At 42.7% G+C, this 103,525-nt stretch overlaps 1 protein-coding gene across 6 annotated transcripts; it reads right to left on the bottom strand.

The window, feature by feature from the left end:
* Nucleotides 1–16,166: 16,166 nt before the first annotated feature.
* RAI2 (retinoic acid induced 2) lies at nt 16,167–82,883 on the bottom strand. 6 transcript variants are annotated; one of them, XM_084623169.1, is made up of 3 exons: nt 82,570–82,863; nt 72,328–72,503; nt 18,184–21,179 (listed from the first exon to the last, which is right to left on the bottom strand). In XM_084623169.1, the coding sequence occupies exon 3, from the start codon at nt 21,071–21,073 to the stop codon at nt 19,403–19,405; it is 1,671 nt and encodes a 556-aa protein (XP_084479295.1). In that variant the 5' UTR covers nt 21,074–21,179; nt 72,328–72,503; nt 82,570–82,863; the 3' UTR covers nt 18,184–19,402. The 6 variants fall into 6 exon arrangements, 5 of the variants coding, with proteins under 5 accessions (XP_084479295.1, XP_084479296.1, XP_084479294.1 ...); XM_084623170.1 differs by lacking the exons at nt 72,328–72,503; nt 82,570–82,863 and adding exons at nt 52,015–52,131; nt 54,249–54,352; XR_014710816.1 differs by lacking the exons at nt 18,184–21,179; nt 72,328–72,503 and adding an exon at nt 16,167–16,600 and having other exon boundaries at nt 82,570–82,883.
* Between the last annotated feature and the right edge of the window lie 20,642 nt (nt 82,884–103,525).

The following is a 103,525-nucleotide window of genomic DNA, read 5'->3' as shown; positions in this document are numbered from 1 at the left end:
AAAAGGTGGGGCTGCAGTTTTGGGGTGGATGTGCAGCACACACCTCTCCCCACCCCTCCGCATAGCTATTTGGGATGATCTCTTCATCCTTCCTTCTGCCGCATGGCTATGGCATGATCCCTTTTAGCCAAGCACAAACAGTCCAGCATGAATGGGGTCCTTTTACTGTTCCCTTAAAAAAATTCCCCTATTTCAGCCAGGTGACCACGAATTATATCACTCTCCTGAGGCTAACACAGAAAGATAAAGACCGAATGTTGCTTGAATGCAACCAAAACCCAGGACCATTTGCTGCCATGCTTTGTGCTGCAATGATTCTAGACTACTTGCTACTGGCTTGGCATGGTAAAGTGTCCTACTGTGGAGGACGAAATAAGGCAGCCCTCCCCAGAAACCTTCTGCAAAGGCTTTCAGAATTACCTCCAGGAGAGCTGGACGATTCCCTGGAGGATTCCCACTCCATCCCCAGACACGTTAACAGACTTTCTAGTAGCTGTACTGGCCACGAATGCATCCCAAGTCTTCAGGGCAAATCAGACATTAAACACTATTGCTTTTAAACCCTGTACTGTAGTTACAAATGTGCACTCACCAGAGGTGCCTTCTCCGGCTTCAGGGTCAGGGATCCCGCCTTGGGAGGGTATTGGCTCCAGGGTGATGAAAAGGTCCTAGCTGCTAGGGAGAATGGATTCACCGCTTGCCTGTTGTGCATTCTCCTCCTCTTCCTCATCCACAAAATCCTCCCCCCTTGCAGGTGTCCACGGACAGTGGTGGGGTAGTGGTAGGGTCCCCCCCTCCCCCTGATGAATGCCATACAGTTGATCATAGAAACAGCATGTATGGGGCTCTGACCCAGAGTGAGCATTTGCCTCCTTTGTCTTTCGGTAGGCTTGCCTGAGCTCCTTGACATTCACGCGGCACTGCTGTGTGTCCCTGTTGTAGTCTCTGTCCATCATGCCCTGTGCAATTTTGGCATATATACATTAGCATTTCTTCTTTTTGATTGGAGTTCGGCCTGCACAGATTCTTCTCCCCATACAGCAATCAGATCCAGTGTCTCCCTTTCGGTCCATGCTGGAGCTTGTTCGCAATTCTGGGGGGACTGCATGGTCACCTGTGCTGCTGAGCTCACCACCAATTTTAAGAGCCCTTTAGGTCGATGGAATGGGATTGCCTGTGTAGATGCATTCATTATATAATTGACCTAACGCGGCGAAATTCAACCTAACCCTGTAGTGTAGACCAGGGCTTAGGCTTCTATATCTGTTGTAGGGCTCCTGCATTGGGAGTGCTTTGTTCCAGGTCAGCCTTGAGTGGGCCTGACTGTTATAAAAAGGCAGTCAGCTGTGAACCAGCTGAGCAGCGAACAGCGGAGAGGCTAACAGAGGGAGTTTGCCTGCAAGTTTGCCTGGGGAGAGCCCACTGAGGCTTTCAGTTTGCAGGCTTCTCTGAGTAGTTACTACAACACCTGAGGAAGCTCTTGGAAGGTAATATGGATGGTGAGTGTTCAGCTGTTGTTACCTGCACAGGATGTGCCATGTTTGTCTTTCTTCCACAGGACAGAAGCGACTTTGTACAAAGTGCAAGCTGGTCTTCATATTGGAAGAGAAGGTTCAAGGTCTGGAGAAACAAGTATCAACCCTGAGTTGCATAAGAGAAACTGAAGATTTCCTAGACAGACGTCAGGATACGCTTCTATGGGCACAACATTCTGAAGATTCAGAGCAGGCTGCGCAGTGGGGACAGAAGGACGGTGAAGAAATTTGGCAGCATGTGACCTCCAGAAGAAGAAAGGGGAGCGACCAGGTACCAGCAATGCAGATACAGGTAAGCAACTGTTTTCATGTTCTCTCCACAGGTACTAATGCGGAGAGTGTCACTAGATGATATATCTAAGGGAAGGGAGCAGAAGGAGACTCCGCCGATTGGAAGGCATGAGATGCACTGTCTTTGGGAAGGGAGTTCCACGACCACCACTCCCAAGAGAAGTAGGCGGATGGTGGTGGCTGGGGATTCCCTCCTCAGGGAGACAATCATCTATCTGCCGCCCCGACCGGGAAAACTGAGAAGTCTGCTACTTGCCGGGAGCTAGGATTCACGATGTGACGGAGAGACTGCTGAGACTCATCAAGCCCTCGGATTGCTACCCCTTCCTGCTTCTTTATGTGGGCACCAATGATACTGCCAAGAATGACCTTGAGCGGATCACTGCAGACTACATGGCTCTGGGAAGAAGGATAAAGGAGTTTGAGGCGCAAGTGGTGTTCTCGTCCATCCTCCCCATGGAAGGAAAAGGCCCGGGTAGAGACCGTCGAATCGTGGAAGTCAATGAATGGCTACACAGGTGATGCAGAGAGAAGGCTTTGGGTTCTTTGACCATAGGATGGTGTTCCAAGTAGGAGGAGTGCTAGGCAGAGACAGGCTCCACCTAACGAAGAGAGGGAAGAACATCTTTGCAAGCAGGCTGGCTACCCTAGTGAGGAGGGCTTTAAACTAGGTTCACTGGGGGAAGGAGACCAAAGCCCTGAGGTAAGTGGGATACCAGGAGGAAACATGAGCAGGCGAGCACAAGAGGGGAGGGCTCCTGCCTCATACTGAGAAAGAGGGACAATCAGTGAGTTATCTTAAGTGCCTATACACAAATGCATGAAGCCTGGGAAACAAGCAGGGAGAACTGGAAGTCCTGGCACAGTCAAGGAATTATGATGTGATTGGAATAACAGAGACTTGGTGGGATAACTGGAGTACTGTCATGGATGGATATAAACTGTTCAGGAAGGACAGGCAGAGCAGAAAAGGTGGAGGAGTTGCATTGTATGTAAGAGAGCAGTATGACTGCTCAGAGCTCCGGTATGAAACTGCAGAAAAACCTGAGAGTCTCTGGATTAAGTTTAGAAGTGTGAGCAACAAGGGGGATGTCGTGGTGGGAGTCTGCTATAGACCACCAGACCAGGGGGATGAGGTGGATGAAGCTTTCTTCCGGCAACCAACAGAAGTTACTAGATCGCAGGCCCTGGTTCTCATGGGAGACTTCAATCACCCTGATATCTGCTGGGAGAGCAATACAGCGGTGCAGAGACAATCCAGGAAGTTTTTGGAAAGGGTAGGGGACAATTTACTGGTGCAAGTGCTGGAGGAACCAACTAGGGGCAGAGCTCTTCTTGACCTGCTGCTCACAAACCGGGAAGAATTAGTAAGGGAAGCAAAAGTGGATGGGAACCTGGGAGGCAGTGACCATGAGATGGTCGAGTTCAGGATCCTGACACAAGGAAGAAAGGAGAGCAGCAGAATACAGACCCTGGACTTCAGAAAAGCAGACTTTGACTCCCTCAGGGAACTGATGGCATGATCCCCTGGGAGAATAACATGAGCGGGGAAAGGAGTCCAGGAGAGTTAGCTGTATTTTAAAGAATCCTTATTGAGGTTACAGGAACAAACCATCCCGATATGCAGAAAGAATAGTAAATATGGCAGGCGACCAGCTTGGCTTAACAGTGAAATCCTTGCTGATCTTAAACACAAAAAAGAAGCAGCTTACAGGAAGTGGAAGATTGGACAAATGACCAGGGAGGAGTACAAAAATGTTGCTCAAGCATGCAGGAGTGAAATCAGGAAGGCCAAATCACACTTGGAGTTGCAGCGAGCAAGAGATGTTAAGAGTAACAAGAAGGGTTTCTTCAGGTATGTTAGCAACAAGAAGAAAGTCAAGGAAAGTGTGGGCCCTTACTGAAGGAGAGAGGCAACCTCATGACAGAGGATGTGGAAAAAGCTAATGTATTCAATGCTTTTTTGCTTCTGTCTTCACGAACAAGGTCAGCTCCCAGACTACTACACTGGACAGCACAGCATGGGGAGGAGGTGACCAGCCCTCTGTGGAGAAAGAAGTGGTTTGGGACTATTTAGAAAAGCTGGACAAGCACAAGTCCCTGGGGCCGGATGCGCTGCATCTGAGGGTGCTAAAGGAGTTGGCGGATGTGATTGCAGAGCCATTGGCCATTATCTTTGAAAACTCATGGCAATCAGGGGAGGTCCCAGATGACTGGAAAAAGGCTAATGTAGTGCCCATCTTTAAAAAAGGGAAGGAGGAGGATCCGGGGAACTACAGGCCAGTCAGCCTCACCTCAGTCCCTGGAAAAATCATGGAGCAGGTCCTCAAGGAATCAATTCTGAAGCATTTAGAGGAGAGGAAAGTGACCAGGAACAATCAGCATGGATTTACCAAGGGCAAGTCATGCCTAACTAATCTAATTGCCTTCTGTGACGAGATAACTGGCTCTGTGGATGAGGGGAAAGCAGTGGACGTCTTATTCCTTGACTTTAGCAAAGGTTTTGATATGGTCTCCTACAGTATTCTTGCCAGCAAGTTAAAGAAGTATGGGCTGGATGAATGGACTATAAGATGGATAGAAAGCTGGCTAGATCGTCGGGCTCAACGGGTAGTAATCAATGGCTCCATGTCCAGTTGGAAGACGGTATCAAACGGAGTGCCCCAAAGGTCGGTCCTCAGGCCGGTTTTGTTCAATAACTTCATTAATGATCTCGAGGATGGCGTGGACTGCACCCTCAGCAAGTTTGCAGATGACACTAAACTGGGAGGAGTGGTAGATACGCTGCAGGGCAGGGATAAGATACAGAGGTACCTAGACAAATTAGAGGATTGGGCCAAAGAAAGAAAATCTGATGAGGTTCAACAAGGACAAGTGCAGAGCCCTGCACTTAGGATGGAAGAATCCCATGCATTGCTACAGACTAGGGACCGAATGGCTAGGCAGCAGTTCTGCAGAAAAGGACCTAGGAGTTACAGTGGACGAGAAGCTGGATATGCGTCAACAGTGTGCCCTTGTTGCCAAGAAGGCTAACGGCATTCTGGGCTGTATAAATAGAGGCATTGCTAGCAGATCGGGGGATGTGATCATTCGCCTCTATTAGACATTGGTGAGGCGTCATCTGGAGTAGTGTGTCCAGGTTTGGGCCCCACACTACAAGAAGGATGTAGAAAAATTGGAAAGCGTCCAGTGGAGGGCAACAAAAATGATTAGGGGACTGGAACACATGACTTATGAGGAGAGGCTGAGGGATCTGGGATTGTTTAGTCTGTGGAAGAGAAGAACGAGGGGGGATTTGATAGCTGCTTTCAACTACCTGAAAGGGGGTTCCAAAGAGGATGGATCTAGACTGTTCGCAGTGGTAGCAGATGACAGAACGAGGAGTAATGGTTTCAAGTTGCAGTGGGGGAGGTTTAGGTTGGATATTAGGAAAAACTTTTTCACTAGGAGAGTGGTGAAGCACTGGAATGCGTTACCTAGGGAGGTGGTGGAATCTCCTTCCTTTGAGGTTTTTAAGGTCAGGCTTGACAAAGCCCTGGCTGGGATGATTTAGTTGGGGATTGGTCCTGCTTTGAGCAGGGGGTTGGACTAGATGACCTCCTGAGGTCCCTTCAGACCCTGATATTCTATGTTCTATGGTATGATTCATAGCAGCAGCATAATTTTTCAGAACAGCTGATCACCTGCAACCCTCACTCATGTCAATAGGAGTGGCACGAACTCAGTACCTCTGGAAAATTGTTTCCATGCTTCAGGTGCCCAAGGATGGGATTTTCAAAAGCCTTCAGCGATAGCCTACTACTGTCATTAACTTCAGTGCAAGCAGAGTTGTGGTAATGCTCAGCACTGTTGAAAGTCCCAATATAGCTTTAGGAGCTTAATTTAAAGTATTTCGGTTGGAAAAATTTGGCCTGGGTGTTTATCCAAACTTTGGGCCATGTTGTGACTTCCCGTAACTTCAAAGATGTAGGTTCCTTAGAATTGACCAACACTGCCCATTATAGCATTGGCCTTCACAATACCCTCTGGCAAGAAATTCCAGAGATTGACAGTGCGTTGCGTGAAAAAAATACTTTCTTGTGTTTGTTTTAAACCTTTTACCTATTAATTTCATTTCATGGCCCCTTGTTCTTGTATTATGAGAAGGAGTAAACACCACTTCCTTATTTACTTTCTCTACACCACTCATGATTTTATAGACCTCTATCATATCCCCCCTTAGTCACCTCTTTTTCAAGCTGAAAAGTCCCAGTCTTATTAATCTCTCCTCATACTGAAGCCGTTCTATACCCCTAATAATTTTTGTTGCCCTTTTCTGAAATTTCCAATTCCAGTATATCTTTGTTTAGATGGGACGACCATATCTGCATGCAGAATTCAAGGTGTGGGCGTACCATTGATTTATATAGAAGTAGTAGTATATTTTCTGTCTTACCATCTATCCCTTTCTTGATGATTCCCAACATTCTGTTTGCTTTTTTGACTGCTGCTGCACATTGAGTGGATGTTTTCAGAGAACTATCCACAATTACTCCAAGATTTCTTGTGTGGTAACAGCTAACTTAGACCACATCATTGTACATGTATAGTATATGTATAGTTAGGATTATGTTTTCCAGTGTGCATTACTTTGCATTTATCAACATTAAATTTCATCTGAGTAACAGTATTTTTGTGTCCAAATGGTAATGGTAAAGCACACTGTGACTGGCAAATTACATAGTTCAATATTATTGTCCAATTTAGGGATGTAAAAAAATCTGTTTTGCTGGCTTCATTGTCTGGTGACCAATTATGACAATTCGATTTTTGGATACTTAAAACTTTTTTGAGAAGTAGATTTGTCCTATTTCTAGCACACCTAGCTGGTCACGAGCTTTTGGTGCCAAAAGCCTTTGACCAAGGCACATCCACATGCTCCCATCTCAGAAAAATGGCTTGTGCCAGTGTCTTCACCTTCTCAACCCCTCCCCTCTGATTTCCTACCTCTAGGAAATGTTTCCTCCCTCCCCTATCAAGAAGCTGTGAGGGGATTCCAGTGGGGTGTGTCCTCCGGTGGGACACCCATGATCTGAGCCTCAAGACCCAGCACTATTGACTTCGACCCCAACAGGAGGCCCATCGAGTCCGGTGCTGGTGGACTCTCCAACTTGGGAGGATTTGGAGGAAGAGCTCAACCTTCCCTCCATTCTGGATATCTACGCGGCAGCGTGGGACCTCATTGCCATGGCAATGAGGTCCCCGGCCCTGCAGGTGCAGGCCCTGGCACTGCAAGCTCCAGCATCCTTTACAGCACCGAGGGCGGCACTGCCTCTGGTTCATCATCGTGGCAAGCCTATGATGATACGGGGCCGCTCACCATCTCCCTGGCACCATCAGGCTCCTCCCCCCATGGTCGGGCACAGACCACTCCTCCAAGGCAGACGCCATGTCTTCTGTCTCTCAACGCAGCCACTACCGGTCCCAGAACTGCAGACCAGTGGAATCATTGGCACTTGCACTCACCTGGCAGGCCCAGTACAATGGCCCTTTTGGACCCCTTGGGCCTACCATCAGGCTCAGGGTCAGGACTCCAGGCCAGCATCGGTGGCATCCTTCACCCTGTTCTCCCCCCCCCCCCCCGCCCCAAGAAACATCACTGGCTCGCCACATCCCCAAAGCTCCCCACGAGACAGGGACTCTGGGCTGTCATGCTCAGCACCTGAACCAGCACCATCAGTGACACTAGAGCTCCATCCACTCACTGGAGGCTCTGAAGTACGTGACCCGCCCTCCAGAAAGCGAGAAGGGCAGGATGACCCTGACCCATGGGCCTCCTCCTCGCCAGACGGCCATCACCACCACCCTACCAGCAATGGACACCAGGGAACACCAGGACCTTCTTAGGAGGGTGGCCCTAGACCTCAATCTCCAGGCAGAGGCAGTCATGGAGGAGTCTGACCCGATGGTGGATGTCCTTACCCCTGAGGGTCCTTCTAGGGTGGTCTTGCCCCTAATAAGAACAATCCAAAACACCATTAAGGTGCTCTGGCAGACTCCGGCCTCTATACCACCCACTGCTAAAGGGGTGGAAAGATGCTATTTTGTGCCCCAGAAAGGGTACAAACACCTTTTCACCTACCCCCAACTGGGGTCTCTGGTGGTTGATGTGGCAAATCACAAAGAGCAGCAAGGACAGCCAGGTCCCGTGCCTACATCACAAGATGCTAAGAAGCTGGACTCCAGCTTTGAGTGGCCGCTATGCTTTCTGTACTCAGCCGCTGATGGTACTCAGTGGTACTCAGCCGCTATGCTTTCAACTCTTGGAGCTCGTTGGCAAAGGTCCAGGAGTTGCTCCCGGCTGATTCGCACAAGGAGTTTAGCAAGCTCCTTGAGGAGGGCAGGGTGGTCTCCAGAACCTCCCTCCAGGCCGTGTTAGATACGGTGGACTCAGCGGCTCGGCCTATCGCCACCACCATTACAATGAGGCACAGCAAGTGGTTCCAGGTGTCTGGGATACCACTTGAGGTCCAGAACACAATTCAGGACCTCCCCTTTGACTGTGCGGGCCTGTTCGCCCAAAATACGGACTGTCACCTGCCAAGCCTTAAGGACTCGCGGGCGACTTTGAAGTCTTTGGGGATCCACACCCCTGCAGCCCAAAGAAACCCTTTTAAGCCTCACCCCCTGTCCCATTTCTACTCTGGGCCTCATAGGTGAGACTTGTCAAGGAGACAAGGCAGAAACAATACGAGGTGCCCGCCACAGTCCTTCTCAGGCCAAAGCCAGGGTTTGGTCGAACAGGCCCCTGGCCTGAAGCCCAACTTTTGAAGATGCACCCAAGGATGGAGCATCAGTTTCAGTCTCAGATCCTTACCCCCTCTTTGTGAATCGACTCTCCCACTTCTACCGTGCTTAGTCCCAGATCATGTCAGATCTTTGGGTCCTCAGCACAGAAGGGGTGGGATATTCTACCCAATTTTATTCCCTCTCTTCCCCCTTCCCTGTACCTCTTCAGGGACCCTTCTCACGAACAACTCCTCTCACAGGAGGTGCAATTGCTCCTCACTCTAGGGGCAATAGAGGAGGTTCCTCAGGAGTTCAGGGGCAAACTCCTGCCGTTTCCTCATCCCCAAGGCCAAGAGTGGGCTCTGGCCTATCCTGGATCTGCAAGACCTCAACACATTCATAAGGAAAGTGAAGTTTTGCATGATCTCTCTGGCCGTCATCATTCCTTCCCTGGATCTGGGGAACTGGTATGCCGCCCTTGACTTGAAAGATGCGTACTTCCATACATCCATTATCCCTGAGATTTCTGAGATTCGCCATCAGTGGCCAGCACTACCAGTTCAGGGTGCTCCCATTTGGGCTCTCTGTGCCCCCCCCCCCCCCCGCAGGTATTCACCAAGTGTATGGCGGTCATTGCCGTCTTCTTCCGCAAACATCAGATGCAAGTGTTCCCGTACCTGTACGACTGGCTCATCAAGGCCAAGTCGCAAGCACAGGCCACAGAGCATGTGGCCCTAGCCTGGGCCACATTCCACAGGCTGGGCCTCATACTGAACATGCCCAAATCCACACTGGCCCTGATGCAGAGGACAGAATTCATAGGGGCTCTCAACTCAGGCCAGGGCTGTTCCTGCTGGAGCTATGTTTCCAAACACTCATGGACATTATTGAAAACCTTTGCCGATTTGCCACAACCACGGCCAGAAATTGCATGAAACTACTGGGGCGTATGGCAGCCTGCACATATGTGGTCCAGCCTGCCAGGTGATGCCTTCAGCCCCTCCAGGCATGGTTGGCATGGGTGCACAGGCCAGGCAGGGACCCACTGGATAAATAGTAACCCTCCCCCCTTGCATCCTCGCGTCTCTCCACTGGTGGCTGCAACCACAAGTGGTCTGTGCAGGAGTACCCTTTGCCAAACTCCATCGTACACTGTCCCTAATCACGGACGCCTTGGCACTTCATTGGGGAGCACACCTGGGCAATATCAGAACGCAAGGCCTATGGTCCCACACAGAACTATTGCTGCATACCAACGTAAGGGAGCTGAGGGCGGTTCGACTGGCATGCCAAGGTTTCCAGGCCTGCCTTCAGGGTGCACTTCTGTGGGTGCTGACGGACAACACCACAGTGATGTTCTATATAAACAGAGTGGTGCTTGTTCCTCTCCCCTGTGCCAGGAGGCCCCCGAGCTGCTGTGGGATTTTTGCACCACCCACTCGATACACCTAGAGGCGGTGCACCTTCCAGGAGCAAAAAATGAGCTAGCCGATCACCTCAGCCGCTCATTTCACGGTCATGAATGATCCCTCAGGCCGGACATAGCACACTCGATTTTCCAGAGGTGGGGTTCTCCCTACATAGACCTGTTCATGACGTGGAGCAACAGGAAGTGCCAGCAGTTCCGCTCCTTCTTGAACCACAGCCCAGGCTCCATCGTGGACACATTTCACCTTTCATGGATGAGTCACCTGTTGTATGCATTCCCACCTTTCCCTCTCATACACAAAGTCCTCCTCAAGGCACACCAGGACGGGGCTTCCTTAATCCTCATAGCCAGCATGGCCCTGCCAGCACTGGTTCACCATGCTGTTGAACCTCTCAGTGGACAGACCAGTGGGGCTTCCTGTCTGTCTGACCCTAATCACACAGGACCACGGCCATCTGCAACACTTCAATCTGGAGTCCCTCCACCTCATGGCATGGAAAGTCCATGGCTGAACCCTCTCGAGCTTCAGTGTTCAGACCCAGTGAGGGAGGGCTTGCTGGGAAATAGGAAACCCTCCACTTGTGCCACGTACCTGGCAAAGTGGAAACGTTTTTCCATCTGGTCTCTGCAGAGGGGAACTGAACCACAGCTAGCGCCAATTCCCCTTGTTTTGGGCTACCTACTATCCTCAAGCAGGAGGGATTGGCAATATCATCTCTCAGGGTACACCTGGCTGCCATTTCAGCCTTTCACCTGGGGCCAGCGGGTAGGTCAGTCTTCGGTAATCCCCTGGTGGGCCGGTTTCTCAAGGGCTTGGACAGACTTTATCCCCAGGTACAACAGCCCGTTCCTCAGTGGGACCTCAACCTGGTCTTGTCCACACTTATGGGGCCCCCTTTCGAGCCCCTGGCAACCTGCCCTCTGTCCTATCTTTCCTGGAAGGTGGCCTTTCTGGTGGCCATAACCTTGGCCAGAAGGGTATCAGAGCTCAGAGCCCCCCATGTGATCTTTTATAAAGAAAAGGTGCAGCTACGCCCTCACCCTGCATTTCTGCCAAAGGGAGTCTCCCAGTTTCATGTGAACCAAGACATATTTTTACCTCTGTTCTTCCCTAAGCCCCATGCCAGTAACAGAGAATGCATGTTGCATTCCCTGGACATTAGGCGTGCCCTAGGATTCTACATTAAGTGCACAAAGCCATTTCGTAAATCACCACAGCTCTTTATTGCCATTGCAGAAAGAATGAGGGGGCTCCCAATCTCATCCAGCGCAATTCATCATGGATCACGTCCTATATCAGGATATGCTACGACCTGGGTAAAATTCCAGCCCCTCCTCTTATGGCTCACTCCATGAGAGCGCAGGCGTCGTCCGCAGCATTCCTGGTGCAGTTCCCTATCCAGGACATATGCAAGGCAGCAATGTGGTCATCCACTCACACCTTCGCATCACACTATGCCATTACCCAACAGGCAAGGGATGATGCACTCTTTGGCAGGGCAGTCCTGCACTCAACAACCAGGTGATCACTGACCCCTCCCACAGGGAAACTGCTTGGAAGTCACCTATCGGAATGTACCTGAGCAATCACTTGAAGAAAAAACCGGTTACCTACCTCGCGTACCTGTTGTTCTTCAAGATGTGTTGCTCATATCCGTTCCAAATCCCACCCGCTTCCACTCTGTCAGAGTATTCCAGCAAGAAGGAACAGAGCAGGCAGCAGGTTGGCAAGGACCTATATACACCCCATAAAGACGCCACTCCAGGGGTCTCCACAGCCAACCCAGTGGGTACCGCTAGTGGAAAAACCTTCCAACAATCATGCACGCGACACACGCACACCAATTGGAATAGACATGAGCAACACATCTCTAAGAACAACAGTTACGAGAGGTAGGTAACAATTTTTTCTATGGACAAACAGGATAGTGCTTAATCTTTATTTTAAGTAGCTCATCTATTAATTCTGTTCCCCACCTGGGTTGAAATTTCTCATCAGACATACTTCTGCATGCATAAAAGCCAAAGAAAATCCATTCAGCTTTTCTGAGTTATTCTTGCATGACAAAATTGTGGAAATCAGAAACTGAAAAAGTAGAGCAGCTTTTTTTGTGTATGCAGATGGACAACTCAAAAATAGTTTGGATTTAAAACTTCATGCTTACCAAGTACGTACTGTAGTTCTCAAGCAGAAATGTAGAGAAAATTGCTTAAGGTGTAAAGTTAACAAATGAAAATAGTATGTTGTACTTCTATATTATACTGTTTTTCTTCTCGAGGTAAATGTGCCAAGCTGGCTGGATTTGAGATGGCCGTAACTGATTCTAGACGCCTGAAACAAAGGCATTTGGCTAAAGATTTCTGCATATTTCATATAAACCTTGAGCACCAGGAAAAACTAAAATATCTGCCACCAGACTGCAAAGTGATACCTGTTTTTTCAGAAGACCCTACCGTGCTATTGCTTTGTTAATACTCATTTTCTGAGATTACCAGGTAGACTGTTAGCAAGACTACTTTATGGCATTAGAGTCACTGTTGTCCTTAAGCCCCCATCTGCTAGAGAGCTAGTGGTAACTTCTCTGAACCAAAAATGGAATTTCAGCATTGCCAAAGAACGTCAGTCAGTTTACAGTGCCCACTGCTTCATGAGCTTGGATTTTGTGTTAACACTTCGAAAATCCCAGTAGGCCAAATTCTACAAGGACATAAAATGGGGTGTAACTTTTGTCAGTGTAGTGGAAGCTGAGCAGGAAATGGGAGTAAGTGGTGAAGGAGTGTAACTTGCAAAGACTCAATAGAGGGCATGCCCACAGGGCGGAAGGGGTCTGAGTGCATCAGGAGAAGTAGCTAACATGAAGATGTGTGATATGAGGCTACACCCCTTTAGACTTCTTGGCATGTATGTTGTTGTATGGATACATTGGCTGCCAACTTCCTCCATTATGTTTGGGCTCTGTTCCCTCCTCTCTCTCTCTGCCTGCTTAAGGTTTCTTCCTCCTCCCCTGCTCAGACGCTGTCACGCCATCTACGTCCCTTCACTGGTTCCCTCTCTCTATTAAAGTTCAGACTCCTCGTGGTCAACGTTCAGGCTCTGTCCCTGTCTGCATCTCCCCTTTCCTGTTGTGCTCCACATCGCTCCCTGTGCTCTGTCCACTCGTCACACCTCAGTGCTCCCATGGGTCTCTTCCTGCTCCTGCTTTGTGCCTTTTTCACATTGCTCACTAATCCTGGGAAGACAGCCCGTTCATTGGGCTACTGCTCTACTGCCTCAGGCTCATACTTAAGGGTCAATCACTCCAGTAGAACCAATGAAATATAACAACATAACATAATCCTCATTTTTTAATCACACCTTCCCCAGCTGCTCTATACTTGGCTCATGTAGATTGTAAACTCTTTGGATGTACAGCTCCTCAGAAAAATGGTACACGCAGAGGACCAGAGTCTTTGAATGCTCAGTGCGAACACTGGTTCAATACCAGAGCAGAGTGACGCCCCTCTGCCAGGCCTTACCCTACTGAGTATTAACTTGACCAGTGGGGTCATTTAAACAGTTCCACATACTCCACCTGCAGCTCTATCACAGCCCCGGGTTGGGCTATGTTGGACCTATTCCGGTCAGAGGGTCTGATTTCACAGCTGGCCTAGTCCCGTCTGATCTCTTCTGTTCAGGAGTTCCACCGCTGGCCTGGCCCTGCCCTAACTTATGTACCTGACGGTAGCTGGCAGTGGTACAGCTGCAAGTGGAATAAGAAGAGATGAGTCAACAGCTTTCCCCCCGCTGTACAGAGGGAGCGAGGCCACTGCTGGAATACTCCTCTTATCCCTCACTTCACACAACAGCCAGAAGTTCTCCTGCAGGGAGCAGAGCGAACATGCGCTGTGTGAGGAACGCAAACTTGACCGTACGAGTCAGCTCCAAAATGTTATGCTAAATGTGTTGTGATGTGATAACACTAACCACCTGGATCACTCTTCTGTGGGAGGATGGCTGTGCTTCTGCTGAGTGAGAAGGGAGACGTCTGAAGAATTTACTGGAATGTTGCATTCCACGCTGCATGTACCAGCATGCGCACACTGACTCAGGCCCAGCCTTACACCCTACCTTATGTTACCTTCACTAACTTCCCGTTTGCAGTTGGCTGTCTTTAGGGTGCTCCCTGAAGGTCCCTTCTGCTCCTGGGCCTAGTTAGCTTTATTCACAGAAGTGCATCACAACTCTTTTTAGATGCTGGGTTGAAGCTAATACGGATCAGCTGGTCGGGCTGCAAGTGTAAGTCAGTCAAATAGCGCTGTACCATTCTGTACATAGATTTCAAGGCCAGCATGTCACTCTTTTACAGTATCTGCATGGTCCTGGTGGATTCCACACCACAGACATGGCACAAATGCTTAGTGCTATCTTAGCCCAGGAAAATGCCACCTTTTTTCTGCAGTTAAGACCTTGCCATCATCATCCACCTGAGTGTTAACTCCCGATTAGGCCACCTCACTTACTCTACCAGAGAATGAATCTGAACACCAGCTGGAAGCTGAAGCTCGTGTGTAGCACATTTACTACTCAGCCAAAGAGGCAATGGTTCATGCCTCGACTATAGGAGCCTAGTCTTGATTTACTGGGCACTTAATAGCTTGGGTAGAAGCTACCTTGAAGACTCCCTATCCAATTCATGAATCTCCCAGGCAGCTACATGCCCCAAAGAGAGTCAAAAAGACTGCTTCAGGCTAAGACGCAATGGGCCAAAGCAGGCTCTGTGCCAGTCCCCAACCGTTAAAGCGATCAATATAGCCTAACCCCCAATTTTTTCAGCTTTACTACTAAGGGTTTGTATCTGGGGAAAAGGCTGGCATAGCTCGAATGCCCTAGCTACTCCATACTAAAGCGCTGTGTGGACACGCTTACTCTGCATTAAGGGTGCCTTTGGCGCCTACACCTGCAAAGTGTATTTAGCTAAAGCACACAAAGACACTCAGTGTAGAGTAAGACTGGCCACATGGTGATTTAGTATGGAGCAGGTAATGTGCTTTACATACACACCCTAACTTAAGCCACACTAACTTTCCTGAGTGATGGCATCGACTTGAAAATTTGGAGAGAGGACTTAAAAGGCAAGAAGATGAGGAAGGAAAAATGTCCAGAAATGCACACAGGCTCCAAGGGAGAGTGAGAGCCTGTTGCTGGTCAGAACATGCACTGATCGCTTCTAAGAGCTTAAATAGCACGCAGACAGGCATCTCAGAAAACCACCTTCTCCTGCCATGCTGATGGAATGACTTTCATGCCAACGTCACCAAGGCACTAATGTCTCCATTAACAGCTACCAGAAATGGAACCGCCATCTATCAACACTACAGCTCTGGGTCCATGCAAAAGTTTTAGACGTATTTAAAATGCAGCTCTTTCAATAATTAATGGGTCAATACACCAACACTGTAATTGCTACTAGAGAGGCATGGTGGGGGTGTGAATAATTAAGTGCCTTGTTTTGTGGCTGCCTCTTCCCCATGCTAAGAATCTTATTCCTGGAGGAATTCTCCACCACTGCGCAATGCAGAATTTTGTAGAATTCCCGTTTGCCCCGCAGAATTTCTGACCACCACGAGGGACTGCTGGACTCTGCAGAACCCAGTCCTCATTCTTCCGGGGACAGGAGAGAGCCTGGGAGACCCAGACAACTCTGGCAAAGAAGGAGGAAGGGCAGGGCCACACCACACCACACCATGTCCCCTGGCGGGACAGTAAAGAACCTGGGTGGAGTAAAAGCTGGGGGGAGGGGGGGCACTCGTGCCTGCCCCATGGTTGGGCTCTGGAAAGGGGAGGGCTGGTGTCTGAGCCAGGGGTTGCCCCGCAGCAGGGCTCTGTGTTTGAGGGGTGGGGGGGCAAGGCTGGGGGCTGCCCCATGGCTTGGCTCTGGGGGAATCAGAGATGTGGGTTTTCTGGGCTCTGGGGGGGCCCCCTGAACTGGATTATTGTAGGGGTTTTTCTTTAACTCTCTATTCCTGGGGGACTTTTTTTTTGCTGCTGTTTGCATTGTTGACATACTTGTTGACAGGTACTTCGAAACAAATTACCAAAATAATTGAAACTGGAATGATTATTTGTCAAAATAACATAACATAAAATGTGCAGAATTTGAAAATATTGTGCACAGATTTTTTTAATTTTGGGGATGCAGAATTCCAATCTGTCCAATCTGTATCACTTCTACTCGTGCTTTGGAACATTTCCAGTAGGAGGAGAGAAAAGAAACATCCTGGAACATAGTGGAGTTTGCTCAAAATAATGCAGGTATGAAAGGAGGATCTCTCCTTTTGTATTTAATATGGTCTCCTTCACAGATTAAAACCAGACAATGATGAGAGGATAAAGTGGCCTGCAATAGCCCTTACTGTTGGGTTAGATGCTCTTCCAAACACCACCACCAGAGGCTGTAGCTTAAAAAAATAACACTGAGGGCAAAGCAGTTGAACATGGGAACTTTTCCACTGTCAGCCCACTGATCCAGTTGAGCTGTTCCTGATGGTTTGTAAGCAAATGTATCAGCAGGTACATCAGTGATTAACTCAGGGCAATCTGGAAATTAAAAAAAAAATAAAATAAATCATAGGACTGAAAACAGGCCATTTCACCCCGAAGGCCGCAGATAAGCAACTGGTATATTTTAAAAGGCATTTGGAAAAATTTCTTTCATTTAATATCAGATGTGGTTGTCACATTTCAGCTGTTTAGATTTTTAAATCATTCTTGGCAGACATCCTATGATAGTACCGCTTTTTCTACACACACAAATTGCACCAGTTTTACTAAAATTGGTTTTAAACTGATTTAGTCAAAATTCACACACAATGATTTACAACTGGCTTGAACTGATTTAGCTTAATTTGGTGACCAAACTTCCTGTGTGTACAACCATTGAGAGTGAATTAAGCTACATTGCTATAAGCCAGTTGGAAACCAATGTAAGTGTGTCCACAGAGGGGCTGGCACTGGTTAGACTCATTTGATTTTTTTTTTAAACCAATTTTAGTTAGCCTACGTCTACATTAGTGTGCTGCGCTGTAGCTCTCCTGTGTGGCCGCTGTAGGTGCGAACTAACAAGGTACCTAGTTCATGTTACTACAGTCCTCTTTAAACAGGCTGCAAAGAGGATCGGTACTGCTAACACAATGGCTAAGAGGAATTACTGGAGTTAATAGGTGGAACTTGATGGCTACGACTCGCTCACTTGCCATGTGAAATCAAGTACAGTATTTAACAAGGGCCATGGGGTCTATATGAAAGTACCACTCATCTGATACATGTTTCTTCCCACTGATTATTGCTCTTTGCATTATTTGAGAACTCAATGTTTCAGCAGCTGATTTTGTGACTTTCCTCTTTAAAAATTTCCCAGTTGGAATGAAGTAAATTTTCAGAAGATCTTGGCGGTTTGAAAATGTCCAACTTAAAACATGAAGAGGGGGCAAGCAGCAATTGGAAAGGGCATTCATACCACATAACATAACTCGTATTTCTGCACACTGAATAAATCACAAGATCCACCTCTTATTTAATCAAAACTGTACCCAAGGGGAAGAAAGCAAAGTGTTTGCAGACAGACAATAAAAGGGAGTCAATAAACATTAACTGAGTGGCTAATCCTTCAAACTATTTTGTACACTCTGTTCGGCCAGCCTTGGAAAAAGGAAAAGGCTAGCTTAAAAAAAAAAAAAAGATACTTCTTACAAAACAAACATACCTACTGCCCTAACAAGTCCTGACCATTGAAGCTCCTGGTCCCCACAGAAAGCAAGAAAGATAAAGCACCACCAGCATCAATTCTCTAGCCAAGGAAAAGGTATCAGAGGCAAAAAAGGATTCTTACTAATGAAAATGCAACATCTATATTATTTTTAACCGGAACATGGTTGGGCCAAGATTTTCCTAAAGTCCTCTTAAGACACTGTCCTTTTGGGTGCTCAATATTTGGGGATGGGGGGGGGGGTGAGGAGAGAGGCCAGTGCCTTAAAAGGGTGCCTAACTTTTGAGAGTCTTTGCCTCAGTGCTCATGGATTAATGCAAGGAACTGCAGAATGACGGAGCGGACTGGAAGTAGAGAGGCTGGCTGCGACCCTGCAGAGTAAGGACCAGTAAACCGGATTCAGACCCCTGCTCGCTTGCTTACAGTCTCATGTTTATTTCAACGGAACCAGGGCTGCTGTGGCAACACATGCTACGAACAGCTAAACAATAACATTCTAAACTGTAAGGGGGCCTCCCCATAAATCTCGGCGATCCATCAGAATACTTTCCTGCGCTCATGTTCACACTAACAGCTGGATATATTTTAACTGCAAGACGTGTAAATTTAGAAGCAGACATGCAATAATACAGCTCCAGCCCATTTTCACATACAAGCGCAACTGTCACCTAGCAGGCTTTTATTTTAAGTTTACATTCACATTTCTCCATTCACGTGGCTGGCTTTTACACTGTAATGTCGTAAAGTTACATTGTTCTGCTCTTTCGTGTGCATTGATTTCAGCCATCAAGACATGGTAAAACTTACAACGAACACTTTTCCTTATATCTATATTCAGGCTGGGAAAAATTATGTGACTTTTCCTCACCCAGTGGCAACCAAATTCCCCTGACTTTTAGATTTTATTAAAATCATCATTAGTGTTTACTTTGTGTTTAAAAACTGATCTCTATTTATTTCTAATCATAAAACTAGTCTTTTCTGTGCATTGGACTCATGCCAGAGCATAACAGTGATCTTGTTCTGTCATTTTTATTGAAGATAGTTGAAACACATCATTAGTGGCTGTTCAGAGGTGCTCTCTAATGGTGCTATGGGGCAATATAATTTTTCTTAGCCTGGTCACCTTAACATTTCAGGGCTATAACAAAGATAAACTTGTAGTGCTTTACAGTTTACAGACTTTTGCCAAATCTTCCCCAATAATGCAAGCAATTTATAAATGACAAAATAAACCACAGCCAATTACCACATACAAACATTTATTTTGAAGTTTCCATTGTACCCATTTCTAAGAATTACATCATCAAAGCACTTTACGGCAGTGAAAATAGCTCTTACCCCTCTGACTCATCCGTTATTCCATTAAAGCTGCAAAATGTGCAATCCGCTTGAAAAATAGGTTGCTTTTTATTTACTTTTTCATGAAAAGTCAAAAATCAACAACAAAAAACAAAACCAAAAGAAGTTTCCTCCCCCAGCTTTACAGGAAATCTACATCCAATCCTCTCCCGCTTTCCCCAAAATAACTTACAAAGATAGTTTAAAGTTTTAAATGCATTTTAAGCCAAGTGCATCTTTTTTATTTTTCATAATAATAATAATTATATCTTAAAATTCTAAAAACCCATAATTTACTTTCTTGGAAAGAAGGCAGCGAGCCGTTGCTTTTTGATTGGAAGAATGTGTATCTCCTGGGAGTTCATTTTCTTTAACTTTACACTCCTGTTTTTGATTGGTTTCCTAAGAGCTTCTGCATTATCCCTAGGCTCTGGCTGGTTCTTCACATCGTAACACTGCAGAACAGAGTCCTGGGGCATGTCCCTTTTGAAGGAGAAGTTTTTGGTGGATACTCCCGAGAGGCCTTTAATCTTGCCACAAAAAATAGTGGGCACAGCATCTTTGACAGAGACTATTACTTTGGCAGTCTGCGAAGTGCTCACAATCTCAATATTATTCCCAGCCTTGGGTTCACAGGCTGCTCTGCTCGTCTGATCCACCAGCCACTTTTGCTGCTGTCTCAGGAGCTCGGCCGAATTGCTACCAGTCATTCTGCTGTCTACCTTGGCTGAGGCTTCGTGAGGTTTGGGAGGGGCAAAGGGGACTGTTGCACTGGAGAGTTTATCCATCATGGAATGAGCAGCACTGTCCATCATGGATCCAGAGCACATGGCACTAGCTGCTTCAGCATGGACCCCCGCATTGCCCGTCTTCCTGTAGGAAGCAATCGACAAGTCTAAAGCACCATCTTCAGGGGTGAGCTGGGAACTGACCTCACTTGCCTTTAGCAAGGGCACCGTTTTCATGGAAAGGTCCAGGGCCTCATTCTCATTGCTCATCTTGATGACTGTGTGACGATTCAGCTGGGAAAATTCCCTGTGGTGGATGAAATCAAAGGGTTTAGATTCTTCTTTCTCCAGAGGGGTTTGGGTGCCTTTGCAGGAATACAGGGTGAACAATGGTGGCTTGGGGTAGTCCGGGTTGACCTTGGATTCAGCGCCATGAGGCACAGGGATGGGGATAGGGATAGGGATGGGGACTGGGACTGGCAAGGGGACAATCACCGGATATGGCACTAGGAGGGTGGCTGGGGGTACCAGTGGAGACAGAGGGGAACTGAAGGCCTGGGGCGGAACAGAGGAGTAATCTGGGGGTGGCTGACAGGGTGATGAACCTAAGGTGCCCTGTGGAGGAAACAAATCCTGAAGAACTGCAGCAAATCCTGGTGTCTGAAACACTGGGGGTAAGATGGGCTCCTGGGTCTGGTTGGATGCTTTCTGATCCAGTAACTGGGGCTGTCCAACTGGGGCAGAAGAACCCTGGAAAAGATTGCTGTGAATGGGATTTGTAGAGCAGGGAGCACCCTGAGGTAACACCAATGGAGAATTTAAATGCTGAAACACATGTTGCTCCAAGAGGACAGGTAGTGGAACTGGACCTTGAGTTGTCATAACATATGGAGTGTTGTTATTAGGCGCAATCTGAGGGGTGGTGCTCCCGGCTACTTGCAGGTGTATTGGAAGAACCACTGGGCTGTCCCCTAAACAAATTGGCTGGAGCACCGTGGCTGCTACTTTCAGAGCTACCCCACTTTGGGATTCCGCTGGTGGGGTGAGGATCGAAGGGGCTGGGACAGTCACAAGTGGTGAAAGTGCTTTCTTCATCAAGTCTGTGGAGTTGATATTCCAGGCTTCAGCAGTTATCAGCTGAGCGACCCCATTTTCTAGCTTATTGTTAGCTATTGTGGAAGGAGAGTTGGTAACATCCATGGGCAGATTTTGTGTGTCCTTGTACAGTTCCTCCATTTTACAGGACTTCTGAGACTTTGCAGAAATTCACGTTTACATTGCTGTCACCAGGATCCACATTGGGTCAGGGCTGCCAAAAGCATCTGCATGGACATAGCTTGGCCTGCAGAACAGAAACATACTTTAGGCACTGCATAAATCTCGTTCTTAAAATAATATTTGCAACTGCCTTTAAAAAGCCTATCACATAAAAGCTATAAAATGTTTCCACACTTCAGGGTAACTGCTCCATTATACTGTACACTCTATACATACATACTGTATATACATACAGTACATACATCTGTGAGTGTTATATGAAGAGTTCTGGGGAACTTATATTTAGCTATAAACATAGATCATTTAAAGGCCTAAAGAACTAACTGCAGTCAAAGAAAAAAGTTACTTTACATAGCATAAAAAAAGAACCGAGGCAGTACATTTTACATTTTTAAACAAAGCTTCATGAAATGACAGGGTATGGCACAGTCAAGAGACACTGCAGTGTTTAAACTCCGTAAAAAGCATAAAAACAAACTTTCCTAAAAATAAACTTAAGAAATGTTCCATTGTGAAGTTGTGAAGGCTCTCCGTGGATAAAGGCTCCCCACTCAGCCTAAATTAATCATCCTTTTCTTGTCTTTGAAGATCCTAAAATAAATCTGACGATCCATGCATACACTACATAGCGTGTTCAAAATCTGCAGTAAACAGCACAACAAAGAGCTATCAGTAGCTCAGCAACACACACACGCACAGGACTGTGTAGTTTGGCAGTTTCGTTTATTTAACAACAATGCTTTTCTTCCCACTTAAAAAAAATAAAATAAAAAAAGAAAGAAACCTAAACCCGGCACTCACCTCCTGCTCTAGAGCTAGACGACAGTAATATGAACCAGAAAACTTATTAATAAGCTGCAAAGAATAAAAATCAAAGCAACTTTAAATTTATTTTGACAAACGAATCCCTTATCTTAACTAAGCGAATGTTAATAAGCTTAATAAGAAGTGCGGAGATCTTTTCCCTTTAATGAGCCTAGAGAAATTTTTGCATATTTCTTAAAAAGAGTTTCTCTCCCATATAGGCAGTGAGCTCACTGAATGCTCTCTCCCCCATGGAAGCTACCATATGCAAAACTTCTCTTTAAGATCTCTTGATACAGTAGTACAGAAGAAAACAAGAAGGTGATGCTCCTAAACTGTTCCATCCTGTGATAACTGCCATGGAAACTTGTCTATATTTAAGTCTGTTACCATTGGGAAGTAGAAAAGCACCCCAAATTTACAGTTCCAGGTACGTTAACCTGCATTTTACTGCCTCAAGTTATATCTGCATTATTGTTCATGCATTTGTTAGGCTGAACAGTTCAGGAGGTTTTCTCCCTTATTTGTTTCAGTCCTGTTTCTTACTGAGATAAAATGAAGTTAAATGTAACTCCACAATTTGACATCTTAGCCCTGGTCTACACGACGAGTTTAGGTCGAATTTAGCAGCGTTAGATCGATTTAACCCTGCACCCGTCCACACAATGAAGCCATTTCTGTCAACTTAATGGGCTCTTAAAATCAATTTCTCCCCGACAAGAGGCTTAGGGCTGAAATCAACATCGCCAGGTCGAATTTGGGTTAGTGTGGATGCAATTTGACGGTATTGGCCTCTGGGAGCTATCCCACAGTGCTCCATTGTGACTGCTCTGGACAGCACTCTGAACTCAGATGCACTGGCCAGGTAGACAGGAAAAGCCTTTTGAATTTCATTTCCTGTTTGGCCAGCATGGCGAGCCCAACAGCAGAGGTGACCATGGAGTCCCAGAATCACAAAAGAGCTCCAGCATAGACCAAACGGGAGGTACTGGATCTGATTGCTGTATGGGGAGACGAATCCGTGCTATCAGAACTCCGTTCCAAAAGACGAAATGCCAAAATATTTGAAAAAATCTCCAAGGACATGAAGGACAGAGGCTATAACAGGGACCTACAGCAGTGCCGAGTGAAACTTAAGGAGCTTAGGCAAGCCTACCAAAAAACCAAAGAGGCAAACGCCCGCTCGGGGTCAGAGCCCCAGACATGCCAATTCTATGATGAGCTGCATGCAATTCTAGGGGGTGTCCCTACCACTGCCCCACCCCTGTACGTGGACACCTGCAAGGGGGGAGTCTCACGCAACAGGGATGAGGATTTTGGGGATGAAGAAGATGAGGAGGAGGGGGAGGTTGAAGATAGCGCACAGCAAGCAAGCGGAGAAACTGTTCTCCCCGACAGCCAGGAACCGTTTATCACCCTGGATCCAATACCCTCCCAACCTGTGCTCCCAGACCTTGAAGGCGAAGAAGGCAGCTCTGGTGAGTCTACCTTTGTAAATATAATACACGGTTTAAAAGCAAGCGTGTTTAACGATTAATTTGCTCTGAAGACTTGGGATGCATTTGCGGCCAGTACAGCTACTGGAAAAGTCTGTTAACGTGTCTGGGGATAGAGTGGAAATCCTCCAGGGACATCTCCATGAAGCTGTCCTGGAGGTACTCCCAAAGCTTTGCAAAAGGTTTCTGGGGAGGGCAGCCTTATTGCCTCTGCCATGGTAGGACACTTTACCACGGCAGGCCAGTAGCATGTAGTCTGGAATCACTGCATAAGCAAGCATGGCTGCGTGTGGTCCCGGCGTTTGCTGGCATTCAAGCAACATCCATTCTTTATCTCTCTGTGTTATCCTCAGGAGAGTGATATCATTCATGGTGAAGCGATCATCCCAGAGAATTGGGTGTGCGTGTGTGTGTGGGGGGTTGTGCTGCACGTTAACCCGAAAACATCAGCCCCTCCTCTTAAGTGGCCAGTGTGACTTTTTCAATTTTAATCTCCCTTTTATTCCTCCCACAGCTGCAAATGTTTCAGTGCTGTCACTAGCATTTCCGTCCCAGAGGCTAGCGCAGATAAGAAGGTGAAAAAAAAATGCACTCGCGGTGAAATGTTCTCTGAGCTTATGCAGTCCACCCAAACTGAAAGAGCCCAGCAGAATGCGTGAAGGCAGACAATGGCAGAGTCCAGGAAAGCACAAAATGAACATGAGGACAGGAGGAACGTGCAAGAGGATAGATGGCTACAGCAACAGAAGAGGTGGCGGCAGCACGATGAGAAGCGGCAGGATGCAATGCTGAGGCTACTGGAGGATCAAACTGATAGGCTCTGGCATATGGTTGAGGTGCAGGAAAGATACAGACCACCACTGCAGCCCCTGTGTAATCAACTGCCCTCCTCCCCAAGTTCCATAGCCTCCTCACCCAGACGCCCAAGAATGCGGGGGGGGCCCCCCCTCCGGGCACCCAACCACTCCCCAGAGGACTGTCCAAGCAACAGAAGGCTGGCATTCAATAAGTTTTGAAGTGCAGTGTGGCCTTGTCCTTCCCTCCTCCCCTCATCCACCACCCCACCTGGTGCTTCCCTCCTCCCCCACCACTCCCGGGCTACCTTGGCAGTTATTCCCTTATTTGTGTGACAAATTAATAAAGAATGCATGAATCTGAAACAACAATGACTTTATTGCCTCTGCAAGCGGTGATCAAAGAGGGGAGGGGAGGGTGGTTGGCTTACAGGGAAGTAGAGTGAACCAAGGGAGCAGGTTTTCATCAAGGAGAAAAACAACTGTCACACCGTAGCCTGGCCAGTCATGAAACTGGTTTTCAAAGCTTCTCTGAAGCGCAGCGCGCCCTACTGTGCTCTTCTAACTGCCCTGGTGTCTGGCTGTGCATAATCAGCAGCCAGGCAATTTGCCTCAACTTCCCACCCCGCCATAAACATCTCCCTCTTACTCTCAAAGAGAGAGTGTGGAGCACACAGCAAGCAGTAATAACAATGGGAATATTGGTTTCACTGAGGTCTAACCGAGTCAGGAAACTGCGCCAGCATGCTTTTAAACGTCCGAACGCACATTCTACCACCATTCTGCACTTGCTCAGCCTGTAGTTGAACAGCTCCTGACTACTGTCCAGGGTGCCTGTGTATGGCTTCATGAGCCAGGGTATTAAGGGGTAGGCTGGGTCCCCAAGCATAACTATAGGCATTTCAACATCCCCAACGGATATTTTCTGGTCTGGAAAGTAAGTCCCTTGCTACAGCTGTTCATACAGACCAGAGTTCCTGAAGATGCAAGCGTCATGTACCTTTCCCGGCCATCCCACGTTGATGCTTGCCACACCACTGAAAAGTACCCCTTTCGGTTTATGTACTGGCTGCCTTGGTAGTCCAGTCCCAAGATAGGGATATGAGTTCTGTCTATTGCCCCACCACAGTTAGGGAATCCCATTGCAGCAAAGCCATCCACTATGACCTGCACATTTCCCAGAGTCACTACCCTTGACAGCAGCAGCTCAGTGATTGTGTTGGCTACTTGGATCACAGCAGCCCACACAGTAGATTTGCCCACTCCAAATTGATTCCTGACTGACCGGTAGCCGTCTGGCGTTGCAAGCTTCCAAAGGGTTATTGCCACTCGCTTGTGAACTGTGAGGGCTGCTCTCATATTGGTATTCTTGTGCTTCAGGACAGGGGAAAGCAAGTCACAAAGTTCCATGAAAGTGCCCTTACGCATGCAAAAGTTTCGCAGCCACTGGGACTCATCCCAGACCTGCAACACTATGCGGTCCCACCAGCCTGTGCTTGTTTCACAGGCCCAGAATCGGCGTTGCATGTCATGAACTTGCCCCATTGCCACCAGGATGGCCAAATTGCCAGGGCCTGTGCTTTGAGAGAAGTCTGTGTCCATGTCCTCATCACTCTCGTCACCATGCTGCCATCGCCTCCTCACTGCTTTTGCAGGTTCTGGTTCTGCATATACTGCATGATAATGTTTGAGGTGTTTACACTGCTCATAACTGCTGCGGTGATCTGAGCGGGCTCCATGCTTGCCGTGGTATGGAGTCTGCAGGAGAGCAGAGTGGCAGCGGAAGCGGTTGTTCAATGACGATGGTTTGGAGACCTAGTGCACCGTCTGCTGCCAGGACACAACAGCTGAGCGGGCTGCACGCTTGCCATGGTATGGCGAGACAAGAGCAGCTGAGCAGAGTTACAGCGGAAGCGGCCCTGCGAGACCACCAGGAGAGCAGAGTGGCAGCGGAAGCAGTGGCTGACGACCCACAAGGTGGATTCAAGAGAGCAGGAGCCCATGAGAGACAACATGGAGAAATTCGCTATGGAGACAAGAGCAGGAGAGCAGAGTGGCAGCGGAAGCGGTGGTTGGATGATGACCGTTAGCAGTCCTACTGCACCATCTGCTGAAAGCAATATGGCGCTCGCATGGAAAAAAGGCGTGAAACGATTGTCTGCCGTTGCTTTCACGGAAGGAGGGACGACTGACGATGACATGTACCCAAAACCATCTGTGACTATGTTTTTGCCCCATCAGGCATTGGGAGCTTAACCCAGAATTCCAATGGGCAGTGGAGACTGCGGGAACTGTGGGATAGCTACCCACAGTGCAACGCTCTGAAAGTCGACGCTAGCCTCGGTACTGTGGACGCACTCCGCCGACTTAATGCGCTTAGTGGGGACACACACAATCGACTGTATAAAATCGCTTTCTAAAAATCGACTTCTATAAATTCGACCTAATTTCGTAGTGTAGACATACCCATAGGGTCTGATCTACAAATGCTTATGCAAATGAGTAACCTAAAGCATGTAAGTAGTTTCCCTGACTCAATGAGCCTATTCATGAGTGTAAATTTACGCACATGTGTAAGTGTTTGAAGGATTGGGGCCATAATGCACAAGCTAAAAGGGAATATAATAAATCAAAGCTTGGCGAAATTTGATTTTTTATAATTTTGACAGATTATATCAATATTTATTTTTAAGCATTTTTTCCAATTTGTATCCATTTAGATTGGAAATTATGGGAAGTGCCTAACAATTATTTAATGACAGTAGATGTTGAGATTCAAAAAGTTAAAACTTAAAATACAAATTGTCAAAATCACGTCAAAATATACAAAGTAAATAGACTTAAATCAAACTTCAGTAAGTTCTCAAGTAGCATTTTTCTTACTTTGCCTATATGTACATTTTGATTATTATTGATGGAATATTTTTTCATTGTGAAATCAACATTTACCAATAAAAATCTAATCCTTCCAAGACCAAATAAAACACATCCAACGGCTAAAAACAATGACCAAGACAGAAAAAAATAAAAATTAAATTATGATCTCACTGTCCTCTCCTGTGACTTAAATCTTTGTATTGGGATGTAGGTATCACAGTGTGTTACACTACAAATATGTGAGTGGCCAATATTTTAAGGCTGGCTGAATAATAAGACCATAATTTATCAAACTTTTATTTTAGTAGCAAATTACTCTGTTATTTTCCCCTCTTACTCACCTAGTTTCTAGAACTGAGAGAATAATTTATGAATATTCTTATTTCATTACATTCTTTGAATCAAACATCCACATATACAGGGTGCTGTGTTTTTTGATTATTTGCCCAGCTCTAGATAAAGCAAATTAAATAAAAACAATTATTGAGATTTTTGCTTTCCAAACAGAAAAACCCATCAGTGATTCAAACTGTAACAAACGTGCTTGAACTAACAACAAAATCATGCCAGCCTGTTTTTGGAAAGTAAAGAACAAACATTTCTAAAAATAAAGATAATGCAGGTAACAGCACTTGGCAAGTTCAAGTTTTCAAAAACCAAAACCTTCCTGTTCATGTTAGTAAATTAGAAAAATCCAGGAAAAGCATCTCTTTTTTAAAGCTCTGTTCTGCTCTGTTTTTAATTGTCACTTTCAAATTCCTTACCTACTGTATTTTCCACCCGTCTGGTTGCTTCTCTAAATGTTGGCACGCAGAAATGCATTTTGTATCCTTGGCAAATTAGGTCAGATTTCTCTGATTTTTTTTATGTATTTTAAAACAGAAATTTCTGTGGTTTCATGGGAAATGATGATCTTGTAAGGGCAGAAGACGACCTTCTATTCCTCTACCAAGTTCAATTGACATTGAAAAATAGGGAACACAGGGTGAAAATTACACTACAGACGTGATGACTTAGTATGCCATACATACAGACTCCAGGAGGGAAACAGGGATAACTGCAGGAGATGAAAGTATAAAACATCATAAAAACCCCACACTGCTGCCTTAAAATGTTACAGGGCTGGAGGCAGAGGACATAGCTAGACAGCGAAAGAAGACCTCATGTATCATAATCTGACACCTTGGAGAAAAGGCTAGGGATATCTTTAAACACACTCAAATACTGTTTTCTATGCTGAGTCGTGTGTGTCTCTATTATGTGGAAAATATTTCTGGCACTGCTTGAGGGTTCTGGCTTGTTAGCAACAGAGATGCAGAACTGTGAGAGTGGGAACTGCAAAGGGGAAAGAGGGGGAGGCGCTGTGTGTTTTTAAATTATGTTAAATGATAAAGTAGGGGTTGTATTTTTTTTTCATTCTTGTCTCTCTTGCTAGTGGGCAAGGGTGAATGACAAAACCTCCAAGGGCAGCTATAAAACTGATAAGAATCATTTTCATTTCACAGCGTTGCCACCTCTCAATTTTATGCCAACTCTCTCAGGGCTTGCAGTCAGGGGATTATGGGAAAAATGTCAGCTTTCTTTTTTAAAAAGAAAAAGGATGCTTCTAGCCCTTCAGGTTGTGGAGAAAGGCTTGAAAATGTGACCCCCTAAGGCTCCAAAAATACCAGAAGGCCAAGCAAAAGAACCCCAAATTTATTATTTTTACAATCTCATGATTTTGGAACGCCTGGGGTGGGGGCTCCTGTTGTTCCTGCTTGGCAAAGCGCTAAGCAGGGGCATGCATTGTAGCTATTCATGCGTGGGGTTGGGAAGGAAGGAAAAGGCAACCCCTCATCAAAAAAGAACCACAGGCTGGGGCAGAACAACAGACCAACTTTCATAACATCTGGCAGAAGCCAAGAGGACAGGGGAGGAGTAGAACAGTGGACATCACTCAACTCTACCTTAGCCCTGCAACAGCAGCTAGGAGTCAATGGAGCATCTAAATCAGTGTCTACGGAGAGTTCTCTGCAAGGAGTCCTGGCAGCAGCAGGGTTGGCCTTCTCTGCAGGGTTTTGGTTTTGGTCCTTGTTGGCAGTCTTCCCCCATCTTTTGCATCAGTCCCTGGCTAACAGGAGTCTGGTAAATTTTTTCAAGTCCTGCATTAGAGGTATGCTTAAATGCCCACTGAAGGCAACAGAAAGGGCCTGATCCAAAGCTCCCAAGTCTATCTGTGTATTTTCAATTCAAGACAGTACATCAAAGACAGCAGAGAGAAAGCAAGCTCTCATATACAGGTCTATTTAAGGGTTTAAACACTGGCCAGGTTTGCCAGAACTGGATAATGGCAGCAGCCCCCAAAATCAGAACTGCATGCACACAGATTTAGAACGGTGAAAAGGCACAATCTCAAATTCTGCAGTCCTTATAACATGATGTGCTCTGCCAACATTTTTCTCCTACGCACATTAACTGTAAAGCTGCTAGAAAACTAAACCTATGCTCTTCCTCTCCTTTACACACGTGTGGAAAGATAGCTTGCTTATTTCTATGACAGTTTGTTCTTATGTACGTGAGCACAGCAGAGAATAGATGTAAAATGTATTCTCATATTTCACATCATCATATAAAACAACATGCGAACAATACATAGCGGTCTGACAAACATTGTTTGGGTTTAAGATGTGATAGTAGAACTATCCACTGTATCTATCAAAAGTAGAACTGTCCACTGCACTGTTTATAATATTTTTCCCTTCTGACCTACAAGCCAATCCAACTAGACAATTGCCAATATCAGAATATTCACTTATAGAAATCAAAGGATTTATTGGGGCACTACAAGTAACAACTCCAGCAAACACATGCAGGACTAAATCTTCCTATAAACCTCCTGACCAGATACAATGATGTAATATCAAAACAAGACAGCAACTTAATCCTAAAATAAAGATACAGCACTACCTATCGGTGGAGGTGCGGTCTACACTAATCATTACATTTTATTTAAAATGTGTATATGTACTGTGAATGCAGAGTTGAAGAGATCCAGGAACCAAAGGAGAATTTTTTTAAAAGGACCATCTCCCCTTTAGACTGTACTCCTTGCTAAGGGATCCAAAATGTAATTGAAATTCGGAAGAGTAGCTCAGCTACTTTTTCCAACTTTAATGCTAATACTCATATATTTCTCTCTGCATAAAATTGGAGTGGGTTAAAAAAAAAGACTTCTGGGAGAAACCAAGACACTAGGACCTGCCACATGGACACTACACAATACCTCAACATCATAAATTTTATCAAGACTACCCATTACCAGAGATGAATTATCTGTACTTGCCAAGGGACTGAACTTCTCCCACAACACAAAACCTGATACTATACTAACATGTGGAGGACTAAAATAAATTTTTCTCCAACTCTACCACAAAAAATTCTTTCACAACAAAGATGACACCACCCACAATTACCACGTTCCCACTGACAAGTCATTAAAAAAAAAGAATCACCTGACTAGACACCCTCCAACAGACAAAACCATTCAGTTGATCGTTACATTGATTGCTTCAGGCAAAAAATAACTGACAGTAAAATCCATAACAAACATCACATCCACCTCCATCTCCATCTTCACCTCCACCAAAGCTATACAGTCCCTGAAATCCAACCACCAGCTACTCATCAAACAGCAGACAAAGGAGGCGCCATCATAGTCCTCAACCATGACGACTGTGTCAATGAGACTAACGGACAACTCTCTGACACCACCTACTATAAAGACCTCAAAGAAGACCCCACACCACAATTCGCACAGGACTTTAAAGATATCATCTAATCCTTCCGCCAAACAACTCCAAGAGAAACTTTACAACATTATCTGTTAGGAACCTAGCCAGGAACCTTCTACATGTTTCCCAAGATACACAAAAAAGGGAACCCAGGCAGACCCATCACATCTGGCCATGGCACTCTTACTGAAGGACTATCTGGGCTCATAGAAAACATCTTAAAATCATTCACCACACAAAGGCCAGCTCCCTCCAGGATGCAACTGACTTCCTCCAGAAACGCTGTAACATTAACAACCTCCCTCAGATCATCATCCTTGCCATCATAGATGTCACCTCTCTATGCACCAACATCCTTCGCAATAATGGCTTCACTGTCTGCTTCAAATATCTACAAGACAATGGACAACCCTCAGATATCCACACAAAACATATCGCTACACTCACCCATTACAACTTTACATTCCCCATATACCAATCTCTTCCTGACCTATCTCTAGAAAAAAATACTGGAAAAATGCACCACAAAACCAATGATATACCTAAAATACACTGATATTTTCATCCTCTCGACAAACAACCTAAACTCCGTCATAAATTTCCATCACAACTTCAACTACCGCCACCCACCCATCAAACTCTCTTTGGAATGCTCCCACACCAGCATCAATTTCCTAGACATCGTGATTAGCTTCAACAATGGAACACTACAGACATCTATATACAAGAAACCCACGGATCAGCACACCTACCTTCACAGATCCAGTCACCACCCCAGACACACCAAGAAATCTGTTAGCTACAGCCAGGCACTCAGATAATTCAGAATATGTTATGTGGAAGAAAGTCCAGGATACACACCTTAAAACACTTAAAACAATCTGCACAAAACAAGGACATTCCACCAGAGAGGTAGATCAGATCATAGAACAGGCCACCCAAATACCTGAGAGAACCTGCATCAAACAATTACAGCTCATACCTGCTGGGGGCCACATCTTGAAAAAAAATCTTTCATAAACCCCCTCTTCTGGCCTTCAAACAAACCCCCAACCTCACCAAGCTCGCCACAGACCAGGACACACCAATTCAAAGCAACACCAGATCCTGTCATCACAACAGATGCAAAACATGCAGACGTATCTCCACGGCTACAATGATCAACACCCCATACAATACACCTTTCAAGATCCATGGGTCCTACACGTGCCTCTCAGAACATGTGTTGTACCTCATCCAGTGCATCAAATGCCCCAACTGTGTGGGTGAAAACAGATAATCACTATGCTCTCAAATGAACTCACACAGAGAAATGATAACAGACAAAACACACTATCACTCCTAGGCAAACACTTTTCACAAAACAATCACTCTATATCTGACCTCTCAGTCCTCATCCTCAAAGGAAACCTGCACGACACCTTCTAAAGACGAGTCTGGGAGCTTAAATCCATAACTTTGCTAAACACTAAACATCATGGACTCAATGGAGACACTGGTTTTATGTCTCATTAGAACAATCTATAACTCCTTAGTCTATTGACAGCAGAGATGTTAACTGCCCACCTCACCCTGAATGGTCTCTTGCACCATGTGTTAACTTCTTATGCTTAACAATCTGTTCCAACTTGTATTTAATTGTGACACTCTAAATACCATTCCCAGACTTGAACAGCTGTGTAGCTCAAAAGCTTGTCTTGTTCACCAACAGAAGTTGGTCCAATAAAAGATATTATCTCACCCACCATGTCTCTTTCATTAAATAACCCTTAAGATTTAATTTCATAGAATAATTTTTCAGTGTTCATGTCACAGATGGCCTATTTAATGTACATATTATAAAGCTGCAATTTAATACAAGTGAGTGAAATCTTAAAATTTCCTCTTACCATCTACCAAGCTTCAGTCCCAGAAACTGATTTGATTTCACTTACTGGTTTAATATTTAATTTATTTTTGTTTGTTTTAATGTAAAATAAAACTTACAGCACTGAAAATAGACCTAGGTTAAATACTGCTAGGTTCCCCCTGGGATGGTGATAGGAGTTAAGTGCATAGGACCATGCAATGATGTATGTTATTTTATAGGAAACTACATGTTAACTACATGGAAATCCCATTTAAAAGAGTGGTGATTAATTCTATCATGTCAGCACTTATGTGCCATGAGATGGAACCAAAGAATTTGTCTCTCTAAAGCCATTATCCTTCTAGTTTACCTGCTTGTATGCACCACATCTTGCTCCTTATCTCATTATTAATTATTTATAGAGCATCCAAAGTGTGCTAGGCATTTTACAGAATAAATTTAAAGAGTGTCGTGCTGTGAAGTGTTTTGCTTAGAATCGTAGGCCTCAATCCTGCAATTTGAGAGTGCGTGGGCACACTAATCGGGCTCCGCACAGGCACAGCAATGCGTCTGCACAGTGTCAATTGTTGTGGTTAAGCTCTTTTGGGACAGGACTGCCTTTTCTGATTATGGACCAAGACTCCACTGTATAACCAGGTGTTACCCCAATACAAACAATAAAATGAAAGGATCCAAGGATCAAAACTGGTTAAAAGACAGGAAACAAAGGGTAGGAATAAATGGTCAGTTTTCAGAATGGAGAGAGAGGTAAACATTGGTGTCTCCCTAGGGGTCTGTACTGAGACCAGTCCTATTCAACATATTCATAAATGATCTGGAAAAAGGGGTAAACAGTGAGGTGGCAAAATTTGCAGATGATACAAAACTACTCAAGATAGTTAAGTCCCAAGCAGACTGTGAAGAGCTACAAAAGGGATCTCACAAAACTGGGTGACTGGGTAACAAAATGGCAGATGAAATTCAGTGTTGACAAATGCAAAGTAATGCACATTGGAAAACAATCCCAACTATACATATAAAATGATGGGGTCTAAATTAGCGGTTACCACTCAAGAAAGATCTTGGAGTCATTGTGGATAGTTCTCTGAAAACATCCACTCAATGTGTAGCAGCAGTCAAAAAAGCAAACAGAATGCTGGGAATGATTAAGAAAGGGATAGATAATAAGACAGAAAATATCATATTGCCTCTATATAAATCCATGGTATACCCACATCTTGAATACTGCGTGCAGATGTGGTCGCCCCATCTCAAAAAAAATATATTGGAATTGGAAAACATACAGAAAAGGGCAATAAAAATGATTAGGGGTATGGAACGGCTTCCGTATGAGGAGACATCAATAAGACTGGGACTTTTCAGCTTGGAAAAGAGATGACAAAGGGGGAATACAATAGAGGTCTCTAAAATCATGACTGGTGTGGAGAAAGTAAATAAGGAAGTGTTATTTACTCCTTCTCATAAACACAAGAACTAGGGATCACCAAATGAAATCAATAGGCAGCAGGTTTAAAACATGCAAAAGGAAGTGTTTTTTCACAGAATGCACAGTCATCCTGTGGAACTCCTTGCCAGAGGGTGTTGTGAAGACAAAGACTATAATAGCATTCAAAAAAAGAACTAGATAAATTCATGGAGGATACGTCCATCAATGGTTATTACCTAGGATGAACAGGGATGGTGTCCCTAGCCTCTGTTTCCCAGAAGCTGGGAATGGGTGATCGGGGATGGATCACTTGATGATTACCTGTTCTGTTCATTCCCTCTGGGGCACCTGGCGTTGGCCACTGTCGAAAGACAGGATACTGGGCAAGATGGACCTTTGGTCTGACCCAGTATGGACGTTCTTATGTAATGTAACATTATGTGGGACAATAACAAACAAGGTGCTTGATGGGAAAGAAGGTGAAGACAGACAAGTCCTGTACTGAACTCTACATGGGCAGATCCTTGTGCCTACACGGAGCTCAGTGCAGGATTGGAGACTTACACTAAGCTTTATTCAAGAACAATGTGTTTTCTTTTAGCTTTGTGCACCATCCACCCAATGAAACTATGGCAGGATAGAAATAACTAACAACATTAATCAGTACTTCAGAAGCCTAAAGAGCAGTACAATTGCCAACCCTAAGTGCTCAATGTTCATGAGTCTGACCACAAAGAATGATGAAAATTGGTTTTTAAAAAAGAGTGAGATCTCAGAAAAAAATCTGGGGCACTTTTTATTTGCCTTCTGGTATTTGAGCCTGGAGGGTTAACGTTTTCAAGCTTTCTTCCACCACCATGAAAGTTAGAAACTTTCATTCCAAAAAGTTGAGATTCTCAAATAAGCACATGACTCTAGCAGCTGGGATTACCAGAAAAACACCAAATAGCACGAGATTCACAACACCACCATGAGAGCTGGCAACAGTGGACATGTAGGATTTTCTTTTAGTACAGGGGTAGGCAACCTATGGCACACATGCCAAAAGCGGCACGCGAGCTGATTTTCAGTGGCACTCACACTGCCCAGGTCTTGGCCACTGGTCTGGGGGGAGCTCTGCATTTTAAAATTTAATTTTAAATGAAGCTTCTTAAACATTTTAAAACCCTTACTTACTTTACATACAACAGTAGTTTAGTTGTATATTATAGACTTATAGAAAGAGACCTTCTAAAAACGTTAAAACGTATTACTGGCACACGAAACCTTAAATTAGAGTGAATAAATGAAGACTTGGCACCCCACTTCGGAAAGGTTGCCAACCCATTTTAGTATGTGCAAAGCACTATACATAAAAGCAAAATTATAAGCCCTGATTTCAGTAGAACTGCAAGGTGAGTAAATTATAGCAGAATTTGGACCAGAATAGTCTTTAATAGTCCTCAGAGCTCAGGAGCTATAGTTACAGGGGAGAAAAATAGCTTAAGCCTGTTGCTCAGCCTCACTAATACCGTTGCCAGTATTAGCCTGGGTTGTTCAGTCTTCACTCCAGCAGAACTCCTATGGAAATTAGTCAGTAAAATTCTGATTTCAGTTATACCAGGATACACTGGGAGTAACTCCACTGTAGAATTATTCTGATTTACACAGATATAACAGACCAAAAACTGTTCTAAGGATCATAGAATCATGTCCACACATTGAGTGTGTCTACACTGCAGTCAGAGGTGTAACTGCAGTACGTGTAGACATACCCAAGCTAACTTTAATCTAGCTAGCGTGAGTACCAACAGCGGCAAAGCCAAGGCAGCAGAGACTTGCTCAGGTAGCTAGCCCATGCTGAAGTACTCAGGGTCCTGTGTACACTTGTGCAGTCCATGCTGAAGCCCCCACTGTCATAGCTTCACTGCTATTGGTACTCGTGCTATCTATATTAAAGCTGCAATCATAGCTCCTGATATCAGGTAGACATATCCATTATCAGCTATCTCACCTATTAAAGTCATCCTCCCATAAAAGGTCCTCTCTCTCATAAAAAATTATGAAGATGCACACTGACAAAAGCAAGAAAATACAACGTTAACACTGGCACCCCTCATCTGACGGGGATGTTTTATTTATGTGCATTTGGGATGGGGTTTTGGTGTGTGTCTTGTTTTTCATTTCTGCCCCTGTTCCGATATTTAGCAGGCCTTGTTGCTTACATTTACTCTGTGTTTAACGATCCAGTGGCTTTCATTTACATGGGTGCCCTATAAATACAAATTGTATTATTTACCTGTCCTGGGGGGTTGAAGGCAAGTGCTTTTTAATTTTAAAAACATTAAGGGATTCTTCCGCACCCCCCCACCACCACCCTCAAGTTCTGTAAGTGGCTTCCTGGCTGAAACCTCACATCATCTTCCAACCTGGAATCTTGTGGGGGATTCATTAATAACCCTGCAAAAATAAGGCCTTTATCATGTTGTTATCGACATCAGTTAAAAGTTAAAGAACCTGCAAATATTTAAGTGAACTACAGTCAGAATACTCAGGCTTGGTTGCCTAACTTTAGGCACCTAAAAAACTGGCCCAAATTCAGTCATGCTTGCCTCCCCAACTTCCCCTCATTTTGGTGCCTAGGCACCTGAACTGGAAAGTTCTGGCTCATCGGTGTCTTTTTCCGATGATGTACTGAATGCCTCAAACAGCAAAAGGAAGAAGGGTATTCAGCTCACAAATAATATTAAATTAATGCTTTTCCCTTCATTTCAGTTTCTCGGAAGCTCTGTTGGACACCCCACCATGCACCAGGTTGCAAGGTCATCACAGCTACAATTTGAGTCCCACTTGTGTATGGAACTAGCATAAGATACGTGCAGAGCCCAATGAAAAGTGTGCAGCTGTGTCTGAATATGCCCGGGGGGAACCAGTTATATTCAGTGATGGTTCTGGGGGACCACACGCTAGCAAAACCTATCCCGGGACCACAAGATAGATGCAGTGACTCTACCCCTATCTGGAGCAGCTGGGGATATCACTGGGGAGGTACTGTGCATGCAGAACTAAAGGGATCGACGTACCCAAGAATATTTAAAGAGGCTATGCTCCCCTTTACATTGCACTTCTGGCTAATAGATCCAGAACACAAGCATCATCTGGGAGCAGAGTTGGACAGATAGGGCTAAAAATTCTGCCCCTAATTCTACCCAGCAATCAGATTGCTAGGAGAGTCCTCCAGGTGATCGCATTTCCCATCATCTAAAGGGGTAGACACCAGTTTGGGGGTTTGGTTCCAGCCCTCTCTTCACCTCTTTAACCCTCTCCAGTCACCCTGGTAACTACTCCTTTGGATCACACAGGGGTTATCAATTGATGTGCATCACACAGCATCACATCTTTTCCCTTCTTTCCTTACAGAATGTAAGCTGCGCAACTCATATTCCCCTCCACTCCCTCACCAATATGTAACATTCACCATCCTTTAAGCAGCCTTTAGGCATTGGCACCTGGTATATTATTTTACTTTATATCGGAGATCTATTATGGAACATGATATGAATGCCATGAAAAGTCAATCTAGAAATACAATTTCGGGGGGATACCAGCTAATAGCAGAAGTCCAGGACTCAGACCACGCATCAAGTACTTCTTTAATAAGGACTCCTCAACCCCACTTATGTATGTTGCTTTATGGATCCGTCAAGGTTTTCATATGTAGGCTATTAACTACAAAGGGGATTGCAGGGGAAGAAAATCATTACAGCAGCACAAAATTGCATATTATTGATATTATATTGACTACATAATATGTTTTCAGAAGTACTTCATGCATAAATAATGTAAAGCAGTAGGGGAGTTTTTTTAAATCTTCATATTTCATCTTTTTAAAATATTTTGTTTTAGAAACAGTTAAAATATTTTCCTACTTCACAGACTAATAATCTGCAAAGTTTTGGGTTTACTATTATATATTATATGGTAGTGTAGTGGCATGCCAAGAGTCTACAGCAGTGGTTCTCAAACTAGGGCCACGACTTGTTCAGGGAAAGCCCCTCGCGGGCCGGGCTGTTTACCGGCCGCGTCCGCAGGTTCAGCTGATCGCAGCTCCCACTGGCTGCGGTTCGCCGCTCCAGGCCAACGTGGGCTGCGGGAAGCGGTGCGGGCCGAGGGATGTGCTGACCACCCTTCCTGCAGCCCCAATTGGCCTGGAGCGGCAAACTGTGGCCAGTGGGAGCTGCGATCGGCCGAACCTGTGGACATGACAGGTAAACAAGCCGGCCCGGCCCACCAGGGGCTTTCCCTGAACAAGCGGTGGCCCTAGTTTGAGAACCACTGGTCTACAGGCAGTGATCCATTTTGGGGAAGAGGGGAAATTGCTTTTTTCTAATTTAAAAATAAATCAACCCAATTAATTAAATTATTTATTTTTTAAAAGATTTGCCCCTCGTCTGAGACATTGGTCTCTGCTTCCAAGGGCAAAGTAGATGAGGTAGACAATGAGTACTGAGATAGGAACAGAACATTTATCTGACAATTTTCAATCTGTAATGAATTTTTATAACCAAATTAAAAAACCCTCAACAACTGTGTTTACAATAGGGACCGTGGCACACCCCAAACTATAATGGGGATAGCACATGCTGCTGTGTTTCCAGATGCATTTTCCCTGGCTCAGCTCCATTCATTTACAATTCTGATAACTGGATGAATTAGTCGGCAAACAGGTACTGTAAGAACATGATGAGTTCGAAATTATTGGAGTTCATCTTGCTACTCCCTAAGGTTCAGGTACCCTCATATCTGTAACATGTTCTAGCTCTCGCTATTTCAAAGCCCTAAACCACAATGCTATAAAGGACAGATATATTGTAGCTACGTTTTCCAAAAGAACGTAGAAACCACTTTTTTAGTTTAGTACAGCCTAAAATGAAAAATAGCAATTTGCTTAGCCTGCAGTAGGCAACACATTTGATCTGAAGCTGAAATACCGTATGGAAATCTGACATATTAAGCATGACACACGGAGGAAGAAAATAAATTCACAGACTGTAATTACTGCTGAGTCACGTGTTGCATACATTTTGTCAGGTTCCTTTAACATAACAGAGTGACTCAGAAGTTAACAGCCTCCTTGTTCAGATTTTGAGTTCAAACAGCGAAACTGAGCAGCTGATTTTGAAAAATCTCCTAAAGCATTTACAAGGACATCCACTGAAATCAACCTTCCCTTGATGTCTCTTGCAATGTACTGAAGACCCCATTTGGAGCTTGATAAATAAATACTCAGGGACAAAAACTGCTCCGAGCTGCTGGCACAAAGACCCAGCAGATCAAGCTTCTTAAGGATTGCCCTTGCAAAAAGGGGGTCCTCTGATGAAGAGGAGCTGAGAGATGGGCACTTATGTCATTCAGCAGCTGGCACAGACGTCAAGGCTGGTTGTCACAATGGTACCTGGTTGTTGGCAACTGGCACAGGAAGTTGCTCTAATTTATAATGGGGATGTAACTGGCTCTGGGATGGACCCAGGACTGAAGGAATGCAAACACATCTTAATGTCACATTTTACTCCCCACCCACAGCTAAAGATCTGGGTGAAATCCTGGTTCCACTGAAGTCCATGGCAAAATTCCCATTCAGTGGTACCATGATTTTATCTCTGGGCCTTTGGGCCAGATTATTCACAGTCTTCCTGTCATTTGTATTAGTACAAAGTGGTTATAAAATGCTAACAAATCAGGATGACCGCATGTTAAACTCATATAGGTCCTAACCCTGCAACTGGATCCACGTGGATGAACTCTCAAGCTCTTGTGGAGCCCCACTGCCCTTGTCTACACTAGGAAAAATTGGTGTGTTTTTCAATAAGATCGCTAACACAATGTAACATCCTAGTGTCATCAAGGCAAGGTGTAGTTTTACCTTGATGTAGCTGATTGAGGTGAACCACAGGGAGCAAGCCTACCGAGGAAGGATGGTTCAATGGTTAGGGCCACCCCGATTCAATTCTCTGCTCCATCACAGCTTCCTGTGTGACCTTGAACAAGTCACTTAGCCTCTCTGGACCACAGTTCCCCAGCTGTGACCAAGTAATAATGGTATTTCCTTAGCTCACAGAGGTGTTGTAAGGAGAACTCCATACAGAGTTGCCACTCTAATTTCACAGATGGTAAGCTTGAGGATAACTTGATCCCATTTAGAATCTAAGGAGTTTGAACATGTCTCACAATTTGTCCAAAGATGGTACTCAGTAAGTATCACTTCCTGTTGCAAATTTTTATAGGAACAGGTATTTTGCTTCATCTCAAACATAGTGTGGGTCTGGAATTGTTACTTGCATTCAAACACTAGGGGGTTCCATTCAACTTAGAACAGTGGTTCTCAAACTTTTTTTTTTTTTCATGGACCACTTGAAAATTGCTGAGGGTCTCAGCGGACCACTTAATGATCTTTCCAAATGTTGTTTGTACCGTTAGCTAACTACTGTAAAGCGCTTTGGATAAAAGCGCTATGTAAAAAAAAAAAACCTTAATAATTAACGTTTTTTGTTCTACAAATAAAAAGCACACAACTCATATTTTAAGATCAGTAGTCTTACCTTTCTAATGAGATAGATGTGCCCTCTCTCCCCCACCTCAGCAGCCTCCGAGCTGGGACTGGGAAAACGGGGGCGGGGGAGGGTCTCTCCCCTGCCACAGCAGCCCCCAAGCTGAGGCTGGGAACGAGTGGGGGGGTCTCTCCCCTACCACAGCAGCCACAGAGCTGAGGCTGGGAAGGAGGGCTGTCTCTCCTCACCAACCGCAGCCCTGGAGCTGGGGAAAGTCACCTCTTTGTCTGGCCATTGCAGCCCTGCATGTCCCTAATTCCTCTCACCCCACTGCCCACTCCGACCTACACACTGTTTCCCCCAAGGCCACCACCTCATCTTACATGTGCGTCTTCTCCAGGGTCCAGGCACCGAATTAGTGGAGCCATGCCTGCGCGGCTCCACTAATTAGGTGGGTGGCCCTTCATTCTCTCGTGTGAGGCTGCCCAGGTGTGCACCTTAGAGGGAACTATCCACAGACCATCTGAATGGAGTTCGCAGACCACAGTTTGAGATCCTCTGACTTAAAAGACATGGTGAGAAAAAAGAAGCAAGCATCGAAGAGACAAATTCTAAGAAAAATAATATACAAAACATCTGTTGTATGTTAGGGGAATTTTCTGTCAGCCTAAAAAAATAGTTCTTGAAGTTTCCTAAACTTTACACACACAAAATGTGTTCACTTGTTTTGGGATGAGATCTTAGGAAGCATATGGAACAATACTACTACTAAAAAGTCTTCTTAGACCTGATATCTAAGCTGCATGATTTTCCTATGGGAAAATTTTTTAAATATTTTTCCTTTTGTAATTAAAGTCTCCCCATTGACTGATTACTTAGTATCATTTTTATTCATAACACTATAACCTCCAAAAAAGCACAGAAAAATGAGCTGTTTGGAGAACACAGAGCTAAAAAAAATAAATAAGAGCAAGATTATTTTAAAATCATTTAAAAAAACATGCATTTTGTTTTCTCAGCAATTGATATCCCAAGATAACATAAGTAAAAAAGGAATATTAATTAAAATGGATTTTAAAAAAAAATCAACTTCAGAAGGAAAAACAAGTATTTTATCACAGTCTAGATCAGTGACCCACCCCACTTCCTGCAGCTCCCATTGGCCGGAAACGGTGAACCGTGGCCACTAGGAGCTGTGGATGGCCATGCCTGTGGATGGTCAACAGCAAAATGTTTTGTGGCCTGCAATCAGATCACCCTGATGGGCCACAGGTTGCCCACCCCTGGTCTAGAGTTTTGTTAAACTGGCTTAAAACATCTCAGTTCTTACAAAGGATTTCAAAGTTGTGTGTCAGTTAAATAATGACTTCAAAGTATTAGTTCTGTGACTGATGTTTATATTCAGCAGAGAAGTATTCAGTTTGCTAATTTCTCCTGACCCAGTTTCATTGATCCAAGATTCTGTGATGTTTTTGCTAAATTTGTTTGATTTTTCATAATTGTCAAATCAAAACAAGAGTTTGTATTGATGTAATAAAATCCACTATATGCTCAGGTGGGGGGGGGGAAGAGAAGAGGGAGGAGAGTAGCAGGATAAGCAGTGGTTAGGTGTGTGCAAGTATAACACTGACAACAAGGAATCAGCAGGTGGGATTGAACCTGGGACCTCTGAAGCTTCATGTGAGAGCCTCTACTGCATGAGCGAAAAGCCACATGGCTCTTAGCTGAGGTTGTAGCAGATTCATTAATCTCGAGTTGGCCCATGGGGCCTGTAGAGAAGGACAGAGCACCACATCAAACAGGCATGGGTTACACACGCCCCTTGTGTAAGACTTTGCGGCATTAAAGGAGAAAAGCTTCCTATATTCCAGTGAGTCCCAATTCAAGTATTTGGCTCCAAATTTCAATTGACTCAAATATTACATAATTACATCAATGCAACCTCAAGAACTCCAGCAGTCCCTTTATTATCATCTACCCAAATGATGTATTCTGGAATATTTTTTGACTTGTACACCAATCTAAGCCACTGATCCTGCAGTGGGATCCGTTAGTGCAGATCATTCCACTGACTTCAGTGGGATTCTCAGGGAACTAGGCAGACAATCTTTAACTCGATTTGCTAATTCCTATGAAAACTATGAATTGTCCTATCTTCATTAGGATTTTAACTTGAGTTAAAAACAAACCTTTGTTTTCCTAGTGAAGACAAGACCGAAGTGTGAATAACTTCAAAAATATTCAGCTTTATTTTCTTTAAACTTGATTTGCTTTATAGTTCTCCTTGAGACTGATTAAGTGAAGTACATAAAAAAAATCAGTCTAATCGTTTTAAAGTCACAGATGCTTAGAATCAGCAAGTCCTGACACCATCTGAACCCCACTTAGATTGAGAACCACACTATTTTATAAACTGCAACTATTGTCATACCCACTCTGGCTTTAAGTCAATCTAAATATAAACAGAAGAAAATGAAAACAAAGGAAAAGGTTCCAATGTGCGTCTGAATGTTCCAAATAATTACAAACATATTGAAACCAATGTTAATAGAAGTTGGCTTGACATTTAAGTCTCAGAGTAATGCACCAAAAATCCAATTAAGAGAAGAGAAGCGGGTCAGTAGTTTTAAAGTTTTGAGAGTTTAAGTTTAAGGTCAGTTTTGAAGAATCCGTATGTCATTAGCCATGTACACTTATGCTCTTCATTTTGTCCCAACTGGCCACTGCCCTCATTCCATGGCTCAGAAGGGTCATGAAGACAGTGGAATCAACAGTTATGCTACACAGGGAGGAGGAGGAGTCATATTCCACGTAATCCAGACAGTCAGTAGACCTCTGCACCACCAAAGAAGTCCGTTGCGCTCCATCATGAAGGAGAGGATTTTGGGGTGGGTCAGAGAATCTGCAAGTATGCAGATCCTCCAACTATTCTCGGTTTGTGGGGCAGGTACTGCTCATTCGGCAGCTACTGCAGACAGTAAGCTGCAGAAGAACTCATGTATTGCTAGGGTGAGGAAGATTCATTCCCTAATGCACAGGATGTGTATTTAGGAGATGATCTGGCCTACGACACCAGGCTCACTGAAGTCAATTTCAAAATGCTAGTCACTTTGTGCGTGGGTGCTGCTGGGGGCCTGTGATATACAGGACGTCAGACTAAATGATGTGGTGGTTCCTTCTGGCCTTAAATTCTATGATCTTAGTGTGCAGGATCAGGCCCTAAGTGCACATCATTAGATCTAACAGGCAATCTCCTGTGTATGCTTAGTACATAATATTCAAATGCACATAACTTTGGTACACCAAACACAACATTTTACTAACCAAGCCAAGGCACTAGTCCTCAGTGGAAAGTTTGTTCATGTCAAGTTTCAAACTTAACCTATTTTTTCCTTAGTCCTGTCTAAAAACGTGTGGAGAGAATGTTTTAAATGGGGAAATTATATTATTCACACCCTTGCAAAACTTACAAACAAACTGAAAGGATTTGGGGATTTTGCATAAAAGGCCTTAAAAAAAGGCCTTAACAAATTCACCTCTGGGCAGAGACCAAGCATAGAAAATTTAAGTATCTTATAGTATTTGGTAATGTGCACAGTATTTTTAATTTTTCCTTACTCTAAAGTACTCACTTTCATCCCCATCTGCTTAACTGAGAATTGATTGTTTTATTTTGTAAAATAAAACAACCTAACCTCTCCTTTGTACGCTCATGTGTAAAACTTCACACTTTTGACTGAAATCAAGATAACACCAATGTAAGATGCAACACTACAAGGCCGATAGATGTGATAGAGAAGCCTCACAACTTTTTCAACATACATTCACTCTCAGCATCCGATTCCAGTCTCCTCAAGGTCCACACACCTAACTGTGAAATATTTGAAGATGCCTCTATGTCACAAATGATGTATAACTAACTTGAGATACTGAAGATCTGTCTTGATAGAGCTGACTCTGGGTTTGTATCCACATACCATTAGCCAGGACACCTATATTATATATATATGTGTGTGTGTGTGTGTGTGTGACACACACACACACAGAGTGTATGTATATGCAGGTGTTCCTCATCTGTAAATATTTCCTTTCTCCACCCTCTGCTGGGTCTAAGATTGTAAGCTCTTCAGAGCAGGAACTGTCTCTTACTTCATGTTTAGCATAAAACACAGTGCCTAGGATAATGGGGCCCCAATCTTGGTTAGCGCTGCCAGATACTGCTGTAATAAAAATAATCAATATGAGAGAGAAAGAATGTGTACACAGACGAGGTAGGTTTAAACCAGTATTTTCCTCTTAAATAGTTATGTGCCATTAACAGTGTTTTGTTTTCATAAAGTGCCTATTTCTGCCTTTCAAACACAGAATGGGCTTCCATATTTCTTTTCTTGAAATAACATTTACCATTCTACTAACTGTAAATACCATGTTTGAAAGAATATACAGTCAAGTAATGTTCTTTGTGTTTAGCTGTACAAACTCTGGTAATGGAGAAGAACATTGGTTATATTTCAGCCAGTGCTACTGCAGGTAAAGGTAAATATTTTTCCTGTAACTATGAGCCGGAACCAGACAACACAGAAACATTCTGTTGAAATGTATGATCAGAGACTATTTTTGATGAACCACAAGGACACAAAAATCAGCACGAGCCATTTTTTCCCTGTCAGACTTTTGGAGACAATATATAACATTACAAATGAAAAAAGCTCTAGGTTGTATTTTTAATCCTATCCTAAATATGTCTGTGTAGTGCCAGACTAAAACTATCCCAACTATACACTACCAAGTTCCTGACACATTTACTGCAACATTCTGTATAAGCAATTTCCATTGTGACGTGTGCTACTACACACCACCATGTTCTAAACAAACAAAAACTTGCAGAAATGGCAGGATACAAGGCCACAATTACATCTTTCACAGACGATACTACTACATTAATGGATCAGTGTAATCCATCATCACAAGCCCTAAATCCTCCAGGGACTGTCACAAGGCCATACTGATAACCCTCAGTGCTAGATTTTGTATTTGGCTCTCCAATTCAGCTTGAAGAGGTAGGTTAAAAAGAAATAGCATGTGTAGCCAAAAGGTTCTCTGCACACATGATGAGGCTCACACAGTTTTATGGAAAGTCAGTACCTGGAAATGTGGAAGGACAGAGAATTTCAGCTTCTTCTTAATGACACATGTTTAGTTATTTGCAGACAACAGACAGACTGGAAGATCCATGTATTGTGGAAAACAGCAGAATTCAGACAGATTATAAAATAAATAACCAAGAATGCTGCTTTCAGAATTCATTCAGTTAATAGAAAGAACAACACTGTAAGGAAAAAAAGCCTAGCTATACAAGGTGCAAATCTGACTGCAAATTTTCCATGGGTACCAAAACTTTTCAGATGACTGTAGCATAGAGAAATGTTGCTGTGAAAATGGAGGCAAAACAACTGTTACAGAAGGAAGGCAAGATGTTTTCTGCTTCCTGAAACATACTTCTGCTAGGCTCTCCCTTAAATAAAGATCAAGTAGAATGCTTCTGCCAACAAATAGGAATATAAATAAAAATATACATGGCTGTGCTGAATCCCCACTGCCTATCCTTAGTCTAGAAAGATCTGGGACCTTCTCGCTCATGCTGTTATAAAACAAGAGAAATCCACGGGTGTTTTACCAGCGTAAAACTGATGTGACGGGAAAGTCAGGCTCAAGGAATCTATTCTATGAGGTAGGACTGAGTGAAGTAAACTCATAGTGGGAAATGAGGATACCCCTGCCTGTCTCGGTGGGTACGTCCACACTGCAGCTGTGAGCATGTCTCCAAGCTGGGCAGACACCTGCTCGTGGGGCTCAAATTAGTGCATTAAGAATAGCAGTGTGCATTCTCAGGCTTCAGCAGTGATGCAGGCTAAATGCCTGACTCTGAGCCCGCTAGACCCAATGGGTCTGAGCTTGGGTGGATAGCCTGGGCCTCTACAGGAGCTGCAATGTCCACACTGCTATTTTTGGCGTGATAGCTCGAGCAAAGCTACTGCGAGTCTGTCTACCTGGGCTCGGAGGCTCGTTCCCAGCTACACTGTAGAAGTACCTAGTGTTCTCTACATTCTGACTCAGGACACGTTTTCACTAACACGCTGGAATTAAACATTTTCTCTTTCAGTATCTGTATTAATGTTTTAACCCTGTGTTTAACTATTGTAAACCCTCTGTCCAACAAGAAAATAACTTTCAGCAGCAGTGCGTCTGTGCCCTCTCACTCATTCAAGGGCATCGGACATCCTGATATCTAAGTGCCCACTGAACCAATCTAACCCTGCCAGCTTAACAGAGCGTGCGAGTTTTCCGATGAACTGAGGTAAACAAAACAAAACATATATATATACACACAAGTTCCAAAAACATTTCAGAAAAAAGTTATTTGTAGCCTATGCAGCCACAGAAGCCCTGGAAGACCATACATACTGGCCTTGCCTCAGGCAAACCATTCAGAGGGAAGCATAGTAGGCCACAAAGTCACCCCACCCTCTTTGTTGTGGGGAAAAAATAGGCCACCTGGGTAGTGGAGAAAGTTAAGTACTTTCTTCTTCTTGTTGTTGTTGTACATAAGCAATTCCTGTAGCTGCTATAGGGCTCCTGTGTGATTGCAAATGGAAGGGAATTGTGCAGGTATGGATAGCTGTAGTCCCCAAGATAATCTTCCCATTCTGATGTGGTGCACACAATAAAAAGGTCTGAGAAGCCCTCCGAATCATTGGATTGGAACCCCTATTCAAGCCAGATTTAGAACTAGCATTTTTCAAGGGCGGGGGGTGGGGAGACACATTGGTCACCCACTATCAAAAGAGGTTCAAGGAATACTAACCTAGCATGTTATTACTTACTTACTGACTGTTTGGCTCTCTCATACACGAACAGCATAAATCCTTCACGGGGACATCAGTTTATCTGGTGCACCTTAACTATGATATAGTGTTTTTAAATATTTACTCTAATGACTGGATGTACTGTTTTGCAGTATATTACCACCTAGCTCACCAACAGTATTTGCATACCTGCCTGCAAACACACATGTGCTTAACCTCAGGCACATGGGCAGTCCCATTGAGTTCAATGGGATAGCTTACATGTGTAAAGTTAAGCCAATGCAGAAGCTTTTGCAGGATCAAGGGCCTTTAAGATTCGTGCCCTTAGCAATTCCAGATGCCTGGACTTTGAAACCACCTGGTGGAGATAGTCTGCACTTATACAGAGAATATGCTCATACTGCACATCTAAAAATACTGAAAAATCAATACAAGATATGGGCTTTCCTGTCTGACATTAACAATTTTATAGCTTAATGCTAATCAAAGTAAGTAGAAGCTACGAAAAATAATTAAACAAAAATAAAAAAGTTCTCTAGAGATTCCAAAGTCACCCAACGCAATACACGCCTGCAAACCCTGCTTTGTCCTTTTTAATCGTTGAACTTGCATACCTATCTATAAAAAGAGTACATAAAAATAATATCAAGGACCGGTCTTTCCTTAACTCCCCCATGTATCTACAGCAGCGGCTCTCTGCTTTCGCCAGCCTGGCTATAGTTACAGAGAACCATAGAACACTGAACTTGCTTAGAATACAAGGGTCCAGATCCTCAGCTGGTGTTAACTGGCATTGCTTCATGGAAGTCAAAGCAGCATTGCAAATTTATACCTGTTGGCCGAAGGGGTGTGAGGTATTCTGTGATCATTCAGTGCGTCAGGTGCTTGGAAAAGCTCAGCTTTATTCTGTGTCCCATTTCCAATGGCTGAGCATAACAACAAGAGCTTCACAGACTCTTCCTCTGGGAAGCTCTACCCTTAAAGGTAGAGTCCCCAATATCACAGAAGCATTTTATTGTACAGTAACATTAATCAAAGCAGCTACATAAAGGTTATAGTAACAGAATTAGTGAGGGTTCCAGTTCCTTAGCTTTGCCCACCATCTGAGTGAACAGAGCTGTTCACCCCCCGGGGAAAAGAAAGCTTCACTGCAGGGTACGGAGCAGCAGTAGAAGGGAGGGGAAGGAGTCAAGCCTAGTTAAAGGGTGGAGTTATGACTATACAGATCTTCTGCCCAACACCCACACATGTCAAGGGATGAATAAAAGCCGTGGCTTTTCACTCAGCCCATAGACTATAATGTGCTGTGTGCCCCGGGAGGAAGGAGGTAGTAGATTCTGTCTCCCTAACCTTCATGAAGTCTCAATGCATCACAAGGCTCACACACTGTTACCATGTACCTCAAGGTGCAGTCAGTTACATGTGTGCAAAGTGAGTGTCAAACATTACCAAATCGGAACGGCAGTACTTTACAGCCACTTTGCACTTCTGTAATAGTCTATGCCATGTGCAGAGCAAGTACATTCACTCTTCTTTGTCTTTATTAACTACTGAGTGTTTATTAGAAGGTTGTTTCTCGTGTCCTATTTTTTCCTCTGTGTTTATATCTGACATAGCCATTTATTGGTCTAAAAATCCATGAGACATGAAAAATGAAAATGTATGTGGCTGGGCAAATTGTAATACAGTCTATGAAAGATACAAAGCCCTTTCCACAAATATAGGGCCCGATTCTGCCCAGGCACTGTAAAAGGAACTCCTGATCACTGCAATGAGAATTCCATAGGGAAGTGATTGCTAGAGTAGTAATCAATAGCCATTCTTAGACAAGAGATTTTAAAAATGGAGCCATTACTAGGATATTAAATATTAGAGATTTCATTTTTGGTCAAAAAATTCATTTTTAGTTACAGAAATAGGAAGGAAAACAAAAGGACCAGAGAGTGAAGCAGGAGAAGAGAGAAAAAGACACACAAGGACATCGTGTGTGTGTGTGTGTGTGTGCGCGTGCGAGCAAGAGAGAGAGTGGGGAGGGGAGAGAGAGAGAGAAGGTGAAATTGCTGAAGGACAACAAAAATGATGGATTAATAAAGAGCTGGTAAATATCATAAAACTCAGTGCAATTCTTCATTAAAATCCTTTCACCTGCATAAGTCATTCAGGCAGTATTGCCAACTCTAATAATTATATCAGAAGTCTTATAATATTTTGTGGTTTTCTTAAATCCCCAGCTGCTGGAGTCATACTAAGATGTGTGAATCTCAGCTTCTATTTAAAAATAAAATGTCTAGCCCTCTTGGTCACAGAGAAAAGTTGAAAACATAACCCAAGTGTATCCCAAAGGCTTACAAACCAGAAGGCAAATAAAAAGAACCCAAACTGCATTTTTGTTAAACTCATGATTTTTAAGCCACTCATTTGTGGGCTGGACTTATGACTTTTGAACTAGGGGATGGCAATTGTATTTACTATTTCCTTTGACTCCTCCATCCACTCTCAGCTGCACACTTTCATTCATGTCCCCGACAAGCAAGCAAGCTCTCTCTCTTGCTCTTTAAATCCTTCCTTAAAATACATTTCTTCCAGGAATAATCTTTTCCTTCCTCACTAATCATTACTATGCAACCTCCATTATCTGAACCATTTTTGCTGTTCCTCATTACGTTTTGTATTTGCACTTAATGCTGCAAATCTTACAAGAAACTTTACCAGTACATGGGTTTACTGGTTGTGAGTACAAGTTACCAACTTGTATGAGGCACATTCGTAGGCTTGTCTTGCTTGGACTGCAAGATCACTGGGGCATGGAACGTGCTATAAAGCACACTATTAAAGGGGAGCTGGTAGCAACTTTTATATTTTGACACTTTCAATTATATTATAAATGATTCTGGTGACCTTTTCTTTGAGAAGCTCTCACTCCTCCACAAGTGCCTTTTCTTTGGACCATGAAATTCCATCCAAATTTGGCTGAGGAATAACATGCTAAATATAACCATTTCTCTTCTCTTACTGGTGTCCCTTAAGAAAATCTTGGCAGCCCACCAAAATTGTCGACCCTGCCGAGGCTGTAGCATCACACTGCGCTGAGACCACCAGTGGGTGCCAGAACCACTGTAGCATGTCTGTAGCTAGTACATGTCTCATTTACTCCTTCCTTGGGGGCAGGAATTCCCCCAGGCCAGCTGTCTCTCTCCCTACCCAGAAGTTCAGGTGCTTCCCTACAACTGCCTCCTGACACAGCACATGGTACCAATGGCCAATGCCTTCTTCCCCGCATTGGGAGCAACAGATTGGGCAGGAGCTCCCCAAATTCCCGGGGGGGGGCGGGGGGGGGGACAGAGTGAGGCTTCCCTCACCAATCACTTCCTAGTGCCTGAACCCAGCAACTCATTTCCCCCCTCTGGGGATAAAGGCCTCTTCCTGGGTTGAGCTAACATGATTAGTTCTGCAGGTCAACTGTGAACAGCCTGTGCCACAAGTCTAAAGGTTCACAGGTCAAATCCTGTTGATGAGTTAGGGCAAATGGCAGCAGGGGTATTACTGTTGCACATCATAGAATTTGTTTTTAACTTTCTTAAAAAACAAAACAAAACAAAAAACACATCTCAGAAATTACACACAAACTGCCAAAAGAACATTAAGGGTGCAGTCAAAAGTGACAAAGTGCTACTGTTTTAGTTGTCTGTGCAACCCTGATTCTGTGCATGTGCATTACGATGCAGTCTTAATTACATACTATTTTTTTCCACAGGACTCCTGCCTCAATCAGTGCACAAGATGAATGCATAAGGGAGCAGAAGGAAGACTGCACGGGCAACTGTAAAACTGGCATTTCCTACCTGTCAAATGCCTGGCTTTGCAAACTAAAAAACATTCTTTTAACATAGATTATATGTATATTGTTCACATTAATACTTCTATATTAGGACTTTCTTCATTAAAAATGAGCAATGAATGTGCTTTTCACAGTACTATATTAATGAGTTCTACCTCACAAGTTTATCTGTAGGGTCTGTTTTAGAATTTCTACTGCTTCTGTCTTGTGAAGCCAAACATTTTAAAAACATGCTTATCTGGGTCACTGATATTTAGAGTTTAGAGCTGTATTGTACCCTGCATCCAGATTACACTCAATCTAATGCAATAGCACACTTTTTTTAAAAAAGAAGGGAGAGGGGAGGAATTGCACAGCTTAGTGTACCAAAGCTTCAACACTTTCATTTTCGAAGAACCTGGACTGAGTCAAAAGTAAAATAGATTTCTGGATTAAAATTAGCTTGGAAAATATTCTTCGTTGCATCTTCATCCTAATTATTAGATGAAATTGGTAATCTCAATTCAAGAAAAGGAAAACAAACACTGAAAGTTTCAATAAAGCAGGACAAGAATTTTCCCAATAATATCACTTAAAATCATAAATAAACCAAAAAAGAATTTAAATTTCAGATAATGATGAAAATGTTTACCTTCAAAATTGTCAAGAGAGAAGCTGTATTTCTTTTTCTGTGTGGTGTTCATTACGGAACTTGGGGGATGGAGGACTGTTCTGATGGCACCACCCCTCAAGATGTGTCTGTTAATAACTATGATTTGTAGAGAAAAGAAAGTAGGGAACATTAAAAAGAATACTTGGTGCCTTTTATAGCTTCTGTGGGTAGATTTCCAACTCTCTTGCCTGGCTTTTTATCGTACTCTTGTTGCAGCAAATGATAAATAAAGAGGAAGTTGTTTAAAAAAAAAATAATGATCCCTACTGGTAACGATAAAAAGAAAGCTGAAAGACCACCTAGAGCTCAAAGTCTAGATGTAAAGTGAGAACCACAGTCAGAGCAGCATCATTTTAGCCTCACACTACAAGTCAGATGATACAGAGATGACTCGAAGATGAATTGCTTCAAGGAGTCTATGAATAAATTACTATTTTGTTTTATCTGAAACCTAAATAAGATACATCATTTAGTAGGGTTCCTTCCTTCCCCGAGACTTTGCTTTGTTGTGTTATATGTAATTTATTATTCAAAGCCCCATATATTTGGAAAGTGAGATTGTTCTGATTTCCTCCGCTAGCAAGAAAAAAATTGGTTACAAGTGACTCCAGGGTCGATTGCCCCTCAAATCCATGCACAGAGGGGACCCTTCCTGCATGGATCTCCCCATTCCACGCAGAACAGGGACTCCTGTGGATTCATGCATGGGAGAGGAGTGGCTAAGAGAGAGTGGGCAAGCAGGCAAGGAGAGAATGCATCATCTCACCCTCTAGCCTCTTGGAGAGCAGGGAAGAACTATAGTCCATGTTTAGACTCTCTTCCTATTGGTTTTCTCTCAGAGAGGGATTGCTGGACCCTGGGTTATGTTAGCTGTTGTGAATTCTGTCAAAAGATTTTGGGGGGAAAAGAATAAGGAAACCGTTTTAAGATGATCTCCTTGTAACTGAAGGGAAAGCAGTGCTGTTTGTACTGGCATTGCACATGTGCCTACAGCTGGCTCGTATATCACCAACCCACGGCACTTTAACATTATCACTGTACATTTCTTTCCAGCACTATGGATAAGAGGCTTGTTCTCTTCTTTTCCCTTGTTATATGGCTGAAGGAGGAGGGTAGGCAAGGAAATAGCTGTTGTTTTCCACTGTTAAACTGCAATTACCATTGGCCTGATCCTGCCTGGCGCTAAAAGCCTCCTACCCGGTGCAGAGTACCCTCAATTCACATTGACTTCTCTGTAAGCGATTAGGGTGCTGATCACCTCTCAGGGTCGAGTCCACAGTTCCTGCAACAGAAAGCTAACACTTGTCCTGCAATTATGAGGGTATTGATGTCACAAAGACATTAGGTTACAGAAGTCACACGACTGTGTTCTGCCTTTTTACTTCCCAGTGCTGAACACCAACTACATGGCACAGAAGGGATGAGGACATAGCAGTACTTTGACACTCTTAGTAGCGTACTGTTAATAGAGACTGAACAGGGTAAAATGTTAACTATATCTTTATCACTATGTCAAGATCAGAGAAGGAAGATGATGGATGTTCCTCAAATTATTTAAAAAAAAAATCAGAGAAGTGGCCCATTCTGTAATATACATTATTTTGTTATTATAAAAATATAGGTGTCCTTTATGATGTTATTTCCGTGGGGGTCAATTATCTCCATTGTATATTTACATTGTCAAGTTACATTTGATATAAATGAGAAAAATAGTACCCGATAAAACAAAGTGCTGAGCATTTCCTGAGTGGGGCTACATGCTCTCAGTTCCCACCAAAGCTAGTGGAATTCAAGGCACTCAGCACCTCACCAGCTCAGACCCGTGGGTAGACAGTCAATGTCATTGGATAGATGCGTGTCACTGAAATTGCCCAGACAAAAATATGGTTAGAAAAATAACTAAAGGTGAAATTCTGGCTTTACTGAGGTCAATGGGGCCAGGATTTCACCTTAAGGGTACAAAGAACTACTTTTTAAAGTCAGGGTAACATTTTCAAAAGAACCTAAGTGATTTAGGTACTTAAGCCGCAGTGAAAGCAATGGATCTTAGACACTATTGAAAATGTTACCCTAGATCTCTATTTGTTGCCAATAGACAGCAGTCCAGATCGTTAATGGATTGTTCTTCATTATAATCTCTCCTCACAACCCCCAATCTTCTGTCTGATTATTAAGGGACAGCTTGCGATATTTTTATTCAGATTGTACAATACCTTACGTCCAACTGAAAGGATGGGGTTTCAGAAGTGCTCAGCAGTGGCCTGACTCTGCTCCCAGCTACATGAATGGCAGTTTTTCCTATTTGCAGTATGAAGAGAATTAGGATGACACTCAGTGCTCTTGGGGGAAAAAAACACCTTAAATTAGCAGTCACTCTCAAACAGGAATTTCTTGCACTTTACATTCCGGAAGTAAAGAAATCATGTTGAAACCACTGTAAGTAATAATAACCTATTGTATGGACGCCAATCTTATATGCATTTGGCCATTTACTAAACAAATTCAGAAATCTATTAGGGCTGCACTGAAGTCCCGACTCCTGTGATCTCTTTTTACCAGTTTATGCTTCCAATTCTCAAATCAGTGCAAAAGCAAAAATGATTACAACACATGGCCGTTTACATTGTCCCAGATAAATACAAGGGATGTGCCCAATGTTCCAAAAAAGTTAATGTAATTGTAATAAGAAATGAAAAGAAATGGAGTGTGAGCATGAGGGTTTATTCTTTGAATAAAATGAAGGTGGAGGGTAGGGTGACCAGACAGAAAGTGTGAAAAATCGGGACGGGGTAATAAGTGTCTATATAAGAAAAAGCTCCGAATATCAGGATTGTCTCTATAAAAATCAGGACATCTGGTCACCCTAGTGGAGGGAGAGTCACTGGGGCTACCAGACAGACCAAGAGGATAACCCCAGCCCCCCTCCAACACTAGTAGGACTAAAAAGTTAAGACACTTCCAATTTACAGAAATCTACAGGACAAACTCAGCTTTCTGAAAAGAGCTCCAGGAGCTCACTGGATGATCTTTTATCTTGTCCTTAATCATCATCATGTGTACTAACAGCCCTTATCACCAAACATCTCTGTGAACAAATGAGTTAGTATACCGTGCCCTTCCCCAGTCCCTTGACCCTTCCAGACAGATTGCAGCACTGTGCCGCTCTTGTTGTAGCACTCATTCCTCTAGGATTAGAATTTGCTCTCCCATTTGCACAACCAGTCTTTCTCCAAAGTACTTTAGTAAATCAGCGGTTTTGAACAACCAGAGGACCCCCCATTTTGATTTTAAAAAATTTCACGGCCCAACCCCACCTCCTCCCGCCCCAGTGCACCCCTTCCCCTCCTCTTCCCTGCCTCTTTCCATCCATACCCTGAGCGCGCCCCGTCCCCACTCCTCCCCCTCCCTCCCAGTGCCTCCTGCACACTGCTGAACAGCTGATCCCCACCATGCAGGAGGCACTGGGAGGGAGGGGGAGGAGTTGATCAGCCGGGGCCCCTGGAGTACCCTTGCGGACCCCACTTTGAGAAACGCTGTAGTAAAGAAAAATTCTGAAAAGCTCCTTTGAGGCTCAGCTATGAATTTATTTTATTGACATCCTGTTTTTCTTTTCAACACCGTAGCAGATTATACAGATAAACACTTGCTTTAACACATATATTCTGTTTTGGGAAATAATGCTTTCACTGTTTCCCCTCGCCCCACCCCAAGTGACTCTAAATTCTTACTTTAGGATAAGCAATCTCTTTTCTGTATCAGCGTTTGATCCACTTTTAGTTACTCTGCAAACAAGTCAGGGTGACTGCACACTGTAGTGCTATGGCATAGATGCTTCCTACATCAGCAGGAGGGGTTACTCTGTCGGTGCAGCTAATTCACCTCTCCAAGAGGCGGTAATTAGGTTGATGAAAGAATTCTTCCATCAACCTAGCTGCATCTACATTGGAAGTTAGGTTGACTTAACTATGGCACTCAGAGTATACAATTTTTCACAGCCCTGAACAACGTAGCTAGGTCAATCTAATTTTTTAAGCGTAGAGCAGGCTTCAGTGCACCATTAACAAAAGTACCTGGTAGACCTGTTTGCAATCCCACTATTTACTTGAAGGGATTTCAAAAGTTATACAGTCAATAAAAGTAGGTCATCCACATATTACAGTATAAAGACTTGGGGTGCATGACTGTAGAAGTTCCCCTAATGAAATGTCAAAACCAACTAACCTCACTATAGCTAATCTGCGAATCTTGATGACAGTGCAGATTACCCAGCCTGCAAAACTGGCAAGATTCCAAAGAAGCTCATCTCTTAGGGATTACACCACCACTTAGGTTTGCTTTAGTTTGACTCATTTGGAGCAACCTTAGAGGAAACCAATTTCAGCGCACATATTTCATTTTCAGTGTTCTCAGTAAGACACCCCACTTGTTCAAATATTAAAAACAACAGCACACGCACACATAAAACTCAGGGATATTGACAGGGTTATATGCAATAACCAATCAGAGATAAAAGTCAGACAGAAAGCTGTTGACAGATGCTGAATAATAAGCCTCTTAAGAACCTTAAGTTTTGACAAAGAAGTCCCTTGTTCTTCGTCTGCACTGCTCTAATACTTCCATTTAAAATACACTGAAAATGAAAGATTATTTTTTCTCCCACTGGCTAGCTATAGAGGATCCTTTTTATAATTCCCTATGCAGTACAGCTCCTAGATGCTAGACCCACTGAATGAAAATACTTTATTGCAATGTTATATTGTTTAGTTTTGCAAGCTGAGATCTTGGCAGAAACTAATCTTTCCTCAAGGGACAATGTGCGGCGGCGGGGAAGAAGGAAGTATATTATTACGGCTTTCCTCATTGTCTGTTTTCATAGGGACACTGACTAGAATTCAAAAAGGTAAGGTAAGTAGGTAGACATTTGCCTACAAATATGGACAAACAAAGAGCAAGTGGAAAGGTGGATCAGGACCAACATATAAGCACCAAAGTATCAGTGATCTGGAAGAGCTGCAGGAAAATGCCAGTACCTCCTGTCATCTCTCTCACTGTTCTATCGTCCGCTGTTTTATCAGCAAGATTGGGCAAAGATTTCAGTTAGTTATTCTGATGAGAATAGAAAAAGAAATGTGTCTGGTTAGACAGCCCATGCCAGGAGGAGAGGAGGGGAAGGGTAATGTAATCATTTAATCATTGCCGGGCACCTTGTGTGTCCAAAACACTGGTGCAAAGTGGGTATAGTATAGTGTTTAAAACCTCTTTGCACTGACACTTTTATGTACCCAGGAGAGGATCAACAGAGTAAGAACTGCCCTCAAATGAGGAGTGTGTGCGTACAAGCTGGCTGACTGGAGTGCGCCCTTTTATAAGATCAGAGGGGCCTTAATTAGAGTCAGGTGGTCACATTAGCTTAATGGCCTCACCTGACTCTTTGCAGGTTAATTGGAGTCAGGTGTTCTCATTAGCCTGGAGCAGCCCCTGCTCTGGTCAGTCAGGGAACAGAAAACTGTTAATCCAGTGGCCAGTATATCTGCCTTCTGCTACTCTGCTGAACCCAACTGGCCTGGGTCTATGACAGGTGTTATTGCTGGATGGAAAGTGCAGCATTGTTACACAGGTGCTTACAGGTGGAACATTTCTACAACAACTCTTATTCTCTTCTTGATGGTTGGAGAAGTCTGTCAGTCGGCAAAGCCACACTGTGGCCAGCTCGTGACTTTATCAAAAAAATCCCACGCCATTTTTATCTTAAAGCCCCAGTTCTTGGAGTCAGGTGATTACATTTGAACAGGGATCGGCAACCTTTGGTACACGGCCTGTCAGGGAAATCTGCTGCCGGGCCGGTTTGTTTACCTGCAGCGTCCGTGGGTTCGGCTGAGAGCTGAGGGATGTACTGGCCACCACTTTCCGCAGCCCCCATTGGCCTGGAACGGCGAACCGCAGCCAGTGGGAGCTGCGATCGGCCGAACCTATGGATGCTGCAGGTAAACAAACCGACCCGGCACATTAGCAGATTTTCCTGACGGGCCTCGTGCCAAAGGTTGTCGATCCTTGCATTACAATTTTACCTTCCCTCCCTTCCCCCCATATATAGCAGTGTTTCTAGTCCTCATAGTTTCAAGAGAGAAGAGCATGAAAACTTGAATTCTAGAGGTTCAGAAACAAAGAAATAAAAAGACCCCAAATTAATTGTTTTTTTAAAATCTTGTGATTTTTTTGAATGCTTGGGGCTGACAATACCACAGCCAACAACATTATTTTGCACTTTTAGTTGGTGCTGTTTGGAGGATTAAGACATTCACACTTGTATAATTAATTTTATATCAACAAAACTGACCTCTCTTTCCTTTTGTTAAGGCAGCCATGGTCCTGTTTTAATGGTATATAGGAAACAGATGGGATGAGAATAACTCCACTGGAGCAAAGATGAATTCATACGTTTTACTACCTGACTTTTCACATCACGAGTCAGATCCTCAGTTGATGTAAATCTGTGTAACTCTGACTCCACTGGAGCGAAGCTGATTTGCACCAGGTGAGGGTCTGGTTCCACATGATACATATTGTGCTCTTCAGTCACAATTTGGCACCTCTGCTGGGCTGAGTATTGGTAGGTGGAGAAGAGAACTACTACATGCCTCTGGTGTTTTACACTGACGTGAAAACATTGGCCATGCACAGCTATAAGCTTTCTGACAGGTATAACAAATCCCCCTGTTCTTTGGAATCACCTTTTTTCATTCTCAGTCTTTGGCTAGGAGGAGAAAGTGGCCCACAAACATGCATTACACAAACTCATCACAACAACTGACCTACCATTCAAAAGGATTCATTAATGTTTAAAGTCACACAAACAGTTTACTTTTCACAAAGGCACTGGAGCTGACAATTACTAATGCTATGTCTGGCGTTAACTTGCTGTGAATACCTCTCAGCAATAACAACTGATAACAAAGCTCAGAGCCTACACATAATTCTCATGTTTGTACATTAATTCCATTTTGAAGATTTCAGGATCCTCATCCTGAATCTACACAAGCATTTCAGCTCTAAGAGTCAAGTCAGCCAGACAGAATGGTGCCATGAAACTACAAACAACATAGGATGACTTATTACAATACACTACACTATTATTTCTAAATGCACTGACAGTAATATGCAGTGTGTAAAAATATACATTCATCATCAAGATGTTAGATACTAATTCCTGCAGCTTAATTTTCTTAAGGGCACCATGCCATTTTTCAATTAAGGCAGGATAATGTTATTAATCATAAAAAATTGCTGATGTGTAAAATTATGTTTCCTTCCGAGCTGTGCTCTCTGCTGTGGTTTTATTCCAGTTACTGAGAAATGTCCGTTACTGTACCTCTGAACTACTCTAACTTAGAGTTGGTAGCAAGATTTAAGCTACAGCATTCCTCAGTAAGCGTTAAATCCTGCTGCCAGCCTCTGCTATGAAGACGGGTGCAAATCTGTGGAAAACGTGCAAAGGAAAGATTCGGAGCACCTGATGCAGCCCTTCAGCCTCCAGTATCCTCATATCCACTGTACTTCCACCTCACTGAATGCAGGCTGAAATGAGTGAGCCTGTGGCTATGGGTACTAAGGGTGTATTGTCCATCCTGCTCCTCCCTCCCCCAGCCACAGGAAAAAGTACAATTTGTCATGTAGCAAAATGGCAACTTTCACTGGGGCTGGAGCCTGAGCTCTGGGACCCAGCAAGATGGGAGGACCCCACAGCCCTGGCTCCAACCCAAGCCCAAACATCTTCAATGCAATTAGTCCCGCAGACTGCGCTCCATCAGCCTGAGTCAGCTGACATGGGCCAGCCGCAGACGCCTTTTTGTAGTGAAGACATACCCAAAGAACTCAATCTATTTAGCTCAACAAACAAAAGGTTAGGGGGACTTCATTACAGACTATAAGTATCTACATGGGGAACAAATATTTAATAATGGGCTCTTCAATCTAGCAGACAAAGTTAGAATATGATCCAATGGCTGAAAGTCGAAGTTAGACAAATTCAGACTGGAAATAAGGAATAAATGTTTGACAGTGAGGATAATTAACCATTTCAATAATTTACCAAAGGACATGGTGGAGTCTCCACCACTGACTATTTTTACAGCAAGATTAGATGTTTTCTAAAAAATATGCTCTAAGAATTATTTTGGGGAAGTTCTGTGGCCAATGGGGGCTGTGGGAAGCGGCAGCCAGCACATCCCTTGTCCCGCGCCGCTTCCCGCAGCTCCCATTGACCTGGAGTGGCGAACCGCAGCCAGTGGGAGCTGCGATCAGCCGAACCTGCAAACACTGCAGGTAAACAAACCGTCCCGGCCCACCAGAGGATGTCCCTGATGGGCCGAGTGCCAAAGGTTGCCGATCCCTGAACTACATCATCACAGTGAACCCTGTTGGCGTTGGAATTTATCAATCTATGATCAATTGTTTAGACACATCCTGACCTCTGGAACTTTTCTCTGCCCATGTCCAGCAAGCCAAAAAAAAGGGGGGTAGAAAGTTTGAATTTCGTAATTTTTTAGCTGTGGGGCAAAAGAGTAGGTGTTTCTGACGCCCTTGGCAGTTTGATATTGTAGTAGAACTGGGGTTTTGCAGAGCAAAACCCAAATATAAGTTTCATCACGCTGGAAGAATTTACCCTCTGGCACACTCATTATTTCAAATATATAGCACCAGAAAAATGCTCAGTGCAGCTCATAGATGGAGATGGAGAATTTAGTGACAAACCCCTGACCTCCAATGCCAGCCCCAACCCACTGGCAACTTGCTCCAGCCTAGCGTCCAACCTCCTTCCCATCTACAGATTCTTTCCCTCCTGCACATGACCAGCACCAAGTGTAATCCAGCTCACCGACTCCCTGAAGGACCTTCCAGTCTCCCAGTTAACCAGTCCTCTCATCATCCAATCACAGTAATAACCTCCCTTGCAGCTCCTCATTTCCTCCTCACATGGAAACACTCCCAAAATTACTCCCATCTTACTACTCACGCCCATCATCTCATCACCCTTAACCTCCTACCTAGGAACAGCATCTTCTTATTCTTTCCCCACTGTCACCTAGCCCCACTCTCTGCTTCAGAACTCTTCTTCTGTTTGCCCCACTACCATCTGGTCCTATTTTGGCTCCCCTCATGGTTTTTAGTAATCTCCTGCTGTTCTTTCTTCTGAACCATCAGATGTGGTGGAGAGTTGCCCATATATCCTCAACTTCCTCCATTTTACTAAACTACTGCACAGGTGTAAATTGTGCATGCAGAGATGACTGTGATGCTGGCAGATCAGCTGCCAGCTCATGCCACGCTCCCTAGGCCTCACTGATCATTGACAAATGCATAGCTGGAAATCGGTCTGGCTCACCTGTGGGTTAGTATTGTTAAAATAGGTATTAGAGTTATAAGAATATGTTTAGTGTTCAGATTTCACAGAATGCTTGTAGGGTGCTGTATGCATTAATCCTACCTATAATACTGTATCCCATGTTTTAAAGGTAATGTTTAAATGTTTGCTAAGCCTGTAAATCCCCCATAGTCAGGGGAGAAACATTATCAAGTGTGAAATACCAGTTCATCACAAGGGATGTTATCTTCTCCCCAAGGAAAGAAGACATCAGACAAACCACTGTGGACAAAAGACTTTGCTGACTGCTTTCCCCACATCAGTGAAGAGAGTATAAGCCCAGGCCCTTGTCCCATCACAGATTGAACACTGGGGGAAGGGAATAAAAATAAGGAGAATTTATTATTCTTATGCTGCTTGAACTCTGAGGGGCAAGGATTTCTACACATAGGCAAGGAGTTCCAAGCTGTTTGTCCTGGGTTAGTCCTAAAGGATATACAGAGTCTGCTTACTATAAAAGTTTATATTACCTTTTGAAACCTGACTGTAACTCATTCGTGTGTGTACACTTACTTGCTTTGACCTGGTAAATAACTCTTATTTCTTTTTCCTAGTTAATAAACTTTTAGTTTGTTACAGGATTGGCTACAAACATTGTCTTTGGTGTGAGATCTGAGTACAGTTGATCTGGGGTTAGTTAGTGGGAGTAATCTGACTACTATTGTGATTTTTGGTGTCAAGCAATCATCTACCACAACGTCAAGCTTGCCCGGGTGGCAAGATAGACGGGACTGACCAAGGAGATTGTCTATGACTCATTGATAAGACTGTTATGGTGCTTTAGGAGTTCACACTTATTACTGGGTTGGTGAAATCTAAGCACAGAACACACAACTAGTTTGGGGTTTTTGCCATTTTTCTTGACTGTCTGCCCAGAGGTTGGCACTCCTGGTCGTGAGCCATTCCAAACAGCAAAACAGACACCTCCAGATCTCCTGTCCTGAATGGGTTACTGCCTCTTGCTCTGGCTACTATACATGTAAGTTCTGGCCAGAGGAGCACTGTAAAAGCAAATAAAAATAATTAGAAATTGGGGTATTGACCCCACAAGCTTCACTCACATGAGTAACTCTGACTACCGTAAGAGTAGTTCCACTGAGATCAACAAGGAGTGTCCATATGGCTAAGAATTGTAGGACTGGGTTTGCGCATGTGCGTAGGTTGGTATCCTCACAGTAGTTGCTCTTGTGAAAAGGTAGGTAATGAACATAGCTGAAATAATGGTCAGATATATGCTGGGCTCTGCAGCAGGGACTTCCAATAATTCTTTATCTAGTGCTACTTATGGGTGCCCTTATTTACAGTCATTGTTAAAAACAACTGATTTGCAGAAGATACTGTATATATTGTTTGGAAACCTTCATACAAATTCAAAGTATGTGGGGTTAAAGCTAACAGGCTAGCTTTGTTTCACATGTCTGAAATCAAGTTCACTGCAATCAAATTCACAGCATAACTTTGGGTTTGTTTCATCACTTTCAGCGAATTCAGTCTCCGAAATATCACAATATGAAGCTTAACCAGTGATCTTTCCATTAAAGTTACTTCTTTTTTCACTCGGTGAGAAAAAGCTAGGAGCACAGAGAGGAGGGGAGGGAAATCCTGCTTGATGCTACCTAAAGCTTGGCGAGCATGCAATAAATTAATACTATACAGTGGATAAGAATAAAATAGTACGCCCTTCATAAACCCATTTCCAAATATCTTACAGTACATGTTCTATTGCTTATTTCCTAATTCTTCATCATGTGCTTTCTTCTAGAGAATAAAGAAATATATATATTTTATAATTCTGATATACAAAACCCATTAGGGAGCTACTTAAATCCACTCATTGCTGGGAAAATTAATCACCTTCTTTCTGTGTCAAACTGTATGTGGGAGAGTCAGAAGTTCAAGCAAAATGTCCATATTTAATATGATGTTTTAATGAATCTGCCTTTTTGTTTTATTTTATAATAAATACCCTTTAACCTCTCTGGAAGGCCTAAACATACAGAGTACTCACTGCAATTTTAGCTTCCTTTTTATTCCTTCTTCCTCAAGGTTTCCAGCTATGTTTCTCTGCAGGAGTCAAGTGTGGTTTTAATAAGGCAGAGTTTCTCAGTGCTTTTGATAGTGGTGAGGCAGTCACCTCTTTATTGACTTTCTGCAGTACTGCAGCTACATACAGTACAGACAATCCAGCTTTATGAGCATGAATTAGACAGGAAATTGACCTGGAAATTTCCAGTCTGCCTTGTTTTGTTTTTCAAAACTGTTGTATTGCTTTTCAAACATGCACATGAAGAAAATGAGAGTGTTTTTCAAAAAATGCAGTTTTGTTGCTAACCCATAAAACTGCGGCAACAAAATATTTCTAAGAATGGTTTACAGAAGCCCTTTAAAGAATTTAACACATTTCAGCAAAATAAAACACAGATTTTGTGTACGAGACAAATTACTGTATGTTAAAGATTATTTTTTAAACATTCCAAATAATGTTGTACAAAAACCCATGAGGTTATTCACTGCTAAAATATGTACTTTCTCTATTAAACTAGCTACACTATATATTTTTTATACACTGTACAACAGCGCTCATGCACATGCACACATGTATACATGAAGGTGTAGAAAGAAAACACATAATGCTCTGAGGTCCTATAAAGTTTTTATTGCCACCTGCATGGATCAACTGTATTACTAAAGAGTGAATGCTCAGAAGTTACACATCTTCCCAATCAAGCATCACTGAAAACTTTATGCACTCCACACCGCATATGTTACTCATGATACTTATTTTGTTCATTTTATTTTGGTCCTTTTTATTATCCCCACCTACTGTTCTTAAATACTTTAGGAAGGGATAGTACAGTAGTTAAGTTCCTAGCCAGGGTCTTGGAAGACCTGTATTCAGTTTCCCACTCTGCCAAAGATTTCCTGCGTGACCGTAGGCAAGTCATTTAGGGTCAGATTTTTAAAGGTATTCAAGCACCTAATGATTCAGAAATTAATAGGAGATAGGTGCCTAGTGAGATTTTCAAAATCAATCATCTACATCTTTAGGCTCCTAAATAACTTTCAAATCTGGCCCTAAGTCTCTGTGTGCCTCATTTCACTATATGAAAAATGGGGATGACGACACTTCCCTACCTCACAGAGTACCTAAAATAGTTGCAATTGAAATAATGATGTCACATACACACAACATATTTTGTACATACCGGGTAATGGATATGGTCCTAAACACACAGTCAGCACCCCCCCCCCCAACAAAAAACACACACCTTAAAAAATTTTAATGGCAAAAAAGCTTCAAAACTCCTAATTGTCAGCTAAGGGGTAGACAGGAAATTCTGCTCTGAGGGAACACTAAACTAACATATCAAGATGCATATATTACCATAACACACATAAACAATATAACCACAGTAATATGCCACAGTTTTACTTCTCTCTGCTAATGTAAAGACCTCAGCAAAGTCAGATATAAAACTGTGTAGACAATAGGATTTGAATGTTTTGAGCAACACTCTTGCAGTTATTGCACTATTATCAGAACATAGGTCCTGATCCTGTAAAACATTGAGCACATTCTTAACATTAAGCATGTGCCTAAATTCTATTGACTTTAATGGGACATAAGCACATGCTTGAAGTAATGCATCCCCTCAAGTGCTTACTGAACAGAGATGCTTCCCTGATTAGGGCTTTAATGTCTATTAGCCCTTTGTTTTACAGTTATCTGGATATTGCGTCTTTCCCTCTCTAGGTACAGTACTAACCTAGTTACATGAGAACAGGGGTGGAGAACCCATGAGCCAGATCCAGCCCCTTGCTTAATTTCATCCAGTCCTCGGCGCCCCCACCACCATGGGGCTGGAGTCACAAGCACTGGCTCGCCCCGCTGCAGGGGAAGCCCTGAGCTCCGCCCCCTCCAGTGGGTGAGCACCTGCGATTGATATTTTCTGTGGGTCAAAGGCCCATGATAGAAAAAAGGTTCCCCATCCCTGCATTAGAAGATGATATTTGTTAGAGATATAAAGAGGAAGAAAAGAGAAAACTCGGGCAGACTTAAAAAACTAAATTTGCTATTTCAAGACTGTGAAAAATGGTGGTTGGACTATTTCATTTCATACCACAATCCCATTTTGAAGTGCTAAAGTTCCAGAATTTTCTTACACTAAATAAAAGTCAGTGGATGGCTGTTAGCTTCACAGTTATTAATTATACATTATAAAAGATTATTTCCCTCACTCACTAGTAAATGGGATTTTTGCCATATATATTATACATATTTCTGTATAACACAGAGTAGGAAAAATTCCAAACAACAAACTGTGAGACATAAGACTGATGCCTATATTACAAAGGATACTGGTGAAATCACAATCATCCAGAGAATGAAGTGTTCTTATACTGTACTCTTTGTATATTTAAAATAGTTATAGCCCAAAAAGTGATTATGTAGAAACAGCACCTTCTTAAATCAACAGATTTTATTCTGCTTAGGTTTTTTTTTACCCCATCCATCATGGTAACTGAGCACCTCCCAGAATTAGGAAATTAAATAAGATGAATGTCCATCTTCCACCCTGCACATCTGTCCTGGAAACTGTATATGAAGTGAGTGAATTTTTGTTGTTGAGTAAATTAATCTATGCTCCCTTATACAGTGTCTCCTCACTACAATTCCCCACAGTGTGTCACTCACAACACCGCCAGCCTGCTAACCCAAACCAACTCAGACACTTCACAGGCTATGCATGTGTAGTGTGAATCTCGCATGTTTAGTTTGCTGTCAGAAATAGATGATTTTAATTCTCTAACATTGCAAAACCAAGGCGGTCTTGAGAAATGTCCCTGGATTTCTTTCTGCCTTGTGCATCAACTGATTTGTTAGCTACAAGCCCAATCCTGAGGTGCTGAAAAACCCTCAACTCACCTGAACTTCAAAAGGCACCAAGTGTGTTCGATATCTCACAGGATATATTTAATCAAACAAATTAATTTGTACTCACTGAACATATTTTAAACAGTCAAAACTATTAACAGTTTCTTATTTTAAAAAGTCCCTTCATTCATGACTTGTTTGAAATATCCAAAGAACAAAACAGCATTTTCTCTAGGTCTCCGACTATGGTGAGGGAGATATTCCTATCCTTTTCTGCATAGGTGCAGTCAAATGGTGTTCCAGGCTATGGGCCAAAACTTGCCCTCAGTCCATGTGTTCAATTCCCATTGGCATGAATAATAACTACACCATGGAGGGTAATAGTAAATGGGCATATACGTGCAAGATGCTCAAACAGTACGTTCTGAATAATTAATTTTAAACTGTTGCACAGATAGAAAACATTATTGCTAATTTCTAACCAGCACAGAGGACTTTTCTCCTCCTGATGCAAGCGTGTGACTCACCGTAAAGTTAACTGAAGCCCGGGGTGTGTCTCAAAAGGATAATGGACCCCATAGAGCGTGTGTGTGTGTGTGAATACTGTACCTACAAAATGAAACCAAATTTCTAGAACGCTGTGTAGATGGTGCTTATATAACAGTCTTCAATATGACTTCCCTGAAAATATACAGTTCTATGTACTCATCTTTCCAGGGTTACAACTGAATAAAGGAGTTGATGAAAACATATTAATGTATGTTACGTGTATTTAACTATAAGTAAGTTATATTCAGTCTCCATGACACAGTTCCACATAATATTTTCTACAGATGATTTTTCATGGGATGTATAAGTACAAAACCCATTATTTAGGACCTGATTTGAATCTCAACTATATCAATGTAAACCTGGAGCTACTTCACTGAAGTCAATCAAATTACACTGGTTTAATACAGAGCTGTCATATCCTGCAACTGAAATCAGTAGGCCTATTTGAATGTAAAGTTCTTGTGAGTAAAGTGCTTGAAGGCTCAGAACTAGTGTTGCCAACCTCCAGGATTGCCCAGGAGTCTCCAGGAATTAAAGATTAATCTTTAATTGAAGATTATGTCACATGATGAAACCTCTAGGAATACATCCAACCACAACTGGCAAACCTACTCAGAGCCCAAGTGGAGCTCTACATGTTTAAAATCTATAGGTTTCTTTTTAAATCGCTAAAAATCTCCATCTCTCATTGAAGTCATCCCTTATCCCTGACTAGCTACTATTATAGAGAAATTAACTGTAAAATATTGGTAGTAGGTGGAAAGCAACTAACATAAGTCACGTTTCAATTAAAAGACATCAGACAAACCAAGAATAGTAGTAGGAATCTTTACTGAATAAGCAGAAAATGGTGGCTATTCTTCCCATTTACCCTGGCTATTTTGTTCTCCTTTTGCTATTTTAATTCTTACCATTAGATCCTCTTACTGGATGTAGTATGTACACAATGGAAATAGCAATACACACACACACATATACACCCCACCTCTCAAAGGGTCCAAGAACTGCAATTAACACATTAAGAAATAATAACTGCCAAGAGAGCAACCAATATAAACAGTGTGTAGCTAGCTGATGTAGCAAGAATTCTGTTTGGAAAGGGAGTATTCCTTGGGGAATAGAAAGCAGAAAGAAACAGAAACATCTCACAATATTGCCCTACTGTTTAGCTGAGGAACACTGGAATCCATTTGTACACTTATTTTTTTGTTTTGTTTTAATACCAATATTTACTACCAATACTTTAAACTAGAGCTGGCTGACCATTAAATACATTTACAAAAAAATTCAAAGTTGTTTTTCATTTTGAAGTATTAGAAACTGACCCGTTCTTTGCTATTTCAATTTTTTCTTCATTGTTTAAAAACAGAAAACATTGAAGTGTTTATCAATATTTTTGATTACTGAAAACCATTGACAATGTTTTGATCAAAAACTGGAAAAAGCCAATTGTCAAAGTTTGTCATTTAAGTTATTTTTCACCAAAAAATTTCCATTTTCAAAAAAGACTTCTTTAATTCAACTTTTTGGTTTGAAAAATTCAAACCAGCTCTACTTTAAACCCTACTCAAAATACCTTGTGTTAAACATAACCAATATTTTTGACAGAAAGATGAATGGGGAGGACTGAATCACTTGATCTTTTTCATTCTTGGTTCATGATCCCTTCCATCTTTTAATCCTGACTTCTGTCTTGAGGGGCGGATCCTCAGAGTGTGTAAATTGTGATTCCTCCATTTACTTCAATGAAGCTATGACAATCTACACCAATGGAAGATCTGCCCCTCAGTGTTTAGCCATCTGACCTTGTAACCACAAAAGGCAACAGCCTCTGTCTTCTTCAGGGGCCTGATCCAGTGCCTATTGAAGTAAATGGGAGAGCCTCCCACTGACTTAAACAGGTTTTGTCTGTGAAGAACAATTGACTGTCAACTGGGGTCTGACCCAAAACAAAACAGGGAAGTGGACCAACTTTCTTGAGCTGAGATTAATATCCCCTAGACTCTTCCAAATTAATATCCCCCTGACTCTTCAGAACCTGACATTGTCTCTTCCATGTAGTCATACTGAGCTCAGTTCACGAAAGGCGTAAGAATTATATATTTTATATTTTTCTAATTGCAGCAAATCATCAAATCCTGACTTTCATTTACATTTCAGAAGGAGCTCTATGAAATAGTTACTATAGTAATGATTATCAAATTTCAATTTTTTTAAAAAAAGACAGTTGATTTAAATATTTAACCAGTGGATTTAAATATTTATATTCTGGACCAGATCCTACCACTCTTACTCACACTGAGTAATACCTTACTCTAAAAGGAGTTCCACTGAAACTACTAAAGGGTGGCAAAATAACCCTTAGGAAATTGCTGGATTTCTATAAACCGGAAAGGGCCTGGGCCTGGAACCCTTTCTCAGGCGAGCAGTCCCATTGAAGTCAAAGGGAATAAGAAAGGCTACCATGCCTATAATTTGGATAATACTATATGGTTTAGTAATTTTAATGAACAAGAATCAGGGCCTGATCACGTTCCTTTGAAGGTCAACAGGAACTGTATTGACCTCAACAGCAGCAGCAGGAAGCCCTGCATTTTTTTTCACTGAAATTAAAAGCCAAGAGAATGACAATTGAAAAAATAAAATAATTTATAAAGCACCTTGCTCCAAGCAAAATTCCCACTGAGAAGCTCTATATCAATGTAAAAGACAGCTAAAATATCATAATTATAAACACCTTCATAAAATTCCAATAAATCCAACCTAGCCAGAAAAAAGGAAGGAGGCGGCAATAAATATGGGGATAACAGTAGTCATGCTTAAAATACCTTTTGGGAGAGGGAAGTAAAATGCTTTTTAAAACTGAGGCAGATGCCTGTTATCCATTTGGTAAATCTGACTAGTATTTGAGAAACGTTCAATCATCCAGGATGGCTTGGGGCCTCTCTCTCTCGTCATTCAGAATATAAGCTTTCTCAGCTAATAACGTGGCACTTTGTAGAAACAGTATTACATTTATTTTTCAATTTTCTGGATTTTGTACCGAGTGCTGCTGTGTTCAAGTGAACTGAATAAAAGCATAAACTGCAAGTGCCATCTGGAGAACATTCTTTCAGCATGCTGAGTAATAGCAGCAGCTTGGGCACTACCTGCGATAAATAAATGTCATTAAAAAGAGTCAAAAATGGCTTGTTTCTATGTGATATAGCTGCAACAAAATGCATTTTACTTCACCCTGCAGCAGGGCGGTTTCCATCTTTATGACAAAAAAAAAAAAAATCTAAGGGTTTGTCTATATGGTGCAGAAATGCATACCATGGGAGTGTGATTTCTGAAGAGCATTAATGTGTTGTGCATTAATTGGCCCCAAGTAAACCCTGTTGGTGCATGCTAAATGTTCCCTAGTGGGCATTAAAATAGTGTTGTTGAAACAGTATAATGTTAAAGCACACTGTGACTAGAGCACCTTTACTGCGCACCAGCAGGGTTTACATGGACCAATTAATGCACAACATGTCAGCTCACTCTAGAACTCACTCCTATAGTGCACATTGCTCTACTGTATAGCGTATATAAGCCCTGAGTGTTTGTTTCACAACCATTTATGTTATCATCAATGTTATTAACAAAATGTCAATGCCGCAAGTTTCTGTACTCCAACAGCAATGCTGCCTGCCACTAAACTGAGCAATCCATACGCAATGGATTCAAAATCTCATGCCTCTTTACCCGGTTCTGCATGCCCAACATCACTCATGATGTCCTTAGATCTGCTAGCAAGAGTTGGAACAATTATTTGTGGGCTTTTTAAGCTGTCAATTTATCAGCTTGAAAAAACGTGATATAGTCTTTTTCACTCTAGTACCAAGCCTGTCCAGCCTCTCTTTTCCAGCAACAATAAAGAATAAGCTGGCTGTGGGGCTTAGTTGATGAGATATGAGTGGTCAGTGTGGTAGACTTCCATCCATCTTTTAGACCTTTGCCTGCTGGCTCAGGTTTAAGACATGCACCTCCCTCTTGTTAAGAAATTACTTCAGATTTTAACTTCTTAAGGGCAATTGTCAAAACTTGCACACAGGTGGACCCAGAGCACATTGAATGTAATGGGTGTCTTTCTATTGCTTTCCATGGGTTTTGGAGCAGGCACTTAGTCAGCAAAGATTAGTTGGCTAAGGATGAGAATCAGTAAAAGACAATGCAATTATTTTGATAATCAGCTACTCAGCCATAGCTGGTAAATCTTGATCCCATTGCCTTCCATTTCAAACTCACATTGCCTTCAATAGGACCAGTATTTGGCCCCTCACTTGGAAGGGAGGTGGTTCTGACCTGAGGAAAGTTACTGTAGTAAAATCAATGAGGTGGTGGTGGGGGCAGGACCATATCTGCTCTTTATACCTGTGTGACCCTTCAGTAACTAACAGTTGGTCAAAGGTAACAGAGCAGAATTTGACTCATACTCTCCAAAGCACCATGGGCACTCATCCCCCCCAGATCTACCCTTTTATGCAGAGTCTCCCCTGCTCTACATTCAGCTGCCTCCACTGCAGGTTTCCCCCTTGAACCTTCAAGTGGGCACTTCACACAATTAGGTTTCAGGTGGGCAGGGAGAGGGGGTGACATGGGAATTGGGGAGTCAGGGGCAAGTTCGGGAGTCTGAGCTGTCCAAGGGACACACATTGTCCATTTCCCTCTGGCCCCACAGACCTTATCTGAAAAACACAATACTGTACAGGAGGACTGGGCTCTCAGTCTGAAACACTGAACAAAAACATTTGCTTTTATCTTTTAAAAGTATTATTTATTTGTTTATTTTATTTATTTATTATTTACTTTCTATTAAAAAATAACTGTTTTAAAACCAGTTTTGGATCTTCCCAACTTGACACATCATCTGCAGCATTCATGAAGTGAGGACATGTTTCCCTATAAAATACAGGGCAGAGGTAACTACCCCTCTCTGTGTGAGGTGACTCATATTCTCATGTTGGATGCCAGACCTTTGATGAAGCACCTTGTGTAGGAAGGAAAGATTTATTTGGTGGGATTTTAAGGTTTTTTTAAAAAAACTTTTGATTTATAGGTTTCGCCAAGCAATGGGAATGAAAATAAGTAACTTGTGAAGTTAGATGTTTATATAGCCCAAGACCCATACCTGCCACCAAGTGCCCAGTCCTCAAAGGAGGGGAGCATCATGAACTCCCAGGGCACTTGGCACATTTGCAGGGTCAGGTCCCTGCAATAACAGAGTGCAGCAGAAGTCCATGGGCACAGAAAATCCACAGATTCAGTTCTCACTCAGATGATGCTGAATTCTCCAAAAAATAAAACACTGACATTTTAAGAATTATATTATTATAAGCCTTGCTCATACCAGTAATCAGTAGCTATTCTCAGAGGGCATGTCTAAACTACAAACTTAAGTTGACTTAAATTGACATACAGCCACACGCAGTAATTACGGAGGTTTTCCATGTCCATGCTACCTTCCTTCTGTCGGTGGAGTCCTCACCAGAAGCACTTAAACTGACTTAAGAGGAGCAGTGTGGAGAGCTGAACGCATGGGCTCTCAGTTCCAGGTGGAGCTCCCCACTCCTTACTCTGTAGTGTAGACCAGGCCTAAGGACAGAAGTCAAAGGATTTACTCACTTTATATTTTGCTACTTGTATTGTACTACTGTGATAGCACCCACAATGCACCAGGATCTGTACAAACAAAGGAACCTACAGTTCTTTCCGTAAAGTATTTAGAATCTCAAACAGACAAAGGGCAGGAGAAATGAAAAAAAAAGGTTAGATTGCAGATTAGCCACATCTTCTTGAAGTACTTGAAAATAAATAATATTAGATATATTTATCTATCTGCTGTCACCCCTCAGTCTGTTCGCATGAGTAAGACTTTGCGGAATCAAAGGCTAAACTTCTTGGATATGAAGACAGGAGTGCACTGATTTAGCTAGGACCCTGTCTTGCTAAGCCTTACTCATGTGAATAAGATTTTGCTGGATCAGGCCCATAGTGAAATCTGTCTTGTTTTGTCTGCAGTCAAATTCAAACTATATACAGGAATAGAAATGTCACCTTTCCTACCCATCTCAATTTGGTATCCATTTTAAAGCTTACCTTTGACCTTTTAAATCGAATAATACACTTAAACGATTTATAAAAGCACCAAATCTCATTGAATCGTAATTATAAACAATTTGTGTTTATCTAAAATGCATGTTTTCCATTTTTAATTTTTCTAAATGTCAAATTTAACAGAAGGAAAGATACTTTTGGTTTTTTTAAAACATGTTAAATGTTTAAGCAGAGATACTGCCAGCATAACTAGCGCAATTTACTACAAACATCTTCTGTTCCATCATTCTCTATATAGTTAGACTCCTTTAAAGTGCCTAATAGAGAGTTGTCACAAATCAAATTGCACATAACGAGTATAGGAATTCAAAACCACAACATACTGGCCTGACTAAAAATACGTTGCCCAATGTGAAAACAGCCCCCACGTGTAACCACCTCATAACCTTTAACCTATCCTTTCAACAAGAGCCCAAAAGGGAAAAAATTAAGCCTTACGGTATCCCCGAAGGGAAACAAATCATACCAAAGGGAACAGTAAGTTCAGAACTGAAGAGCCCCAATGGAAATGCCCTGTCCCTTTTAAAGCAGGAGGCTGGTAGCTTTAGCACCTCAACTGATTGGAAGTACAGGGGCATCTCACCTGGAGAAAGGTAGTTCCTGAAGCACCAAGTCCCAACCATTTAAGGCTTTATACTACAAAACCAACACCTTCAATTCACCTGGAAACTAACTGGAAGCCAGAGCAGGTGTCACCCATACCAACATAACCACTACAGAGGGATAAAGAGCCATGATGCCACATAATAGTCTCAGCTACAGTTATCCACACACCTTTCTCACCTTTAGATTAGACAACTGCTTTGTGCTTTTTGATGGGACTACACATTAACACCATTTAGATCCTTCAGTAACTTAAGATAACACAGAATGGAGCTGTTTACTTATGAAGCAGTGCTTCGCATACATAGTATATTGCACCAGAGCCTGTAGCCTGTATTACAACAATCCTGGAGGGGCTGTCCACAGGCAGTGAACCAGGACTTCTGGATCAGGAACATGAGACACTGCTGCTTAAGCTAAAGGATCAAGGGCTAACTTCACAAAGACACTTAGGTACTTTTAGGCACCTGGGGGGGGGGGAAATCACAGGAACACACTGCAATTCACAAAGCCTGAGTTGGGTGCCTAGGCTCCCTATACAATGAACTGGGATAGATAGGTGCCTTAGACTGAAATTCACAAAAGCTGGCATACTAGGTGGAGAGCCTCCTAAGTTAGACCATGGAAGATGCCAATGAGAGGATGTATGCAACACCCCACCCCTCTCACAGAGTTAGGCATCTAAATCTGGGCTGCAGGGAGGTGCCTATTTCTGCCAGTGACTCAGCTGTGAACCCTCATCCACTGTGAATAAATAATGAAAGAATCATTGGGCCAAAGAGAAAGCAAGCATGAGGATGACTGTGTAGGCGGGTGGTTGGAGAACTAACCAGAGAGGTGGGAGAGCCAGGATCCACTCCCCTACTCCAATGACTTTTTAAAATTATTTACCCACAGTGGAAGAGCTTCAACAGAATAGAGTGAGGGAGCCCACATCAGAATATCTCATAGCCCACTGGTTAGGGCACTCACCTGAGCAGTAACAGATCCCTCCCTATTCAAATCCCTTCTCCCTTTCAGGCAGAGGAAGGACTTGAACCAGGGGTCTCCCACCTCCCAGGTGAACACCCTTACCACCAGGCTAGAAGTCATGAAGGAAGGCCTTCTCTTTACTCCCCACCCTCCCACTTTGTGTAAGCTCACCTACAGGGACCCAATCTGGTAGACGAGCCCCGAGTCCACTCACCAGGTCAGAGCCTGCAGGCATGTCAGGCAGACGAACACCTATCTTCACCTGGTTTGTGAATTGCTCTGGGGCTCAGGCATCTGAACACCTGGGGCGGAGCACCAATGTGCATGCACAGAGGCAGAAACATAGGCACTTAGAGAACTTTTACTGCAAAAACTTAGGTACTAAGGGAGCTTAGGCACCTACAGTGTGCGGCAGCAGCAGAGCAGGGATTTTGTAAATACCACTAGGCCTGATTTTGGGAGTTAAGTGCCAAAAATCATGGCAGTTAGGCACCTAAATCCTTTTGTGAATCTAGCATCAACTGACCAGCAACTTGTCTGTTCAACTATAGAGGAAGAGTCCTCCCCTGAATAGTGATAAATAGCTATGCTCTGCAATTACTACTATCATCTTCTCTTTAAAACTCAGGAGAAAAAGGACTCTGCAGTTAGAAATACACAACAACAAGAAATTAGCAATGACTATCATTAAGGATTCAGAGGCTGAAAAAGAACAGTTGGAGCAATGCAGTTGGAGCGGCTTTTTAGAGTAAGCTGATTATTTTCTTGCCATTAATGAATTATTTTTCACAGGAATGTAGGACTTGCTTAGTGCACTCCTGCAAATAACCCAGATTTGCCAAGAAGAAGAATGCTCTGTCTACCATAGCATGTAAAAGTCATTGTCCTCCCAGCCATCATGTTAGCCACAGTGTTCATCTAACCTCTTTGTTATCATGTCACAATAGAAGCAGAAAAAACACTGAAAGCCTAAGTAAATTCTGATGTTTGACTCAAGATTGATCTTACCACTATCCTACAATAAGTGAATTCAGAGATTAAAGCTGGGATTTTTCAAAGGTGCCTAAATGAGTTAGGCACCCAACAGCCACTGAAACAGAGGTGGGGTTAACCACCTAACTCCCTTAGCAGTTCAAGATGAGATTTTCAAAAGACACTAAAAAGTAGGCTCAAAGACATAAGAATCCAAGTTGTAATTAAGAACCGATGGGCACCCCACAGTCACATGCCTCAGTAGAAGGCTGGTTTCCCATCAGAATTCGAATGAAAAGCTATAGGCATGACCAGTCCTGGAACTTGTCCATAGAACTCAACACGTGCCAGGGGGAAAAAAATCAAAACCTACTTGTTCAGCCGAAACAGCAATTAGCTCACCATTCCCAACTGTGGTTGCAGTTCTAGCCCAGCCCACCTGAAAATGCTTCAGCAACTAATTTAAAGAAACTGAGGTTCATTGTGGAAGTGTCAATGAGATTAGGTTCACAAAGTTGATGGGCAGTTTATGCCATGGAGACTATAAGGGGCAATGAGAAAGAAAGCGTTAGGGGTGGGCAATGCTTGAGAGATTTGGGTTAGTTCTTGAAGACATTCAGCCTCCCATCGGATGTGTGACAGAAGAATTTTCCAAAAATTGTACCATATTAGTAACCACAGTCTGTGTTGAAAGAATTGTTCCTGAAGCAGCCTTTGAGGTTTGTATTCATAGAACACGAAATCAGAGAACAATATGTGATAGAGAGACTGTACTGATGTTTGTGGCACTGTTGCTAAGGCTCCCCAAGAGATCCAGCCAGACACAAGACAACATTAAAGCATGCCTCCACCATCCCTGTTCACATCCATGAGCTATTATTTAAACACATACACCTAGTAATCTTATAATGCAGTCCTGTAAAATCATTCAGCTAAAACTACAAAATTACTCTCCAGTTTAGCAGATCTGATACACGAAACATTGCCTATGTGACAATGAAGGTATGGCGGGGATCGGTAAGGGTAGTAAGGTGTGTGTACACACACACACAAACATGGAAGATGGAAGGAAACCCAAAATTACTAAGCAAGATTACACTGTGAATGATATGGTTTCTTCACACATCTGATATATAGCATCTTTTCTGGTTGTCCTGCAAAAGGTGAGCAATTTGAAAATCTAAGCTGTAGGAATTGCTAAGGAAAATGAAGAAATGCTAATGACCAGCAAGAAGGAAGGTGCCTAGGACTTTGTGCCAAAGTTACATCCACCTTTTTGTGACCTAGACACTTTTGGAACAATTGCAGAATGGCATAAGGACTGAAAGAAAAAAAAGGTGTTTTTTTTTTTTTAAACTGAGTCTACAGAAGTTATAGCTGGTTTTCTGAGAGATGTTATGAAGTGTTCTACTGCATTTTTATTCTGGAGATGTAGGATCGGAAGGTGTGACCCAATGCAGTCTAATCCCAAAACAAAACAATTCACAGCTATCACTACACATTGTCAACTCAGTCCTTTCACCCAAAATAAGAAAGCAAACACCCCTGTAAATCATTTATCCATCACAGTTTTGTAACAAGAATTTTTGCCAGCTCCCATTTTGCTTCTCTCGCTCTCTTGTTCACTGCTCTACAAAACCACCATTTCAGTTCTCTAAGCATAGACTGGTAAGCACAAAGAGTTTGTACAGCTACAACATTTTGATTTTCTTCGTTTAATTTTTTTTAAATGCTCTCCAAAAGACACTAAGATTAGGACACTATATACTGCATTTTCATTCTCTTATCGGAGCGAGATAGGTGGCTCCATTGTCTGCACAATGCAGTCCACAGCTCAGGCAAGCTAATGTCTAGTAGTGTTGTTTATCCTTTATTTTTTCAAAGATTTTTACTAGAATAACATTTTTTAAAGTTACCGTAATTTTTTCTAATAGGTAGCACTTATGTGACAAATGTGTACTTAGCGCTTGTAATTGTCACGTGATTTATGTAGAAGTAATTGGGGTTAAACTACAGGCTACATCAAACGCTTCATATTTGGCCCCATCCCTGGGAGTTGGAAACATCTGAAATAAATAAACCCATGTGTCACTTAAGAGGGTCTGGGCCTAATTACAATCATTTGTATGTTCATGGAAGCAAACTGCTACTTTAGCCTTCTGTCTTTAAGTCCAGAGCTAGCTTTTCTGCTCTTCTGGTACCCAAGTGAAAATATTACTCTTTCAGCAAGACTTCTGTTTTACTTTGACCAGCAAGGCAGCAACAACCTCCCTATCTCTGGCTCTTTTCCATGCTAAAATAAGAAGCCTGTTGTTATTCCAAGAGAGGTGCTTGCTTCCACCTCCATTCTCTGTTGATTTACAGAGATGACAGCATAGGAAACTCTCGAGGTACCAATTGTTGGCCACCTTTTTGTTACATTACTATTTATGATGTGCATTACAGTTATGCCTAGAAGCCCCAAACAAGATCAAGGTCTATTGTGCTAGGCATTTTATAAACACAGAGTGAGAGAGTCCCTGCCCTGAAAAGCTGATAAGCTTTCTGTGCCACAATTCCCTCACCCTTTGTCTGTTTTATCTATTTTGATTAAGTGACTTGCCCAATGCCACATAAGAACTTTGTGGTAGAGCCAGAAATTGAACCAAAATCTCCTGTGCCCCAGACCACAGGGTCAATCTTCTTCATTACATATGGACACACCTTTTCTACTGTAATCCATATTACTCTGAGCGCTAATCAAGCATGAGTTTCAAATGGCTGTTCACTGACGATTCTAGCCTCTTGAAGCTGCAACCTGCTCAGATCCACCCTCTTAACACGGATTCTATGCCTTCATCTAACCAGCTCCAATGACTTTATCCTAGAGACTCTACTTTTAATGCAATCCATGCAAGTTATAATACTTATCATTTGTGTTCTCGTTAGAAGGCAGTTTAATTGTCACCTGTGTTCTTTGTTATCTACAGTAGATAGAGTTAATTGTTTTTTCTGGACTAGGTAATTATGGCTTATGTGCCACTAGTGTCACAGTAGTGAGGTTTGGATGCACATCATCTTGGCTTTTTAAGAATATGTAAATATTTTACTAAAGAAGTTTTACATGAACCAAATGGTATTGTGCAGAGTCTGAGTGTCCTGGAAAAATCATAGTTCTGGAGGTTCTTGATGCAGTCAGACTCAGACAGATCTTTTTACTGGTGCTGTTTCAGAATTTTATATACATAAATGGAAGCTAAATGTCGCTCTAGCTTAATTTACTAGCATTTACCTCATGTTCAAATTTGGCTTCAGCCACATTGCAAGGTAAAAATGGGTTTAGAGTCAGAGTTCAAGGCCAGAAGAGACCATTAGATCATCTAGTCTGACCTCCAGTGTATCACAGGCCATCAACCCCACCCAGCACCCATACACTAAATCCAACAACCAAAATCAGACCAAAGTATTACAGCCCAGAGGAGACTACATTATTAAGTGCCACAGCCCGAGAATGGGAGGGACTGAAGTGTACCAGTGCCTGACACCCTCTCAATAGCAGGGAAATGATTAAGTGAGATATGCCCAGATAATCCTGGCAAGTGACCTGCATCCCAAGCTACAGAGGAAGGCAAAAAACAAACAAACCCCAAGGTCACTGATAACATGACTGGGGGCGGGGAGATTCCTTCCTGACCCCATATATGATGATCTGTTAGACCTGGAGCACGTCAGCAAGAACCAGCCAGCCAACCACCGGAGAGTGAATGCCTGGTGCCACCCCATCTCCCGTTGTGGCCATTTCTCATGCTTCAAAGAAAGGAGATTTAAAATAAAATAAAATAAAAAGAGCAGATTACATTGTGGGAGGCAAGGTTTTGCTCATTCAATGAGACCCCACATGGAGCTTTGCTCTTACCATAAAAAACCACCACGAAATTGATCAGAGATTCTAAGGACAAAATATCAAGAGTGCTAGAAGTAATTAATGAACTGCACTGAGAGCGGTCTGTGGGAAAATGTGCATCGTATTTGCATCTTATTGGACCCGATCCCCAGGTATCTATTCAGCCCATAGTGTCTAGTTGCAGTCACTGCCACTGATGTCTCTCTTTCCAGGAGGAGAAGAGCTCCCCAAATTCATATATCAAATGAAAAGAAAAAGGAAGCATTCTGATTTTACTTCCTATATATCAGCGGCTGGGACAGGCCTCCCAGGGAGGCGTGGGAAAGGGGCAAGGGAGCTGTGTGCTTTTTGTTGGTTGGTTGGTTGGTTGGTTTTTTAAGAGCTCTGTCAACCCCAGGTGGCTGGAGCTCATGCAGAAGGGCCAATCATGCCTGGGAGGTGGGGATAAAGGGACAGCTGGAGCCCCGCCACCACAGAGTTGACAGCCAGAGCCCCGTTACCTGGGCTCGCCTCCTCCCCCCCACTGCCCTCAATCCCTCACTGGGAGGCAGCCCAGGCTCCAGCTCTCCTCCCTCCGCTCCTCCAATCCCTCACCTGAAGGTGGTGGGGCTCCAACTACCAGCCCCCAGGGTGGTGGCAGCAGCACCAGCGCAGAAGTATTGGTGGCAATGGGGTGCTAAGTCTCCTGTGAAAAGTGCTGTGACAAATATCACTTTTCACACTGCCTCCCTTACTTCAGTGCCACTCCTGGCACTGCGCTGCCTTCAGAGCTGGGCACCCAGCCAGCAGCCACTGCTCTCCGCTCTGCCTTCAGAGCTGGGTGGCAGTATATATACTGTTGGGGTTGGGGCCATAAATGATTAAAGACACAAAAAAGGGGGGGCTGATCAAATAAGTTTGAGAACCACTGCCATATATAATTGTATTGCTGGGACTACTCCGGCGTTCTATATTATTTTAGTAATTAAACATGTTCTTGCCAGTTGCCAAAGGGAAAAATATATTGTTATTTTCAAATTTATTTTAAATCATTTCCCTAGAGAATAAGCTACATTAAAGAGGTAACAATGAAAAAGAGAAAATGTGATCTAAACAAATAAGGGTTAATACAGAAAAATCCAGGAATACTTCAGCAACCAAATGCTCTTTCCTCTCAAACTAATACATTAGAATTAAAATTACAGATTACAATTTACCTCACTGCATTTTTCTTGTATTTTAAGGAAGATTTTCTTCTAAAAAAATTTATTCATACTGAGACTAACCTGAGAAAACTAATGTAAACAACTGCAAAAAAAAAAAAAACCTAAGCAAAACCAGCCTTTTAAGAAAAGATGTTATCTATTTATCTCCATCACTGAACACTCAGACTCTGCACAATACCATTTGGTTCATGTAAAACTTCTTTAGTAAAATATTTACATATTCTTAAAAAGCCAAGATGATGTGCATCCAAACCTCACTCCTGTGACACTAGTGGCACATAACCCATAATTACCTAGTCCAGAAGAAACAATTACCTCCATCTACTGTAGATAACAAAGAACACAGGTGACAATTTATCTTCTTGGCAACCTTCTCTATGAATCTGAACAATGAGAAAGGAAGTGATGCAACTTTTGAACCATAAATCTTCCAAGTGTTTCACTACTGACTGTGAAAAATATCTACATAACACATTACTGCCAACCTTTAAATATACACAATATTTTTTTAATTTCTCTCTGGCTTTCATTTACTTCACTGATGCAAGTATTTGAACCACTGATAACTGGGAAGTGTTTGTTTATTGTAAAAATCGGACCACTTCATCTAAATTATGTCTCTCTCACACACATGCAAAGCTCTCCACTCCAGAACCGCAATAATTATTTTTAAAAGTTTTGTAAAGAGGCACTCTATGTACAGGTATATGCTCTTCCCCTTCCTTCAATGTTTACAAACCATCTCTCTCTTACTGTGTCCAAAATCCACTCCTGGGACCTCGACAATTGAAACACAAAGCAGCAGCTGTTTGGCAACATTTCTAACCCTAAAAAGCAACTGCGATGAGATTTCATTTCACTAAACATTCAGACCTCATTCAGTGCGATGTGACACAACAGTCATGGTTGACAACAAATGTATATGAAATCAACTCTTTCAGCTAGAAAAGCCACATCAGATGCAGGATTGGTTTGTGTTAGCCAATATTACTGAAAAGAGTTGTGGCTAGAAATGTAGCTAAGGCAAGAGAAATAATACCACAATTCTCTGTGTGTTTGCTTTATACCTGGGGGTCTTCATATCTTCCACGTTTTGATTATTTCCCAGAATCTCAGAATGTTTATTATAAGGCTCCCGAAGTGCATATCGCAGAGCCAATTCTGAGTGCTATAGCGCGCACGTAGTTAGGGTGCGGGGAGGTATTTTGCAAAACCCTTGAAAATACAAGTTCACAGCAAGCCCTGCTCCTTGGAGCCGCAGGGAGCAGACACCGCTTTTCAAATAAATAAATAAATAAATAAATAAAATAAATAGAACAACCCAGTTCATTCTCCCAGCCACAAATCTAAGAGGAGACGGATGCCCCCAACAAACAATCCCTCCCATCACCTACCAAAAGGCAATTTTAGCATTGTTCCGCTGGATGCAAATCAGCGCCAACAGCAGCGCAAACAGCCTCCTTCCTCCAGCACCAACCCCGTTCCCTTCACACCGCCCGGCTGCGCCAATCACCCAAAAAACCCCACTCTGCTTCCGATCCCCCCGCCCCGTTTCCCCCTTGTCTGTGGCAAACCCCGCACCGCAGCCTCTCGGTGCCGGCGGCTGCCCGTGCCGGGGGCAGCCGGTCCAGCCCCGCCGCGGGCTTTGCAAGCCGCCGGCTTCCTCCTCCTCCTCCCCGGGCGGCTCCAGCGACCTGTCAGCCGGCTGCACCCCGCCTCCCGCCCCTCATGTCACCTTCCCACGGATGACCGTGCGGACTCGCCCGCTCCCGCTGGTAGCCGGATATATCCGGGGGCGGGGGTCACCCTTCAGCAACACCCCCCCCGCGCACACCCCCCCACACCCCCACCCCGGCCGGGCAGGGTCCCTGCGCACCCCGCGCTCTCCCCACGGGGCTCCGCGGCTCACCTCCGGCTCTCCCGGCGGCTGCGGGCGGGAGCCCCTAGCCGGGCTCCATGGAGCGCGGCCGGTGTCACGCCGCCGCTGGACCGGGGGCGGGGAGGGCTGCGCCTGCTCTGGCCGGGCGGGAGGCGGGGGGGGGGGGTCCTGCGTCGCTGTCAGCCGCCGCCGCCCGACTGGCGTGGCCGAGCCACTCTACGTGCCGCGGCGCTGCCCGCGCGCCCTGTCCTCGCGGCTGGCTGGGGAGCCGCGTCTCTCGCTCCCCCCGCCCCGCCCCGCCCCACGCGAGGCTGGGGGTGGGGGGGCAGCGGGTGGAGGGGTGTCACGTCTCCCTCCCCTCCCAAAATCGCTCGCTTGCCCGCCACGGCGCATGCCCGACGCGGGTGCGCCGGAGCCGCAGCGAGGCCCCCGGCGCCTTCTCCGCTCGCGGCTGGGGGCGCGCGGGGCTGCCTCTGCTCCCGGCTTCCAGCCGAGAAGGGCCCCGCGGCGGCCCCGTGTGCAGGGGGAAGTGCCCGGGGCGGGAGGCGGAGGGTGGTGGGAGCAGGTGGAGAAGGGGGAGCAGGCGGGCTGATCGGGGCGTGAAGGGAAAGCGGCGGCGGCGGCGGCGGCGGTGTAGAGAGGGTGGCGATAATCAGCGGGTGTGGGGGAAACTGGGGTGCTTGGGAGAGACGGGAGCGTGGGGGAAACTGGCGAGTGGGGGGATGGCGGGGGCCAGGAGCCCACGCGACAGGGGAAGCTGGGGCGTTACTGATCGCGGTGTTCGCCACCCCCTGCCCCGCACCCCCACTCCGCGTCTCTTTAGAGCTCGCTCTGGAGGTGCTGGGCCCCCTTCTGCAGCTGGATCTGCATGGAGGGGACCACGGCTTCCTCGCGGGGGCGCCAGTGGCTTCGGTTGGGGTCTGCTGCCCCCACGGATCCTGTTGTAAGAGGTGGCCCATAGTCAGCAACCGAATAAACACACTATGCACCTTGGAAAGGGTCACAGGATTTTTAACCCTAAGGTTTACAATACAATCCTGACAACCTCATAAACAGCTAGAGAAGGGGGAGGCCATAGGACCTCTCCCTTTCTAACAGGAGTGTTTTGGCCTATACCCCTGCACTTTGTGATCCCTCTGTTTTTCCTCTGTCCCATATTTGACCAGGCTCCCCTGCTTCTACAGTGTGCCCTCTCCCTACATTTTTTTACCTTGGTCCCTCGCTGTGGTTTTTATTTTGCACCCCCATTTTCCCCTACAACTCCTATACCCTCATTCCCCATCCCCAGAACTCCCCCCAGCCCAGCTGTTATCATGTAACCCAATTTTTAAAGTGTTTTCAGATACTTTAAATTGCTGTTAGTGGCACTAGCAGCTTATTGGATGGTTCTGAGCATTAAACTAAATCCATGTCTAATATTACATAATAGGCCTTTAAATGTACATTATATAAATGATTGTATTTCCATCTGGGTTTATGGTGATATTAACTAGCTACTCCAAATTTGGAGTTGTAGTTTATGATGTCATTTCAAAATCTTTGATTGGACTCAGATCAAATAGATTATGGATTTAGAAATACTAAAGGAGAACACTCCCTTTTATCATAGCATCATTGGAACTAATGAGGGGAGAAAGACTTACTAGGTCATCTGATCCATCTCCCAAATAATGCAGGAGTGTCCCCTATAGTCTATCTTCTAGTCCAGGGGTTGGCAACCTTTCAGAAGTGGTGTGCCAAGTCTTCATTTATTCACTCTAATTTACGGTTTCATGTGCCATTAATACATTTTAACATTTTTAGAAGGTCTCTTTCTATAAATCTATAACATATAACTAAACTATTGTTGTATGTAAAGTAAATAAGGGTTTTAAAATGTTTAAGAAGGTTCATTTAAAATTAAATTAAAATGCAGAGCCCCCCGGACCGGTGGTCAAGACCCAGGCAGTGCAAGTGCGACTGAAAATCAGCTCACGTGCCGCCTTTGGCACACATGCCATAGGTTGCCTACCCCTGTTCTAGTCCTTTGTGCAGTTTTGTTTAAAATGTTTCTCCACTCCCCCTTAGGAATCTAGGTCAAACCCACCTGCTAGTAAACATATTGACTTATTACCAAGTACCATGAGGTTCTTGGATTTTTCCAAACTGCAACTGCGTAGATGTAAGTGAGATCTCCTTCCCTATTAGCAATATAGGAAGGGCAGAGGGGTCACCACCCCTAGGTGGAAAACCCATGAACAAGTAGACCTAGCAGATTTATCAAACCTAGATGAGAAAATCCTAGTTCCTTGACCACTTCTCATAACAGAGAAATATAGTCTGCTGAGCTAGAGATCATTATAAATAAAGTATGAGTGAACTTGTTGATATGGAAAGAAATACTAGACACCATAAAACCTTTCAATATTATATAGCCTAATTTCCTTGAAGATGTGAATAAATGTAACTAATTCCTTTCTCTTCAGCTTTTCTAATCTTTCCTTTACCCATTTTGTCTTAACTTTTTTCAGATGCACCAACCACCACAGTCAAGGCCCCGTGTATACTACAGCAAGCTGACCTAAATTCTGTGACATGATGTCTGGATACAACAGCACACGGATGGAGCAGGCCTGAGTTGAACAGTAGCTTCATTTAAATTTTAAAATGGTGGGTTTTGGTCAATTAACTATGAATATAAATAATACACTCAGTGAAGGAGCCTTTGTGATTTAATGTGATATTCCATTTAACTGTGTGTTGTCCTCAACTTTTTAATTTTTTGTATTATGCAGAATTACATATTGGAAATGCATAACTGCATTATGGAAGCTGTGAGGGGAAGCAGGAGGGTCTTGTAGATGAGTAGAGGATAGTTGGGACTTTTGGCTCCAGAGAAGACAGTTTAAGGCTTTGGGATGGGAACAGTACCTGGTGCTCTCAGTAAAATGATCAGCAATGGAACAGATAATCATTTAAACTGTAATATTTAGATTTCAGAATCAACACCCCATTGAGATGAGTGGGGAAGCTATTGTTTCAGGATTGTCAGCACTCACAGGAAGCCAACATTGCACCAACATACACTGGGTTCACAGTTCCAAGGTTTTCTTTACAGGCACAAGGGCTGCACGAGAACCATGATTTTAAAAATAAATAATATGTACATTCTGGAGCACAATTCTTTGGCAAGGGGTAGATTTTACAGCAAATTCCATGGCTGTGGAATCAAGAAATATATAAAAAGGTGTTAATATAACAGCTAGCATCTATAGTTCTTAGGTAGATTACATAGGGTTGAGACAGTCTCTTTTTTCTTCCCTCCTCCAAATATTTTAAAACTATGAGCTTGAATTTAAAGGAGACCCCTAGAGGGAATTACAACCATTCAATGGACAATCGGAGAGGACATTACGTTGTATTTCACAGTGTAACATATATAAGGACACAGCCTGCACTGTAATGGAAGATTGTTATATTCTATTCAGATACTGGGAATGGAAAGCAGTGATGTTTGTGGTGGTGTTACAAACTGTAACAATAAAACCTAATATTAAAAGAGATGAATGGAATGGTTAAACAAGATGTTAACTATTATCAGTGGGATAGTAGCAATGTTAGCTATAGGTGTAGTGCACATTATGAAAGTTTACTGGGTCACAGACCTCTACAAAAACCCTCATGACCCCCCAAGTCAGTGCTGCGCATATATTTCTGTCAGAAATATATGCACAGAGATATGCCAGAAATAATCGAATCTAGCTGTGGCCTGGGGACACTGACCTTAATTTAAAATCAATTAAAAATCCCCATGTCAATGATGGCTGATTGCCCTCTTCTCATGTCTCACACTGATGCTCTCATAGACCTGCCATGGTCAATGTCACTAAACAAGTTGGCAAGCATTATGTCATTTTGCTGCATGTCTCTTGAGGAAGGTGAGATAGCATAGCCTCAGGCAAACTTCACCATGTTACTAAGAGAGCAATTATTATTTATTAATTTATACAGCTCTATGGGTGTGCATCAGCATGTCTACCTCATCCATCTATCCCTATGGTATTTCCTAAAACTACTTCTCTTAATAACATAAACACTGCCAGTGCTAGAATAGAATCTTGTTTCTGTTAGGAACAATTTGTTTGGGTTGCTATACTTAGGGCAGCTAAAATAAGAATGCAAATTAAGGGGCCCAAATCTGTAAATGCTTACATATAATGTAAGCATAACGGAGCCCTAGTACTGCTTGTGCATCTTTAGGGAATTTGTACATCTTTTGGTGGCAAAATTAAAAGACAACGTTTGTCTAGTGGGCCCCCAATAAGTATCAGGACTCTGCATGGACACAGGGTGTGCACTCGTGGATTCCAGCACAGAATCAGAACCTTAATCTGTACTTGTTTTAAAGTAGTCAGGATCATTTTGTATATAGGTACTATAGCCATTTAATAGATTATTTTTAGTGGTAATCCTAACAAGGTTCTATTATTCCCTATTACAAAGCACCATGAGTAATCCAGTTGGATCACACATCTTTGCTTTACTCTTGATTGCATAGAAACACTTTGATCACGTCAATGCTATACATATTGAAATAAATGCTGTCATATTTTGTTATTAATGCAGCAATCCAAGATGGATTAGAAATTTTAAATTGGATTCATGAATTATAATCAACACTGATACTATGAGCTGTGTGGGGTTTATAATCCAATGTGTGCATATCATTTGTTCTAAACTCTTCAGAACACAGTAAATGGGGTGAAAGCATATAACATAGAAATTCTGAACAGATGCAAGATTTGTAGTAAGAGAAGTAATTTTCAGCTTTTGAAACAATAAGGAATGGACTGCAAGAAGACTCAGGCATCTTTAAAAATTGTTTAAGGCATTGTATATTATAAAAAGAGTACTGAATAAAAGAGATTATAAAACTACATTTCCATGATTTGAGTTTTCATGAGGTCATAATCCACCTGAGTTCCACGGCTTATTTCATCACTGTAGTTTAACAATGGATTTATATAGCCACTGGTGTTACCACTTGCTAAATATATCAAGAGGTTTTAGTGATATAATAATAAATGACAGTGGCATAGTTTAGTGATTTGTGATGTCACCATAATGTCATGTGATGTTTGACATGCAATGTCATGTTAATGTAGTTATGACCTAGCTCACACTACTGACTTAATTTAAACTTTTTTAAAAATATAGATCACATTAATGGGTGGTGCTTTATGATTGGTTTACTGACTGAATTTTACATTTTTAAAAACTATTCTGTTATTAAGAACCATAATATTGAGCTGTGGTGTCAGTTTTTTAGACTTTGCTTCTGGGATCAAACAGAGGAAAAATATAAATTCTATCAAGAATAGGGACTTCAGAGAACTCTTTCCCCTCCTAATTATTATTCTTTTAATAAAACTCTTATCATGTTATATCCTGAGTTGCAGCCATTATCTAAGGCTATGAAGAAAATCACCAATAAACCAGGTGCATTAGTGTGTGTTTGTGAGTGTGTATATCTGTATTATAAAAGGATAAATATAGGGAGGTTTATAACAAAGTTGTAGATAAAACTAGCATACAACCTTGTTGCTTTTTTACAGCTCAGTGTGGTCACTTCTTTGTTTTGTTATTCAGCAAACTGAGTAAGTGGCTTCCGTGCCAGATCAGCCGTGGATATTGGTAATATGTTAAAGGAGATCGTAATCTAAGTGCAAACTAATGTATAGTCACAGCTAAAAATCATGAAGTATCAGACTCAAAACATGTTAGGCAGAACCTACCTTGAGGAACTGTAACTAAAATTCAGTCATGCTATTCCTGGGTCCAGCAGGCCTTCTCCATACAGCTAAAGAGGCTTGGTGGAGTTTCAGGTTTCCGAAGTAAAGTGTGATGTTTCTTTTCACCAACAACAGCAGAGGAAATTGTCTAACATTATATCCTCTGTGGTATGGGCAAGGCTTGGCTGTGATGCCACTACAACTTGTATAACTGCTGAGATACGATAAAGTATCATAGAACAAAAAGGTTCTAATTTGGGGAAAGTCCAAAATGTGTGTTCTGGAGGACCAGGAAGAACCCGGCATCTCTGACTGTTTTGAGATTACGTTTCACAATAGCAATCATTATAAATGTATTCTATCTAGGTTATTACATTGTATTTATCACAATGGAACCTGAGTGCCTTACGAGGGTTTTCGTTTATTTATTACAAGTTCTTTGTGTATCTTAAGTTTCTCTCTCTCCCCCTCATATTTTTTTTTATTTTGGGAAAGTTAAATAAGCGAGTTTTGCATTTTGTTTGGAAGGTGGTGAGATCTGTGCTCATTATGGCACATTCAGGAGCAAGTCCTAAGGCATTGGGCTAGCTGCTGAGAAGATGGCATTTTGCACTGAGTACTCCATGAGTTCCCCAAATATTTGCTATTCTAAAAGAAAAAAAAATGCATATTTTATCCCTAGAGAAAACTGACAGCACCGGAAACATCTCTAGCCATTATAAGAGTAAAAAAGCAAAGGTGAACTTAATGCAGTTCTCCAGCAACACTCATACACGTCTCTTCCTTTGATCATAGGGATGTCTTTTAAATAATCTTAGTAATGAAAAACCTATTATAACGCCATAAGCACAACAAGTCAGTATACTGTACGTCTCAGGAAAGACCCAAGGCCCAAATGTCTATCTCTGCTCTTCCTGCCTCAATAAGTAGTGAATAATGCATTAGTGTTGCTTTAAGCATTTTTTTAAAATACGCTTTAGCCAGAATTATTGGCTTTCTTGTAGCATGTACTGCTGAATTGAGGTCAGGCAGAAGCAAAGCTCACAATCTGAGCCCACCTAATATTATAGGGGGTTCAAAGGGCACCCAGAATACCCCCTGGTTTCAGTGGGAGTTCAGCATGTGGAGTGGCTATGGGATCACACCCAGGGATTCCCAGATTTGTATGACCGGTTCCAAAGCCCAGTGAAGGTCAATGGAAGTCTTCCTGTTAACTACAGTAGGTTTTGGATCAGTCATTTAATAAGCAGTGCAAACTTTGAGGCTCATTTTCCATGAAACCAGGAGAAGTTTTCTATGTTGTCTCCCCAAACATACTGATGTTTCGTTATGGGTCCAATCTTGAGACACCCCCCCCCCTTCTTCCCCATGTGAGTGACCTTACTCATGGGAGTTGTCCTAGTGGGGACAATTGAAGTCAGGTAAGTAGTTATGTATAGAGGAACTGCTAGGTATTTTGATGGTCTAGGCCACTGCCCTGCAGTGCAGAGGGTGCTCCTAAAGTAGTAAGGCCCCTGAAACTGTGCAGCCATTAGATGGTAGGCATGGGGTGTCCGGAATGGAACCTCCCCTAAATATTTTCTTCAAGATGGTCACCAATGTGGTTGATGCCTTATGCTGGCCCTGTCAGTTAACAGTTACTCACTTGAGCAAAGGATGGGGCCTTAGGACAGCACTAGGCTAGGGATCAGACAGTGTTACCGATCTCTGTTAACCTGCAACATTTTCTCCTTCAGCAATTGTGATGGTCTAAAAGGAGTTAACTTGCAAAGTCATTAGGCTACAGCTGCTTGAAGTATGGGGCATTATTTGCAAAGAAGATATTGTTTCCACACACAGCCCAGCTCTCACATAACTTTACATGGGCAGCCAATCACTATTCTTATTGCAATGCAGCCAGCTGTAAAATCTCAACTAGAGACTCGTACACATCATCTACCTTTCATATAAACATTTGAAAAGGTCAGTTTTTTGGGAGGATGGAAATCTGACAAGATAGAATTTTGTCTGAGGTTCATTCAGCAGGCCTCTAACTGAACAAGATGAAGAAGCAATGAGGAGGAGAGAATCTCTTCGAATTTGAGCTGATTGGTAATTTTGATGAAAGCCCCTTAGCCTCTTTCAGAGACCATTCATTACTTCCAGAAGTTTACTTTTTTTTTTTTTTTTTTTTTTTTGCAGGAAATGCTGTTCACTCACCCATGGAGGAGAAGTTAAATTCTCCCTTGGGTGAAGGTGAATGCCAAGGGCCTTTGGCCACTGGAAATTTTCTCTATGAGTTCTAGCTTTGGAGCAGAGCAGATCGAAACTCAGACTTTCCAGCCCAAGGGAAACTGCAAAATTTCCATTTCAGAATAAAACAAAATATTTTCTAAATGCCCTGTGACCTGCAATTTCTGCAATATTTCAGTTTCAGTAACATTTCATTTTGGAATTTTAGATTTTGGAATCTGATTTTGGCATTTTGAAATTGTTTTGCATTTTATTTTATAGGTTTTTTCATTTTTATAATAGTGCATTATATTCACGACTACTCAGATGCTATTATGACATAATTAGTTTAATACTTTATTATATTTATTTTTAAAAAACTAAGGGCAGCTGCTACTTAGTACAGATTGAAACATCTTATCTTTTCCAGATCAAGTGTGTCCTGTTTGTCTTGTAATAAAACAGTTTGAGACTTCGTGCGTCACGTTATGTAGCACTACCATGACTACTGGCAGGTCATGTGCTAATGCAAAAATAAAATATTAAAATGATAAAAACCCCTAAAATAAAATTCTAACTGAAATTTTTGAAATTCTAAAATGACATTGCAAATTTTTCTGAAACTAAAAAAAAAAAAATGTTTTGAAATATTTTTCCCTGGGAATTTTTGAAGAAATGACACTTTTTTCAGTGTTGACAGAAGAGGCATTTTCCCTTGGAAAAAAATGTTTTGATGAAAAATTTCCAACCAGCTCTATTCTTGAGGTAGCAATAATATGACCAATCCTCCTTACGCTGAGAGATAAAAGTCTTTCCTTTTGTGTTTTCAAACTTGTATCTGAGTCCTGTCAGTGCTGAAGTTAGAATATCAGATGCATTCATCCAAGATGCACATTATGTATTGTTGAGTATGGAGAAATATCCAAGGAATACTCCAAAGGGGGATGGGTGAGGAGAATAGTCACCAGAATGAAGCCTTGAGAAGAAAATTCAGGACAGGTTCTTGCCCCAATCGAGAAGAATTAATTAATGATTTCGGATAAAGGCATCTCTGCTTAGGTCATAGGAAGAGACAAACTGTACTAGATATCAAAATGCATGTCCTTTGACACATAAAAGTGATAACTCACAGCTTGTACTCATAATCTGCTCACCAATGGTTCTTATGATTCTCCTATATTTAATGGTGGCTTAACCTCACCATCGGCTTTCATCAGCTTGCTACTTGACCTCCTGGATGACGCCCCTTCTCTCCTCAAGAATTTATTTCCACTGTCCACTATTTTGTACCCTTCACTCTATCTGTACAGAAAAGATACAGGGAAATTCCCGTGTTTACTTTGGGTGTTCAGATGCATAAAGTAAAAAAAGTACTTGGTGCCCCCTTGGTACACAGAATTGTTCTGAAATGGCACTCTTGCTTTACATTTTAATAACAGAGAAGGTAGTTGGAGAGTCAGTCGGAAAGTTTCTTCTATCACAAGTAGCAGAGAAGTCGTCAGGCAGTTCTGAAGAGAGCCAACAAGATGGACAGGTCACACAGACATCAGATTTCCTAGAAGCTAATGTAGCAGCGAGACAGCTCTAAACAGCCACTGTAGAGAAGCCAACTGTAGTCAAGCCAAAACCAGTAGGTTGGCAAGCTGAGAAGTTTGCCCACTATGCACGGTAGAAGCCAAAAATCTTGCAGAGAGCTGTTTTACACAACATCTGAGTAGCAGGCTGACATCAGCCAAGATATTTTGCTAGTCAGGAATGTGCAGCTGGACTGGGAGACTGCTTCCAGCTTACGTGTAAACCCACCTGCCTGCAGCAACCTGAACCGTCCACGCAACCCACATCAGCTTGTCCGCCTGTGTAATGAACCAGAGCTTTCTGAACATGACTGTTCAGAGACAGCAACAATGAAGTTGGCTGTTATCTTTAAAGACGATGGGCCTGATTCTCGTCTCGTGCTGGTGTAATCACCACATCCGTGTAAACATAGAGAAGAGGAATCAGAAACAGGCTCTGTATGCCCTATAATAATGAAAATAAATCCAACGTTGACTGAATTTAGTTGCATAAGATTTTACTAAAGCCAGACTAGGACAGTGAAAATTTGGTTTAGTGTAGAGTGAAATGGTGCTGCCTCATTCAGAGCAAATAGCACCACTTCCTTCAACAGAACTCCCTGCACGGCGAGGTACCAATTACCATGAGAGAGCGCGGCACCACTTAGCCTTCAAAGAGCCTTTGTTTCTTTCACTGGGTGTAACTGCCTCGTAGATTCATGAATGTAAAAGTCTCTTTTATGCATTTATTTATTATTTTTAAAGTGTGCTCCGCTGGCATTTAAAACTGTTACAGGCAGGGATGTGGCTCTCCTGAGCATTTCCCCATTGAGGTATTAGGGCCAGATTTTCAGACGTGTTTAGGCTTCTAAAGAAGCAGATATGCATCTGGTGAGATTTTCAAAAGCACCTAAGCATGTCAGGTACCTAATTCTCTAATTGATTTTTAATAGTTTAGGGACTCTAATATGCAGATAGACGCCTAATACTTTTGAAAATCTGGCCCTTACTGCCCATTTTGTGTGTGTGTGCGTGTGTGTAAACATACATCACACTCTCCTGAGGTTTACAGAGGTCACAGTAGTGGAATGGTGGCCCTTCCAGATATGGACCTTGCTCTCTATGGCCCTTTGCCTCAAACTCTCCCTCTAAGCGTGGGTGCAAACTTCCAGGAGTCCTCAAACCCCTGAATTTTACGATGCAATTGGTCATTTAATATTTTGACTGTTATGGTTTGTGCAATCTCCAAAGCACCTTTGGGGGGATGGGGAAGGACTTTAACATTAATCATTATTTTTCAGTCCAGAGTTTTGAAAGGAGCTTAACATGAACATGGCTAATCGATCCTTTCCTTGTTTACGCACCAGGGACATCAATGATGCCAACAGAGCGCTAAGAGCAGGGCTTGCTGGTGACCTTATATTCCATTGTTTATGCCCCTACATCCCAGAAGAACAGCAACTACTGCTTTTTATACTTGTTTGGCAGTAGCCTGACTGACTCCAGGTTTTAAAGACACAGTCCTCAGATAGGAGTAGCGTTATTATTGCCCCATCCACAATGCAAATGCTTTCAAAAGCTGCCCCAGTGACATATCTATTAATTATACATGCACTATACTGTACTTCACAGTAAAACAGCCAAGTCCCTGTGGCAAAAGGAACCTCTAGCACAATTAGCAAGCAGCTGGAGAAGCAGCCTTTCACAGTGAAATCTGCCCGTCAGGCATTCCTAGTTCTACAATGAAAGAGGATGTTCTCATAGGCACCAGCTATGGAGGCTCAAATGCCACATCCTGAAATACAGCTCAGAGCTGAGCCCCACTGGTCCTAGAGATCAAAATTGATTAGCTTTAGATTTTGAAGCTTCCACATAGGCTTCTGATTAGTGGATGCAGTGTGGTCCAGTGGGTGTCAGAAGACCTGACCATTATTCCTGACTCTACCATTGATTAACGGTATGATCATAGGCAAGCCAATTAACCTCATTGTGCCTCAGTTTCCCTATCCCTTATTTCCCCAGTGTTACATAGGGTGAAATCCTGGTCCCACTGAAGTCAATGGCAAAACTCCCATTTATGTCAGTGTGGCCAAGATTTCATACCTAATCTCCTTTATAGAGTGCTTTGAGATCTCTGGATGAAAATCAATATGTAGACACACGAGTACTGTACAATCATGAGCTATGATGGACAGAAGCTTCTTGCAACAATGGCAGCATATTTGCGGAGTGTAATCATGCAGAATGAATTCAGTGGGGTCAGTGGTTGGGGAGGAAAACTGAAAAATCACAAAGACAGACCAGAGATGTTGAGGGAAAGATAAAATGAACAGAGAAAAGAGAATGAGGAACAGAAGTAAGAGATTGAAAAAACAAGGGAGGGAAAAGAGAGGTCAGTGTATTAGGCAGAAATTTTAATATAAAGAAATATGATTTGGGGGGAAAAGGAAAGCTCTTAGTGTCTGCTCTAAAGCCCATTTAAATCAATGGAAGAAATCTATTAGGCTTTGTCTCAGGTCCTAAAAGACAACAAACCAAATGTTTCTACAGGCTTTATTAAAATCATTTGATTCCTCCATCCTCCCCAGTCCTCTAGCAGAAGAAAAGAAGAGCTAAACACTTGGAGAAATGCCTAGTGAACTTTACAAAAAAAGAAAAGGAGTACTAGGGGCACCTTAGAGACTAACCAATTGATTTGACCATAAGCTTTCGTGAGCTACGGCTCACTTCATCGTGCATCCGATGAAGTGAGCTGTAGCTCATGAAAGCTTATGCTCAAATAAATTGGTTAGTCTCTAAGGTGCCACTAGTACTCCTTTTCTTTTTACGGATACAGACTAACATGGCTGTTACTCTGAAACTAGCGAACTTTAGTTTATCTTCAGTTTCGGAAGCAAACTAGTATTCCTTCAGTTCCTGATTCTTACGCCATGAGGTCATGAAGATAGTAGAAAGTGATTTTGTAGCTGTTTTAGGATTTGTGCAGCACTAAATGTATAAGGTACGTTATAAAAGGTAAATAACCCCAAATATACAATGTGTATATGTATAATCAAGTTAGAGAATAATGAAGCCCCTGCAAATAATTCTAGCATATTTAAGCCTGCTTCCGGACAGCGTGCCTTGAAATTATCAACTCATATATACTAAATAGGACCAAAAAAGCACCTCCCATAATACAGTTTGTCTTAGATGAATAATAATGGCTTTAAAGTTTACAAAGCCAAAACACGTTTTAAATCAAAGAAATAGAAGGATGGTAAAAACTACTAATTAGATACATTAAACGAGCAGCCTCATTAAACGCCCAACTCAAGCCCTCTTATTGGTTCCAAAAAAAAGTGCAATTCCTAGAGGTGTTGAAACGTCATTTCTTGGACGCTACGTTCCAATGAGAGTTGTAGACATTAAAGCTAACACTGGAGAAATGGTTCAGCACCCAGTTCATATGTATGCCTGCATGTGCACAAATGTATATTTCTTAATATGACTTCCCCTTTTCCTGGTTCAGGTTTGGATTATTTGCCCAACCCTTTTAAAAACATCTCCAGTAACGTTGGCACTACCCAGTTGCTTTGTGACAGCTCATACAAAGACAACTCGCAAATGAGTGACACTCTGTGCCTAGCACACAATGTCATGGGGATGGCACATGACATTATATTATGATGTAAATGCACTGTGATCCAAGTAGCACATAATATACCAAACATGTAATGTGTGTAAAAATGATCCCCGTAACAGAGGATATAAATACATTTCTTGTGATCTTAATGATATACAATTTAAATGTCACATTTGCTGGGAAATTAGAGTCTGAAGACAGTGACCTTTGCATGGTGCCCAAAATCATCCTCAGGCACATTACTTCTACATGCATTTATTATTGCATTGCATTAGATGCATCACTGGAACAATATAAGCCCATCCTTTATTTTTAAACATTTTATAAAATGATGCAGTCCAAGTATTATGCCGCAAGAACACAATATAATCTACAAACAATGCAATTTACCAATATGCATGACAATCTAATCAGAGAGAGAAAGAAATAGGTTGCACCCTAACAGCCATGAGCATTTGAGACACATTGCTCCTAAGCACGGTGTGATTCACTGTCCTCCGAAGCTGATGAAATCAAATATAATGAGCAGTTTAACAAGTTCTTTTACTCAGTTTATTCTGTCGGATTCATAGGGCCAAATGCTTTATTCCTGCGCATAGCACAAATGGCTAGTTCGTATGTTGAGGGTCTCTGCAGGGACGGAAGCGGGGACAAACCCTCAGCCCACAGAGTGGCAGCAGAGCCACTCTGTATTCATGACTGCAGTCTTCCAACTGTACAATCCCACATGATGAGTGTGGTCTCCCTCCACTGGGAAGAATGGCCAGTGGATACACACAGACAAGGAATCACTGCCCCGCCCTTCTTCTTCACTACTGCATCCATTGGAGAGCCCCACAATTCACAGAGAATCAGATCACCGGTGCCTGTACGCAGACTGGTCCAACACCAAGGGAGACTGAAACATCAGCCTGCAAGCGGGAGCTGATCTCAGCACTGTTCTATACTTTCAATGGAATAAATAGCCACCTGAAGGTAGGGGCCTCTGGCTCCTCCCCCACCATTCTACGGGACTGGGCTGAAGGCGCTACATGTCTCCAGAACAGATCCTCTCTTTTCCTCCCAACACCTATGCTCCGCTCCACGTGCCATTGGGCTGCTGGACAGGAGGGGAGAAGAGAAAAGTTATCCAACATAAAAATTTTCTTCTTTTTTGACCAAATAAAACAGAGAGGATTTCATTGGTGAGGCTTAGCCTCTCGTTACGAGCCATTGTGATTATACAGCAATTTCAGAGATAGGCTGGTTTGCAGATAAGTGACCCATACAAATAAGTATTCCATACATTCTACCTGAGGCAGCAAAAAAAGAAGAAAAAAAACCATGGAGATGAAAATACTCCACATGCTGTATACCCACCATTGCTACTAACAATTGACTATCTGAACATCCATCCATCTCAGGTCTGAGGGTATGGACTATGCACAAAGTACTACCTTTAGAGTGAAGGGATTTGTGTGTGTGGTAAAATGAAACTAAAAGTAGGAACGTTTAACATATAGAACTCTGTTTTGACAAGTGGTGTATCTTCCCTTTGTACCTTTACACGTATTTTAGAAGTACTGTACCATGCATAGTATCTATTAATTTATAAACAATGTGTGGCCAACTCTGTTTGCATCATAGGAGTTGGGGGAAGGGAGTGTCTTCAATTTCTTTAATCAAATTTGTGTTCATGAAAATGCCATATGGACCGTGTTGGGGAATGAAGTTCTCGGTTTATCTAATAAGCACAAGGACAACAACAGTGTAAACTTCCCCGTGTTATCCTGTCAAGGAGCCTCATCCCCAAACTAGAGAGACCAAGCCTAGTAAGGGCAAGTCACGCAGCCTTCAAGCCTAATCAATCCTTGGTTTCATTATTGCATAGGCCACCAAGCCATCAGGCAGATGACAACTACTTTCTTGCACTGTCAACTTATGTTGAATTCAAATCAGTGACCTACAGGTGAAAAACTCCCCTCCTGCCATTCACTCCCTATGGGGCTGTGATTTAAAAGATCTAGGAGAGAAGTTATACTTTGATTTTAAAAATAGAACAACGATAAATTAACATGGCACACAGTATGTAGATTACAAACATGGAATAACACATAAAATTGTCACTCACAGTTTGCAGAGGACAAAAAACTGGGGGAGTGGTAAATAATAACGAGGACAAGTCACTGATTCACAGTGATCAGGATCACCTAGTAAACTGGGTACAAGCAAACAATAGGTGTTTTAATACAGCTAAATGTAAACGTATACATCTAGGAACAAAGAATGTAGGCCACACTTACACAATGGGGAATTCTATCCTTGGAAGTAGTGACTGAACAAGATTTGGGTTTGTGGTGGATAGTTAGCTGAACAGGAGTACCCAATGTAATGCTGTAGCCAAAAAAGTTAATGCAATCCGGGATGCATAAACAGGGAATCTCAAGTAGGAGTACCTCTTTATTTGGCACTAGTGCAACCACTGCTGGAATACTGTGTCCGGTTCTGGTGCCTGCAATATAACAATGATGTTAATAAATTGGAGAGAGTTCAGAGAAGAGCCATGGGAATGAATATAGGATTAGAAAACATGCTTTATCATGACTGAGCTCTTTGAGTCTATCTATTTAGCTTAAAGAGAAGGTTAAGGGGTGACTTGATTACAGTCTATATTTCCTACATAGGGAACAAATATTTAAAACGGTCTCTTCAATCTAATAGAGAAAGGTATAACATGATCCAGTGGCTGGAAGTTGAAGCTAGACAAATTCAGAATGGAAATAAGGTGTACATTTTTGACAATGAGGGTAATTAACCATTGGAACAATTTACCAACGGTCATGGTGGATTCACTGTCACTGACAATTTTTAAATCAAGATTGGATGTTTTTCTAAAAGATATGCTCTATGAACTATTTTGGGGAAGTTTACAGCCTGTTTTATACAGAAGATCAGACTAGATGATCACAACGGTCCCTTCTGGCCTTGAAATCTATAAATTAGTGAAAACAAATCAGTTTACTGTACAAAATTTACAATTTAGACCCTACACTCATCTTTTGGATTATGCCTAGGAATATTTATTTTTGCCATCTGTTTCTCAATGTCCAATATATATTTGCCACTTTGACATACAAATTGTACAGGCATATGCTTCAGATATTTAGGGGGAGTGAATATTTTAGGCCAAGTACAGTTCTTGAGCCACACAGAGCTCTTAACAACATCAGTAAGAGTTGAGTGCCTGGGTCAAGTGTGATACATGGTTGTAGGATTATTATATATGTATTTCTATGGCATGTATATGACTGATTCTATCTAGTCCAGGAAGTTTCAAATATCCCATTAATGGTTTAAATGTGCTCTTTGTTAATATGCCCCTAATGTATGATTTATGAATGCCAGTTTTGCATTGTCTCAGCATTTCTGAGTAATTAAAGGCTCTGTTAGCCATACTTCTGTGAGACATAAAAGTTCTGTATAATCAAGGAAAGGGAACGACTTATTAACTACAAAGTTGTGAAGAGGTCTGGTTCTTCCTTTAGTACAAGGAAGATTTACTTCTATGAATCCCATCATCATTGTCTTTCCTGCACAATTTGCCCATGCAATGTAAGGACAATAGGGGCCAGATCCACACCTGGTGTAAACTGGTGTAGTTCCATTGAAGTCAGTGGAGATATGTCACCTTACACCAGCTGAAAATCTGGACCCTCAAAGTAATCTATGGAATTCTGCTTGTGCTGGGCAAGCTCACTATCCAGTAAGGGAATGCCTACAGCACACAGTGCACTGGATTTCATGGGGCACGCTTGAAGCCCTAACAATCCTGTGTGCCCCCATCCATCTTCTGCTTGCAGAGTAGGTAACAGGTGTTCAAGGTCAAAATGGAGATGCTCCCAATGTTAGAATTCACAGTTTGGAATCTAGCATTTATTTCAGCCTTGACCAGGAGGTCTGTCCCGATACCACTATTTCGAATGGACCTCTGAAGTCAGGGGTACTCAGAGATCCTCTATACATTTTTTTTTAAATGCATGCACAGTCTCACTGGGTTTCCAACCCCACATCATAATCCAGGAACCTTTGCGGCTAAAGAACTGGTAGTTTGTCTCAGCTATCCCTAGCTAATAGGTGTTTGTTTTAAAATTACTTTAAAAGGTTTTTTTGTTGTTGTTTCAATGTCATACTTGGACGGTTTCCTTTGATAATGATTCTTTACCAAGAATTATCATGTATATGTGGAATTATGTTATCTTAATTTTGCCTCTTGCTGTATTTGAATCCTGTATACCCCTGTCACACACAAATGATTTAAATCAAAAAGAGAGAATTGTAACATCTACAGATTTCTGGATTATGCACACACACACACACCCACCCAAAACCACTTCAAAATATCTTCCCAGATTAATTTAATACCACAACCAGAGCCACCCCTATTTCCACTCCCATTAAAAAGGAGACAGGAAAAACTCAGTGACTTAACTAGCAGAGAGGCTGCTTAAAAAGAAGACATTCATTACTTCCCTTTAACATACTGAGTCTAGAAAACTTCACTAGGTGGGTTCTCATGCAATTCTGGAAGGAGGAGAGCTAGGTTTTCCATTTACAGCATGCCAGGGGATATCTGGAATGCAGCGTATGCAGTCTTACGGGGGTAAAATAAATAGAGCGAATACAATTAAAAAAGGTTAACTTGTACCTACACTTCAGAGAGCGTGGCCTTTGTTTTATTTTTTTAATTAGAACTTTCTGAAACCACAACACTTTTTTAAAATAGACATGGAGCCCTTTCTTTGTTGATATTGCTCAACCACTTATGTTTTCACTGTGCTGCTAGAACAGCCAGAAGACAATTAGAGGCTATTTTTAGAGTGGCTCACTCTGTAAAGCTGAAATTTGTAGGTTAGGCTTACCAGTTGCTAGCTGTTTCTAATTCTTGATCTTCCTTTAATATGGTCTTTCCAAATGGTCAGCCTCCATGATAATCAAGATACAACATGGATATTGTATCTCTCAATCTTTTAAAAATAATCTGATTTATCAAAAGCATCATTTAAAAGGCATGAAGTCAAAATCATATACCGACTGAGATAAAAGAATGGAAAAACCCAAGAAAACATCACTGCTTTGGTTTGCTTTACCACACATCAGATCTACTCTAAATGGAGCGTAAAGCATTTAATACTGCCTTAAGACATACAGATCTCTGGGAAACATATTCATGTTGCTATACATTCAACTTGTTTCACCTTTTAAGGGTTTGTCTGGTTCAAGTCTCTTTCTGAGTTCAGCAATAAAAAAAAAATCTCATCTTGCCATTTATTAGAAATAAAAGTGACAGTGAGAAAGCAGAAATAGAGACGACTTTCCTAAATACAGAGCAGAGCCTTATTCACGTGGCTGAACAGAAAGTCACTGAAACTAGAAGATGTAGGAGGGATGTGGCAGCTTGTACGGCTCTGCACATAAATGACGAGACTGCCCAGAAGGGACATAATCGTGACCCAACCCCACTGAGGCTCACCTTTTGACATATTTGGCTCATTTTACAGTACCACTGCAGGTGTAGGGAACACACTGCAGTTAACAAACAAACAAAAAAAAATGCTGCTAGAATATTTTTCTTGTAGAATCTATCTTTGGGGATTCATATGTGCGCAGACATGCAGGTATTCCTGGTATGCTCTATAAAAAAAAAGAGTCAGGAATGTATTCCATTATTTGGGCAATAGACCATATCGGCCAAGTGTGGAAGTCCCAGGGATGGATTTGGTTCCTTGGCTGAAATTCTAGACAATCTTCTGTCTTAAAGAATTTGTACCAAAACTATTCAGTATACTTATGCAGCATTAGCACTTAGTGCCAGAGTGAATTTTTATCTTGGAGCTTTTACTATGAAACCATTGGTCTTTATGGAAGCACAAACAACCACTAAACTAGAGAAGGAGACAGATTTTTGCTATGAGCAGACTTCAATATCAGATTATGTGACATAGTCTAGCCTTAAATCCATGCTGTTTTATCATCTCAAAGCCTGCAAAACGTATTTGGCACAGAGCAGTGCAAACATTATTCCACCAAGAATTAAAGCTTACCTGGAATCCTTTTCTAGGAAAAAAAAAAAAAACACTTCTTTTCCCAGTGCTCTCTGTGACTAATTTTAAAGTTAATACCTTCATCCAAATTACAGCATACAAAGGGAAATTCATTTCTCCTGCAAAGAGCCTGTGTGGGTGCTATGTCAGGTAAAATGCACTGTGCAGTTGAAATCCACCACCCTGAACCCAGGGTAAGGACCTGGGATTAAAGGGCAGCTCCCCACCCTAGCCCAAGGCTGTTACTGTGATTGAATGAGCTGAAGTAGTGGCCATAGCACCTTCACGCTGCTTGTACCAGAATGTTAGAGTCACTGGACCTGCATAATCATAGATCCTGTCCATCCTCCCCTGCTCTGCCCCTTGGTGTAATAATTGAGGCCTAGCAGGCCCACTTTAACTGCTAGTCTAACGAGTGAAAAGTGCGTAAAGCTTCATGAACACAACAGCCCATCACATCTCTCCACAGCGGCCTATGTAGGATTCTTACTATTTATTATTTGTATTACCATAGCACTTAAGAGCCCCAGTCATGGGCCAGAACCCCATTATCCTCAGTGCTGTAAAAAACACAGAACAAAAAGCCAGCCCCTGCCCCAAACAGCTTACAGTCTAGTTCAGAGTCCTCTTCCAAGGTGGCATATGCAAGCCGTACCACACTGCTGCTATGCCTGCAACTCCCCCCAACCAGCCCAAATGCAGGCATACAGTGGTTGCAAGGACCTTGCACTGAACTCCCACACCGTGGGCAAATTTCACCCTTATTAATAGTACACTCTATGCTTTCAATTTAAAAGCTCTTTACAATTATGTGTTAGCTTCATTTTACGGAAGGGGAATCTGACACAGAGGAAGTAGAAGCTGAAATTAGAATCCAGAAATTCCTGCCTCCCACGCCTGTGTTCTCACCTGTAGACCATGCTTGTCTCCCAATTTACAAACATCCTTTCTTGAAATAATTAAAACAAAAACAGACCATATATGGAATTATGTAAATAAGAAAGTTTTTAAAAGTTGCATATTCACAAACAGGTGGCACTGGTGATTTCTATATTCCTACCAATACACTTACGTTTCTTGACACAGGGGCATCACATAACAGTCATTGTATTGACTGGGTGCATGACTGTGTCTTGGCTCACACCCAAGAGGTGTAGCTCCTCCCTATTGGAAAGGCTCGGGAAGTAACTGAAAGTCAGTTTTCAGAGTAGCAGCCGTGTTAGTCTGTATTCGCAAAAAGAAAAGGAGTACTAGTGGCACCTTAGAGACTAACCAATTTATTTGAGCATAAGTTTTCGTGAGGTACAGCTCACTTCATCCGATGAAGTGAGCTGTAGGAATGCATCCGATGAAGTGAGCTGTAGCTCACGAAAGCTTATGCTCAAATAAATTTGTTAGTCTCTAAGGTGCCACAAGTACTCCTTTTCTTTTTTTGAAAGTCAGTTGTATCTGTTTTTCTTATCTCTGCGAGAAAGTGGGAATGTAACAATAGGAGGTGAGTTGCCTGTGTTCTGCTTATTGCTGGAAGAGCGGATGGCTCTTTTGTTTAATGAGCTGCCCCCTTCTGTCTTATTTCCAGGGACTGTGCCTAGTTGTGCTATAGACCAATAGACAGACAGCAAGGTCACGTAACAATAGCATCCTCTTTTGCACAATATCAAAGTACTGTTACAAAGCCTCATCTCTTCAGGTCCCCCTCACCCATCACTACACCCCTCAATTAAAACTAAAACAAAAGCTCCTGAA

Source organism: Lepidochelys olivacea (assembly GCF_965140295.1).
Source record: "Lepidochelys olivacea isolate rLepOli2 genome assembly, chromosome: 1".
Classification (NCBI taxonomy): Eukaryota; Metazoa; Chordata; order Testudines; family Cheloniidae; genus Lepidochelys; species Lepidochelys olivacea.
The sequence above is the reverse complement of the archived record's forward strand: the minus strand, read 5'-3'. Positions and strand labels throughout refer to the sequence as shown.

Excerpts from the sequence above, each read along its gene's own strand:
- RAI2 (XM_084623169.1), bottom strand. The coding sequence starts at position 21,073 with ATGGAGGAACTGTACAAGGACACACAAAATCTGCCCATGGATGTTACC.